At 36.5% G+C, this 144179-nt stretch overlaps 1 protein-coding gene across 1 annotated transcript; it reads left to right on the top strand.

Annotated features, from left to right (window-relative positions):
- The first annotated feature begins 63604 nt into the window (after positions 1-63604).
- LOC132555420 (deoxynucleoside triphosphate triphosphohydrolase SAMHD1-like) lies at positions 63605-138236 on the top strand. Its single transcript, XM_060219771.1, is given in 16 exon segments — positions 63605-63634; positions 77323-77483; positions 77979-78097; positions 78326-78390; positions 79187-79249; positions 79970-80044; positions 80598-80651; positions 80986-81153; positions 82397-82520; positions 87498-87552; positions 90091-90238; positions 91426-91506; positions 92248-92337; positions 93276-93360; positions 102831-102938; positions 137881-138236. Coding segments are annotated over 16 exon segments (1782 nt in total).
- Positions 138237-144179: the final 5943 nt, after the last annotated feature.

Here is a 144179-nt window from a genome sequence, read left to right as displayed (position 1 = left end):
CCACCAGACAGTGTGGTCAGTGTCCAGTCACACCACCAGACAGTGTGGTCAGTGTCCAGTCACACCACCAGACAGTGTGGTCAGTGTCCAGTCACACCACCAGACAATGTGGTCAGTATCCAGTCACACCACCAGACAGTGTGGTCAGTGTCCAGTCACACCACCAGACAGTGTGGTCAGTGTCCAGTCACACCACCAGACAGTGTGGTTAGTGTCCAGTCACACCACCAGACAGTGTGGTCAGTGTCCAGTCACACCACCAGACAGTGTGGTCAGTGTCCAGTCACACCACCAGACAATGTGGTCAGTGTCCAGTCACACACCCAGACAATGTGGTCAGTGTCCAGTCACACCACCAGACAGTGTGGTCAGTGTCCAGTCACACCACCAGACAGTGTGGTCAGTGTCCAGTCACACCACCAGACAGTGTGGTCAGTGTCCAGTCACACCACCAGACAGTGTGGTCAGTGTCCAGTCACACCACCAGACAGTGTGGTCAGTGTCCAGTCACACCACCAGACAGTGTGGTTAGTGTCCAGTCACACCACAGGATAGTGTGGTCAGTGTCCAGTCACACACCCAGACAATGTGGTCAGTGTCCAGTCACACCACCAGACAGTGTGGTCAGTGTCCAGTCACACCAGTCAGTGTCCAGTTTCATTTTAATATTTACCAACCACCAGTACTTTCATTTTACATGGCCCTCCTTGTTACTTCATTTTAATATTTACCATCATTACTTTCATTTTAATATTTACAATCAGTACTTTCATTTTAATATTTACCATCAGTACTTTCATTCTAGTATTCAATTTAATATTTGATATTTACTACAGTGTACTTTGAAGCTGTTGAACTAAAAAAAGCAATAGAACTGTCGTTTACAGTTTAACCTGGCTCATGAATTAAAAAAAAAACAATAAATAAATCTACTGCAAAATACGAACACGATATCTATTCATGATATGACTCCTAAACTACTAGTGCATGGAGATTGCTCATGGGTATTATTGATGCTGTACGTAAATTAACCAAGTGAAAACTCCTCGAAATTCAAGACCTTATTTCACCAAACATTTATATCCCGCGTATCTCGTGGGTCACAGGATCTTAAAATTGGAGCAGCATTAACACAGCTCGCTCAGAACTTTTTTTTACCAGAGCAACCTTCTCTCGTTTATCACAAAATGTCGTTAACAACCTAGACAATCAAAACACAAGACAATTATAATGACCAGTATGACGTAATGAAACACGTAACCAAACAACACCAAGGAGTACTGCAGCGCGCGAGGTATGCACGAGCGCATTAGTAAAACAAAAGTGTTGGGAAATGTAATAAATGAATATAAAATGAAACGTGAAATCCATCCCTTCTACATAAACATATATTTACATAATAATTGTGAATTTTAAAACATCTCCAACATATCACTGGTCATTATTTCACAAGCAGATTCCTTTCAAATGTCCAGGGTAGTAATACCATTAATATTACTGCCAACCTTTATGAAGCCCTCTAGCGTTTTTGATGGATTCCATATCTAATATTGAAGGGGTGGGGGGGGGGGGGGACAATTTTTTGTATATTCGGTTGTTCATGCGAAGTCTGCATTTACGTTTGGCATCAAAAATTCTCAAATTAAAAATTTATCGCGGTAATTTTGTGACAAAAAATGCTGTTTACCTAGATTCTTTTTTAAAAAAAAACGCGATTTCACAACTGAAATATCACCATATATCGTAAAACAGTAATTTGTACATCTGTGGCACTAGAAATGTCATCAGTTTTCCTAAGTATGGACATGAGTCAACAACTTTAAGTTGTTCATCAGAAGATGTAAATCTAGCTTGATTCCTACATTTCCGTTTTTGTGAATGTTATGATTTTATTTTTTCGTGTGTTAACATTTAACTTCCAGGTTTGACAATAACCAAAACTTTTAAATAGAATTACAGTGTCATCTACATACAAGTCAATAAACGTTTTCAAAAATACGCCATTTTTTTCTGAGAAGAAACCAGTTACTTCTTGAAGACAACCCATTTAGGGCGGTAGGGAGCGGGGATAAAAAATGGTCTGGTGCCGAGGTGAGAAAGTCAGCTGACCAGGTGCGTATAGCAATTAGCTGTGTTCTGGACACGGATAAACTTAGTGATGTACATGGGTCATTTCGGGATGGAGAAGACAAACGTCTGCAATATAAGCTGTGCACAGATGATGGCAATATTATGAGAAGATAATTAGTCTGTGTCTATGGCAGGGGATATAAATAGCCATGGTATATGATAAATTTTTCAGTTGTGATTTCATCTTTAAAAAAAAATCAAATTATATAATTGTAACGAAGAAATGTTAAATTTACTGATCAGAGGCATACATTTTGGAATTTTTAACTACAAAACGAAATATCAATATTTTTCTGAAATGCCGTTACATAATTTATAGTAAACTTGGCAGGAGAAATCCGGCGGAATGCATTACGCGTTATGTCCTCAATAGCTTGTATGGAGAAACTAGATCCTATCCTTATAACCTGATCCACATTACGCAAGTGTAATAGCGCGAATTATGTATTACCACACTTATAATAGGGTTGTTCAGTGATAAAACCATTTTCCCCAAATAATTGTTTTCAGAAAGACTTAGTTGAAACAGGCGATAGTTTTCGATATTCTTATTAAAAACGCCGATTTCAAATTCACAAAGAAAAAATCCTAAAAGAACATCTCAATAAAGAATGGTCAATACATTATACGTTACTGAACTAATTAGTTTATAGTAAGTTGAGATTAAATAAGTTAATTGGGTTTTTTTTATCAGACAGATTCCTAGAATAGAATGTATCTGGTGCACCTGCCGAGTTGAAGAAGTTATATATACTGGAGTGTATGACACGGGTGACCTAACGTCCAGGACTAGGTTTGGTGTGACCTGGTTCAACGCTGACGGATGCTGCAAATGTTACACCTAAATGGTCAGTCACATACGAACATTTGTAATATTGATTCAACTTTCTGACTGACAAGAGTGCCTTTTCTTCATCACACCAAATAAAATTGTAGTCTGTTGGAAAACAGATGGAGATGAGTGATCAATATGATAACACAAGATGGTTTGCCATTTCATGGATCGCTGTGTGTTTTATCGGTTGATGACCCTAATAGTAATAATAACGACAATATCTTATATATGAGACATACGAAATGATTCACAATAAAAGATTTGAGAGTGTTGAAAGACTGAGTTTCATTATACGCATATTTGGCATGTGTATTTTCTTGTCATTTACACATATCAATATTCTTTGAAACAACTGTATTGGTTTTTACCTAATGCCCATATACACACAGCTCATTCTATATCTAGTATACTTTTTAAAGATAGATACCGTTCTGAATAAATCAAGACCTGATGACCGAATTTTTTAAACATCTTCCCTAGTTCTTTGTTCTTAGTGTGAAAATATTTTGAAATATAAGATTACAGAAAGTAAATTAAAAGCAAAAACTCAATGTGTTGCCGCACTTTTTTCCGCTACAGGGGTCAGTATATGAGCGACTGGTACAGAAAATTCCATTATTCAAGAAAACTATCCTTGATTTTTCCCAAAGAAGAGTTATTCAATAATTTTCATGATCAGTAAAAACAGGTCGCTGTGATTTATTTTTATTCCATTTATTCATTTATTGCAATATTCACCTCAATATCCATTTCCCAGAAATAAAAATCAGAGAAAAAAAAAAAAAACGGGTCCCAAATGCGGAATTTACGTATTTGAAATATGTTTTATGTAATAATAATTGGTGTAAAATTTTGCTGACATCTTACAAAAACTGTCACAAGGGTAAAGCAACGACTAAATATTTAAATTGTTGATGTTGATGAAATTATATTCCCGAAAATTTAACACTCTATAGCCGCATGTAAAATAGAGCTCTACACTAATGCAACCACATCCCACCCCTTTAAAAGGAAAAAAAACGGGGAAAAAATTTATGAGGCTTAAACGGTCACCCGATCAATCTCAACGGAACAGTAATCGCAAGGTGTCATACTATGTAAGGTTTTATCCTGAATTTCAGGAGCTCATTCAGTCATGTGACATTATTGTTTGTGTAGAAAGCAAAACCGATGATTTAGATGTTCTTAATATGCCAGATAACTATTCTTATTATGTCAAAAATAGACAGAAATGTGTCAGAAAATCTGGAGGAATTGTCATAATATACAAAACAGCATTAAAGTCAAAATTAACTTTTCATAAAACTGAATCAGAATATGTTCAATGGTTAACTCTTTCAAAAATTGATTGTCATCTATTAATTGGGTGTATTTATATACCCCCTGAAAACTCCAAATTTTCTTCGCCTAATGCGTTTTCAGAAATTGAAAATGAGATGTCATTATTTTCTAAAAATAACTGTCATGTTGCCCTTATGGAAGGTTTTAGTTTAAACAATATTTTTATTCAGTAATAAGCATTTAATTACAGACAGGTACGCATAATCTTATGGGATGGGAAAACAAGCTTAAAGCTTATATTAATTCCTTTCCCATGTACATACAAAGACAAATATAAATCGGAAATGGAACACCTAACATCGACATTGGATGAAAAAGTAATATTTGGACATAACAATAAAACATATTAACTTACGTATACGCACATGTGGTGGATAGAATTACAAAATGTAATTTACAACTTAAGTAGTGGCGCCTTAATTTATTGGTATGTAAAAAAGGTTACCTTTCAAAGCTCCATTCAGATCTATGAAACAATACATAATGTACAGTTTTATAATAAGAATTAAAGGACAAAAAATATTAGGTAAAACGTTTACTAAGCTTGATATAATTTTGCACGGTCAAGAATATTTGTTCATTTTTCTGATTAGAGTAAGTGTCGTTTCCCATAATAGAGTTTTTTCAGTTAGAGTAATATCTAGTTGAAGTAAAGTATTTTGTCGAATTATGTTATAATTAGCACAAGACAATAAAAAATGGTCGGTACTTTCTACTAACCCGCATGAACAAAATGGACTTTCTTCCAGATTTCTTAAGTATAAATGTTGTTTGAGATTACTGCATTTAAGTCTCAATCGTGTATGTAAAATTTGAAGGTTTCTACTTCCAATATTAAAATAGTGTGGAATCATTACATTTTCTTTTTGTAAAAATCTTTTGATAATCCTGACAGACGGATTTTCGCGAATGTCGATTGGTAAAGAATTCCATAAATGTACTGAAGAATTTAAAAAAGATGTTTTATAAAACTGAGTCCTGCAATTAATTAATAGTAAATTGTTTGAATTTCTAGTATTATGTCTGTGGGTATCTGATACCTTACTTGGAATTAGACTGGATAGATAAAATGGAGTTTTCTTATGATACATTTTATGAAACTGCAAGAGTTTATGATTTTCCCGTCTTTTAGAAAGTTTTTCCCAACCCACATCTTTATACAATAAACTAACACTTGACAATTTAGTAGCACCTGTAACTATTCTTGCAGCTTCTATTTGGATGTTTTCTAAATTTTGACATAAATAATTGGGTAAATTATCCCAAACTACGTCAGAATATTCCAAAATAGGTCTGATAAAAGCAAAATATATTGTTTGGAGAGAATTCCTATCAAGTATGTTTTTTAAATTTCTTAAAACCGCTAGTCTTGGTGACACTTTCTTTAATATGTAATCAGTATGATTTTTCCATGTACCATCATCAGAAAATAACACCCCTAAATGCTTATGAGATTTTACATTAGTTACATTGACATTGTCCATAGTGATAGGATCATAAATTCCTGGTATAGTTTTTCGGCTAATTAATAAAGATTCTGTCTTGTCTGGATTAAATTTTACTAACCACTTATTTGCCCATACATGTATTTTTGAAAAATCATTATTGATGGTATTAATAGCAATCGTGGGATTTTCAACTATGATATACAAGGCTGTGTCATCAGCAAATAACTTTATTTTACAACTAATATCATTCACTATATCATTAATATATACTAAAAAGAAGAGAGGACCTAATATTGAACCTTGAGGTACACCTGCTTTGATATTTTGGGTTTCAGAGAAAATACCATTTATAACAACCCTTTGACTTCTGTCAGTTAAATAATTTTTGCACCAAGATAGCAATTTACCAGAAACGCCAGATTTTTCCAATTTATGTATAAGACCCCTGTGCCAAACCCTATCAAACGCTTTACTTATATCACAGAATACGGCAATGATTTCTTTACCCGCGTCTAAAGCCCTCCCAATATCATTTGTAATGTCTAATAATTGATTTGTTGCAGAATCCCCAGGTGTGAAGCCCGATTGACAATTTGTAAAATAATTTGTATCTCTAAAAAAATTGTAAAGATGTTTAAAAATACACCTTTCCATTAGTTTGCCAACGATACTTATCAAAGATATAGGTCTATAGTTTGAAACAACGGATTTGTCACCTTTTTTAAAAACTGGTGTAACATTAGCGACTTTCCATATAGAAGGATATATACCACAGTCGATAGATTTGTTAAACAATTTAGAAAGAATTGAAATAATAGACCCTGTCTTTGCTTCCTTAATAATTCTTGGACTCATTTTATCTGGACCAGAAGCTTTAGAAGTATCTAACTTATTTATTGCATCTTCAACATCTTGTTCAGTGATATCAATATTTTCAAGTGTATTATTAGTAGCTACATTATTTGGTAGTGTTACATTAGAGTCGTCGATAGTAGACTGGCTAATAAAGTAATTGTTAAAAAGATCTGCTTTTTGTTTACTATCACCATAATATATATCATTTTGCATTAACGTTGGTATATGAGAAGTTTTGGTTGAAAAATTTGTAAAATTGTTAATCAACTTCCACCAGTCACGTGTTGATGTAGACATACATTTTATCTTACCGGTTAACTTTAAAACATATTCATTTTTTGCTTTCCTTATAGCGTCAATACATTTATTTCTTGCCTGTCTAAATTTCTGCCAGTGATACGGATTTTGGGTACCTTTAGCTTTTCGGTGTAATCGTTTTCGATCCCTTATTAATTTTCTTACATCATTATGCATCCATAGTGGTTCATTATGCCTTATTGTTACTGTTTTATTAGGAATACATATTTTAGCAGCATCTAATATTGTGGAATTAAAAAAAATGGCAAATTCGTCAATTGATAAATTTTCAAATGGACTAATCCAGTCGATATTATTCAATCTATCCCGAAACATTTTGTAGTCACCGTTTTTATATAACCATATATGCCTTTGAATACTTGATTTCAAACTGTTACGACTAACATCTAAAAATGTATAAATAGGGCAGTGATATCTAGTCTCAGCAGGTAAAAAAGATTCTCCAACAACAACTTCCTTAATAACGCCTATATTATTTGTCATAAATATGTCTAAAAGAGAGGATGAATTTTCTGTGAAATGAGTAGGTTCATCAACAAGTTGAATAAAATTATATCGATACATTAAATCAATAATACGATTAGGGTTTGTAGCTAATTGATTTTCATTAAAATCACCTGTTATCAATATACTATCAAATTCATAATTGGCAACCATATCAATAGAATGATCAATTAAATTCCAAATTTCATTCCCAGAGTTCGGAGGTCTATAAAAGGTTCCTAGCATAATAATTTTATTGTTAAGCTGCAGTTCTATCCAAATGCATTCTAGATTATTAATTTCAAATTCCGAACGCCGGATCGCAGTAATATTTTTATTAACATACACGGCAATACCCCCACCGATTCTATCAGACCGAGATTTTACAAAAGGGTCATGAAATTTAGAAAGAAGAAGTTCGCCGGACTTTTCTGTTGTAGGTGATAACCAAGTTTCAGTAAAGGATAAGATATCATATTGATGTAGTTCACTAAAGATTAAGTCCACTTTAGGTAAAAGGCTCTGAACGTTGTAGTGCACTAATGATAAATAATCTTGGTTAAGAATTGATAAATCTGAAAGGGATGAACTACCAGGACCCGGGTTACTTTCAATATCTCCACAACGTACGAGTAAATGTTGAAAATATATTAAATATACACTACCCATGCCAATCGACCAACTGTCAATAACACTTACAAAGTTCAAGTTGGGGTACGGTCCCCAAATATAGAGGGAGTAGTAAAGACAAAGGAGTAATACATAGCACACAATAATGTTCAAAACAGCATTTACATGTACATTATTAGAATATTCATTCGACTTATTTACATTACTTAAGTTTAAAGGTTTGTCTTTCATAAGCATATGAAGAAATACCATAATAGGCATCGCATTGATTTTATAAACCAAAAATAAATTGGTTGCTAAAATGATAATGAGGTCTAATTGTTTGCTCAAAGGTAACCGACTTGACCTCGCGTGATACAAACCAATAAGGACACGGTGCGAAAAACAATCAACGGGCATTATGTAATATGATATGCATAGTAGGGATATCTCCGTGTCCAAACATAGTCAGTTTGCAAAAGACGAGGTTTACGTGTTAAAAAATAGCGCCACTTCGTTACGATGTACATAGGATTTAGTCGTGAAATTACTTTACCAATATACTTAGCAAAATAGGTATCATAAGTCACCACATTGCAAAGACATAGAAAGTAACAAAATTTTAAAATGGAAATGGAAAAACTGGTATAACCAGGAGAAATAATTTGATTTGGATGAGAAATTCTGGTGAATTTGGCCTGCTACTAGTATTTACACAACATACAACAATGTTTATATATTACAAACTCTATACTTAAATTGAAAACTTTATCATCTCATGCCCGGACAGAATCCACCATACTGTACACCATGCACAAACAAGTCCCACATAATACACTCTAACATCACACCCTTGTAATCTAGTTTGCGTGCACAATACATCCATGCGCAAATGATATATTTATATTTATACTGCCTACTTTCAAGATAAACATATGTAAAAAACCAACATGATCAGATTCAAACACAAATATTTACAGGTAAGTACGTGATCATTTTATGAACGTAATTTGTAGTCTATAGAACGTGTGAAAATGCACGTTCATTTAGATTTTCAACTGTTAATAAATCATGGTAAGTAATATTGGATAGTGGAACAAATTCAATGCCATCACTCAATACAAATGAACGTCATTTTATATGAACATGTGACGTCGTTTAAATTGGTGCAGATAAATACATATTACCATTTTTCATGAAAACAATTTGTAATGAATAGAACGTGTATAAATGCACGTTAATTAAGGCTTTTACTGTTAATAAAACGAGGTAAGCCATATTGGACAATTGACTGGAAAAATGCATGTACTTGTGTATAGACACAAAACTCAACTGTGATCGGTCCGTAATACAAATAAACGTCATTTATATGAACATGTGACGTCATTTAAGTATATGCAGGTATAAGTACATGTTACCATTGTTCATCGCAATAATATGTAATGAACGTTAATTATGACATTGCCTGTTATGTAGAACAAGGTAAGCAATATTAATCACTGTGAGAATACACAAATGCATTGCGAACTCTTTGCATAAATGTACGTCATTTTGTATGAAAATGTGACGTCATTTAAGTTTATGCAGATATAAGTACATATTACCATTTTTCATGGAATTAATTTTTAATGAATGGAACGTGTACATATGCACGTTAATTTAGACATTGGCTGTTATATGTTTAAAACGAGGTAGACAATATTGAACATTGTGAGAATACACATAATCATTGCGATTCTTTATATAAATGAATGTCATTTTTTATGAACAAGTGACGTCGTTTAAATTGATGCAGGTACAAGTACATATGACCATTTATCATGAAAATAAAATAATTCTTAATGAATAGAACGTGTAGAAACGGACGTTAATTAAGACTTTGATTGTTAATAGAACGAGGTAAGTAATATTGGACAATTGACTGGAAAAATATATGTACATGTGTATAGACACAAAACTCAATTGTGATCACTCAATATAAATGAACGTCATTTTATATGAACATGTGACGTCATTTAAGTTTATGCAGGCATAGGTACATATTACCATTTTGGAAATAATTAGTAATGAATATAACGTGTACAAATGCACGTTGATTTAGACATTGGCTGTTAAATAAAACGAGGTAAGTAATATTGGACACTAAAAAAATACACAAATTCATTGAAATCCCTCAATATAAATGAAAGTCAATGAAAATAATTTGTAATGAAGAGAATGTGTACAAATGCACGTTAATTTGACTGTTAATAAAACGAGGCAAGTAATATTGGATAAGTAGTAATGACTGGAAAAATGCATGTACATGTGTATATACACAAACTCAGTTGTGGTCATTCACTATAAGTGAACGTCATTTTATATGAACACGTCACGTCGTTTGAGTTTATAGGTAAGTATATTACCAATTTTTCAAGAAAGTAATTTGTAAAAAATAAAAATTGTACAAATTCACGTTGAAACATTGATTGATAATAAACGATGAGATTAATATTGGACACTGGAAAAATACGCAAATTCTTTGCGATCACTCAAGATAAATAATCATCATAGGCCATGTGAACATGTGACGTCGGTAAGTTTACAGGTAAGTATATTATCGTTTCCTTCTTAAAAGGAATTGATAATGAATAAGTGTGAACATATTCGGACTGTTGGTATAAAGAATTGATCACATGTAGGATACTCAGAAATTGACTGACATTTGAACACCTTGTGACGGAGGTTATTCGGAGGTACAGAGGACGTGGCCAAACCTACACAAATCCTTCTCCTGGAAGATCTGATGATTTCGGTCCGAATTGTCTTTAACCATCACTTTACCGTCCCATGTCCAGGTCTGGACCACTGGACTAGAAGGATTCTTCGCCAACTGACGGCAGAGAAATGCAAGTTTGTCGCGATATTTAGTAAGGTCTTCATTTACTGACACAGACTTCGTGGTAGGACACTCCCGAAATTTTTTACTTGATTTTAAAAGTGTACGTTTGGTTTCGTATGACCTTAGCCTCATAATAATCTGGCGAGGTCTGGACCTCGTTTTCGTGGGATTTCCAACACGATGCGACCTTTCAATATCATCAGCAGTTACAGGTATCCCGGCTTTTTCAATGACTTCAAGGACAAGAGCAGTGGTATTTTCGGATTGGGATTCGGGGATCCCAGAAATTCTTACCAGAGGCCTCCGGCTATATTGCTCTAAATCGTCCAGTTTAAGCCGGAGGTCTTGGTTTTCTAGCTTCACGGCGTCTAGCTCAGCCCTTAGTGGTGCTGTTTCCTTTTGTATGAGGCCAGATATTTCACTCACTACCATTTCTTTAACGGCCATAGCTATATCTCGTATGTTTTCCGGAGAGAGATTAACATTAAAGGCTTGAGTATTAGAGGAGTGGCCCAGAGGATACCCAGCAGTTTGAGGATAGAAGTTACCAGGAAGGACGTTTCCATGAGGAGTTGAGGGAGTCGATGTACCCATCGGAAGGTATAGGCCGGGTTGACTAGGGTACATAGGGTAATTGGGTGGGCTCTCTTCAGTAAGGGAAGGTTTTAATGCTAAAACACAAAAACGTGCTGATTACATTGAGCCTGATAATACTCTATCTGATGTGCTCGACATAGACACAAACAATGAGTTATACTATCAATTTATGTATGACTATGAAAACTTGAGATTGTATGATATACCATTGACAAGATAGAGTGAGTGTAATGCTAGAGTTAATACATATGGTATTAAGTTACTTGATCTCTGTAAACAAAACAATTTACATATAGCAAATGGACGAATTGGAAAAGATAAGTTCATTGGGAAAAAACCCTGTAATGATGCAACTGTGATTGATTATCTCGTCTTATCATCGTATCTTTTTAATATTGTATCTGACTTCGAAATACTCGAATTCAATCCACTATTCTCTGATATTCATTGTAGAGTAAAATTTTCCATTTGTTGTACAAATCAAAATAAATTTAAAGAAAATACAGATTCTGTTGCTACACAGATACCTGTAAAATGGAAAAATGATAACAAACAACTTTATATATCTACTATTAAAAATGACAATGAAGGAAAATTGTCTGATATAGATAGACGTTTAAATGATTTGATGAACAAACCAAATGATGACGTAACCAGTACTGAGGTAAATAGTATTACTTCTTGTATAAGTGATTTATTCAAGTCGTCAGCGAATTTAGCGTTTGGTGTCAAACATGTCCATACGAGTACCTATAAGCCAAATAGAAGAAATACTAACAAACCCTGGTTTACTAATGACTGTGCCGAGCGAGGAAAAGAATTTCACGAGGCAAAAAAGAAATATCACATTGTCAAATGTTCATTTAATAGGAATGCACTAAAACGATGTAGTAAAAGGTATAAACAAGAATTGAATAAATGCTACAAAGCTTATCAATTTCGTGGTGAAAATGAATTAAGAGAAGCTTTTAGAGACAATCCTAAAAATTATGGGATGCCCTTAGTAAACTCAATGGGTCCAAAAATTCGCAAAAGGCAAATATTACAATTAATGAGCTATATGAATATTTCCAAAATCTTAGCACAACTCCAAATCAAGATGACGATTTTGATTTTAGTATTATACAAGACGATCAATCTTTATTAAGTTTTAATGAGCCTATCTCAGGGTAAGAAGTTCAGAAGTCTATTCAAAATTTTAAAAAATAATAAATCGAGTGGTATTGACGGTATTTTGAATGAGTATATTAAAAATACTAGCCATATTCTTTTACCTGTATATGTGAAATTGTTTAACGTAATACTAAAAATACCGGAATAGTCCCGGAATCCTGGACAGTTGGTGTAATTAAACCAATCTATAAAAACACAGGTGATGACACCAATCCAGATAATTACCGAGCTATTACGCTTGTTTCCTGTCTTGGAAAATTATTTACTGCAATAATTAATAAAAGATTAAATAAATATGCTGATGAAACCAACCTTATATCGAATACACAGGCAGGATTTAGAAAAGGTTACTCAACGACAGAGAATATATTTGTTCTACATGCATTAATTTCCTTATACTTCTCACAAAGAAAAAACTTTTTTGCACATTCATTGATTTTAAAAAAGCATTTGATACCATTTGGCGAGTAGGATTATGGAAGAAACTAATTGTCCTGTGTCAAAAACGGAAGTGAGTCATCAGATTTTTTTATTTGCAATGTCGGATTGAAACAAGGTGAGAATTTATCGCCATTTTTGTTTTCATTATACTTAAATGATCTAGAACGATTTTTTATCGAAAATAATGTTAATCCTCTACAAGAAGTAGAAACAACATGCCTCAGACATATTGGTTTGTATCTGAAATTGTTCATTATATTGTATGCTGATGACACTGTGATGATGGCTGAGACAAAAACTAGTCTTCAAAATGCTTTAAATTGCTTTCAAAAATACTGTGAAACATGGAAACTGACTGTCAATACTCAAAAGACTAAAGTCGTCATATTTGAGAAAAGAAAAAGCAGAGGTGCTTATTCATATACTTATAATAATGAGCCCCTAATGGTTGTAAACTGTTATTCATATCTTGGTGTACTGTTTAACTATAATGGTACGTTTGTAAAGGCTAGGACCCAATTGATAGAACAGGCTAGAAAGGCATTATATGGTCTATATAAGAAAATAAGAAATATTCCATTACCTGTTGATATTTGATTCACTTGTGTCACCTATTCTATTATACGCATGTAAAATATGGGGATTCGAGAATGTAACTAGCGTTGAAAAATTACATCTACAATTTTGTAAAAGAATTCTTAAACTGAGAAGTAATACCCCAAATTATATGATATATGGGGAACTTTGTCGTTATCCACTAGAAATGAATATTAAGACTCGAATGGTGACTGTTTGGCATAGAATTATTACAGATGAGAATAAATTATCATGTATACTCTATAATTTAATGAACAAACTTCAGTCACAAGATCAAATCGATTTCAAATGGTTGAAGTCCATAAAGTCAATACTAGATAACATTGGATATAGCAGTGTATGGGATAACCAACATATATGTACTGTTGATAGAATCTTTTTGAAGTCTAAAGTTAAACAAAGATTAATTGATCAGTTTATTCAGAAGTGGTACCATGACACTGATATTTCTTCACGTGGAGAAACTTACTCAATCTTTAAAAGCAAATGGGAATTAGAGACTTATTTAATTAAACTAAACCCAGAAGATAGAAAAACATTGTGTAGATTTAGAACATCTAATTGTAAGATACCAATCGAAACTGGTAGATGGACAGGTGTACCTCGCCAGGAAAGAATTTGTTTATTATGTAATATAAATATTGGCGATGAGTATCATTACCTTTATCAACGTGAAAACGGCTATATTAAAGAAATACGTCAAAAACACTTACCTAAATACTATTCCCAGCAACCAAGTGTTTTGAAAATGAAAGGAATGTTCACTATTTGTAATGCCCCTTTACTTCGGAAAGTAACAAAATTTCTACAAAAACTAGAAAAAAATACTTAGTAATTTCTGAATTAATTGTATGTATCTAAAATTATATGTAAGTATGTATGGGCATGTATGTACACGTATGTATGTATGTATGTATGTATGTATGTATGTATGTATGTATGTATATACTTGAAAACTATCGAATCTGTCCGTCCGAGATCTTGGCAGCATACCAACTTTCATCGAAGTTAAGTTCAAAAAGTCCAGTAGTACTTAAACCACACAGGACAATAACTCTGTACGTTTCAGTAGAATTGGTGCTATTTCCGAACTCGTTCGAGTTCATTTTGATACAAGACTTCATACATACAGCACACCAAATGTATGTGATTGTACCACGCTCATGATCGAAGGGACGCAACTCGTACTAATCGCAGAAAAAAAATAGATTAGACAAAGAAGTTTATTGTCTATTCCTAGTTGTAAAATCAGCGTTGTAAACTCTGTATGAAACTGAAGTAGACGGAATGAACTTCTTACTACTATGACTACTTAAGAGAATCAGGAAATCTGACAAGAACGGTAGATCTTGTAGTAAAACTGACGAAAACAATAAAACAAGTCTTATTTATAACGCACAATATATATAAACCCTTAATTGTATACCGACGCAAACGTCACAAGGCTTTCTCAAAGTTGATATTAGATAGGCCGTATATCATTGATGTACCGCATGGTCTCGCGCTCCCGCTGCTTTACTTTGTTACCTTTTTTCCTTGAGAGTTCAGTGGCAAGAGGAAACACTCTTACCTGATTAGTTACAGAACTTATTGAAATTTTGTAAAGACCGCTCCCGCGTTATTACAAACAAACTGTTACGTTTGTATTCGTTCCAAGATCTTTGCAGCCGAGAGCAGGAATCTTACAACAGTGATACCGTTACGTTATTGATTCTAAACCTATTAATAATAAGTTTGAAATGTCAATGTTTCATTCAAATAGGAAAATTGAACCCTGTTTGTCTGTTAAACTTATTATTTATAATAATAGAATTTAAAGAACTTTGCAGCTGAGAGCAGAGATCTTACCACTGTGTTACAGTTACGTTATTGATACTAGAGTTTGAAATGTTAAGGTTTCTTTCAAATAGAAAAATTGAACCCTGTTTGTCTGTTTAACTTATTGTTAAAATGAGTTCCTTTTGAACCCAACCCCCCCTCCTTTCAAAATGACTGCCAGTAGGCTATAATAAGTATCTAAAAGGGCTTATTTTAAGGGGTACCAAGAAAAATTGGGACATGGTCTTAAAATCAACCCTTTCAGACACTTGTATTATATTTACCAGGTATAATAACCCATTGGTAGCCACTTTGGGTGAGGGGGGAACTCTTACCTTATTGTTTATACGAATAGAATTGACACTGGAGTTTAAACACAATGGACAATCGTCGATTTGGCTTAGTCGCCTCTTGGGCTTCAGAATTTTAGCCCCTTATTATCACTAATGAGAGGAATACGGGCGAAACAGTTCCAAGGTGAAGTTTAATTCATTACTTGGCACTACTGTATCTAACTTTTTTCTTGAATTACATTATGACATTTGAAGGCTTCCTTTTGGAACAGACACACCCCCAATATACACCCTTTTGTGTATTTCTTATATATGTTCTATAAAGTCGTATGTGTTGGTGTTACAGTGTCAGATCTTCATGTATATATATCACACGAACGCCTGTGTAAGTTCAGGTGTAAGTTCGGTCCGTTTATTCCATTAGACAGTTGTACTTACAAGATGAACTCTGCAATGACAATACACAAATAACATTAACCATATAACAAATATCACACACATAAAAAATACATATATCACTTTGACAAATAGATCATTTAACTGTATACTTGCAACACTAGTACAGCATTGAATAATATTGAATTTTATTAAACTGTTGTTACGTAATTCCATTACAGATATAGCGAATATAAAGATATTTCTATGAACAATGCGTTCCCAGTTTATTATTTACAATATGAAGTATTATAACTAAACCTGAATACTATCAATTATCTACGTATTAGTGGAATACATATAAAATTAATTACCTGTGTATGGCACAGAGTTTGTAGGTATCTTGTCATTTATTTTTACATATTGGTAGGGCAAGTCTGTAAAGTTACAAACAGAGAAACTAGAAATCCGGACTAAATTAACTGTATCATTATGTACTATTATAATGTACATGGATTGAAAGGCAAGTTATTGAAACAAATAATTATCTATGATAGAAAAGAAGTCTCTTTGTCTTTATTGCATAATTCACTTAAAAGATACTAATTAAAATGATTACTAGTAAAAGCACTGCGATTTTAAAAAAATGTTCCATTTGAATTACACACACATATATACATTTATTTTTCATCATTTATACTTAAAAATGTAGTTACCTATGCATATAAATCTACCTTTGAGATGTAATCAAATATTCATGTATTGCAAATGTATTAGATCTAGTATTTGTCATTGATTACTTCTAAATCTAAAGTCTACTTATTGCACATGAAAGAAGTTTATGAAGAATTTCATTTAAGATTGAATTTCTATTTTACGATTCCTTTAATAGCTAGAACTATAAAGGACAGAGTTTTCTTCTAAGCTAAATTTGAAATTCCTGCGTACAAAATGGAAACTGTCATGCTGTGATACTCTTTAGGAGTAATTAGATTTGCACAAAATTCACCTACTTTTGGCCTAACTTTCATGGGTTTTCATACAACACTATGCGGTAGACAATTAAATTTGTCGATAAACATAATTCACACATTCCTTCTTTATACTCTTTTACAGTTCGTGGACACATAAATTTGTGGATTGCATGTACCCACAAAAATAACAAAAATAAATTCCCCACGAAAATGAATGATTTCACAGAAAATGGTTCTTCTTGCCTGTTTACAAACTTTATAAAAAGGTGTGTAAACTAAACTAAATTTCAAAGTTGGGGGTGGGATTATTGCACCAAAAATAAAATAACTAACGGGTACCTCTGTATTATAAACACTGGAGTAATTTTTTATTACTAGAAGTATTTCCTGTGCAAGACCCTATCACATAACAATATAGTTCTTTATTCAAAATTCCCTAATTAAAATCTTGAAAACATTGTCATTGGAGTTATTCTATTATTTCAGCAAGTAATCACAGACTGCCAAGTCAGACTGAGACTGCTGTACCCCCATCATCTGTTGTACCTGAGACTGCTGTACCCACATCACCTGTTGTACCTGAGACTGCTGTACCCCCATCATCTGTTGTACCTGAGACTGCTGTACCCACATCACCTGTTGTACCTGAGACTGCTGTACCCCCATCACCTGTTGTACATGAGAATGCTGTACCCCCATCATCTGTTGTACCTGAGACTGCTGTACCCTCATCACCTGTTGTACATAAGACTGCTGTACCCTCATCATCTGTTGTACCTGAGACTGCTGTACCCCCATCATCTGTTGTACCTGAGACTGCTGTACCCCCATCATCTGTTGTACCTGAGACTGCTGTACCCTCATCATCTGTTGTACCTGAGACTGCTGTACCCCCATCACCTGTTGTACCTGAGACTGGTGTACCCTCATCATCTGTTGTACCTGAGACTGCTGTACCCTCATCATCTGTTGTACCTGAGACTGCTGTACCCTCATCACCTGTTCAACCAACTTCTACCTGTAAGGAACCTTTGGGGAAACTTTTTACAGACAAGGAAATTTTCAAAGCTAACTTTAAGACCGCATTTGAGAAAAGTATTGCAGATATTCAACGAGATCCGATAAATATCTTTTTTGGTTGTGACATTGTTGAAATTGCAAAATTTGCGGAGGGTAATTCAGTCACTGAGTTGTTTTTTCTCGGCTTGTTTTTATCCTTGTTTTCTTCTGACATAAACTTGTGTCTCTTAGAAGATCGTGAATCTTTTTTAACAAATTACATCAAGCTCATGTTTGTAAGGAAACTGAAGAGCAGATCAAGGAACTTTTTTCTGGACAAGGTTGTTTAGGGACTGATGCTAATGTTAATTCCTTCGTGCAGAAACTATTTTTAGACCTTGCAGAAAAACTACTCAGCTTACAGGTTTCTTACTATAAAGACATTTCAACTGCTCAGCATTCCAAGTTTTCAGACTCCGATCAATCTATTTTGTTTTATATATCAGGTTATATTATTAGAGCACTACGCAAGCATTACTTTAAACTAAAAACTGAAGTTAGAGACAATAAATTAGCTTGTGTCAAAAAATTAGAAAGCAAGACAGACCAGTGTACTTTTTTGGACAAATTTAAAAATTGGACCAGGAGGAAAGATTTTGGTGGCCTTCTTTATCCAAGTGATAACTTCTTTTTGTTGGTGTGCGAACTAGAAAATGTTGTGCGTCTCAATGTTGATTTGAACAATTTGTCGTCTACCTCACTGAACTGTTTCCGTCTTAAAGAGAAAATTATGGAGTCATTTATGGTAAAATACTACATCCGGGACATCTTCTCTACACAAGACAATGACACTGATGTACATGCGTGTGTGATGGAGGACATTGCGTCTCTCTTCCTTCGAGTGCGGGGCTTTGCAGTGGCCAGAGTGGAAAGAAACAAACTGGCACAGACACAGAAGTCGACTAAAGTCAGAATCAAACCATGTGTCAGCTTACGGAAGTCCTTGATGCCAAGGACATAGCTATTTAGGCATGTTGACAATTTGTCAAACATCTGTTAATGTACCAAATTTGCTGTAATTAGCAACCAAATAACAAGACTAGCACTCCTCATTGTGTAATTAGCTACCACTTGTAGCAGACATTTTAGCTGGGTAATTAGCAGGTCGTTGTGTGGTTATAAAATAATGAAATTATTAATATCACATCTTTACAGTAGGTGTTGTAATATAAATTGATTTTGATACCTTTTGTGTTTTCCATTTACTATAATTATTATTGTAAAATGGCTATTCTTTTTTGCCAGTTTCAGGATCATGGGTGCTAATTAGAGCAAATATGATATCTACTTCACCTAGGTAGTTCAGGAATTGTTATAAAAGTACATATGTACCATGGTTTCTCCAATAGCAGTCATGTAATATGCACTACATATATCCATATCCCGGATCGCCAGTCCCCTCCGTCGTCCTCTAATACTCCTTCATCACATCGAGCTGCCCTCTCTGGCACCCCTCTCCAATCAGTTTTCCCACCTACGAGCCTGTCAGCATCTTCTGCGTCGTCCTCATCTAATCTGTAAACTTCATTCTTATATTAGTGACCTTTACAGATATTTGAATAAAAATGAAGTTTCTTCTATGTTTGCCTCAATAATTGTAACATAACAAAGTTGATATGCAGCACAAGTCTTGCCAACCTCTGGTATTGTCGCAGCTTGTATACTGCGGTCCTATAAACATGTGCCTAATGTCATGCGTGTACTGAACCATACACATACACCACGTGCTAGTAATCTACAACAATTCTTATGTGCTAATCAATTATACTTATAGTCAATAAATTGATATTAATTGTGATTTACATGAGATAAAGTGTACATTAAAGAATACCCTATTTTTATTTTTATACAACAAATCATGTTCATGATGAAGTTCAACGATGCGGCACCCGTGCGTACTTACATTTGATGACCAACATAAATAATAACTGAGTGAATCCAACCTAGTGTAATTTACATTTATATAGCCTTTATAAAGTAAAATATTCGGTTTTAACGGCTTAATGCCAGCCAGACACAATGATCGTCAGAGGTGTTATGTTGAATTTATTTTACAACTTGCTCTGTTTTTCTAGCTATAAAAACAACAGCACAGACTGTGTTCCACGGAACATTTGCGGGAAAATTGAGCTCTTGTTAGTGTTGACTTTTTTTTCTTTTTACACTCATTATCTCAATAATTAACTAGTCTAGTTTATGTTTATCATCTTTACACATCGTTCCCATATGCATGTGCCATAAAAAATCATTTAAACATATCATTTGAAAAACAATAACATACAGCAAAGACAATATTGTTTAGTGTCATGAGTTGTCTCCCTTCGAACGAAACCGGAAGTGAATGTCTGTAATCATCAGTTAATAATGATATTATTGACCTTATGCAATGGGGACGACCCTGACTATATGGATCTTATTTTTGTTTCTGTGTTTATATTAACCTTGTTTCAGTTATGACATTGTATCTAACGCTGAGTGTTCTGATCGCTGTATCCATGGGTTTACACACCCGTGTAGCTGTTGAGCAGGTACTAGTTGACAGCGGCGAAGTGCTATATATCATGATTAAATACAAGTGACAAAGTAGTACATGCCAACTTATATTATGATTCTGGTGTTACTAGTTAATTAAATCTTATTTAGTGTCCACGACCCTATCAGACGGTGCCTGTTCAATGTAAATAGACAATAGTGTTGCTTAATTTAAAGATATGCTGACATCATTTGTGAGATATATAATACATGTACATGTATGCTTATCCAATATGTGAATGAACGGTAGCATGTTTATTTATGTGTGGGTTAGCCTGTGAAATCTCTTATATCATATCTTGAATGTTTTTCAAAGAACTCTTGAATGCCATTATATGTGCAGTAGGTATATAGATGCATGTGTTCATTTGTAACTGTGAATTCCTTAGTCCAGATGGTGCAGCTGAACTGTAATTATTAAGATGGTAGTGAATGAACTGGTGGACGCATATGTAGGGACGGAATGTCATGAACTTTTTGATCTGTTGTGAGTATTGAACAAAGAAACCGTATTGCTAATGCCGTCTGGGTCTAAAGTGTCAATTAAATTTTATGTACAGTATATGTTACAAGACTACCAATATTTGTGCATGTATTATATGTACATATGCATGAGCTATTATACAGTTATAGAGTGTGAAAATTTTTCATGTGTGATTGAATATATATCCTAGCTGTTTATGTATATGTGTATTATGAATGTATGCACACATGTGAGGGTCTACTATTGTGAGTCAATTATGCATGAGTATATGGATATGCATGCATATGTGTGTTATAAATGTATGCATGCATGTGAAGGTTTACTATTGACAGTCAATAATGCATGAGTGTATGGATATGCATGCATATGTGTGATATAAATGTATTCATGCATTTAGGTTTACTTTTATGAGTCAATCAAGCATAAGTGTATGGATGTGTGTGTCATTGAATCTGAGTTTATCTTATGTTACTCTGGATATGTAGTATAATCTACTTATGAATTTTTATGATGATCATATCCCTGCCATATATTGTTCTACTATCTTTGGTTATCAATTGACTCAAACTGTGATTATTGTTCACTACTCTTGTGCAGGTGGATCATTGTCTGCTATCTATTATTTTTCATATGTTTACCAATATATAAATAATGAAATATATATATCAATGCTATCCTATTAGCCCTGGTATCTATCTTTGTCTACTCTATTTAAATCTCTAATAATTCACCAAACTCCTATTCCCTACTGGTATATTTTAAATCATAGATCCCCTAAAATGTTTATTTCTCTGTCACTCCCTTTCCAGTTTGTTTTACACTGCCTCTTGCTCAATCTTTACTCTTTTTGTTACTTGACCTATCCTGTGTTCTTCAACCAAACAAATGCTTTATTTCTTCCTCCATTCAATTCCATCTTCTTTCCTGTTTTGCTCCAACCTCCCTTCCTAGAATATGTTTTTCCATTCTGCAGAACATTGGCAGACCTCCAGCAATGTCCTATGATTTTTATTTTTAACACCCCCCCCCCCATGATGGGAAATGATGTAAGTGCATGGAGGGCTGCCATTGGGTGTTTTTATTGTAAAATTTCTTGTATACCAGTCACCTTGGTTTTCATCCACAATTATTTTAAGTACTTCAGAACATTCATACCGCATCTTAACTGTCTGAACCTGTTATCTTTTTTTGCTACTGCAGTTGTCCCATTACATCCTCCATCAATTCAATATAGTTATAATTATTTTATTAATAGCAGGTGACATACATCCAAACCCAGGGCCCAATCTAATTAATGATTCTACTATCAGTGCTCTCAGTTTATTCCATTTGAATATTCAAAGTTTACGTAACAAAGTTAATTACCTAAGTTCATTATTACATGATGTTGATATTCTCTGTATTACCGAAACTTATTTGGATGATTCTATAATAAATCCTGAAATTGCTATTGCAATTTATTTTTCTGAATCTCTCTTTGCTAAAAGAAGAAATGACTTGGAATTCGGTAATGATGAAATTATATGGTCCCAGATTAAATTTTAAAATACCCTTTATTTGCTTTGTAATATTTATAGACCTAATGTAAAACCAATTTTCATGATGTAATACTTACCATAACTTTAGTATGCAAATACAGTACCTACACCCATCTTTGTATCCCAACAACAAAAGATTCAAAAGAAAAACAATCCCGCCCTCCCTACGATCCATGAGCCATCACGGCAGGAACGCAGAGTGATCTCCCTTCCTCTAATAACCTTTATGGCGTACCCCACAGAGGGGCAGCCAAGGAAGAGGGGAGGATAGGATGGGACTCCATAAAGTTATGGTAAGTATTACATCATGAAAATTGGTTTTACATTAAAAAAACCTCAATTTCATTTCAGTAATAATTACCATAACTTTAGTATGCGAATTCGTCTTACCGTAGTGATGACTAGAAGCCAGGCAGCCCCTTCAGCACAACCAAAGTAGTAGGGAGGGAGAACAGAGTGTCAAAGCGAAGGAAGGGACCTCTCTGTGAAAGAGCAGGTGTACCCACATGCCGCCGTACGGAAAGACATGGCCCGGGGCTAACGAGGAGGCCCAGCCACTGACTATGCCACCACCAAAGGTCCCAATGAATACAGGCCTTCTGAGTGGGAAGCTAGGGATCGCAGATAAAAATCTGTGAAGGTATCTCTGCCCTGCCAGAATGCTGCAGACATGACTTCCTGAAAGGAGGACCCATTGAGAGAAGGGCCCAGGATGAAGCAAGGGCCCTGACATCGTGAGACCGCGCTTTCGCTCTCGCCCGAGCCAGATCATGAAAATGCTCGTAAGCATACTATATCACCTGGCAAACCCACCTGGAAACCGACTGGGAGGAGATATCTCGTTGTCCCTGTTTGATGGGCAAAACAGACGGGATCGAGAGCCCCGCCCCCCTTTGGTTTTATCAAGATGAAACCTAAGAGCCCGACAAGGACAAAGCAACCTATCTCGCTCCTCCGAGCTAGTCACAGCCAGGATCCTGATGGGATCGTGCGAGAACCCCGGAACCTGATTCTTCGCTAAAAACAACAACAGCAAAGCCTCTGATTAGGGCAGAAAGAGAGGAGGACTAACCTATCTCCTTCCTACCATAACAAGCAAGAACTCTGGCAATAGCTGTACGATAGCCAGCAATAGTGCCAGGTGCCAGATAGCGGTACCTAAACAGAGAGATTAGGAAGTCCGCAATCAAATGCAGAGGCTTCGAATGAATAAGCTTCCTTGCCGACACACCAATCAAAGAAGATCATCCAACGTGACTGGTAGACGGCAGAAGAGGAAGCCCTGATTGATTGCTCAATGCAATCTGACACCTCTTGAGAAAAGCCTGCCTTGGCGTGGCTTCCAGAGATAGCCTCAACGCGTGAAGGTGGAGGATCTCTGGTCAAGAGTGTGTCGTTCTGGGCCAAGGCTGGCGAAGGAGATTCGGTCTGGTGGGGAGAGCCAAGGGCTCCTCCACCATAAACAACAAGAGCTCCTGAAACCAAGCTTGCCTCTGCCACAGAGGGGCTCTCAGAAGTAAGGAGCAGTGATGCTCCTAGAACTTCTGTAGCACCCTGCCCACCAGGTTGAAGTGAGGGAATGCATATGCATACGTCCCTTCCTATTCCAGAGAAAGGGCGTCCACAGCCCACGCCTTACGGTCTGGGACCGGGGAGACGAAGGTTAGCAGCTGGTTGTTCAGGGAAGTGGCAAACAGGTCTATAATAGGTCTGTCCCACGCCTGACAATTCCCCTTGAAAATCAAGGGACACATCTGCCATTCCGTCAGCACCAGCTGGTGGCGCCTGGAGAGTGTCCACCAACACACTCAGCCTGCCAGAAAGATGCTTGACCGCTATGGTCAACTGCATGTCCTGGCAGAGAAGAAGGATGTGGATGGAGAGGGCACACAGGACATGAGACCTGGTGGCCCCTGTCTCTCCAGATACGCGACAACTGTTGTCGGTAGCCACACTTTGGATACCCCTAAAGGACTGCGGAGCCAAATGAACGGTCTCATCTCGAGTACACTGATGTGCTCTGAGAGCTGTTCGCCAGACCACTCCCCCGAGCGGCATTGGCCATCAAGGTAAGCTCCCATTCCTGTCATGAATGCGTCCATGAACAGGATCATAGAGGGGATAGGCTTGGTCAGAGGTACCCCGTGGAAAACGTTCTCCTGAATGGTCGACCAGCAAGAGAACTCCCTGACTGACTGGGTAAGCGGGATCCAGGCCTCCTGGATGACGGAACCCAGTCAGACAGGAGGAACATCTGGAGAGGTCCGATATGAATCCTACCTAGGGGGACCACATCTGCCAAGGAGTTGAGATACCCCAGAAAACTGAGGAACCAATATACCTGGACAAGCGACCAAGCGATGAAAGTCAGAGCCAGAGCCCTGACCTTCTCGAACTTCTCCAGAGGTGGAAGAGCTAAGCCCCGAACCATGTCAAAATGGTTAACCAGGAAGACGATGTCCTAATATGAAGGAACCTCTGACTTCTCTCTGGAAGGAATGAAGCCGACTCTGAGCAAGAGTTTCAGGACCAGACGAGTGTCCTTCACTAACGATTCCCACACCAAAAGAGGCGTGAGGGAGTCGTCAAAATAGATGTGGACGTCTATTCTGCGTGAGTGAAGGAAACCACCAGCAGCAACTTGGTGAACACCAAAGGAGCTGTCGTGAGCCCCAAGGGCATCTCTGCCTTGGCAGCATGGTCCCTACTTCCTCCTGGAGCACCCCTGCCCTTTCTGAATCCCCGGGAGGAGGAAAGAAACAAAAATGGCCGGGAGGCGAGGGACGAATCCTGAAGAAGGGGAATACCTAGACCCTCCCTGACCACCGACAAAAGCCCAAGCGTCATCTGTAATATCCTGCCACTGGGAAAGGAAAGCAGAGAGACGTCCGCCCACAGGGAGTTCCGGATGGGGCAGATCGGGCCCCTGCCAGACCAGAGAATCGTCTGTCCACCCGGAGCCTGAGCCTGCGGGAGAAGGACATGAGCCCGGGACAGGAGAACCACCGTCCACCCGGCCATACCCTTCGCCTTTCGCGGCCAAGAAGCAGAAATAGTCAGGAACCCTTCTTCTTGCCCCCAGGAGGTTTCTTACCCTTCATACCCTTTCCCTTGTTGCCGTTGAAATGAGGCTGGGACTTGGGCTGTGCAGAAAACTGAGCAGCCGAAGACTTCGCCTTCTTCTTAGGAGGCACTGATTCCTGCGAGGCACATGCCTTCTCAGCCTGAAACCTCTTCACCAGAAGTGCTGAGGCGACCGAGTCCTCCTTCATATCCTTCTGAACCCAAGGAAGAGCTCCCCTGAACAGGGTAGAGCCCTAGAAGGGGGCATTCAACAAGCGGAAACGGTAGGGTTACTGGACTGGGCGGAATTTCAGAACTGAAAACTGCCTAGCCAACACGGCATTGACGAGCAGAGAAACCTGCAAGGCTGCCGTGTCCTGTATGTCGGCTGTTCTGTCTCGGATAACCGACACTCAGGCAAATCGGATACCCTGTATAGACAAACTGTCAGGAAGTCTATGTATGACAGAACTTGGATGGAGAGGTGCAACATTCTCTCCATCCTGTGGTGCTATTTTGGATCGAGCACCACCTGGTCCACTGATTTGCCGGGCCAGGCAGCCAGCTGTCTCAACTCCAGCTGTGCTGGTTGAGAGGCCAGCTGCCTGTCATGTGTGGCATAGTCGGAAGCTGAAGCCTCCGACAATTCACCAACACTGAGCTGCAGACCGGCAAACCCGGGAGCGCGGGTAGAGAAGGAGTCCTTCTCTAAAACCGGAGCCCGGGCCGTGGCCAGAACCGAAGACATGATATTGCCTTCTGGCAGTGACCGATCTGAGCGAACGGAACCCCGAGGAGCCACCAGGGAACCCAGGCGCCGACGATGCTGAGGCGGTGGGCAAACCTCCGCCCTGAGAATCCGGAAGATGTTGGCCCGGAGGACCCGCATCCCCGAAAGCACATGCTGAGCCTCGGCTTCAGCAGTCTCAGGGCCATCTTCCTCTTGTGAACCCTCTTGGCCCAGGAGAAAGATGAATGACATCGTCTTCCTCTGCCGAGCCCGCACCCTCGATGTCCATCTCCTCCTCAATAGAGACCGAAGTCCCCTTGGGAGGAACAGGGGCCGCCAGAGGAGCCATCTCCGCAGAGGGGAACTCCTCTATATGGCGTTTAGACGCAGCGCGACCAACAGCCGTAGCTGTAGGCTTGGGTCGGAGACCCGAAGCCGACCCCTGGGAACAGGAGACCGACGGGTCCGCGCTGGAGGCGGAAGTCCTTAAGGTCTGGCAAACCTTTATAGGACCGGCCAACAAGGCCCCCGAAGTAGCAGAACATTGGGGGGATTCCGCACTGCTATAACATCTCCTAGAGGAGAGACCAACCCCTATGGGTTCCACGAGTGAAGACCCATGGGGTAAAACCAAAAACCCCTGAGGGAATGGGAACGGTCCAGCGGGCCGGGAGTGACCCCAGAACTGGCCAAGATGGCCTGCCTGAGTCTGGGGCTGGACACCCTGTCCAAAGGGCCAGGATGAACCGCCACTCCCACCAGGTGGAAACCCAGACATGTACGGGCTAAGCCCGTAACTGCTGAGTAACTGTTGGTACCCAAAACCATCCGCAGGTTGGCCTGTGCGACCCAGGAATAAGTGCCCGCAGGCATCCCTACTCCCTGAGCCCGGGGGAAAGGGAGACCGGAAACCGGACTCCTGGCCTGAAGCCCCAAACCCTTGGGGGAAAACCCCCTGGGAAACCCTGCACTGGGAAATCTGGACTGGGATGGAAAGTCCCAGAGCCAGAGGCCTGTGAGGGTGGGAAAACAGACCCCGCGCTGACACCAGGATTAGTGAACTAAAGTGTCACTAATCCCCGTAGCCACAGACAATCCTGACAAAAAGTCTGTGGCCCCTGACCCTATACCCGAAGGCACAGTTCCGGAGTCAAAGCAGCCCCCACCAACGACGCCACCTGGCGTGCCGAGGTCCCTGAAGGAATCAGAGACCTCGACCGGAAGTCCCTTTCCGACGGTAACACCGCCGGCTATCGAGAGCTACCGGCCAATTTGACCCTTGACTGCGCCGAGTCAGGGTCGGGCTGCCCCCCCCCTACTCCAGGACGCACCTGGACAGGGGGAGCCACCCCCTGCTGAAGGGCGGAGCTCGGTGGAACGAGAGCACCCCCAGCAGGAACGCTCTGGTTCAGAACCTGAGGAGGAGGTCTTAAAAAGCTTACTTCCCTAACCGGAAGAAGAGGACGAATCCCTCTTCCGGCGGAAAGTTACATCCCTAACTTTTCTCCTCGCCAAAGTTTAACCAATAAGTAGGAGTTGTCGCCCTTGGTTTCTCCCGCGATATGCTTCACTGGACGTGATACACTGACAAGAGACGCTCAAGTATAAACGAATAAGAACACTAATAACTCGTTTAAAAATTTATTTATTTAAATTATCATCTTTTCTCAAATCTTTTGCTCATCAACATGGTTTTTATGAATTAATGCCATTTGATATAAACAGAGTTACATAATGCAATAATAAACAATCCATATTTGCAATTTATGCGAGAAAAAAACATATAAATCACAACCCTACTTGAACTAGCGACTATTGTATAATGCACAGATAAAATGTAGCATGTAGTTACTATTATGATCATATACCCGATATTTCCCTGTGTAATGCCCGCAGATGATACTAGAAATAAAAGTTTCACAAAATACAGCCATACTGATATTTGCGTTGGTAATTAAAAAATAAAACTTAAAGACTTTAATTTCAAAACTCCCGTGTGAAGCTCTGGTCAACCGATGCCCGCGGGCTACATGATTGGTCAGTAAAAATGAATTCAGAACGTTATCTGGTTATGCAGTACAGGCAATACGCAGAAAATTACGGTGACAATTTGAGAAGTCAAATTTTAAAAACAGTAAGTTGATATGTCAGTACTAAAAAATACACCCGCTGCTTATAATGAATTTGACATATGCTGCCTTACTAAACACATCATTTTCTCTCTTTTTCTGACTTTTGATTTTATGCCCAGTTCTTTCATTTTTGTTTTTAATTCCTCTACTGACAGGTTCTCAATCTCTGTGTCTGTGTTACGATACAATGTGGCTGCTTCTTTAATTTGTTCAGTTATATTTTTTCGTTTTCGTTGCCTAATTGCTACGATTTCACTCTCCCAATAATGTAATTTTCTTTTCACATAAGAACGTTTTATTCTTTGACAGTTTTCACCTTTCAGTTGTTCTACTCTCTTTCTAACTTTTAATGCATCAACAGTTGCATCGTGTTTGTTCGTACGTGATTGGTGTACCCCTTTACGCACACTTGAAAATATTTTGCAATGATGTACTTCTACACATTTAGTTCAACATAATATATGAAAGGGTATTTGTCCCTGAAACTAAATCCTACAGAACTGTATGTGTTTTATTCATTTATTATAGTCTTAACGATAAAAGGTTCAACTGCGGAAGTAAGGACCAGTCTCTCATGAGGGACGAACTTCACAGTTGGGGTCATGCTGCCATTCACGACGAAAATCTTTTTCATTCTTAACTTTCCTTGTATTCTAACTGGAAATGACAGTTGAAGACCGTTTCCCTTACAGTTGATTTTATAGTACCAGTTTTCAGGCAATGGTAGCTTAGCGAAATCATTTTTGTTCACCAAAACAATATTTTCTACTCCGAAACAATATCTGAACACATCCAACTGAAATGGTATTACGGTTTTGCAATTTCTCGTTGATAACCGCTGTTGAACGGCATTCTCGAAAGCACTGACTGAAGCTTTTAATCTTTCGTGACTAATAACAGGCGAAGCGTAAGTTTCTGCTATGTCTGATGGGATGTGATTCTCTGGTTCCCATGTACTTTCGGCTATGTTGTAATCAAACCATTTCACAAGAAATATGGGGCCATCCTGTAAGAAAGATTAATAAGTTAAGCGGTTGTGGCATCATATAAATGTTGGTGTCAATTTTAAGATAAAACAAGACACACCCAAAATTAATCCACAATATTATCGAAACAACATTCTTTTATTCTTTTATTACCTTAGGCCTTACGGCTTATCAGTCATAAAAAACAATATAAACAAATTACAGCATGGCGTAACATACCTATATAGAGAATGACATATAATATCCATGTATTTCATACTTAATATTTTATGTGATTATTACTTAATATCTAATTATGTGTTTCTTAACTTAGTTGCCTCATATATTAACTTTCCTCGAGAACACAATTCCTTAATACTTTCAACTCTCAATAACTGAACCAATTTAAAAACAGATGGCCTATTCCAGTAATAACGTTTGCTACACTTTTCCCTTAAATCTCTATACCTGTTGCATTCAAAAATATAATCCTCCACCTGTCCGGTATTACACACATTACAAAAACGTCTTTGTCTTGGGGTATTATGATATCGACCAGATTCAATAGTTAAACAATGTGTCGACAAACGTATCTTAGTGAGACAAGTTCAAGATTCGTTTGGAAAATATTTAGTAAGATAAAAAGGTCAGGTGACACTATCCACAATATGTTTATATATATTCGACGATGACTAGTATTTTTGGGCTTGATAAAAAAATCTCTGCTTTATTTCAGGCAAAATATTGTCTGCATGATTTGCATACTTTTTGGTGTACCCATACATATCCGAAACCAAGTAACAAAATTTCATTTTTGTATAAAAGTAACCCAATTAAATACAAAGCTATATACAAATCGCTGTGCTGTTACTGTCATATAATTTGAATTGAATTCCTCAGTCGTGATTAATTTTGTTTTTGCTACTAAGCTGTAGGTAGGTTTCTGATGCCCCGCAGCACTTTTGGGAATTTTGACAAAAATAAACATTAGACGGGTAGTGTCAGAAGATAACCACCTGGAGCGATTTACCTATGAGTTGGGAAGGACATGACAGAACTAACGTTACTACTGTTATTTGGATTAACCCGGAGTTTTAGCTAGTTGGATATACCTCCCTGGCATTTTAAAAGCGCACATATACCTCTTTGAATGTAAAAGTACGTAAGTCAATACAATGTATTGAACAAAATTAGGTTAATGGCGAATGATGCAAATCGTTACGGTTTTTTTTTAATGAAATTTCATCCTTTTTTTAATAACAAATACAATCTATTACCACAGACATATAAACACTTGTATATCTGTCTCTGCGTTTACACGTGCATGCACTGATTTATATTTCTGCTTCTACCAAGGATCGGTATGGAAAATGTACCTTTTGATGTCACTAGATTAAACACCCGACCACTAGCAGCTATATATTCGTAGGGGTTCCCAAACAATGGTGATATAATATTATATAATTGATATCTTTTCAAACCGAAGATTGTTTTTCCTATTAAAATACTGCTTGTTTAATATGAAAAAAAATCAAACCTATTTATTAAGATTTGAGTAATTGATTTAAAAAAAATACACAACAATTCACACAACTTCCCTATACGCATGCGCTTGGCCGACTGGACTTTACCTATGTTTTTATAGCACATATATATTTGAAGCGATCAACTCATTCGCCGAAAGGGTGTGAAAGTGTCCCGCTGATTACGAACTACCCTGAAACTGTTAGTTGGAGTAGTAGGGAAGTGCCCGATGGACGACGTCCTTTGAGGGATGGGCACTTATTACATAACAGTATAGTTACAATTTTATAGAGAGTATATACTGCATGTATGGAGTTGAAAATCCTAGATATAAATATTGAACGCTAGGTCTGACAATTAAATGCTTATAGATTAATTGATCTTAACATCAATTAGAAATATGTAGAAATAGAAAGAAATAGATACGAATGAAGAGGTTGTGTGTGACTTTAATCAGTGCAATTTTTTATCGGTCCGGCAAACTAAACAATAGGTCCTATTTTCGATAAATAAAAAAAATGCTGTGCTAAACTTTGATAAATATATCAACTCGTAAGTCTATGAACAGACGGACGTAATTCTTAAGTCATCGCTAAATAATACTAAAAAATGTCACTATTTTGAAATTTAAAAAATATGTGTTTATAAATATGGAGCTATGATTTTACCATCATGTAAACAAAATTAAAGAGTAATTAGAAGTAAAAGAAAAATATTCATACCTCATCTGTTTTTCTTTTCTGTATCAGTCTTTCAACATTGTACAGATCAGGCAAAATTTCGGGTCTGGTAATCTTTTCTTTTCTTAAACTGATACGTCCGCCTTCATGAAGAGCTTTGTAGTCCTTTCGGAGTGTGGTACGCAAATGGTGAGACATCTTGTTTATCAGTGATATTTTGAAACCTTTAACATGTACCCGGTTTATACACAGACTGACATTTTGATTGAGTAGTGTCATTTATAAAAACACTGTCACTGAAAAATGCTAAACAAAGCGTTCATATAGGTAATCAAAACAAGCATGGTTTCTTCACCGACTTCTGGTCAGACACGACAGTGATATACATGTCAAACAAGTGACATTATCATTGAAACAATAGGAAAAGGATAATAGTAGTTAATGAAGTCAGATAAGCCTAACTCATATCAATGAAATCATACGCATTTAATTCTTTATTCACAAATTAACATTACTTAAAAAATGGATTACTTCTTGGATTGTTTAAATGTTGTTAATTACTGAAAATTCATTAAGTGCCATTATTTACATTATGTTATAAATCATAAAGCGCTTAAAGCAGAAAATATCCGACGATAAGATGGCATGATCTTTTTAAAATTTAAAGTAAGTCTCCTTTCTAAATCATGAAGTGCTTGAATGTGGGAATTCATGTAATATCAATAATTTCCATTTAACAATAATGAAAGTGTTAATGATAAAATAATTCATACCATTGTAAAATCTGTTTATTCTGCCTAATTATATGTGGGCATAATAAACTGGTTTTTTTTATAAAAATATCCAACTTTTATACACCACACTATCTAAAACACGTAGCCGCGTGTACATTCAACGCAGGCGTAAGATAGATATTCACTTAGTAAATATAATGTCAAATGGAAGCAAGAAAAATTTTTTATGTTAAAATGATTTATACCATTGTAAAGCATGTTTATTTTTCTATCTAGCTATATGCGGGCATAAGATAGAAAATTAATATTTAATTCAATAATCCAATTTTTATAACCCACGTTAGCTAAAAATTATGACGGTAAGCACTGTACAGTCTAGTAATAAGGTAGAAAGGAATACGCTTGGTAAAATATGTCAAATGAAAAAAAAAATAAATAATTTATACCATAGTAAAGCTTGTTTATTCTTCTACCTAGCTATATGCGGGCATAAAGTAAAAAAATATAAGTTAGTTTAATAATTTAACTTTAGTGCACCACCTTCACCAGAGTGTCAATGTGGGCACCCGTGTGAAGATTCTTGTCATCTTTTTTTCAATTGTCCTTTATATGCTGATCAACGTAGAGCACTATACCAAGAATTAATATGGTATGACGGTATTGTTAATGTAAATATTCTCTGCAATGGTGACTCTAATATCTCTGTGGATGATAACCTGAAAATGGCCAAATCGGTCCAAACATTCCTAGGAAGGTCACGAAGATTCACTTAAATTCTCTCTCCTCCTCTCCCCCTCTTTTTTTCTCTTTCTCTCCCATTCTACATCCCTCTTTCTATCTCTCTTTCCCTATGCCACACCCTGTTCTTATCTCTCTGTCTCTTTCTTTATTTTTTTGTTCACTTATACATTTTACATAAAAAGACTATTATAATAGTTTCATGTCACCACGTGACCATATTTGTGTAAATGTTTATGTGTATGTTGTAGGAGAAGTCATTTATAAGTTGGTAAAACTTACTGACTAATCCTATTGTCAATGTCATTGTCAATAAAATATGTTTAAACATATATCCATAGCCTAAATGATTCAACATACAGTTGTTATAGTCATATTGTCACTTTGTGTAAACCTGTAATGTTACTATTTAACATTGTCAGTCTTGTTTATTCAGCAACGAAACCAAACTGAAAACTGAAAATTTGGTGATATAATCTATAGATCTTATCTTGTTTGCAACACTCTTCAAACTACTGGAAATCGCGCACATGCTAAACCATGCCACCATTGACAATAACTGGTCCCTGATGATAATTGGTCGCGACCCAGTACCCGTCCAACTGAAGTGATGATTAAGAAAAACAAATAAAACCTTTAATGTTTAGATATAATTCATTTCAAAATATGTTATTTACAACAATGTTTGACATAATATCACATTCATCACAATGTACATAGAAAACAAAATCTCCCTAAATTTATGCAATGTCATAGGTTGCTATGTTAATATTTCATTACTTGTGGAATTTAATCATGTTAAAAAGGGAGTGTGAATTTTACAACACAATCATGAAACCTCAAAAAGCAATAAAATACATAACATGAAATATTCCCGAGTAAAGTTGTTTCCTGTGTAAAACTTTCATGGCTGGATCATACAATGTTACGTTTCAATATTTGTTGTATTTATTTGTGGTTCAATAGCAAGCACGAAAACAAAATTTCGTGTAATATATTATGAATGAAACTTTGATGCTATTTAATTTTTTAGTAGAAGATGCATCAAATTGATGATTTTCAACATTTACATGTATATTGGAAATCAATTCTGTCAGTGTTTATAGTCACAAATAATGAAAATCATGCACAAATAAATAAATGCACAAGATCTATGATTTCCTTATTCTTTTTGGAAGCTTTGAATTGTCTATGGGCTGAACATTTTCCTGGTTTCCAAGGTGAACATTTCCATTTCTGGGGGCTAGGGCTTGAGCACCAACTGCTCTCATCGATGTCATCATATTTCTCATCTCATAAACAGTTGGATTGCTGTTGTTTCCACATCTGTTACGAGAGTGTCCAAAATGTTGTTCGATTGGGTCCTGGTTAAAGTGGTGAGTAAGAACAAAGTTGGCTCCTGCATTTAACATAATGGAGCTCACACTTATCTTCAGTCCCTCTAAAGTCTGTCTGCTGAGCTTCATGTTGTTGCGTTGTGTCTGACTGAAGTCTTCTGGTCGGTTTTCAACACACCTGTTCCACTGATCCAGGTAACCCAAAAAATCATTCTTCAGCCAGTCTAATCTTGCATCAGCCACTTCTTTGTAGGGGTTTAGGTCTGGATTTCGTTTGTTTCTTCCTTCATACAAACTCCTAACATTGAGACAATAAAAAAACTTGTTGAAATGTCTGACAAATTCAACAGTTTCACTGACTGTGTCATCATTAAGTTCCTCTAATGCATTTGCTACCGAGCTGCTGAGCACTTGCACTGCCAAGTTCACCTTTATATAGCCAAAGGTTGTCATGTCAACATGAGCCCGTGCTAGTTTGGGACAGAGACTGTACAACGAAAGTTCGCGATGTTCCTCATACAGTCTAAGAATGTGAAGCCACGAGATGTCCTTTCCATTTTCCCACAGCTTTCTGGTGTTCTTGTGCGAGTATAAATTGCTGAAGCAGTTTCGGGTGGTCTTCATAAGGTGGGGAACATCAGAAATAAAAATATCTTTCTGCTCTTATCCCTTGGGTTAACTGTTGAATATACATGCACTTGATCTTCAGAAACTTCATGCATTTCAAAAAATTTACGATTGGATGATGCACCATCACAGGTTAAGAAAAGTACTTTCAGATTGATCATCTCAGCAATATCCACAGCTTTCCATATAATTGGGTAAAGAAAGTCTGCAGTTATGCTTGTAGTTGCAAATCCTGCGAGTGGAAACTTCAAGTCGGTTGACACACCACGTACCATAAGCACAAGCATGTGTTTTGCTGATATATACGTCTCTGTAAAAACCGTTTGGTTATTTTACGTAGCAATATTTTTACGAAAAAAACTGAAATATGGTGAGATTTTGAAGCTATTGGGTACTGGTGTAGCGGGTCTGTTTTACGTTCAATATACGTTACCTGTACCGCGATACACAAGGGATATCAGGTAAAAATATTAAATAAAATGATCTAAACGGAAGTGAAGACCGAAATTTGATTTCACAATTTACAAACTGTTATACCCGACATTGCTTTGATGTCTGATTTCGTAGATTTGAAACACCGCGTTTAAGATTTTCCTGTTGTATATATAAAATACAAAAGCGAGATTAGAACACGTCTTCATGAAGAAGTCAAGTGTGACTTTGCAGGCAAGCGTGGGCCGTCACGTGAGCAAAGCTCCCGAAAATAGTGTTCTCCTTATCCCCCTTCCTATTCGCTTTTATGAATGTGACCGTAGCATGTCCGATTCGGTCTGCTGAGTTTATGTATATACGCTCTTGAGAAAATGTACAATTCCACAAAGGTCCGGATTTTAATACGTTCATTTAATTTTTAATTAACTGTCGTAAATTGCATACTGTCAACATGCTATATGAATCAGGGCCCCTTGTTATGAGAACCCCTGAGGTTTATCTGGACAGGTGTGAACTATAGCCATTCCTCTCTGGAGCTAACTTCTCATCGTCCGACTCTATGCCCTGTATGATTTCACACATTACTAGTCAATATACAAAGATTTGGTCAGGTTGCGTATGATAAAAACACCCCTGGATTTGGTTTAAAACAAATAAACTGCGAGAAGATCTAGAATTTGAAACAAAAAAAAAAAAAACAAAACAAAACAAAAAACAAAAACAAAAAATGAACAGAACAATTGATTATTACTGTAGTAATTAAAATTTGAAGATTAACAACTGAAAACCTCTTGATCAAGGATTCGGATTGGACGGGATCAACAAAATATACAGTTAACTATATCTTAAAGTAACACTCTCGCACATCTATGACCAAGTAATAAAATAAGCGTAGCCGAATGGTTTTACTATTCGCTAACAGTCATCTCGGCACTTGTCAGCATGTCCGAAATCGACGCTATTCCACGACAACTCGTACACATATCACACCTTTGTGTACATGCTTTACTGGTCATTTGTCTGAGGAAGATGACAGCGTACGGATCGTACTGGTCACCGAAACGTCACATATTAAAATTCCTGGTTGTGTATAAAGAATCTTTACATAATGATATACAATGTACTAAATGCGATACTAGCCCGCCAACATAATTATATCTTCTTTTAACCAAGTCTTGAAAGTCAGCTATGTCAGGTAAAATCAGAAACGTATTTCTACTTTTCTTAGTTGTTTCAAATGTTAGAAAATGCATAATTATTCCAGACACGTAAGTCCTGAACTACAGACATATTATAGTGTTTAGTCGAGACACGTAAGTCCTCAACTACAGACATATTATAGTGTTTAGTCGAGACACGTAAGTCCTGAACTACAGACATATTATGATGTTTAGTCGAGACACGTAAGTCCTCAACTACAGACATATTATAGTGTTTAGTCGAGACACGTAAGTCCTGAACTACAGACATATTATGATGTTTAGTCGAGACACGTAAGTCCTGAACTACAGACATATTATGGGGTTTAGTCGAGACAAGTAAGTCCTGAACTACCCCTGGTTTTATCAAGATAAAACCTAAGAGCCCGACAAGGACAAAGCAACCTATCTCGCTCCTCCGAGCTAGTCACAGCCAGGATCCTGATGGGATCGTGCGAGAACCCCGGAACCTGATTCTTCGCTAAAAACAATAACAGCAAAGGGCAGAAAGAGAGGAGGACTAACCTATCTCCTTCCTACCATAACAAGCAAGAACTCTGGCAATAGCTGTACGATAGCCAGCAATAGTGCCTGGTGCCAGATAGCGGTACCTAAACAGAGAGATTAGAAAGTCCGCAATCAAACGCAGAGGCTTCGAATGAATAAGCTTCCTTGCCGACACACCAATCAAAGAAGATCATCCAACGTGACTGGTAGACGGCAGAAGAGGAAGCCCTGATTGATTGCTCAATGCAATCTGACACCTCTTGAGAAAAGCCTGCCTTGGCGTGGCTTCCAGAGATAGCCTCAACGCGTGAAGGTGGAGGATCTCTGGTCAAGAGTGTGTCGTTCTGGGCCAAGGCTGGCGAAGGAGATTCGGTCTGGTGGGGAGAGCCAAGGGCTCCTCCATCAGAAACAACAAGAGCTCCTGAAACCAAGCTTGCCTCTGCCACAGAGGGGCTCTCAGAAGTAAGGAGCAGTGATGCTCCTAGAACTTCTGTAGCACCCTGCCCACCAGGTTGAAGGGAGGGAATGCATATGCATACGTCCATTCCTATTCCAGAGAAAGGGCGTCCACAGCCCACGCCTTACGGTCTGGGACCGGGGAGACGAAGGTTAGCAGCTGGTTGTTCAGGGAAGTGGCAAACAGGTCTATAATAGGTCTGTCCCACGCCTGACAATTCCCCTTGAAAATCAAGGGACACATCTGCCATTCCGTCAGCACCAGCTGGTGGCGCCTGGAGAGTGTCCACCAACACACTCAGCCTGCCAGAAAGATGCTTGACCGCTATGGTCAACTGCATGTCCTGGCAGAGAAGAAGGATGTGGATGGAGAGGGCACACAGGACATGAGACCTGGTGGCCCCTGTCTCTCCAGATACGCGACAACTGTTGTCGGTAGCCACACTTTGGACTGCAGGATACCCCTAAAGGACTGCGGAGCCAAATGAACGGTCTCATCTCGAGTACACTGATGTGCTCTGAGAGCTGTTCGCCAGACCACTCCCCCGAGCGGCATTGGCCATCGAGGTAAGCTCCCATTCCTGTCATGAATGCGTCCATGAACAGGATCATAGAGGGGAGAACTCCCTGACTGACTGGATAAGCGGGATCCAGGCCTCCTGGATGACGGAACCCAGTCAGACAGGAGGAACATCTGGAGAGGTCCGATATGAATCCTACCTAGGGGGACCACATCTGCCAAGGAGTTGAGATACCCCAGAAAACTGAGGAACCAATATACCTGGACAAGCGACCAAGCGATGAAAGTCAGAGCCAGAGCCCTGACCTTCTCGAACTTCTCCAGAGGTGGAAGAGCTAAGCCCCGAACCATGTCAAAATGGTTCCCCAGGAAGACGATGTCCTAATATGAAGGAACCTCTGACTTCTCTCTGGAAGGAATGAAGCCGACTCTGAGCAAGAGTTTCAGGACCAGACGAGTGTCCTTCACTAACGATTCCCACACCAAAAGAGGCATGAGGGAGTCGTCAAAATAGATGTGGACGTCTATTCTGCGTGAGTGAAGGAAACCACCAGCAGCAACTTGGTGAACACCAAAGGAGCTGTCGTGAGCCCCAAGGGCATCTCTGCCTTGGCAGCATGGTCCCTACTTCCTCCTGGAGCACCCCTGCCCTTTCTGAATCCCCGGGAGGAGGAAAGAAACAAAAATGGCCGGGAGGCGAGGGACGAATCCTGAAGAAGGGGAATACCTAGACCCTCCCTGACCACCGACAAAAGCCCAAGCGTCATCTGTAATATCCTGCCACTGTGAAAGGAAAGCAGAGAGACGTCCGCCCACAGGGAGTTCCGGATGGGGCAGATCGGGCCCCTGCCAGACCAGAGAATCGTCTGTCCACCCGGAGCCTGAGCCTGCGGGAGAAGGACATGAGCCCGGGACAGGAGAACCACCGTCCACCCGGCCATACCCTTCGCCTTTCGCGGCCAAGAAGCAGAAATAGTCAGGAACCCTTCTTCTTGCCCCCAGGAGGTTTCTTACCCTTCATACCCTTTCCCTTGTTGCCGTTGAATTGAGGCTGGGACTTGGGCTGTGCAGAAAACTGAGCAGCCGAAGACTTCGCCTTCTTCTTAGGAGGCACTGACCCCTGCGAGGCACATGCCTTCTCAGCCTGAAACCTCTTCACCAGAAGTGCTGAGGCGACCGAGTCCTCCTTCATATCCTTCTGAACCCAAGGAAGAGCTCCCCTGAACAGGGTAGAGCCCTAGAAGGGGGCATTCAACAAGCGGAAACGGTAGGGTTACTGGACTGGGCGGAATTTCAGAACTGAAAACTGCCTAGCCAACACGGCATTGACGAGCAGAGAAACCTGCAAGGCTGCCGTGTCCTGTATGTCGGCTGTTCTGTCTCGGATAACCGACACTCAGGCAAATCGGATACCCTGTATAGACAAACTGTCAGGAAGTCTATGTATGACAGAACTTGGATGGAGAGGTGCAACATTCTCTCCATCCTGTGGTGCTATTTTGGATCGAGCACCACCTGGTCCACTGATTTGCCGGGCCAGGCAGCCAGCTGTCTCAACTCCAGCTGTGCTGGTTGAGAGGCCAGCTGCCTGTCATGTATGGCATAGTCGGAAGCTGAAGCCTCCGACAATTCACCAACACTGAGCTGCAGACCGGCAAACCCGGGAGCGCGGGTAGAGAAGGAGTCCTTCTCTAAAACCGGAGCCCGGGCCGTGGCCAGAACCGAAGACATGATATTGCCTTCTGGCAGTGACCGATCTGAGCGAACGGAACCCCGAGGAGCCACCAGGGAACCCAGGCGCCGACGATGCTGGGGCGGTGGGCAAACCTCCGCCCTGAGAATCCGGAAGATGTTGGCACGGAGGACCCGCATCCCCGAAAGCACATGCTGAGCCTCGGCTTCAGCAGTCTCAGGGCCATCTTCCTCTTGTGAACCCTCTTGGCCCAGGAGAAAGATGTCTTCCTCTGCCGAGCCCGCACCCTCGATGTCCATCTCCTCCTCAATAGAGACCGAAGTCCCCTTGGGAGGAACAGAGGCCGCCAGAGCAGCCATCTCCGCAGAGGGGAACTCCTCTATATGGCGTTTAGACGCAGCGCGACCAACAGCCGTAGCTGTAGGCTTGGGTCGGAGACCCGAAGCCGACCCCTGGGAACAGGAGACCGACGGGTCCGCGCTGGAGGCGGAAGTCCTTAAGGTCTGGCAAACCTTTATAGGACCGGCCAACAAGGCCCCCGAAGTAGCAGAACATTGGGGGGGATTCCGCATTGCTATAACATCTCCTAGAGGAGAGACCAACCCCTATGGGTTCCACGAGTGAAGACCCATGGGGTAAAACCAAAAACCCCTGAGGGAATGGGAACGGTCCAGCGGGCCGGGAGTGACCCCAGAACTGGCCAAGATGGCCTGCCTGAGTCTGGGGCTGGACACCCTGTCCAAAGGGCCAGGATGAACCGCCACTCCCACCAGGTGGAAACCCAGACATGTACGGGCTAAGCCCGTAACTGCTGAGTAACTGTTGGTACCCAAAACCATCCGCAGGTTGGCCTGGGCGACCCAGGAATAAGTGCCCGCAGGCACCCCTACTCCCTGAGCCCGGGGGAAAGGGAGACCGGAAACCGGACTCCTGGCCTGAAGCCCCAAACCCTTGGGGGAAAACCCCCTGGGAAACCCTGCACTGGGAAATCTGGACTGGGATGGAAAGTCCCAGAGCCAGAGGCCTGTGAGGGTGGGAAAACAGACCCCGCGCTGACACCAGGATTAGTGAACTAAAGTGTCACTAATCCCCGTAGCCACAGACAATCCTGACAAAAAGTCTGTGGCCCCTGACCCTATACCCGAAGGCACAGTTCCGGAGTCAAAGCAGCCCCCACCAACGACGCCACCTGGCGCGCCGAGGTCCCTGAAGGAATCAGAGACCTCGACCGGAAGTCCCTTTCCGACGGTAACACCGCCGGCTATCGAGAGCTACCGGCCAATTCGACCCTTGACTGCGCCGAGTCAGGGTCGGGCTGCCCCCCCCCTACTCCAGGACGCACCTGGACAGGGGGAGCCACCCCCTGCTGAAGGGCGGAGCTCGGTGGAACGAGAGCACCCCCAGCAGGAACGCTCTGGTTCAGAACCTGAGGAGGAGGTCTTAAAAAGCTTACTTCCCTAACCGGAAGAAGAGGACGAATCCCTCTTCCGGCGGAAAGTTACATCCCTAACTTTTCTCCTCGCCAAAGTTTAACCAATAAGTAGGAGTTGTCGCCCTTTGTTTCTCCCGCGATATGCTTCACTGGACGTGATACACTGACAAGAGACGCTCAAGTATAAACGAATAAGAACACTAATAACTCGTTTAAAAATTTATTTATTTAAATTATCATCATTTCTCAAATCTTTTGCTCATCAACATGGTTTTAATGATTTAATGCCATTTGATATAAACAGAGTTACATAATGCAATAATAAACAATCCATATTTGCAATTTATGCGAGAAAAAAAAATATAAATCACAACACTACTTGAACTAGCGACTATTGTATAATGTACAGATAAAATGTAGCATGTAGTTACTATTATGATCATATACCCGATATTTCCCTGTGTAATGCCCGCAGATGATACTAGAAATAAAAGTTTCACAAAATACAGCCATACTGATATTTGCGTTGGTAATTAAAAAATAAAACTTAAAGACTTTAATTTCAAAACTCCCGTGTGAAGCTCTGGTCAACCGATGCCCGCGGGCTACATGATTGGTCAGTAAAAATGAATTCAGAACGTTATCTGGTTATGCAGTACAGGCAATACGCAGAAAATTACGGTGACAATTTGAGAAGTCAAATTTTAAAAACAGTAAGTTGATATGTCAGTACTAAAAAATACACCCGCTGCTTATAATGAATTTGACATATGCTGCCTTACTAAACACATCATTTTCTCTCTTTTTCTGACTTTTGATTTTATGCCCAGTTCTTTCATTTTTGTTTTTAATTCCTCTACTGACAGGTTCTCAATCTCTGTGTCTGTGTTACGATACAATGTGGCTGCTTCTTTAATTTGTTCAGTTATATTTTTTCGTTTTCGTTGCCTAATTTCTACGATTTCACTCTCCCAATAATGTAATTTTCTTTTCACATAAGAACGTTTTATTCTTTGACAGTTTTCACCTTTCAGTTGTTCTACTCTCTTTCTAACTTTTAATGCATCAACAGTTGCATCGTGTTTGTTCGTACGTGATTGGTGTACCCCTTTACGCACACTTGAAAATATTTTGCAATGATGTACTTCTACACATTTAGTTCAACATAATATATGAAAGGGTATTTGTCCCTGAAACTAAATCCTACAGAACTGTATGTGTTTTATTCATTTATTATAGTCTTAACGATAAAAGGTTCAACTGCGGAAGTAAGGACCAGTCTCTCATGAGGGACGAACTTCACAGTTGGGGTCATGCTGCCATTCACGACGAAAATCTTTTTCATTCTTAACTTTCCTTGTATTCTAACTGGAAATGACAGTTGAAGACCGTTTCCCTTACAGTTGATTTTATAGTACCAGTTTTCAGGCAATGGTAGCTTAGCGAAATCATTTTTGTTCACCAAAACAATATTTTCTACTCCGAAACAATATCTGAACACATCCAACTGAAATGGTATTACGGTTTTGCAATTTCTCGTTGATAACCGCTGTTGAACGGCATTCTCGAAAGCACTGGCTGAAGCTTCTAATCTTTCGTGACTAATAACAGGCGAAGCGTAAGTTTCTACTATGTCTGATGGGATGTGATTCTCTGGTTCCCATGTACTTTCGGCTATGTTGTAATCAAACCATTTCACAAGAAATATGGGGCCATCCTGTAAGAAAGATTAATTAAGTTAAGCGGTTGTGGCATCATATAAATGTTGGTGTCAATTTTAAGATAAAACAAGACACACCCAAAATTAATCCACAATATTATCGAAACAACATTCTTTTATTCTTTTATTACCTTAGGCCTTACGGCTTATCAGTCATAAAAAACAATATAAACAAATTACAGCATGGCGTAACATACCTATATAGAGAATGACATATAATATCCATGTATTTCATACTTAATATTTTATGTGATTATTACTTAATATCTAATTATGTGTTTCTTAACTTAGTTGCCTCATATATTAACTTTCCTCGAGAACACAATTCCTTAATACTCTCAATAACTGAACCAATTTAAAAACAGATGGCCTATTCCAGTAATAACGTTTGCTACACTTTTCCCTTAAATCTCTATACCTGTTGCATTCAAAAATATAATCCTCCACCTGTCCGGTATTACACACATTACAAAAACGTCTTTGTCTTGGGGTATTATGATATCGACCAGATTCAATAGTTAAACAATGTGTCGACAAACGTATCTTAGTGAGACAAGTTCAAGATTCGTTTGGAAAATATTTAGTAAGATAAAAAGGTCAGGTGACACTATCCACAATATGTTTATATATATTCGACGATGACTAGTATTTTTGGGCTTGATAAAAAAATCTCTGCTTTATTTCAGGCAAAATATTGTCTGCATGATTTGCATACTTTTTGGTGTACCCATACATATCCGAAACCAAGTAACAAAATTTCATTTTTGTATAAAAGTAACCCAATTAAATACAAAGCTATATACAAATCGCTGTGCTGTTACTGTCATATAATTTGAATTGAATTCCTCAGTCGTGATTAATTTTGTTTTTGCTACTAAGCTGTAGGTAGGTTTCTGATGCCCCGCAGCACTTTTGGGAATTTTGACAAAAATAAACATTAGACGGGTAGTGTCAGAAGATAACCACCTGGAGCGATTTACCTATGAGTTGGGAAGGACATGACAGAACTAACGTTACTACTGTTATTTGGATTAACCCGGAGTTTTAGCTAGTTGGATATACCTCCCTGGCATTTTAAAAGCGCACATATACCTCTTTGAATGTAAAAGTACGTAAGTCAATACAATGTATTGAACAAAATTAGGTTAATGGCGAATGATGCAAATCGTTACGTTTTTTTTAAATGAAATTTCATCCTTTTTTTAATAACAAATACAATCTATTACCACAGACATATAAACACTTGTATATCTGTCTCTGCGTTTACACGTGCATGCACTGATTTATATTTCTGCTTCTACCAAGGATCGGTATGGAAAATGTACCTTTTGATGTCACTAGATTAAACACCCGACCACTAGCAGCTATATATTCGTAGGGGTTCCCAAACAATGGTGATATAATATTATATAATTGATATCTTTTCAAACCGAAGATTGTTTTTCCTATTAAAATACTGCTTGTTTAATATGAAAAAAAATCAAACCTATTTATTAAGATTTGAGTAATTGATTTAAAAAAAATACACAACAATTCACACAACTTCCCTATACGCATGCGCTTGGCCGACTGGACTTTACCTATGTTTTTATAGCACATATATATTTGAAGCGATCAACTCATTCGCCGAAAGGGTGTGAAAGTGTCCCGCTGATTACGAACTACCCTGAAACTGTTAGTTGGAGTAGTAGGGAAGTGCCCGATGGACGACGTCCTTTGAGGGATGGGCACTTATTACATAACAGTATAGTTACAATTTTATAGAAACTATATACTGCATGTATGGAGTTGAAAATCCTAGATATAAGTATTGAACGCTAGGTCTGACAATTAAATGCTTATAGATTAATTGATCATCAATTAGAAATATGTAGAAATAGAAAGAAATAGATACGAATGAAGAGGTTGTGTGTGAATTTAATCAGTGCAGTTTTTATCGGTCCGGCAAACTAAACAATAGGTCCTATTTTCGATAAATAAAAAAAATGCTGTGCTAAACTTTGATAAATATATCAACTCGTAAGTCTATGAACAGACGGACGTAATTCTTAAGTCATCGCTAAATAATACTAAAAAATGTCACTATTTTGAAATTTAAAAAATATGTGTTTATAAATATGGAGCTATGATTTTACCATCATGTAAACAAAATTAAAGAGTAATTAGAAGTAAAAGAAAAATATTCTTACCTCATCTGTTTTTCTTTTCTGTATCAGTCTTTCAACATTGTACAGATCAGGCAAAATTTCGGGTCTGGTAATCTTTTCTTTTCTTAAACTGATACGTCCGCCTTCATGAAGAGCTTTGTAGTCCTTTCGGAGTGTGGTACGCAAATGGTGAGACATCTTGTTTATCAGTGATATTTTGAAACCTTTAACATGTACCCGGTTTATACACAGACTGACATTTTGATTGAGTAGTGTCATTTATAAAAACACTGTCACTGAAAAATGCTAAACAAAGCGTTCATATAGGTAATCAAAACAAGCATGGTTTCTTCACCGACTTCTGGTCAGACACGACAGTGATATACATGTCAAACAAGTGACATTATCATTGAAACAATAGGAAAAGGATAATAGTAGTTAATGAAGTCAGATAAGCCTAACTCATATCAATGAAATCATACGCATTTAATTCTTTATTCACAAATTAACATTACTTAAAAAATGGATTACTTCTTGGATTGTTTAAATGTTGTTAATTACTGAAAATTCATTAAGTGCCATTATTTACATTATGTTATAAATCATAAAGCGCTTAAAGCAGAAAATATCCGACGATAAGATGGCATGATCTTTTTAAAATTTAAAGTAAGTCTCCTTTCTAAATCATGAAGTGCTTGAATGTGGGAATTCATGTAATATCAATAATTTCCATTTAACAATAATGAAAGTGTTAATGATAAAATAATTCATACCATTGTAAAATCTGTTTATTCTGCCTAATTATATGTGGGCATAATAAACTGGTTTTTTTATAAAAATATCCAACTTTTATACACCACACTATCTAAAACACGTAGCCGCGTGTACATTCAACGCAGGCGTAAGATAGATATTCACTTAGTAAATATAATGTCAAATGGAAGCAAGAAAAATTTTTTTATGTTAAAATGATTTATACCATTGTAAAGCATGTTTATTTTTCTATCTAGCTATATGCGGGCATAAGATAGAAAATTAATATTTAATTCAATAATCCAATTTTTATAACCCACGTTAGCTAAAAATTATGACGGTAAGCACTGTACAGTCTAGTAATAAGGTAGAAAGGAATACGCTTGGTAAAATATGTCAAATGGAAGCAAGAAAAATAAATAATTTATACCATAGTAAAGCTTGTTTATTCTTCTACCTAGCTATATGCGGGCATAAAGTAAAAAAATATAAGTTAGTTTAATAATTTAACTTTAGTGCACCACCTTCACCAGAGTGTCAATGTGGGCACCCGTGTGAAGATTCTTGTCATCTTTTTTTCAATTGTCCTTTATATGCTGATCAACGTAGAGCACTATACCAAGAATTAATATGGTATGACGGTATTGTTAATGTAAATATTCTCTGCAATGGTGACTCTAATATCTCTGTGGATGATAACCTGAAAATGGCCAAATCGGTCCAAACATTCCTAGGAAGGTCACGAAGATTCACTTAAATTCTCTCTCCTCCTCTCCCCCCCTTTTTTCTCTTTCTCTCTCTCCCATTCTACATTCCTCTTTCTATCTCTCTTTCCCTATGCCACACCCTGTTCTTATCTCTCTGTCTGTTTCTTTATTTTTTTGTTCACTTATACATTTTACATAAAAAGACTATTATAATAGTTTCATGTCACCACGTGACCATATTTGTGTAAATGTTTATGTGTATGTTGTAGGAGAAGTCATTTATAAGTTGGTAAAACTTACTGACTAATCCTATTGTCAATGTCATTGTCAATAAAATATGTTTAAACATATATCCATAGCCTAAATGATTCAACATACAGTTGTTATAGTCATATTGTCACTTTGTGTAAACCTGTAATGTTACTATTTAACATTGTCAGTCTTGTTTATTCAGCAACGAAACCAAACTGAAAACTGAAAATTTGGTGATATAATCTATAGATCTTATCTTGTTTGCAACACTCTTCAAACTACTGGAAATCGCGCACATGCTAAACCATGCCACCATTGACAATAACTGGTCCCTGATGATAATTGGTCGCGACCCAGTACCCGTCCAACTGAAGTGATGATTAAGAAAAACAAATAAAACCTTTAATGTTTAGATATAATTCATTTCAAAATATGTTATTTACAACAATGTTTGACATAATATCACATTCATCACAAGGTACATAGAAAACAAAATCTCCCTAAATTTATGCAATGTCATAGGTTGCTATGTTAATATTTCATTACTTGTGGAATTTAATCATGTTAAAAAGGGAGTGTGAATTTTACAACACAATCATGAAACCTCAAAAAGCAATAAAATACATAACATGAAATATTCCCGAGTAAAGTTGTTTCCTGTGTAAAACTTTCATGGCTGGATCATACAATGTTACGTTTCAATATTTGTTGTATTTATTTGTGGTTCAATAGCAAGCACGAAAACAAAATTTCGTGTAATATATTATGAATGAAACTTTGATGCTATTTAATTTTTTAGTGGGAGATGCATCAAATTGATGATTTTCAACATTTACATGTATATTGGAAATCAATTCTGTCAGTGTTTATAGTCACAAATAGTGAAAATCATGCACAAATAAATAAATGCACAAGATCTATGATTTCCTTATTCTTTTTGGAAGCTTTGAATTGTCTATGGGCTGAACATTTTCCTGGTTTCCAAGGTGAACATTTCCATTTCTGGGGGCTAGGGCTTGAGCACCAACTGCTCTCATCGATGTCATCATATTTCTCATCTCATAAACAGTTGGATTGCTGTTGTTTCCACATCTGTTACGAGAGTGTCCAAAATGTTGTTCGATTTGGTCCTGGTTAAAGTGGTGAGTAAGAACAAAGTTGGCTCCTGCATTTAGCATAATGGAGCTCACACTTATCTTCAGCCCCTCTAAAGTCTGTCTGCTGAGCTTCATGTTGTTGCGTTGTGTCTGACTGAAGTCTTCTGGTCGGTTTTCAACACACCTGTTCCACTGATCCAGGTAACCCAAAAAATCATTCTTCAGCCAGTCTAATCTTGCATCAGCCACTTCTTTGTAGGGGTTTAGGTCTGGATTTCGTTTGTTTCTTCCTTCATACAAACTCCTAACATTGAGACAATAAAAAAACTTGTTGAAATGTCTGACAAATTCAACAGTTTCACTGACTGTGTCATCATTAAGTTCCTCTAATGCATTTGCTACCGAGCTGCTGAGCACTTGCACTGCCAAGTTCACCTTTATATAGCCAAAGGTTGTCATGTCAACATGAGCCCGTGCTAGTTTGGGACAGAGACTGTACAACGAAAGTTCGCGATGTTCCTCATACAGTCTAAGAATGTGAAGCCACGAGATGTCCTTTCCATTTTCCCACAGCTTTCTGGTGTTCTTGTGCGAGTATGAATTGCTGAAGCAGTTTCGGGTGGTCTTCATAAGGTGGGGAACATCAGAAATAAAAAATATCTTTCTGCTCTTATCCCTTGGGTTAACTGTTGAATATACAAGCACTTGATCTTCAGAAACTTTATGCATTTCAAAAAATTTACGATTGGATGATGCACCATCACAGGTTAAGAAAAGTACTTTCAGATTGATCATCTCAGCAATATCCACAGCTTTCCATATAATTGGGTAAAGAAAGTCTGCAGTTATGCTTGTAGTTGCAAATCCTGCGAGTGGAAACTTCAAGTCGGTTGACACACCACGTACCATAAGCACAAGCATGTGTTTTGCTGATATATACGTCTCTGTAAAAACCGTTTGGTTATTTTACGTAGCAATATTTTTACGAAAAAAACTGAAATATGGTGAGATTTTGAAGCTATTGGGTACTGGTGTAGCGGGTCTGTTTTACGTTCAATATACGTTACCTGTACCGCGACACACAAGGGATATCAGGTAAAAATATTATATAAAATGATCTAAACGGAAGTGAAGACCGAAATTTGATTTCACAATTTACAAACTGTTATACCCGACATTGCTTTGATGTCTGATTTCGTAGATTTGAAACACCGCGTTTAAGATTTTCCTGTTGTATATATAAAATACAAAAGCGAGATTAGAACACGTCTTCATGAAGAAGTCAAGTGTGACTTTGCAGGCAAGCGTGGGCCGTCACGTGAGCAAAGCTCCCGAAAATAGTGTTCTCCTTATCCCCCTTCCTATTCGCTTTTATGAATGTGACCGTAGCATGTCCGATTCGGTCTGCTGAGTTTATGTATATACGCTCTTGAGAAAATGTACAATTCCACAAAGGTCCGGATTTTAATACGTTCATTTAATTTTTAATTAACTGTCGTAAATTGCATACTGTCAACATGCTATATGAATCAGGGCCCCTTGTTATGAGAACCCCTGAGGTTTATCTGGACAGGTGTGAACTATAGCCATTCCTCTCTGGAGCTAACTTCTCATCGTCCGACTCTATGCCCTGTATGATTTCACACATTACTAGTCAATATACAAAGATTTGGTCAGGTTGCGTATGATAAAAACACCCCTGGATTTGGTTTAAAACAAATAAACTGCGAGAAGATCTAGAATTTGAAACAAAAAAACAAAACAAAACAAAACAAAACAAAACAAAAACAAAAAATGAACAGAACAATTGATTATTACTGTAGTAATTAAAATTTGAAGATTAACAACTGAAAACCTCTTGATCAAGGAATCGGATTGGACGGGATCAACAAAATATACAGTTAACTATATCTTAAAGTAACACTCTCGCACATCTATGACCAAGTAATAAAATAAGCGTAGCCGAATGGTTTTACTATTCGCTAACAGTCATTTCGGCACTTGTCAGCATGTCCGAAATCGACGCTATTCCACGACAACTCGTACACATATCACACCTTTGTGTACATGCTTTACTGGTCATTTGTCTGAGGAAGGTGACAGCGTACGGATCGTACTGGTCACCGAAACGTCACATATTAAAATTCCTGGTTGTGTATAAAATAATCTTTACATAATGATATACAATGTACTAAATGCGATACTAGCCCGCCAACATAATTATATCTTCTTTTAACCAAGTCTTGAAAGTCAGCTATGTCAGGTAAAATCAGAAAAGTATTTCTACTTTTCTTAGTTGTTTCAAATGTTAGAAAATGCATAATTATTCCAGACACGTAAGTCCTGAACTACAGACATATTATAGTGTTTAGTCGAGACACGTAAGTCCTGAACTACAGACATATTATGGTGTTTAGTCGAGACACGTAAGTCCTGAACTACAGACATATTATGATGTTTAGTCGAGACACGTAAGTCCTGAACTACAGACATATTATGATGTTTAGTCGAGACAAGTAAGTCCTGAACTACAGACATATTATGGTGTTTAGTCGAGACACGTAAGTCCTGAACTACAGACATATTATGATGTTTAGTCGAGACAAGTAAGTCCTGAACTACAGACATATCATGATGTTTAGTCGAGACACGTAAGTCCTGAACTACAGACATATTATGGTGTTTAGTCGAGACAAGTAAGTCCTGAACTACAGACATATTATGATGTTAGTCGAGACAAGTAAGTCCTGAACTACAGACATATCATGATGTTTAGTCGAGACACGTAAGTCCTGAACTACAGACATATTATGATGTTTAGTCGAGACAAGTAAGTCCTGAACTACAGACATATCATGATGTTTAGTCGAGACACGTAAGTCCTGAACTACAGACATATTATAGTGTTTAGTCGAGACACGTAAGTCCTGAACTACAGACATATTATGGTGTTTAGTCGAGACACGTAAGTCCTGAACTACAGACATATTATGATGTTTAGTCGAGACAAGTAAGTCCTGAACTACAGACATATCATGATGTTTAGTCGAGACACGTAAGTCCTGAACTACAGACATATTATAGTGTTTAGTCGAGACAAGTAAGTCCTGAACTACAGACATATTATAGTGTTTAGTCGAGACACGTAAGTCCTGAACTACAGACATATTATGGTGTTTAGTCGAGACACGTAAGTCCTGAACTACAGACATATTATGATGTTTAGTCGAGACAAGTAAGTCCTGAACTACAGACATATCATGATGTTTAGTCGAGACACGTAAGTCCTGAACTACAGACATATTATGGTGTTTAGTCGAGACAAGTAAGTCCTGAACTACAGACATATTATGATGTTAGTCGAGACAAGTAAGTCCTGAACTACAGACATATCATGATGTTTAGTCGAGACACGTAAGTCCTGAACTACAGACATATTATGATGTTTAGTCGAGACAAGTAAGTCCTGAACTACAGACATATCATGATGTTTAGTCGAGACACGTAAGTCCTGAACTACAGACATATTATGATGTTTAGTCGAGACAAGTAAGTCCTGAACTACAGACATATCATGATGTTTAGTCGAGACACGTAAGTCCTGAACTACAGACATATTATAGTGTTTAGTCGAGACACGTAAGTCCTGAACTACAGACATATTATGTTGTTTAGTCGAGACACGTAAGTCCTGAACTACAGACATATTATGATGTTTAGTCGAGACAAGTAAGTCCTGAACTACAGACATATCATGATGTTTAGTCGAGACACGTAAGTCCTGAACTACAGACATATTATGGTGTTTAGTCGAGACACGTAAGTCCTGAACTACAGACATATTATGATGTTAGTCGAGACAAGTAAGTCCTGAACTACAGACATATCATGATGTTTAGTCGAGACACGTAAGTCCTGAACTACAGACATATTATGATGTTTAGTCGAGACAAGTAAGTCCTGAACTACAGACATATCATGATGTTTAGTCGAGACACGTAAGTCCTGAACTACAGACATATTATGATGTTTAGTCGAGACAAGTAAGTCCTGAACTACAGACATATCATGATGTTTAGTCGAGACACGTAAGTCCTGAACTACAGACATATTATAGTGTTTAGTCGAGACACGTAAGTCCTGAACTACAGACATATTATGGTGTTTAGTCGAGACACGTAAGTCCTGAACTACAGACATATCATGATGTTTAGTCGAGACAAGTAAGTCCTGAACTACAGACATATCATGATGTTTAGTCGAGACACGTAAGTCCTGAACTACAGACATATTATGATGTTTAGTCGAGACAAGTAAGTCCTGAACTACAGACATATCATGATGTTTAGTCGAGACACGTAAGTCCTGAACTACAGACATATTATAGTGTTTAGTCGAGACACGTAAGTCCTGAACTACAGACATATTATGATGTTTAGTCGAGACAAGTAAGTCCTGAACTACAGACATATCATGATGTTTAGTCGAGACACGTAAGTCCTGAACTACAGACATATTATGATGTTTAGTCGAGACAAGTAAGTCCTGAACTACAGACATATTATGGTGTTTAGTCGAGACACGTAAGGACTGAATGAGTCTTGCCATAGGTACAAATATCGTAGTTCCTTAAAAAGAAAACAAATTCTGTCACAGTATAGATTCCTTTTAGCAATTTCTACACTTTCGAATTGATCCCAATCCCACGGAGTCTGAACAATAGGCCGCCATGTGACACTGTGGTCAAGGCCTTATTACTATCCAAATAACGTACACGTTCTCACCATTTTCTAAGTCATATCTTTAACATTCCTGTAAGTTAAATGATGTACATACACTACATGACTCTTCCTGGTATGGTGAGTGATGTTTACAAGGAAACATATCAGACTCAAGAACTGAGCTACTTCTTTCCGATATCAACATTTTAAAATTTTAGATATAACTGGCTAGAGAGTAATCTCCTTATAGCTGTTCATTTCAGCCTAATTATTGCCTTTACATTAATAAAAAAATTATCCATTCGCATGGTATAAACTTAAATATTATTTGTAATAACACTTTTTGTTTGTTTGTAAGGAGTTCGTAAAAGCTCTGTCAAAATCACCTGATTTTCTATCATTTCAGCAATAAGGGATATTCTTCTCCTCTGCAGCAGTGACAGGACTATTTCTTTAAAGATCACGTTCGTCAAGTATGTTATTCTCTTTATCCCCAACACACGCTCTACATATATCTAATTGTAAAGGTCTTTGGTCTTATCAATGGATATCGTGCGTTTTTTCACTTCCGGTTGAGGATGTTGATACTTTAAGTGAACTGTTGAGTATCATTTAGTAGGTATTTCAAGGACATGTTATGGAGCTTGTGAAAATCATAATTTATTATTTTCTTTTTTGAATAGAATAAAAACATTTTACATTACATATTTAGAAATTAACTACATAATGCATTATTTAGAAAAAAAATGAACCATGAATACATGTGATAAAATTGAATACAAAAATCGACAAATATATTTTATTCAAATGTAAATGAGTGAAATTCATAACTGATCATTTTCTTTGGCCATATATTTTTTTGAAAATTTGTTAAATTCACATCATAAAGATGGTGACCAACACTCTGTATATGTTACTTCTGCGTCATATACGTGTATGATAACGCATGCGCACAATACAGCACATTAGTAAATAGGAATGGCTTTGCACGTGAAACGCTGCTAGCGCTTAAAGATATTACAATGGCAACATATTCAGCTGTAAACTTCTAACAACTTTGCTTTGAACGCTTAATATGGCAGATGGGAATTTGTTACTCAGTTAAGTAAAACAGAAATGTATATAATGAATATTAGAAACTCGGCACAATCCAAATTCAGATCGATAAAATGAAGACAACACATCGCACGAGACGATAATTACACTTCTAGACCATTGAAATATTATAGTGAAAGTAAGACCAGGTGATCAGGGTACACTTCATAATGTGATTCTATGCACCGGTGTCCTCAATTTGGAGATATACAACCGTGATCTGCTGTTACAAAACAAATCACAGTATGTCACACTTATCTACAACACCAACGAGCGCAGAACTTTTCTTACTTCAAATTACACCAGGAAATAATACCTAACCCACTACAAAAAAGAGCTGAAGTACTTTACTGTGATCACTCTGAAATCTACAAACAGTTCAATGTCCAGTGTTATTATATCTGATTATGTATATTGGTTTTATCTATAGACCAATTTCCTGTACAACCAATACATGTTAACTTCCTGTATCAGATGACAGATTTCCGGTTTCGCTAACCACGAACATGTGTATACATGTGTATCTGGATAACATCAAGGAAAAAATACATTGACCAGTCAATGACATGAAGACTAAGAGTGATAGGAATACTATACATTTGTTACACAGCGAAACGTTAGGACGATATGATGGTTATACATGTATAACGGACCTGTAAGAGTAAGTATAGCTGTACATTACTGTAAATTAACAAACTTGTACGGGTATGGTGACGTTTACTTCAGGAAAACTAGCATTGTTATTATTTGGTGTAAAATCTCATCTTATTTCGATGTGTAGCAGTTAGCCCATGGTGTGAGGGTTGTCTTATTTGACAGTCTAGTGTGATGTATTAATACGCCCATGAATGGTTCCATTTTTAGGCTAAACGTACTCGGTACGCATAGCCTATTGCGACGGCCTTTCAGACAAAATTTACCGATCCTGGCCTTCTCATTGGCTGAAATATTGAAAAGAGTAAGAGCCCTCTAGCGGCAATTTTCTGCGTAAATAAAGCCGCGATTTTTCAAATCGCTGTTTCAAAAGCATCCAAAATTAGTTTATTTTTTTAAAATAACAATACGATTACTATATATATATTTGGCGCCATGATAAGAAGCTAGTCTGGGGGCTTGGTTTGAATTATCAACTAACAGCACTTATAAACAAACAAAACTTACAAACAGAACATCAATTTTGCTTTCATCCTTGTCGTTGTGGCAACATCACTTTACCTCATTAGACGTCACAAAATTGGACTGTTCGTCCTGCGCGCACACCCGCCGATATGACACTTTTTCAGGATTTTCACATTCACCGCCATGACACTTTTTCAAGGTTTTGAAGATAAAAAGTTTGCGCTTCGTAGGCGAGGTACATTTGGTGCTCATGATTTATGAATGATATATTTTTAATACAGTACTGATCATGATGTTGACTTTGTTATAACTTATATTTTTTGTCTTTTAGTTTTATTTGATGAAGGTTGATTGTGCTGATTTTTCAATGTTTGTTAATGTGTATCAAAGTTCCTTGAAATGAAAATATTCCTTCAAACAACGCGCGTATACAAAACCCCAAAATATTCATGTTTATAATTATTAATTAACTAAAACGAAATATTTCCATAACATGTTTATTCATTTAGCGTGTCATGGTGACATTATCTAATGCATTGGAGATCAGAAATAGTAGTAGCTATAGTGAAAATATTGTAAATTTTGTATATATATGGACGTCTGGTTTAATCTAATAGAACTATGCCTTTATAGACATAATTACTGGAAGAAAAGTCTAACCATGATACTTCAAGGAAGATAGGCATGTAAATACATTTAATGTAATTACTTACACTTTTATCTAACTGAAATGCTGTGTACACCTTATCTACTTTCCTCAACTACAAATATAATTATAACAAGTAAAGACTTTTACTTTGCAATATCTTCCAAATAAAGAAGTAGGTATAAAGTCCTTTCGATTTGTTTAAATCCTCATATTAATAGGATAGTAATTGCAACATCTTGGGTATTTCAAAGGTTTTATTTAGTCAACTTCATCATAGAGCTATTTATCATTTGGCTTGGCTATGGTTGTGTGTATTTTGTTATTTTTTTACCTATTTTGATTTGTTCACATTATTGTCGTCAAATTTGAAATAAGAATTAAAGAGGATATAAAATCGCTTAAAATTAAGAAAAATAGCCTCTGGTTCTCTTATTTTAGTAATTTTTGCATTCCAAAGTGTAGGAGTATGGGGAAAGTAATATAGCTTAGCGGTTATTTGTGAACATTTTTCAATACGTTTAGCCTCTCAGTACTTTCAGTACTTTGATTTGTCTTTATAGGGAAATATTCTATTTCCTTGAGCGACAATGAGTTGGACGTGTTTGATGCTCACTAGTTTACTGTTGCTTGTCTTTTACTGAATTGAGAACGTGATATTACTTACTTGGATTGGCCAAGATACATGGCAGGTGTCATCGATGAGGCAGAAGACGCTTATTCTTCCGGAACGTCTGGTCTTATTCTACTTGTACTTTTTTCATGAGTCTCCTTGTAAATATTTAACTTTGCACATAACTGTTGCGCCGTAAGAGGTTGGACTTTCATATTTGGCATGTGTGTTTTTTGCGACAAGACCTTTCCGGTGGTACCAAACATTTTGAAAATGTGACTTTGGCCGTTACGTTTGACCTGTAATTGAAAATATTAAACATTGGCCATAACTACTGCATAATGAAGACAAGCGTGCTTCACAAGGAGCGCGTGCTCTTAGCACATAACTTACACAGCAGTTTTGATATCACTCTTCAGAATTTTGTTGAAACCGCGGGCATATTATTTCATAACCACTTTAATACCAGGTCGTAATACACGAACTCTGTACTACAGATATTGTACGTAAACGATACAGTAGTACTACAGATACGGTACGTAAACGATACAGTAGTACTACAGATACGGTACGTAAACGATACAGTAGTACTACAGATACGGTACGTAAACGATACAGTAGTACTACAGATACGGTACGTAAACGATACAGTAGTACTACAGATACGGTACGTAAACGATACAGTAGTACTACAGATACGGTACGTAAACGATACAGTAGTACTACAGATACGGTACGTAAACGATACAGTAGTACTACAGATACGGTACGTAAACGATACAGTAGTACTACAGATACGGTACGTAAACGATACAGTAGTACTACAGATACGGTACGTAAACGATACAGTAGTACTACAGATACGGTACGTAAACGATACAGTAGTACTACAGATACGGTACGTAAACGATACAGTAGTACTACAGATACGGTACGTAAACGATACAGTAGTACTACAGATACGGTACGTAAACGATACAGTAGTACTACAGATACGGTACCTAAACGATACAGTAGTACTACAGATACGGTACCTAAACGATACAGTAGTACTACAGATATTGTACGTAAACGATACAGTAGTACTACAGATACGGTACGTAAACGATACAGTAGTACTACAGATACGGTACCTAAACGATACAGTAGTACTACAGATATTGTACGTAAACGATACAGTAGTACTACAGATACGGTACGTAAACGATACAGTAGTACTACAGATACGGTACGTAAACGATACAGTAGTATTACAGATATTGTACGTAAACGATACAGTAGTACTACAGATACGGTACGTAAACGATACAGTAGTACTACAGATACGGTACGTAAACGATACAGTAGTACTACAGATACGGTACGTAAACGATACAGTAGTACTACAGATACGGTACGTAAACGATACAGTAGTACTACAGATACGGTACGTAAACGATACAGTAGTACTACAGATACGGTACGTAAACGATACAGTAGTACTACAGATACGGTACGTAAACGATACAGTAGTACTACAGATACGGTACGTAAACGATACAGTAGTACTACAGATACGGTACGTAAACGATACAGTAGTACTACAGATACGGTACGTAAACGATACAGTAGTACTACAGATACGGTACGTAAACGATACAGTAGTACTACAGATACGGTACCTAAACGATACAGTAGTACTACAGATACGGTACGTAAACGATACAGTAGTACTACAGATACGGTACGTAAACGATACAGTAGTACTACAGATACGGTACGTAAACGATACAGTAGTACTACAGATACGGTACGTAAACGATACAGTAGTACTACAGATACGGTACGTAAACGATACAGTAGTACTACAGATACGGTACGTAAACGATACAGTAGTACTACAGATACGGTACGTAAACGATACAGTAGTACTACAGATACGGTACGTAAACGATACAGTAGTACTACAGATACGGTACGTAAACGATACAGTAGTACTACAGATACGGTACGTAAACGATACAGTAGTACTACAGATACGGTACGTAAACGATACAGTAGTACTACAGATACGGTACGTAAACGATACAGTAGTACTACAGATACGGTACGTAAACGATACAGTAGTACTACAGATACGGTACGTAAACGATACAGTAGTACTACAGATACGGTACGTAAACGATACAGTAGTACTACAGATACGGTACGTAAACGATACAGTAGTACTACAGATACGGTACGTAAACGATACAGTAGTACTACAGATACGGTACGTAAACGATACAGTAGTACTACAGATACGGTACGTAAACGATACAGTAGTACTACAGATACGGTACGTAAACGATACAGTAGTACTACAGATACGGTACGTAAACGATACAGTAGTACTACAGATACGGTACGTAAACGATACAGTAGTACTACAGATACGGTACGTAAACGATACAGTAGTACTACAGATACGGTACGTAAACGATACAGTAGTACTACAGATACGGTACGTAAACGATACAGTAGTACTACAGATACGGTACGTAAACGATACAGTAGTACTACAGATACGGTACGTAAACGATACAGTAGTACTACAGATACGGTACGTAAACGATACAGTAGTACTACAGATACGGTACGTAAACGATACAGTAGTACTACAGATACGGTACGTAAACGATACAGTAGTACTACAGATACGGTACGTAAACGATACAGTAGTACTACAGATACGGTACGTAAACGATACAGTAGTACTACAGATACGGTACGTAAACGATACAGTAGTACTACAGATACGGTACGTAAACGATACAGTAGTACTACAGATACGGTACGTAAACGATACAGTAGTACTACAGATACGGTACGTAAACGATACAGTAGTACTACAGATACGGTACGTAAACGATAAAGAAGTACTACAGATACGGTACGTAAACGATACAGTAGTACTACAGATACGGTACGTAAACGATACAGTAGTACTACAGATACGGTACGTAAACGATACAGTAGTACTACAGATATGTAAACGATACAGTAGTACTACAGACACGGTACGTAAACGATACAGTAGTACTACAGATACGGTACGTAAACGATACACTAGTACTACAGATACGGTACGTAAACGATACAATAGTACTACAGATACGGTACGTAAACGATACAGTAGTACTACAGATACGGTACGTAAACGATACAGTAGTACTACAGATACGGTACGTAAACGATACAGTAGTACTACAGATACGGTACGTAAACGATACAGTAGTACTACAGATACGGTACGTAAACGATACAGTAGTACTACAGATACGGTACGTAAACGATACAGTAGTACTACAGATATGGTACGTAAACGATACAGTAGTACTACAGATACGGTACGTAAACGATACAGTAGTACTACAGATACGGTACGTAAACGATACAGTAGTACTACAGATACGGTACGTAAACGATACAGTAGTACTACAGATACGGTACGTAAACGATACAGTAGTACTACAGATACGGTACGTAAACGATACAGTAGTATTACAGATACGGTACGTAAACGATACAGTAGTATTACAGATACGGTACGTAAACGATACAGTAGTACAGATATTGTACGTAAACGATACAGTAGTATTACAGATACGGTACGTAAACGATACAGTAGCACAGATATGGTACGTAAACGATACAGTAGTATTACAGATACGGTACGTAAACGATACAGTAGTATTACAGATACGATACGTAAACGATACAGTAGTATTACAGATACGATACGTAAACGATACAGTAGTATTACAGATATGGTACGTAAACGATACAGTAGTACTACAGATATGGTACGTAAACGATACAGTGGTGCTAGGCATGTTGTACGTAAAGAAGAAGCATAAAAATGCATAGGTTTGTGTAAATATTTGCCCTAACACGTCTTTACAAGCAATTGTTTTATCTTTGACTGCGAAGGCATAGATCCACTTCAAACATGAGAAAACAGAGATAAGGTTTTGAAGGAGACATACTTATGTAGTTTAATACACTGAACTAGATATTAGGATGTTTTTTTTAAAAGTTTGTCAATTTTTTTTCTTTATTGATAACTGATAATTTGAACAGTTGTTGAAATCACATGGCATTGAAAGATATCAGGTACATATTAAGACACGTGTTCATTATTTCGACGCCAGTTTGAAGAACTCACACCACCGGGGAACAGGTCAGTTAACCGGTAAGTAAAAACAATTTTTCTTTCAAACACTTGTTAATTGCCAGTAACAATAACTAGGATTTGACGGGTTTGTTGACGTTGGAGTAGGTTAAGACAAATGCTTATACAAACAGAAATATCTTTATTGCCATGTTGAACTTGATCAAACTGACGAACCATAAAAGAAAACCTGATCCGTCTTCATTCTGTTATAGGTCTGATACAAAATAGAATATTAAAGAGACAAGTATCGGATTAGCTTATTTATCTACAAGTTTCCTTCTAAAAGTTAGTCCTTCTTTTTTGTGATCAAAAATGCGCGAGCGGTCTTCTCAGAAAGAGACTCGACACAAAATAAAAGCCTTTGTACGAATATCTTTATTTATTTATTTATTTATTTATTTATTTATTTATTTATTTGTTTATTTGTTTATTTATTTAGTTATTTATTTATTTATTTGTTTATTTATTTATTTGTTTATTTATTTAGTTATTTATTTGAGTGTTTAACATATTTCGTTAACATCTTACTTCACGATCTTCTAATTCCATGTTTTTTCCTATGTAAACTGTTTGTTTTACCGAATCCGTGTCTGTCTTGTTTCGTGTTTTACCGAATCCGTGTATGTCTTGTTTCGTGTTTTACCGAATCCGTGTCTGTCTTGTTTCATGTTTTACCGAACTCATGTCTGTCTTGTTTCGTGTTCTACCGAATCCGTGTCTGTCTTGTTTCCTGTTTTACCGAATCCGTGTATGTCTTGTTTCGTGTTTTACCGAATCCGTGTATGTCTTGTTTCGTGTTTTACCGAATCCGTGTCTGTCTTGTTTCGTGTTTTACCGAATCCGTGTATGTCTTGTTTGTGTTTTACCGAATCCGTGTCTGTCTTGTTTCGTGTTTTACCGAATCCGTGTATGTCTTGTTTGATGTTTTACCGAATCCGTGTCTGTCTTGTTTCGTGTTTTACCGAATCCGTGTATGTCTTGTTTCGTGTTTTACCGAATCCGTGTCTGTCTTGTTTCGTGTTTTACCGAATCCGTGTCTGTCTTGTTTCGTGTTTTACCGAATCCGTGTCTGTCTTGTTTCGTGTTTTACCGAATCCGTGTATGTCTTGTTTGATGTTTCACCGAATCCGTGTATGTCTTGTTTCGTGTTTTACCGAATCCGTGTCTGTCTTGTTTCGTGTTTTACCGAATCCGTGTCTGTCTTGTTTCGTGTTTTACCGAATCCGTGTCTGTCTTGTTTCGTGTTTTACCGAATCCGTGTATGTCTTGTTTGATGTTTCACCGAATCCGTGTATGTCTTGTTTCGTGTTTTACCGAATCCGTGTCTGTCTTGTTTGATGTTTCACCGAATCCGTGTATGTCTTGTTTCCTGTTTTACCGAATCCGTGTCTGTCTTGTTTCGTGTTTTACCGAATCCGTGTATGTCTTGTTTGATGTTTCACCGAATCCGTGTATATCTTGTTTCCTGTTTTACCGAATCCGTGTCTGTCTTGTTTCGTGTTTTACCGAATCCGTGTCTGTCTTGTTTGATGTTTCACCGAATCCGTGTATGTCTTGTTTCCTGTTTTACCGAATCCGTGTCTGTCTTGTTTCGTGTTTTACCGAATCCGTGTCTGTCTTGTTTGATGTTTCACCGAATCCGTGTATATCTTGTTTCGTGTTTCACCGAATCCGTGTATGTCTTGTTTGATGTTTCACCGAATCTGTGTATGTCTTGTTTCGTGTTTTACCGAATACGTGTATGTCTTGTCTCGTGTTTTACCGAATCCGTGTATGTCTTGTTTCGTGTTTTACCGAATCCGTGTCTGTCTTGTTTCGTGTTTTATCGAATCCGTGTATGTCTTGTTTCGTGTTTTACCGAATCCGTGTCTGTCTTGTTTCGTGTTTTACCGAATCCGTGTCTGTCTTGTTTCCTGTTTTACCGAATCCGTGTCTGTCTTGTTTCCTGTTTTACCGAATCCGTGTATGTCTTGTTTCCTGTTTCACCGAATCCGTGTATGTCTTGTTTTATGTTTTATCGATCAAGTTTTGCTTCCAACAAACAATATGAAGTTTATCCACGTAGTAATGGTTTTGTTTGTTTATGCGTGTGTGTGTTAACAAACCAATATACAAGATACTTCCTGAGTCCTTCAAGATATATCTTCAATATCTTAACATTATTGTTACACCATCAGTTTATATAGGTGATTCAATTTTTGCGGTCATCGATCAAGGTTAAAAGTTGAAGGTCACATATATCCACTTTCGAAATAAAAGTTACCTGATTTGTAATGAAGGTCCAAACATAATAAGCTCGTTTTGTCACCAAAGATTGGCAATGTGACATTACTTACTTGGATTGACCAACATTACAGGGCAGATGTCGATGAAGCAGAAGACGCTTACTCTTCCGATACGCTTGATCTTAATCCATTTGTGCCTTTCCACGAGTCACGTGACAGTCTTTATTTTGTTCACATTTTGCCCTGGTTTCATTGAATTTGAATCAAGAATCTGTTCACATGTTGATACTTGGTGTTTTTACGTAAACATTTTTACTTATACTTTGTAAGACCCTTTTCCTCTTAATTTTCTGATGCTTGTTATCTGGAATCATGAGCTGTGTACTATTTAACAATCACATCCTTCTCTATGCTACTTTTGACCTGTCACAGTTTAAGTGAAGCAGTTTTGTATTGTAAAGAAATGTGAAATTCGTAAAAATCGTCCAATTCGATATATTTAATGCAGATACAAAATCATAAAAAAAGTTTAAAACCGTCAAGAGACACAAACCATTAACATTTTCATACCTATGGCCGGCCAGTCAATCATGATATTTACAAACTCGAATCGCGTGGTACAATTACTCAGTGATTACACTAATTCCCAAGTGCTACTCATTTTGTCTGTAAAAGTTACAGTCGTAAGCTTAAGTGTCCTGTAGAAATTTCTTTGATTAGGGGGTATTCATGTCATTTAATTTCTCTTTGTAGGTACATCTGTCATGGAGCCTAAGAAACCACCACCAGGAAAGGTAGGTTGGATGTTTTGATGTAAACTTATATAATACACTTCTATATATAGTGATATATGCCCCAGCATAAGATTAGGGAAATGTCAAGGTTGGTAGCCGTGGGGTCAATCACACAAAATGCTGCTTTACACATCAAATAGAATCTGGCTTCAATTTAAGACAATAAACATGGTATAAGAATAGTTTATATATATATGTGTGTGTGTGTGTGTGTGTGTGTGTGTGTGTGTGTGTGTGTGTGTGTGTGTGTGTGTGTGTGTGTGTGTGTGTGTGTGTGTGTGTGTGTGTGTGTGTGTGTGTGTGTGTGTGTGTGTGTGTGTGTGTGTGTGTGTGTGTGTGTGTGTGTGTGTGTGTGTGTGTGTGTGTGTGTGTGTGTGTGTGTGTGTGTGTGTGTGTGTGTGTGTGTGTGTGTGTGTGTGTGTGTGTGTGTGTGTGTGTGTGTGTGTGTGTGTGTGTGTGTGTGTGTGTGTGTGTGTGTTATAATTTCCGTCCCGATAATTGAGACACGACTTGAGCTATAATTTTTGGTAAGCAACATGAACAATATCATACTTGTAATGTAGCCAAAACGATGGAGCATAAAATAGCAAACCTATCTTATAACATTGTTGGGGTTATCGGGCAGATATACTTCCCCTGATTGTGACTCTCTTACTGAGTAAGAGCGGTAGTTTGGTAACAGGGATCTGTGTGACCTTCATTGTTTGTTTATGTGTATTGTATGTAAATAAATATATTTAAACTCTTACAACATGAACAAAGTCATATATATTTTTCTTATATATGTATCCAATAAAATAGAGCAGAAAAAACAAGGAAGGAATTGTATCATAGCCTCAATCTACAGAAATATTTTAAGAATTCTGCGGTCAAGCCATCTAAGCAAGGACTTTTTTTCTATTTTGTTTCAAACGTTAATGCCTAAAAACGATATCAATAAGACCCTCGCGTGAATTTGATTCCAATACATTTAATTTGGTGATGCTGCTTTCTTCAAAACATGAATCTGGTTTTTATCTTGTTATCAGAAGCATACAAGCTTATATAAAATCAGTTATTTATTGTAATATTTCAGTTCGGCTTGATATTAAAATCCCCGTTTGTCTTTTGCTACTTTAAGAATTAACTTTCTTCCAACGCACAGTCATATTTGGTTGGTTTTTCCCTCTTCAATCCAAGTGGCTTAGATCGAAATATCCTACTTTGTAACTTTTCTTATATATTCTTATATATTCTAGTTCCTGGTTTTTCGTTTTCTGATCTCCTGAATCACCTTGTTTTTCTAGATTGGCTATCATGTCTATTAAATTCTCTTCTTTACTTTTTTAAAGGATATGTATGAAATGGTTCTCGCTCGAATTTCCACTAATAAAATTAAATAGTCGACCATTTATTATAAATTGTATATCTGTGTCTGGAATATCATTGATACTGATTAGTCTATATCTGGGCATAGCATACTGTGTTTTTATCCTGCAACCGCTTCGTGTATCAGCCAGTAACTACTGCCAGATAAAACAGTACCGTTATCCGTCAGTACAAAGTGCTTTATCCGTCAATACGATTCACGTGAAGTTGTTCCGATTTTCACCGGACTATTTTCAAGTTGACCTGAACTTTGACCTATTGTGTCATGCTAACGTAAACAAACCTGAGTAATGCCTATATATCGTATTTGTAAAATACGATCCATGTGTTTGGTTTTACAAATAAACAAATTATGTGAGACTATGCTGAAATTCAGCATTTTAAGAGAGTCTTTGGTTTTAATAAATTTTTAAAATGTTTATTATCTACAATCGTCAACTGTTCTGAAGTCCTACTGTCGTCTGCTAACTAGGCCCACAGCAATCCGGAAAAATGTCAGAGCATTCCGATGATGAAATCCACGACAAACAGACTTGGTTGATTTCAATTTCGATCTGAACTATGATGTTTTGTTGCCGAATACTGAGGAAGAAATTCAGGTACATTTAGATCTAAATGATGAAAATAACATCGGATGTGTATCAAATATTGACGAAACTGTGCTAGTCAAGCCCCAAGCCCCTGTGTCCCTTAAAGAAAACTTGATGTCACCGGGACCTGTCCGATTGATTGAAATTCCGAATGAATACGAGGAAACACTAATGGAACTGGTTGCAGAGATAAAAAAAAAATGAAATGGAGTTACAGAACATAGAAAAAGCTAAAGATGACCGTCCCCCACCCAATCTACTTGTACAATGCGCAATGAAATATACAACGAACAGAACTATATTTCATTGCGCATTGATATTTTCAAAAGGGGTAAATGCGCTTTTTATGAATGGAAATCTTCTTACGCGACGAAGTGAGGCCGCCGCTTCAGTACAAGCAAAGGTAAACAATATTGCGCTGTATTCGTTTTATGTAAACTTTGTTGAAAAATGGTTGCAGGATAAACAGAATACATGGTCAGTATCGTACAATACAAGGTTTATTTTTGACTCGGAACGAAAAGACTGAGATGGCTCGCCAAAGGCTCGCCATCTCAGTCTTTTCTAACCCTCGTCAAAAATAAACCTTGTATTGTACGATACTGACCATGTATTCTCTATTTGTGTCAGAAACAACTTTTTTTACAATTGCCAAACATTCCCTGTCTTCTAATAAAGAATTGTTTAATTTAAAAAAACCATTTGTTTTGTTCAATTCATTTAATTTAAGACTAATTATTGTCAAAGAATGGTCTGGTCGATAGCTAGGCTATATATTGACTTTTATCGGTACTCGATAATTTTCTGACACAAGAAACCAATCTTATAATTATACACGGTGTGTGTGTTGGAAGGGGATGAGATGTGTCAGTTAATCTTCTGATACCCTAGTTATACACGGTGTGTGTGTTGGAAGGGGATGAGATGTGTCCTTGTTAATCTTCTGATACCCTAGTTATACACGGTGTGTGTGTTGGAAGGGGATGAGATGTGTCTGTTAATCTTCTGATACCCTAGTTATACACGGTGTGTGTGTTGGAAGGGAATGAGATGTGTCAGTTAATCTTCTGATACCCTAGTTATACACGGTGTGTGTGTTGGAAGGGGATGAGATGTGTCAGTTAATCTTCTGATACCCTAGTTATACACGGTGTGTGTGTTGGAAGGGGATGAGATGTGTCAGTTAATCTTCTGATACCCTAGTTATACACGGTGTGTGTGTTGGAAGGGGATGAGATGTGTCAGTTAATCTTCTGATACCCTAGTTATACACGGTGTGTGTGTTGGAAGGGGATGAGATGTGTCTGTTAATCTTCTGATACCCTAGTTATACACGGTGTGTGTGTTGGAAGGGGATGAGATGTGTCTGTTAATCTTCTGATACCCTAGTTATACACGGTGTGTGTGTTGGAAGGGGATGAGATGTGTCCTTGTTAATCTTCTGATACCCTAGTTATACACGGTGTGTGTGTTGGAAGGGGATGAGATGTGTCAGTTAATCTTCTGATACCCTAGTTATACACGGTGTGTGTGTTGGAAGGGGATGAGATGTGTCAGTTAATCTTCTGATACCCTAGTTATACACGGTGTGTGTGTTGGAAGGGGATGAGATGTGTCAGTTAATCTTCTGATACCCTAGTTATACACGGTGTGTGTGTTGGAAGGGGATGAGATGTGTCAGTTAATCTTCTGATACCCTAGTTATACACGGTGTGTGTGTTGGAAGGGGATGAGATGTGTCAGTTAATCTTCTGATACCCTAGTTATACACGGTGTGTGTGTTGGAAGGGGATGAGATGTGTCAGTTAATCTTCTGATACCCTAGTTATACACGGTGTGTGTGTTGGAAGGGGATGAGATGTGTCAGTTAATCTTCTGATACCCTAGTTATACACGGTGTGTGTGTTGGAAGGGGATGAGATGTGTCAGTTAATCTTCTGATACCCTAGTTATACACGGTGTGTGTGTTGGAAGGGGATGAGATGTGTCAGTTAATCTTCTGATACCCTAGTTATACACGGTGTGTGTGTTGGAAGGGGATGAGATGTGTCAGTTAATCTTCTGATACCCTAGTTATACACGGTGTGTGTGTTGGAAGGGGATGAGATGTGTCAGTTAATCTTCTGATACCCTAGTTATACACGGTGTGTGTGTTGGAAGGGGATGAGATGTGTCAGTTAATCTTCTGATACCCTAGTTATACACGGTGTGTGTGTTGGAAGGGGATGAGATGTGTCAGTTAATCTTCTGATACCCTAGTTATACACGGTGTGTGTGTTGGAAGGGGATGAGATGTGTCAGTTAATCTTCTGATACCCTAGTTATACACGGTGTGTGTGTTGGAAGGGGATGAGATGTGTCAGTTAATCTTCTGATACCCTAGTTATACACGGTGTGTGTGTTGGAAGGGGATGAGATGTGTCAGTTAATCTTCTGATACCCTAGTTATACACGGTGTGTGTGTTGGAAGGGGATGAGATGTGTCAGTTAATCTTCTGATACCCTAGTTATACACGGTGTGTGTGTTGGAAGGGGATGAGATGTGTCAGTTAATCTTCTGATACCCTAGTTATACACGGTGTGTGTGTTGGAAGGGGATGAGATGTGTCAGTTAATCTTCTGATACCCTAGTTATACACGGTGTGTGTGTTGGAAGGGGATGAGATGTGTCAGTTAATCTTCTGATACCCTAGTTATACACGGTGTGTGTGTTGGAAGGGGATGAGATGTGTCAGTTAATCTTCTGATACCCTAGTTATACACGGTGTGTGTGTTGGAAGGGGATGAGATGTGTCAGTTAATCTTCTGATACCCTAGTTATACACGGTGTGTGTGTTGGAAGGGGATGAGATGTGTCAGTTAATCTTCTGATACCCTAGTGTGTGTGTTGGAAGGGGATGAGATGTGTCAGTTAATCTTCTGATACCCTAGTTATACACGGTGTGTGTGTTGGAAGGGGATGAGATGTGTCAGTTAATCTTCTGATACCCTAGTTATACACGGTGTGTGTGTTGGAAGGGGATGAGATGTGTCAGTTAATCTTCTGATACCCTAGTTATACACGGTGTGTGTGTTGGAAGGGGATGAGATGTGTCAGTTAATCTTCTGATACCCTAGTTATACACGGTGTGTGTGTTGGAAGGGGATGAGATGTGTCAGTTAATCTTCTGATACCCTAGTTATACACGGTGTGTGTGTTGGAAGGGGATGAGATGTGTCAGTTAATCTTCTGATACCCTAGTTATACACGGTGTGTGTGTTGGAAGGGGATGAGATGTGTCAGTTAATCTTCTGATACCCTAGTTATACACGGTGTGTGTGTTGGAAGGGGATGAGATGTGTCAGTTAATCTTCTGATACCCTAGTTATACACGGTGTGTGTGTTGGAAGGGGATGAGATGTGTCAGTTAATCTTCTGATACCCTAGTTATACACGGTGTGTGTGTTGGAAGGGGATGAGATGTGTCTGTTACTCTTCTGATACCCTAGTTATACACGGTGTGTGTGTTGGAAGGGGATGAGATGTGTCAGTTAATCTTCTGATACCCTAGTTATACACGGTGTGTGTGTTGGAAGGGGATGAGATGTGTCAGTTAATCTTCTGATACCCTAGTTATACACGGTGTGTGTGTTGGAAGGGGATGAGATGTGTCAGTTAATCTTCTGATACCCTAGTTATACACGGTGTGTGTGTTGGAAGGGGATGAGATGTGTCAGTTAATCTTCTGATACCCTAGTTATACACGGTGTGTGTGTTGGAAGGGGATGAGATGTGTCAGTTAATCTTCTGATACCCTAGTTATACACGGTGTGTGTGTTGGAAGGGGATGAGATGTGTCAGTTAATCTTCTGATACCCTAGTTATACACGGTGTGTGTGTTGGAAGGGGGCGAGATGTGTCAGTTAATCTTCTGATACCCTAGTTATACACGGTGTGTGTGTTGGAAGGGGATGAGATGTGTCAGTTAATCTTCTGATACCCTAGTTATACACGGTGTGTGTGTTGGAAGGGGATGAGATGTGTCAGTTAATCTTCTGATACCCTAGTTATACACGGTGTGTGTGTTGGAAGGGGATGAGATGTGTCAGTTAATCTTCTGATACCCTAGTTATACACGGTGTGTGTGTTGGAAGGGGATGAGATGTGTCAGTTAATCTTCTGATACCCTAGTTATACACGGTGTGTGTGTTGGAAGGGGATGAGATGTGTCAGTTAATCTTCTGATACCCTAGTTATACACGGTGTGTGTGTTGGAAGGGGATGAGATGTGTCTGTTAATCTTCTGATACCCTAGTTATACACGGTGTGTGTGTTGGAAGGGGATGAGATGTGTCAGTTAATCTTCTGATACCCTAGTTATACACGGTGTGTGTGTTGGAAGGGGATGAGATGTGTCAGTTAATCTTCTGATACCCTAGTTATACACGGTGTGTGTGTTGGAAGGGGGAGAGATGTGTCAGTTAATCTTCTGATACCCTAGTTATACACGGTGTGTGTGTTGGAAGGGGATGAGATGTGTCAGTTAATCTTCTGATACCCTAGTTATACACGGTGTGTGTGTTGGAAGGGGATGAGATGTGTCAGTTAATCTTCTGATACCCTAGTTATACACGGTGTGTGTGTTGGAAGGGGATGAGATGTGTCAGTTAATCTTCTGATACCCTAGTTATACACGGTGTGTGTGTTGGAAGGGGATGAGATGTGTCAGTTAATCTTCTGATACCCTAGTTATACACGGTGTGTGTGTTGGAAGGGGATGAGATGTGTCAGTTAATCTTCTGATACCCTAGTTATACACGGTGTGTGTGTTGGAAGGGGATGAGATGTGTCAGTTAATCTTCTGATACCCTAGTTATACACGGTGTGTGTGTTGGAAGGGGATGAGATGTGTCAGTTAATCTTCTGATACCCTAGTTATACACGGTGTGTGTGTTGGAAGGGGATGAGATGTGTCAGTTAATCTTCTGATACCCTAGTTATACACGGTGTGTGTGTTGGAAGGGGATGAGATGTGTCAGTTAATCTTCTGATACCCTAGTTATACACGGTGTGTGTGTTGGAAGGGGATGAGATGTGTCAGTTAATCTTCTGATACCCTAGTTATACACGGTGTGTGTGTTGGAAGGGGATGAGATGTGTCAGTTAATCTTCTGATACCCTAGTTATACACGGTGTGTGTGTTGGAAGGGGATGAGATGTGTCAGTTAATCTTCTGATACCCTAGTTATACACGGTGTGTGTGTTGGAAGGGGATGAGATGTGTCAGTTAATCTTCTGATACCCTAGTTATACACGGTGTGTGTGTTGGAAGGGGATGAGATGTGTCAGTTAATCTTCTGATACCCTAGTTATACACGGTGTGTGTGTTGGAAGGGGATGAGATGTGTCAGTTAATCTTCTGATACCCTAGTTATACACGGTGTGTGTGTTGGAAGGGGATGAGATGTGTCAGTTAATCTTCTGATACCCTAGTTATACACGGTGTGTGTGTTGGAAGGGGATGAGATGTGTCAGTTAATCTTCTGATACCCTAGTTATACACGGTGTGTGTGTTGGAAGGGGATGAGATGTGTCAGTTAATCTTCTGATACCCTAGTTATACACGGTGTGTGTGTTGGAAGGGGATGAGATGTGTCAGTTAATCTTCTGATACCCTAGTTATACACGGTGTGTGTGTTGGAAGGGGATGAGATGTGTCAGTTAATCTTCTGATACCCTAGTTATACACGGTGTGTGTGTTGGAAGGGGATGAGATGTGTCAGTTAATCTTCTGATACCCTAGTTATACACGGTGTGTGTGTTGGAAGGGGATGAGATGTGTCAGTTAATCTTCTGATACCCTAGTTATACACGGTGTGTGTGTTGGAAGGGGATGAGATGTGTCAGTTAATCTTCTGATACCCTAGTTATACACGGTGTGTGTGTTGGAAGGGGATGAGATGTGTCAGTTAATCTTCTGATACCCTAGTTATACACGGTGTGTGTGTTGGAAGGGGATGAGATGTGTCAGTTAATCTTCTGATACCCTAGTTATACACGGTGTGTGTGTTGGAAGGGGATGAGATGTGTCAGTTAATCTTCTGATACCCTAGTTATACACGGTGTGTGTGTTGGAAGGGGATGAGATGTGTCAGTTAATCTTCTGATACCCTAGTTATACACGGTGTGTGTGTTGGAAGGGGATGAGATGTGTCAGTTAATCTTCTGATACCCTAGTTATACACGGTGTGTGTGTTGGAAGGGGATGAGATGTGTCAGTTAATCTTCTGATACCCTAGTTATACACGGTGTGTGTGTTGGAAGGGGATGAGATGTGTCAGTTAATCTTCTGATACCCTAGTTATACACGGTGTGTGTGTTGGAAGGGGATGAGATGTGTCAGTTAATCTTCTGATACCCTAGTTATACACGGTGTGTGTGTTGGAAGGGGATGAGATGTGTCAGTTAATCTTCTGATACCCTAGTTATACACGGTGTGTGTGTTGGAAGGGGATGAGATGTGTCAGTTAATCTTCTGATACCCTAGTTATACACGGTGTGTGTGTTGGAAGGGGATGAGATGTGTCAGTTAATCTTCTGATACCCTAGTTATACACGGTGTGTGTGTTGGAAGGGGATGAGATGTGTCAGTTAATCTTCTGATACCCTAGTTATACACGGTGTGTGTGTTGGAAGGGGATGAGATGTGTCAGTTAATCTTCTGATACCCTAGTTATACACGGTGTGTGTGTTGGAAGGGGATGAGATGTGTCAGTTAATCTTCTGATACCCTAGTTATACACGGTGTGTGTGTTGGAAGGGGATGAGATGTGTCAGTTAATCTTCTGATACCCTAGTTATACACGGTGTGTGTGTTGGAAGGGGATGAGATGTGTCAGTTAATCTTCTGATACCCTAGTTATACACGGTGTGTGTGTTGGAAGGGGATGAGATGTGTCAGTTGTGTGTTGGAATCTTCTGATACCCTAGTTATACACGGTGTGTGTGTTGGAAGGGGATGAGATGTGTCAGTTAATCTTCTGATACCCTAGTTATACACGGTGTGTGTGTTGGAAGGGGATGAGATGTGTCAGTTAATCTTCTGATACCCTAGTTATACACGGAGTGTGTGTGTTGGAAGTGGATGAGATGTGTCAGTTAATCTTCTGATACCCTAGTTATACACGGTGTGTGTGTTGGAAGGGGATGAGATGTGTCAGTTAATCTTCTGATACCCTAGTTATACACGGTGTGTGTGTTGGAAGGGGATGAGATGTGTCAGTTAATCTTCTGATACCCTAGTTATACACGGTGTGTGTGTTGGAAGGGGATGAGATGTGTCAGTTAATCTTCTGATACCCTAGTTATACACGGTGTGTGTGTTGGAAGGGGATGAGATGTGTCAGTTAATCTTCTGATACCCTAGTTATACACGGTGTGTGTGTTGGAAGGGGATGAGATGTGTCAGTTAATCTTCTGATACCCTAGTTATACACGGTGTGTGTGTTGGAAGGGGATGAGATGTGTCAGTTAATCTTCTGATACCCTAGTTATACACGGTGTGTGTGTTGGAAGGGGATGAGATGTGTCAGTTAATCTTCTGATACCCTAGTTATACACGGTGTGTGTGTTGGAAGGGGATGAGATGTGTCAGTTAATCTTCTGATACCCTAGTTATACACGGTGTGTGTGTTGGAAGGGGATGAGATGTGTCAGTTAATCTTCTGATACCCTAGTTATACACGGTGTGTGTGTTGGAAGGGGATGTGTGTCAGTTAATCTTCTGATACCCTAGTTATACACGGTGTGTGTGTTGGAAGGGGATGAGATGTGTCAGTTAATCTTCTGATACCCTAGTTATACACGGTGTGTGTGTTGGAAGGGGATGAGATGTGTCAGTTAATCTTCTGATACCCTAGTTATACACGGTGTGTGTGTTGGAAGGGGATGAGATGTGTCAGTTAATCTTCTGATACCCTAGTTATACACGGTGTGTGTGTTGGAAGGGGATGAGATGTGTCAGTTAATCTTCTGATACCCTAGTTATACACGGTGTGTGTGTTGGAAGGGGATGAGATGTGTCAGTTAATCTTCTGATACCCTAGTTATACACGGTGTGTGTGTTGGAAGGGGTGAGATGTGTCAGTTAATCTTCTGATACCCTAGTTATACACGGTGTGTGTGTTGGAAGGGGATGAGATGTGTCAGTTAATCTTCTGATACCCTAGTTATACACGGTGTGTGTGTTGGAAGGGGATGAGATGTGTCAGTTAATCTTCTGATACCCTAGTTATACACGGTGTGTGTGTTGGAAGGGGATGAGATGTGTCAGTTAATCTTCTGATACCCTAGTTATACACGGTGTGTGTGTTGGAAGGGGATGAGATGTGTCAGTTAATCTTCTGATACCCTAGTTATACACGGTGTGTGTGTTGGAAGGGGATGAGATGTGTCAGTTAATCTTCTGATACCCTAGTTATACACGGTGTGTGTGTTGGAAGGGGATGAGATGTGTCAGTTAATCTTCTGATACCCTAGTTATACACGGTGTGTGTGTTGGAAGGGGATGAGATGTGTCAGTTAATCTTCTGATACCCTAGTTATACACGGTGTGTGTGTTGGAAGGGGATGAGATGTGTCAGTTAATCTTCTGATACCCTAGTTATACACGGTGTGTGTGTTGGAAGGGGATGAGATGTGTCAGTTAATCTTCTGATACCCTAGTTATACACGGTGTGTGTGTTGGAAGGGGATGAGATGTGTCAGTTAATCTTCTGATACCCTAGTTATACACGGTGTGTGTGTTGGAAGGGGATGAGATGTGTCAGTTAATCTTCTGATACCCTAGTTATACACGGTGTGTGTGTTGGAAGGGGATGAGATGTGTCAGTTAATCTTCTGATACCCTAGTTATACACGGTGTGTGTGTTGGAAGGGGATGAGATGTGTCAGTTAATCTTCTGATACCCTAGTTATACACGGTGTGTGTGTTGGAAGGGGATGAGATGTGTCTGTTAATCTTCTGATACCCTAGTTATACACGGTGTGTGTGTTGGAAGGGGATGAGATGTGTCAGTTAATCTTCTGATACCCTAGTTATACACGGTGTGTGTGTTGGAAGGGGATGAGATGTGTCAGTTAATCTTCTGATACCCTAGTTATACACGGTGTGTGTGTTGGAAGGGGATGAGATGTGTCAGTTAATCTTCTGATACCCTAGTTATACACGGTGTGTGTGTTGGAAGGGGATGAGATGTGTCAGTTAATCTTCTGATACCCTAGTTATACACGGTGTGTGTGTTGGAAGGGGATGAGATGTGTCAGTTAATCTTCTGATACCCTAGTTATACACGGTGTGTGTGTTGGAAGGGGATGAGATGTGTCAGTTAATCTTCTGATACCCTAGTTATACACGGTGTGTGTGTTGGAAGGGGATGAGATGTGTCAGTTAATCTTCTGATACCCTAGTTATACACGGTGTGTGTGTTGGAAGGGGATGAGATGTGTCAGTTAATCTTCTGATACCCTAGTTATACACGGTGTGTGTGTTGGAAGGGGATGAGATGTGTCAGTTAATCTTCTGATACCCTAGTTATACACGGTGTGTGTGTTGGAAGGGGATGAGATGTGTCAGTTAATCTTCTGATACCCTAGTTATACACGGTGTGTGTGTTGGAAGGGGATGAGATGTGTCAGTTAATCTTCTGATACCCTAGTTATACACGGTGTGTGTGTTGGAAGGGGATGAGATGTGTCAGTTAATCTTCTGATACCCTAGTTATACACGGTGTGTGTGTGTTGGAAGGGGATGAGATGTGTCAGTTAATCTTCTGATACCCTAGTTATACACGGTGTGTGTGTTGGAAGGGGATGAGATGTGTCAGTTAATCTTCTGATACCCTAGTTATACACGGTGTGTGTGTTGGAAGGGGATGAGATGTGTCAGTTAATCTTCTGATACCCTAGTTATACACGGTGTGTGTGTTGGAAGGGGATGAGATGTGTCAGTTAATCTTCTGATACCCTAGTTATACACGGTGTGTGTGTTGGAAGGGGATGAGATGTGTCAGTTAATCTTCTGATACCCTAGTTATACACGGTGTGTGTGTTGGAAGGGGGCGAGATGTGTCCTTGTTAATCTTCTGATACCCTTAGGTATACACGGTGTGTGTGTTGGAAGGGGATGAGATGTGTCAGTTAATCTTCTGATACCCTAGTTATACACGGTGTGTGTGTTGGAAGGGGTGAGATGTGTCAGTTAATCTTCTGATACCCTAGTTATACAAGGTGTGTGTGTTGGAAGGGGGCGAGATGTGTCCTTGTTAATCTTCTGATACCCTTAGGTATACACGGTGTGTGTGTTGGAAGGGGATGAGATGTGTCAGTTAATCTTCTTATACCCTAGTTATACACGGTGTGTGTGTTGGAAGGGAATGAGATGTGTCAGTTAATCTTCTGATACCCTAGTTATACACGGTGTGTGTGTTGGAAGGGGATGAGATGTATTAGTTAATCTTCTTATACCCTAGTTATACACGGTGTGTGTGTTGGAATGGGGTGAGATGAATTAGTCAAACTTCTGATTCCCTGATTTGCACTTCAGCAGCTCATTTGCAATCGCTATATTTTAACACGAATGAAATCGGTTAGGACAGGAGATGTATTGGAAGTCGATCAATTTATGGTATAAGAAGTCAAATAATATTTTCCTCTCTTAGCTGACATGTGATTTGTTTCTGTACTCTGAGGCTGAAGTTATTGAAGATCTTATCAAAAGAGGTCAAGCAGACAAAGTCATTTAATTTCCCTTTTCAGATATACATATGTATATTTTATGACGTCTTGTCCTTAAATATAAATATAGTATATTTAAAGACACCACAGACCCCTTTTACTAGGCATTCTACATGGACAGCTCTTTAACAAGTTGTATGGCAAAATTAACGACTTAGTTTACTTGTCCTGAAATTTCCAGTTCAAAATAGCGCCAATCCCACAACCCCCAGTCTATGGTGTTTCAGTGCAGCAGTTTATCTGATATTCAAGAAATCCCAAGAAAATACCGAAAAGGGCTTGTTGTGGGAAGATCACGGGGAACATTTACGGTCGTTATAATAAACTCATTGAGAAATAATCTATTTCTTTACTTAATTGGATTGGCCAAGATTTACTTGTCAGTTATCACCGATGAAGCAGATGGTGCTTATCACAGCGGAGCACCTGGTCTTGTTCTCCGTTAGCTATTTCAAGAGACATTTTTTTTCATTGTTTTGCCTAGTTTTATTGAATTCAAGTTAAGATTCTGTTAACATATCGCCATTTTTTCGTTTATCAGAAGTTTATGTTGAAGTGAACATCAACTAGTTCACAAGTAATACTGATTATTTTTTTTTGCATTCTTACAGAAAAAAGTGTGCATGACTTAAAATCCTTATGTGCGTGCGGTATAATTGTAGTGTTTGATAGAAGTATCCCAAAGACATTGTTCACCTGATTATTAACTTTGAGAAGAGAAATAACTCCGTAGAACTTTATAAAATAAAGTCTTTCCGTGGCAGAACTTCATTCGGATATGTATGAAGCCTAGCATTTACGCTGGTGTGAATGAATTGTCTGTACGGTCGCGCGAATTATGTATAATTGCACTAACATCATGAAGGGTGATGGTTTAATATTTAAGTATTTTGAAATCTTTCTTCACCCAACTATCCCCAGCTGTATTAATGGTTAATTGATGTTTCATTTTTCAGGTGTTTAAAGATCCAATCCATGGAGATATCGAACTACACCCATTATGTGTCAAGATCATCGACACACCGGAGTTCCAGAGGTTGCGCTTTGTGAAACAGTTGGGAGGATGTTACTATCTCTATCATGGCGCCTCACATAACCGATTTGAACACTGTATTGGGTAAGGCTATCTTTACCAAGTTAAAATGTTTGCTTACCTTTTTGCGTTTCCACAGGTATCAATTACATTTTGCAACTGATCCCACTGCTTAGTATGAAGCTGAACTTATTTGATGCCGTTTGATTCTGTTGTTGTTTACCTCGTTTTCATCTGCAAACGAGACTCTACTTACTTGGATTCACCAATCTATACATGAAAGGTGTCATCAATGAAACAGAAGACGCTTAATCTACCGAAACACTGACGAGGCTTAAATAGACAAATCTGCTGTTTCATTCATGTTTTGTCTTAACTCTATCTGATTCTTAACTTGTAGTGAAAGTTACCATTTATTTCTGAGTCTTCGGGTGAATAATCAAAGCATTGTTCTTTAACGTGAAAATACTGTTGTTATTCGTAATAATCATCAAGCAAATTTCAATAACGGCAAATTTTAATTGGCATCAGTAACAGTCGGGAAAAAAATAACGTATAGAATAATGATTCCCCTTACAGAGTGTGTCACCTGGCCGGGATATTGGTGGAGGCTATTGCGAGTCGACAACCTGAAGATAAAAAAGTCTCGGAGAAGAAGAAATTATGTGTGAAGATTGCTGGACTTTGTCATGATTTGGGTAAATAAAAGAGAAATTTCATTACATAACCAGTATTAGGGCAGTACTTTAATATAAAAAAGTGTAATTTTTACGGACCTGTTTTAGCTTCATTTACATAGCCTTCAGAAAAAGAAAAATCGAATGTTAAGTTGTTTAAGTATTTCCTGATGTAAATTTCACAAAATCAAAGTAAACTTTTTAAAGACGTGATAATTGTTCTGAATACTTTTGTTTTGTTGTAAACAGGTCATGGTCCATTTTCTCACATGTTTGAAAAATTTGTCAACAAACAACGCAGCAAGGCTTGGAAGGTAATTATTGAATGGCTGCTTACTGCCTTTTAAGTATTCCCGTGCCGTTCACGTTTTCATTCATTTTCATTCATTTGCTGATTTCAGCTGACACAGCTACTAAACACAGTATTAAACAATTATTTGCTTACAAGCCTTTTTAGTTTTTCCTAGAAATTAATTCAAACAAAGCTTTCAATGAAAAGCACAAAATCAGTGAAAATTTAAGGTATTCAACATTCGCATCAGTTGTGTTTGATCAAATAAAAGACGAAGGAAAGGTACTATTCTGGTTAGTAAAAGTTATTGAACGACTGGTAAACTGATCGATAACCATACTAAGCGCATGAAATGACGTTTGCCAGTATACGGTCTGTCATTCATAATAACAATGAATGCTATAGCATTTAATGACTAGGTATCCATGTAATCCTTCATCGTATGAAGAAAAAGTAAATATGATTTTAATGGCTATACTGGAGAATCCGTTTCCGTTCATTCCAAGGGTTTAGTTAAACATAGATGGCAACTATTGTATTGTATTTTCTATAAAAGGAATAAAAACAGAAATTTAAAATATCGCACCAATATATCATTATGAAATTGTATGTACACATACGTATAGTTATGTGTAGATTGATATGGCGCATTCCTGTATATTGGTATTGTGTATTCTTATTCATCAGTATAAGCTCATACTATACTCACTTATACATTTACACCAAACGTTAGATATGTAGTTTCAAATGTCTTTGTGAGAGGTGTTTTCATAAGTATGTCCACTGATTGATAACTGTACATCTATATCTCTTTAAAGCACGAGGACGTCTCGAAGCAGTTAGTTCAGAGGATATACGAGGGCATGAAGAAAGAGTTTAAGGTAATTGTTTTCAAGTCATAAAAGATATGCAATACTTCACAAGCAGTCCATGGCAACCCTCTTACCGAGTATAAACAAGCTTACGTTTGTGATTACAACAGTCAACCCTAACCATGTAGATAAGGTCTACTAATTTCAAACGCCGTCCTAATTGCATTATTCAAAAGAAGTGATTGAATTTAACTTCGTTTCTTTTTTTTCAAAAATCATTTTTCTTTTAGCAATGCCTCACTTCTGACGTCAATATTGGCGTTTGCCCTTTGAATACGGCATTCTAGATATTATCCCCATGGGGAGACATTCCAGAGTCTTTTAAAATGGTAGCTACTGCTTCGTGATTAACGTTTAGTAGTAGTGGTAGTGCCTTTCTGTGTGTTTTCAGGCCGTTCTTTTGTTCAAACGAAACCAAACTTAAATTTGTATAAGAATCTTTTATATTATATATATATATCTTTTCATTTTATTTTTTTTTCAATTTTCCAGCATTTCATATAATTTTTCAAAAAGCTGGAAGTAACCTGGATATTATTTATGTTGATAATGAGAGTGTTTACAGAGTTCATTGTAATAGTCCATACAATAAGTGTAACAAAAATCCTAATTATAAAAGCAGCGTTTTATTGATTGCAATTACTTATAGAAATGTACACTTATTCAATGTAAGAAAAGTATATCGGATGTGCATTTCTATTTTTTTAATCGCCAACTCGTTACAAAAAGGAACTAGGGAACTTGGATGAAAAGGACGTTAACTTTATAAAAGATTTGATACATCCACCGGAAAATCTATACCAGGTATTTATGTTGCTTTTGCTAATTATGTTGTACGCAATATTGATTTTGGTATTTCTGTATGAAATTATAAATGGCATACATGAAGATACATGTAAATAAAGACAGTAGATTGCTGCAAGTCAACATGTCAATAAATCCAATGATGTGGATCAGTTTCAAATCGTGTATCTAATAATTGGTGAGGAGAGAGTTCGTAACTACGTAATTTACTAGTTTTGAGTTATGAAAACGCAATATCGAGGCAATATATTTTTGTGATATTTAAAAAGAAATACAAGTTTATTTGATTTTAAATAGTTAACATAATAGGATAATAGACGTCATGCTTTCTGTACTACACAGCATTAAGTATTACACTGTTCGCCTTTATTAAGACGGGCACTGTGTGATAATGATATATGTGCTATATATCTATAAAATAATTTTCGTCTTCATGCAGTTTTACAATAATTTACGTATATATTATGTATGCTATGTATATATTGCTTCATAAAGCCCAAAATGAGATTAGGAATTATATCGATAATTGAAGTATGTACCTAATTCTTGACAGACAATATTGAAATCTGGCGTTGAAGAAAAGAAGAGAGAATACTTTCTTTATGAGGTTTGTGTATATATCTGATATGAGTAAATCCAAATGATAAAAAATGAAAAAGATCTTGTTAATTTACGCAAGAGAAGACCATATAGAATGGAATTAATTAATCTAGTTGTTTGATAAATCATTTTTCGATTTATTCTGCTTTATGTTTTATTTTCAAACGTAAGCAGTCCAATGATTCCAGGACTATTTCGTCACGCTGTTATCAATCAAACGTTTCCATGACGTGGCACCGAAACCACAAAACACAAAAAAAACCACCTTAATTTCTTGTGAGGTTTTTCTTCATGCAAATAACAACAACCGATCCGATTTCTTTCTGTCATATTTTTGACAGATTGTTGCCAATGAAGCAAATGGTGTTGATGTTGACAAATGGGATTACTTCTCTCGCGATTCTCTCTATCTGGGAGTGAAGAATAGCTTTGATCATGGCAGGTTGATAGCATCTGCTAGAGCATGTGATGATGACGATGGTATGACCCATGTCGCCTATCGAGATAAGGTAAGTCTAACTCCTATTTCTCTTGATATAATATTGCAATATTGCAGAAAATAATGACAGAAAAACTTCGTAAAAGGAGGAGTGCCAATTTCGGTTACTATGTGATTATTAATTAGGTATTGCTTCTTGTCGGAATTTGCAGTTGTATCGCAAAGATGTGTGGTTCTATCGTAATAGATATCATAGATAAGTGTTGGATAGGGTTTATGAATTTTCTAAATATGTAAGAGTATAACTAAGTATATTTCCTCATTATAGCATACATCTATAGGTTCGACAGATGTAGATTTATCGAATACGGACTGAATAGTTAAATGAACTCTTAATTTAAAGTGTTTTGTTTACAGATTATCCATTGTGTCTAAGTGTACATACACTCATTCTATTTACATTATGTTTAATAACATTATAATTAAATGGACATCTCTTTTTTTTCTCGGCAAGGAATCCTTATCATTTATACCTTTAGCATACATTAATTTTCGGTACTACTCTCATCTATCTATTACTTTGTAAACAAATATATACTTTTTTTTTCACGGGAGATCTCGATTCAGACCTATTACTTACACAACCGTATACATGTATTTTTTTTTGCCCGAGACAAAACGTTCACCACTTTCTAAAGTGTCAACTATAAGAAAGAAAGACGTTATTATATGTTACTGTCGAGCTAAAAATTAATTTTATAACCACCACTTAGATACTGTGTACTGCGGGTGGGCAATGCGTGCGCGAAGTTTGTGACGCTTTGTGCTGAAGGTCAGTCGTACAATGAGATGACTGTGACCAAATTTATAAGTTTTGTAATATATAGTTCTTACAAAAATCTTAAATTCTTAAAATAGGATACTGATCAAGCAGAAAATAATTTTTATCAGAAAATTAAATGCTTTTGCACGTGACCTTAAATGCTTCCCTACGAGAACAAAACGTCTGTTAAAGAATTTCTGCGGAATTATCTAAAGAGATGCCATTCTTTATCACTTGATTTTTGAAACATCAATATAACCTTATGCTTGAGCATTATACGTTAGGCTATCGTTTGGTAAATGTATATACAATGTACCCGTCATATTAATTCCATGACAGAATCGAATTATATATTTATCAAGACGTTCTCGAAAATACTATTAATATTCTTCTCCCTCAAATAAATTTTCATTCAGCTTTTTTCATTGTCATGGTAACTTCAACGAACGTGAAATTTAATTTCGTCACAATGAACTTATATATTGTAAAGGATATCGCCAATATTTGTGAGATGTTCCACACCCGCTTCATGCTGCATCGAAAGGCCTATCAGCATAGGATACCAAAGGTGATAGAACTGATGTAAGTAGGAAATATAACTAAGGTGTACCCAAGTAAAAAACCTTATTTCATTTTTTTTCTCCTTGATAAAATTCGTAGCTATAGTGATCACTGGGTATACCTCCAAGTTAGACTTTCCTCAGACAAATACAGTAGAACATGAATATATTATTTATGATGTACAAGTATAAACAGAAAATATACTAAACAAAAAAAGAAAGGTAACACTACTTTATTCTGTGATTAATTAATTAACGCCTTCATATATCCTTACCAACCATGTACGAATAAAGTAATTGATCAATTCTGATAAAACTGCAGTCATGGTTCATTATAAAACTTTGCGTTCAGTTGATTTTATTCGACTCTAACGGACGTTGGGGTCAATTTCAAAGGTAACACCATTAGTAACGGGTATGGCCACTGTTTGCAAAGTAAACAGCATTGCAACGTCGTCGCATGGAACTCGTAAACCGGCGGATAATTCGAGGAGAGATGTTTTTCCATTCAGCGATCAAGGCTTGGGCCAGCTCCTGCAAGTTTGACGACTGATTTTGACGTTCTCTCACGCGTCGCCCAAGAACGTCCCAGACATTCTCAATCGGTGACAAATCAGGTGATTTAGATGGCCAATCTAACACCTGTACGTTATTTTGCTGCAAGAAAGTTCTGCTGACGCGACTGGTGTGCGTTGGTGCGTTATCCTGTTGAAAAATGGCGCCAACGCCATGGCGTCTTAAGGCAGAACCACTGGTCTTCAAATTTCGTTCCGATATTGAATGCCGGTTAAATTGCCAATTAACACAACAAGCCTGGTACGAGTCCCCCCACAAATACCACCCCAAACTATTACACTTCTGCCGCCAAAGCGGTCCCGTTCTGCCACGCAGCAGTTCACAAAACGCTCCCCTCGTCGCCTCCGAACTCTGCGCCTTCCGTCACCGTGTTGCAGACAAAACCTGGACTCATCTGAAAACAGAACATTGTTCCATTGTCGTAAGACCCAACGACAGTGAACACGGGTCCAGTTACGCCGATTATTACGGTGACGTCGCAACAGATTGGGTCCAGTGTAAGGACGCCGCGCTTTCAATTGATAGACCCTAAACCTGTTGCAGACTGTTAATGAAGAAGACACACGACGCCCAAACAATGTCCTTGTAGTCTCTACTGCGGTTACGAATTGATTGTGCAAGTATATCAATTGTACACGACGGTCATCCCTGGCGGTCGTTTTACGGGGTCGGCCGCTTTGAGGACGATCGGATGTTGACCCAGTTTGATTTAAACGACTTGCCAACTGGCAAATTGTCTTAACACTGCAACCAAAATGCCGTGCAACTCGACGGCGAGACTCCCCAGCATGGATCATGCCTACAGCCCTTTCTCTCTGTACTTGTGACACCTGGGGCATAATGATATAGTTGATAGATAGCAAGATTCGGTGATTTCTAAGTTCTAAGGAACAGTTGTCAGTTTGAATGTTTATGAAATTCAAGCGAAGATACAAGTAAGTCGCAGAAAACCTCGTGCAGCTCTTTCGCTAATGCAGACTTTCACGCTTGAATGATTTTGTAATGTAAAACATTACCATTTTCTAATATTGCACAAAACATCATCTTGTTTTCACTCATTTACAGGTATTCGCCATGGAAGCATGTTAACCTTTCTTTTTTGTTGAGTATATAAGAAACACTAAAGTAATATTCCTTATATATACGAACTAAATACAAATAAGATATTTCATATGTATATACAGTAAACATCAGTATGATATACTACATTTATATACAGTAAACATCCGTATAATATACCACATTTATATACAGTAAACATCAGTATAATATACCACATTTATATACAGTAAACATCAGTATGATATACCACATTTATATACAGTAAACATCAGTATAATATACTACATTTATATACAGTAAACATCAGTATAATATACTACATTTATATACAGTAAACATCAGTATGATATACCACATTTATATACGGTAAACATCAGTATGATATACCACATTTATATACAGTAAACATCAGTATGATACACCACATTTATATACAGTAAACATCAGTATGATATACCACATTTATATACAGTAAACATCAGTATGATATACCACATTTATATACAGTAAACATCAGTATGATATACCACATTTATATACAGTAAACATCAGTATGATATACCACATTTATATACAGTAAACATCAGTATAATATACTACATTTATATACAGTAAACATCAGTATGATATACTACATTTATATACAGTAAACATCAGTATGATATACCACATTTATATACAGTAAACATCAGTATGATATACCACATTTATATACAGTAAACATCAGTATAATATACTACATTTATATACAGTAAACATCAGTATGATATACCACATTTATATACAGTAAACATCAGTATGATATACCACATTTATATACAGTAAACATCAGTATATATACCACATTTATATACAGTAAACATCAGTATGATACACCACATTTATATACAGTAAACATCAGTATGATATACCACATTTACATACAGTAAACATCAGTATGATATACCACATTTACATACAGTAAACATCAGTATGAATACCACATTTACAGTAAACATCAGTATGATATACCACATTTACATACAGTAAACATCAGTATGATATACCACATTTATATACAGTAAACATCAGTATATATACCACATTTATATACAGTAAACATCAGTATGATATACCACAATTATATACAGTAAACATCAGTATGATATACCACATTTATATACAGTAGACATCAGTATGATAGACAACATTTAAATACAGTAAACATCAGTATATATACCACATTTATATACAGTAAACATCAGTATGATATACCACATTTATATACAGTAAACATCAGTATGATATACCACATTTATATACAGTAAACATCAGTATGATATACCACATTTATATACAGTAAACATCAGTATGATATACCACATTTATATACAGTAAACATCAGTATGATATACCACATTTATATACAGTAAACATCAGTATGATATACCACATTTATATACAGTAAACATTATATACAGTATGATATACCACATTTATATACAGTAAACATCAGTATGATATACCACATTTATATACAGTATAGTATGATATACCACATTTATATACAGTAAACATCAGTATGATATACCACATTTATATACAGTAAACATCAGTATTTATATACCACATTTATATACACATTTATATACACATTTATATACAGTAAACATCAGTATGATATACCACATTTATATACAGTAAACATCAGTATGATATACCACATTTATATACAGTAAACATCAGTATGATATACTACATTTATATACAGTAAACATCAGTATGATATACCACATTTATATACAGTAGATATCAGTATAATATACCACATTTATATAGAGTAAACATCAGTATGATATACCACAATTATATACAGTAAACATCAGTATGATATACATTTATATACAGTAAACATCAGTATGATATACCACATTTATATACAGTAAACATCAGTATGATATACCACATTTATATACAGTAAACATCAGTATAATATACTACATTTATATACAGTAAACATCAGTATGATATACCACATTTATATACAGTAAACATCAGTATAATATACTACATTTATATACAGTAAACATCAGTATGATATACTACATTTATATACAGTAAACATCAGTATAATATACCACATTTATATACAGTAAACATCAGTATATTATACCACATTTATATACAGTAAACATCAGTATGATATACTACATTTATATACAGTAAACATCAGTATGATATACTACATTTATATACAGTAAACATCAGTATGATATACTACATTTATATACAGTAAACATCAGTATAATATACTACATTTATATACAGTAAACATCAGTATGATACACCACATTTATATACAGTAAACATCGGTATGATATACCACAATTATATACAGTAAACATCAGTATGATATACCACATTTATATACAGTAAACATCAGTATGATATACCACAATTATATACAGTAAACATCAGTTTGATATACCACATTTATATACAGTAGATATCAGTATCATATACTACATTTATATACAGTAAACATCAGTATGATATACCACAATTATATACAGTAAACATCAATATAATATTCCACAATTATATACCGTAACATCAATATGATATTCCCAATTTATATACAGTATAGCAAAAATTTGATATATTCCATATACACAGTTAACTTTCAGTCTTCAAAATGTTGCATATTTTCCCGCATAATCTAGCCTCGTTATAAATAATTATACTTTTGTCTCCTATTACAGCTCTTTTAACGTGTGAATGTACAATGGAAAGTATTATATCATTTAATATTTTTGATACCTATTTGATATATACATGATGGTAATGAAAAAGTATATTTAATCATCCAAATATCAACAGCATTTACATTACGTTTATGACACGGCGATTTCACACATTGGAAAATGCACCAACATTACCAATATTCAAATCTGAAAACATTTTACAATAGCCTTTATGGAAATTTTATGTCAAGTCTTATTTCATTTGCTTTATGAATATTCAGCTCTAAATTTGGAATAAGACAATCCTTTTCTAAAGAGAACAATTCAACACATTTGTTAATATTCGGTCTACCATTAAGGCTGATTGGTAGTATAGCTGGCCATTCTCGCATTGTCATAAATATATTGTGAAAAAGTTTCTGTTTAATGTTGACTATTATGACAATTATTGTTAATTATGGTCATTGATCCTTCGCATCTGACTTTTGACAATGATTTCGACCAATTTTGAATTCTCCCAGTCGCCACCTCTGTTTCTATCAAAGCCCCAGCACCACTGATGGTTCATAGAATTACGATACATCTGTATAATGCAGGTTATGGGATTATTTGACTGTGTATCTATATCTATATTGAAAGAATAATTTTCTTAAAATCAACAGGGTTTTAGATGCATTGGATGAAGGAAAGGATGAAAAGATTGTCTCCTTTACCAACAAAGATGGGTAAGAAGTTATTAAAATAATTTACAATCACTGCAAATCGTAATATTTTTTATTCTTTTTTGACCATTAATTAATAACCTTATTAGAATGCCTTGCTTGCAAAATGTATAATGATTTTTATTATAAAAAATCAGTACTTTGTCAAAATGTATAACGATGTTTGTTATAAAAATTGGGTCATTGTCAAAATGTATATATGTTGTTACGTTACGTAACTAACGTGCAGCCAATAAAACCCAACAGCTAGGTTAAAATTCAACAATTTAGTAACAGCAAATGCATTCTATACAGCAAATTACAAATATTGCGATGGTGTACAGAGTTAGCTACTAATTAACCAAAAGTCAGAACTTATCTTTCGATGGAAATTCTCCAAATCCAGAAAACTTCACAATAGATTGTCCAGAATATAGGTAACCGAATAATCCGAGAATGGTTTCCTCACTGGGTATATATAAGTGCAATTCCACAAGGCAAGGCACTTCACAGTCTGAAGTCTCAAAATAAGCGGAGTGAAGGCGTTAATACTTCAAAAAGGCTGCTCCGGCTCAGTTCCATCATGTTCTAGAAAAATCTGTCTTGCACTATCTACACGTAATGTGACAAATAAGCACAAACAGCTTTTTTCATATAAACAACAATATGATACAATGCATGTAAACACAGCACATCTGAATTTGGGTTAATACATTTATACATAACAATGTTCGTTATAAAAAATCGTTTTTTGACAATATGTTGTAGTATGTTCGTTATAAAAATGGTTCTTTGTCAAAATGTATCATGATTTTTGTTATGGACATTCGTAATTTGAACTGAAAGATAACGATATTTACTTCAACAATTTGCACTTCGTCACATTATATCACAACATTCCCTTTCAAACTTTATTCTTTGTCACAATGCATAACGAAGTTAACTAAGAAAAATCGTTCATTAAAATGTAAACTTTACCTTTAAATTTTGTGTTGTGTCATGAACCTTATTATTTGAATTCAATGAAGTTTACTACAATTATCCATACTTTGTTACAATACATTAAAATTTGCTATTAGCTTTCCTACTTTATCGGTATTGATAGCAACGTTTAGAAAAAAAACCGCGCTTTAGTTTGTCATCTTTAACGGAAAGACTAACATATATTTCAAGAATATTCACAAATGGGACACATTTTCTTACTGGTATATGTATTGCCAAAATACAAGTTTTCCTGTTCTTCATGATGGTATTAATTAGTAAAATGTGAACTTAAACATACTTTTTCGATAACATACGTGACTTGCTATTGTTTAAAATCATATTTACTATTACACTGCAAACTTCGTAATCTTTAATGAGAACACTTTTTAATGCGTACTTTGCTGTCCTTTATACGATATTTTAAGTACAAGTATTATCTTTCGTCTACACAACTACCCTTAAACAAGTCAACCTTTCTTGCTGTTCAAGAAAAGAGGCAGGGTGTTATTTTCGAGTTTTAATGCATAGATGTTATGCACAGACGCCAATTACTCTACATATTATACGTAGTTATGGATATGCTGAACAAATTTTGCATGTTAAGTATTATAAACTTCAAATTATCTACGGCAGAATAGGCATTATCCCAAACGTGGGCTAATGTTGAACACTTACTGAGTTAGCTTAGCATTTACGTATAACATTAGTAAATACTAGCCGAAATATACTGTTCGACATATTACAATATATCTAAAGCTAGATCGGTTGAGCGTCAGACTAGAAGGTTAGGGGTCACGGGTTCGAATCCTAGCGGATGCATTAAAATGACCTCTATTAAACCAGGGCAGAATAGGTTAAATTTTTAACAATTAAAGACTTAGCTAAACATACCCTGAGCTAAATCTTGAACTACAAAGAAAACTGCACAATGAGTGTGCTATATTTTGATAATTGCAGTGTTACCTATTCGTTACACTTAAAAAGTGTATTTGAAATACAAATACAGAGTGAGCTAAACTCTAAGTAGTACAGAGTGAGATAAATTTTTAACTAAAAGTGAGCTGCACCTGTAAGTATAGAATCAGCTTGATATTGGTTACATACTAACGTATAACTCTTACATAGTAAATAGCTGATCGTGGAACAAAATTCAATATATCTCCCGAGTTTTTACTAGAGGAAAGGGGGACATTAGACAAAAGAGAGGTGAAAAAAGCGATAGAAAGCAAGTGGAGTGAACATGAAAAAAAAAACAGATTGTTAGAATGATTGTGGTGAGGTGTGTAGACGGAGGGAGACTGGTTAAAGGCACGGTTACAATTCTGGTACTGGGCTACTTCACTATAGTCATTCACGGCTTCATATTAACAGCAGATTGAAATATTATTGTCATTGTTACCTAAAAACCCTTCTCGCCAGGCAAGTGTAAATCTGTCAAAGTCAATAGTTATTAGAAATCTTTGAAAGTACACTTCAAACATTTAGATAATAAAACTAAAAACAATTGTAGTATTGATACCAGTAGGTATCAATCAGAACAGTTCATTTGCACTTCAACAATTGTTTTTTGTGTTTAAGGGTTGAGGAAAACATCACGCTTCATGAAGCCGTAGAAAACATGGATGCCTACGTTACACTTACCGACGACGTATTGTATAAAACAAAAATTGGCAAAAGAATTTTTAGGAGGGAACTGTATCCATTCATTGGAGAAAAGCATATCAAGGTACATAAAGTATCACCATACACGTCATGCCCAGACCTATGATGACCCAAATTAGTCTCGGATGGACATCTGAGCTTCCGATGAATTCTTGTCGTTTTAGAGGTTTTAGTTACTTATCTTGAAATCCGATTGTTCGCCACTGCTTAAGGTCACCTTCCCTAACATAAAAGTAGTGTAGACATTCTGTTAAAGTAAACATGTTATTAATGAATTTTTTTAAACAAAATTTGGAACATGGTAAAGGTCGTTTGTTTATCCCAGAAATTAAGAAATATATCACTAAGATGATAATAACATGTCAAGAGGCTGGTAATTAATCATATGAAGAAAATATTACAACAACGAGCACGGGGTGCATGTAACTCGAAAGTCCTCATAATGCAAGGTCAGATGTAGAGTAAATTATACAGTACTGGGTAGTTTGCCATACCTTAAGTTCATCATATGTATATTGAAATGTAAATGTATAGATGATTATTTCTCAATTGTTTATCGTTAAAAGGAAACACTGATAAGACATTGTAGAGAGAATTACTGGTAACGATCACAAAAAGAGGTATTTATAGACTCTATTACACAGCTACCTGAAGAAAATCACACTTCATGCACATGCATTATATATGTTGATTCGCTGCTAAGGTGCATATTATATTAAGCAGAAAAAAAAAGAGTATTTCTGGATGTCACATTTCTAAAAACTCATAAATATCCTTAAACTCATAGGTACATGTATCTCATAGGTGATGGCAAATACGCCCTAGAAATAGGATCTCCGAAGTATTTACTGTGAAATATCTAATTATATGGAGATAACAGAATAAAAGTAGTTCAATTTATACCTTCTTATATGAAATGGATTTCGAAATTAAAACAATTTATGTTTCATATCGAATAGAAATACTTTGTGAGTAGTTTGTTAAAGCCAATTGTTTTATACAATGCTTTGTGATGATGAAAATAGGATACTTTCCTTTACAAATATATACATTACTCCTTATACAAACTTAGGAATCAAATTTTATTATTTTGTAATGTTGATTAAAACTTTATAAACTGTGATGTTTATCTGTAAGTAGTTTAATCACATTTCTATATTTCTTATTCAACATGCTGTACTTCATTTCATGTATTATTATCCATTGTTACGGAACGCATATTAAAAGTTATTGACTGAATATTTACAACAGAAAGAGGAAGCCAATGAAACAAAACTGAAAGAAGAGATTACAGGAAACGATACTGAAATGAAAGAACAAATCGTTGTCAATGTAAGTGATTTTTTTATACGATACGTTGTACTTGTACTGGATATCATCTTGACATAAAGCCGAACCTCGTTATCTTGAACTCGTCAGGACCAAGGGAAAAGTCGAGATAAACAAGTATTGGGTTTATAGGAATTCGAATGCTTTGTGTAAATTTTATCAGGGACCTACGAAATGCTTCGAATTAAACGGGGTCTTCGAGTTACACGAATTCGAGATAGCGATGTTCAACTGTAATTACATTTAATGTGGAAAACATCTTAACATTTTACAACTTAAAGTAAAGTGAAAACTCCAAATTTCAATGACACCTAGTCTTAATGTCCATGTCATTTTTTTGATGAGTTAAATGATTCTCTTGTTCTTTGTTCGCCCTAGATCATCAAATCTGTGAATGAATAAATACGTGTAGGTATTTTTCTTTGTTGTGCCAACAATTAAAGAAAAACGCTCCACGTTCCTCCATATTATTAACATTTTGTTTCAACTATTAATATCGTAACTTGTTCATCAATAGTTAAAAAAAGGAAAATATGACAGGGTGCCAAAATATCAATTCAAAGTAGAACACGACGATGCAAGAGCAATTTATCAAAAACGATAGTTTAAACTAAGACTATATATGGCTAGTTTTGTGGGAGTGTTTGTTCCCTCTTTGTACACTTCGTAGAATCACTCATTAGGATATCATGCAGTATTTATTACTTATCATATTATGAATGATCCTAAATTCTTTTTTTCCAGATTGCCCATTTCGATTGGGGAAGTGACGATAAAAACCCTGTTGAAAAAGCCTACGAGTACACCAAAGATAACGTTGAGAAAGTAGTTACAGTAAGATATTTTGTTTTAATTGTGTACATGGTTTCTATTAATGTAAAAGTGGGGCTATTATTATTATAATTTGTTTCCCTTGGGAGCAAGTAAAATTAACCACAGTTAACAAAGATATTTCCGTCAGGAATTCTAGTTTTAATTACTCTATGCAGGTGTTCTTTCAGGACCAGGTTTAATTTAGGACTCTTAAAACCGCGAACCGGTATAACTAACTAACAGAGAAGTTTCACGTGAAAACTGGTATGATTAACTAGTTTTTCATATACATTTTTCTTGTGAGTCGGTATGATTAACTATAATTGACAGTGACATTTCCCTTGTGAGTCGGTATAATTAACTATAATTGACAGTGACATTTCCCTTGTGAGTCGGTATAATTAACTATAATTGACAGTGACGTTTCACTTGTGAGTCGGTATAATTAACTATAATTGACAGTGACGTTTCACTTGTGAGTCGGTATTATTAACTATAATTGACAGTGACGTTTCCCTTGTGAGTCGGTATAATTAACTATAATTGACAGTGACGTTTCCCTTGTGAGTCGGTATAATTAACTATAATTGACAGTGACGTTTCACTTGTGAGTCGGTATAATTAACTATAATTGACAGTGACATTTCCCTTGTGAGTCGGTATAATTAACTATAATTGACAGTGACGTTTCCCTTGTGAGTCGGTATAATTAACTATAATTTACACAGTAAGGTAATAATTTACATTTTTATTTATTTTCATTTGGAATTAATCGAAACCTAAGATAAACTGTAAGGAAATAAGGTCAGTTTTATACTTTGAGAATAACATTAGTACACGATTTCCTGGACCCTTGGGGCTAGTTTAAGCATATGAACGATGTTTTCCTTTCCGTCAAAAAAGGGATAACCAAAAATGACTTACTAACTCTGCAGTGCGTTTTCCGTTTCATTTTTTAGAAACAGAACGATTTTCGCATGCTGGTTCCAGGATGTTTTGAAGAATACTTTGCAAGGGTGTACTGCAAATCAACAACAGATAAGGGTAAAGCGAAGAAATTGTTTGAAATTTGGAAAAACAAATGATGTTCAGTTTTATAGCGAGAATAACTTGTTCTCTAAAAGACTGATCGCTAAAAATACCCTAGATCGACTTTCTATCTGTTGATTTGGTTTCTTATCGTTTTATGATATTAGTGTGATTTTCCATTAATTTGTACGTGTTATTAGTTGCTTACTATACTTGTGCATATTGTAAAACATTGGCTAGTACATCAGGTGATACCGTTGTGGATTTACTTGCTCTTATTTTGGGAACGTGACATTACGTAATCTGATTGACCATAATTCCATGGCGGGAGTCTTCGATGAAGCAGAAGATGCTTACATTGCCGAAACACCTGGTCTTATTATCCTTGTACTTTTTCAGAGGTTCTTTTCTTTATTTTTTGTCATTGATTAATTGAATTTAAGTTTAAATTAAGATTCTGTTTACTTGTCGGCATCTTTGATATTTTATTCAGTCATAATGTAAAGTTAATTGATATGTAATTATATCAGCAAATTATGTTAAACAAAACTTACGATCTATTTACTAATCCTGCTATCGAGTATTTTTTTCAAATATTGCTATCATTAATTTTGTGCAATAATTTAATCTTATAGTAATGTTTTTGCCAAATTACATGTTATATTATATTCTGTGTAAGCAATAGATCATCGTTTTAAATATCTGTTTGTTATATTATTTTCTGTGTAATTGAAGCAATGAATCATCGTTTTAAATATCTGTTTGTTATATTATTTTCTGTGTAATTGAAGCAATGGATCATCGTTTTAAATATCTGTTTGTTATATTATTTTCTGTGTAATTGAAGCAATGGATCATCGTTTTAAATATCTGTTTGTTATATTATTTTCTGTGTAATTGAAGCAATAGATCATCGTTTTAAATAACTGTTTGTTATATTATTTTCTGTGTAATTGAAGCAATGGATCATCGTTTTAAATATCTGTTTGTTATATTATTTTCTGTGTAATTGAAGCAATAGATCATCGTTTTAAATATCTGTTTGTTATATTATTTTCTGTGTAATTGAAGCAATGGATCATCGTTTTAAATATCTGTTTGTTATATTATTTTCTGTGTAATTGAAGCAATAGATCATCGTTTTAAATATCTGTTTGTTATATTATTTTCTGTGTAATTGAAGCAATAGATCATCGTTTTAAATATCTATTTGATTCATCCCAATCAGCAAAATTGGCAAGAACCTGTGCTAAAAATTACATTATACTGCTTTTCATTTTCTGGGTTATTGTTATTTATCACTTTCTTTGCCAGTCTGTGCTTTAACTTTATTAGGTCTGTAAATTTCTTGTCTAATGGAATGTCTCTCCCTTTCCTTTTCACAGAGCCTGTCACCGATGTTGGTACTAGATTGTCTTCTATCTCCTTTATTTTCTTGTGGAGTATATCCCAGTTCTTTTGTATCCCGTTCTCTGGTATTAGTTCATTTCTCCATGCTACTGTTTGAATTGCTTCATTTATTATTTTGTAATCTGCTTTGGTGCAGCATTTCCTAACCTTTGTTCTGTTATTGAATTTAGCTTTACAGATAAAATCAAAACTTAAAACACAGTGGTCGCTTTTCCCTAAAGGGCTCTGAATGTCTAAATTGGTAACAGATTCCTCATCCTTTGTAAGAAATAGATCGAGGATGTTGGGAGTGTCGTTTCCTCTGAATCTAGTTAGTTTTGACACATGCTGGAAAAGAAATTAATCTGACACATTATCCACGAATCTATACTCCAATGAAGTGTTGATTCACCCTTTGTATTCCATAGCTTCCAGTCAATATTTGGTAGATTAAAATCTCCTAGTATTAGTAGGTTTGTATGTCCTGACCTGGACACATAGTTTATTCTTGTAGCTTATCATTGTTTTCTTTCTCTCCACTGTCGGACCTATAGATCATAACTATCAATAATCTATCATTGTTTGTAAGCTGTATATCCACCATTAGATTTTCTTGAAACTCTATTTCTGTTGTGATGACTTTAGCAGGTAGTGCTTTGTGTATATATAATATACTAAAAGGATAAAGAAACGCAGGGTGAACTTTAAACCAGAAATAAAATATGATATCGGGCTTCATTTAAAACGAAATTTTGTATACTTACAGATAAATTAAGCTCAAAATTTTCCAAAGTCTGTATTTTGCATCTGACAATTGGTTTAGAGGTACTAACGATTAAATTGAATGGACCCATAGGATTTTGAAATTGAAATTGAACTGAGTCATCAATATCTTGTGTGTTCGCCGTTTGCTGTGGTCACGGCCCTTATTCTTCTGGTCATAGAGTTCATGAGAGCGTTAATCCGTCTTATGGGGATGTTGTCCCACTCTTCAATCAGAGTTCTGGTCAACTGCTCTCGAGTAGCAGGGGGTGGCTGGCGCTTTCGAACCTGTCTATCCAACTGGTCCCAAAGATGCTCGATCGGGGACAAATCAGGGCTATATGGCGGCCAATCTAGTGGTTGAATGTTGTTGTTGGCCAGAAAGACTTGGCAAATCCTTGCTACGTGGGGCCTAGCATTATCCTGCTGGAGGGTTAGATTATGCTGCTGTAAGAATGGGATAACATGGGGGGTCGGAGGATCTCATCTCTATACTTAGCTGCTGTTAAATTGCCATCAATAACAACCAATTGTGATTTTAGCCCGTGTGAGATTCCTCTCCACACCATTACTGAACCGCCCTTTAACCTATCCCTCTCTACAACGCAAGTGTCCGTAAACGTTCGCCACGACGTCGGTAGACACGTTGACGGCCGTCAGATCGATAAAGACAGAATCGAGACTCGTCCGTGAAGAAAACTTGTCTCCTCTGCCTCATTGGAAACCGTCGTGGAGCATGTGCAGCGACCCAGGCCATATGACGCTGACGTCGAGCAGGGGTAAGGTGTGGACCTACGTAGGGACGACGTGCTCTTACACCAACTTCTCGTAATCGATTCCTTACAGTTTTTGAACTTATAGGACACCCATGATTTCAACGAACATTAAGTGCACTCTCAACGGCAGTCATGCGCCGATTACGCACTTGAGAGACGACGATATAGCGATCCTGACGTCGTGACGTTACGCGCGGACGTCCTGACCTAGGTCGATCGGCCAATCGCCCAGTTTCCCGAAGACGTCTGACAAGACGTTCTGTGGTGGAAACATTAACACCAAAGTGCCTAGCAACCTGATTTTGAAGCTGTCCTTGCATCAGCATCTGAATGGCCTGACCTCTCTGAACTTCTGTGAGTCGTGCCATTCTTAAAACGAATCAAATTCTCTATTAATTTTAGGGAAGCAGTTTGTCTGTATAAAGACTAACGAAGAGTGACTTGACCAAAGCTGCATGAGACCAGTACACGGTGCACAAGATTATTGTTTTTTCCTTCCTCCATTTACCAGAGCTTCCCACTACCGTGACTAAATTTTCGATACATGACCAGGTGTAATATGACCTAATTACTCAATCCACAAAGTTTCACTTTTTTGGAGAACACGTTTTCAAAATATCTTAAGAGGGCTTTAACTCTGTTCGATATTTCAGCCAATGAGAAGGCCAGGATCGGTAAATTTTGTCTGAAAGGCCGTACTGAGTACGTTTAGCCTAAAAAGGTGAAAATTGCATCAAAACAAGCTGGCTTTCTAATATTCCAGAAAAAAGTGAATAATTTGCAAATGTGAGGAAGGAAACATTGCAAGGACGTGGTATACCTTTTTATCAAAGCAGTTCATATATACTGCCTGGCGCCTTAGCAATATGTGTATTTCTGACCCATTACAGTTTAAGTATAAAAGAACAACACGGCTGTCACTAAGACACGACACACTCAAATCATTAACATGGGAGGGGAAGACAAGTTTGTCATCATTCCAGCAGTTTCATTCATTTAGGGCTATGATCAAACTCCAAACATCTTTTTAAGTCGATTATATCACGGACATGTTTGAAATAAAATTATGGTTTATGTCACCGCAGCTGTTTTTAGAAATTTTTCGTCAGCACTGTTACAATATCATTCCTTAAAGGATTTCAATGAAATAAATAACTTAAAAATTGAAATGTATCGCGATACAATACCATTCACTTTCCTTCATTCTATGCTGTTCAATGAGGAAGCCATAGTTTATTTCAAGGAGTTCCCAAATAAAAAAAATAAGTAAAAGTGACATTGATCTTTGACCTCTGGTAGTGAAAAGTAATCCAAAGGAAAGCCTGTCTTTCAGCTAAGTGTAATTGACCACAAATAGGTCGAAATATGTGTATTGTACGGAAACAGATCATCATTATTGCTATTGTGTTCATAATGTTCTGAACTGAAGTGCCTACATATACACACTAGCTCTACATTCCCATTAGATCTAACTTGTCATCACACGTTGCCCCGGTTAAACAAAACTTTAATCCTAGACATCAGAATATAGACTTTATCAAATGGATTTTATAATTCTTCCAACTTGACAGTATTCTGAGTGCATGAGTTTATAACTCTATTTTAAAATTTATAAGTTTCGAGTAAATTCCCAGATGATTACGCTTCAGGTTGACATCACAGCATGCACTTTAAAATCATTAATTTTCGTGGGGTATTTTTTTCCTTGATTTTGTGGATATTTTATATCCGTGAATTTATTTGTCCACGAAAAATAAGTCTACGTAGGTTTATTGTGCTTTATATATACATGCAATTAATTTTCCACGAAATAATATTAGTATTTTTACAAGTACCCGACAAAATCTACCCCCGCGGAAACATCTAGTCGTATAGTTAGTGGTATATAATTACATTAGCTGGGCGTTATTGTTATGTGAGCTAAAGTGATGTTTGATTAATTCAAGTTAAAGGTTTTTATGATACAGTACTTGATTCTAAATTGAACCTTAGTCGCGTTTTTAATCGACGTGTTACATATATCCACCGCGTCCCAATTCGATGTCATATCTCAATAACCTTGTAAACAGGTCCAGTTCGCATTTAACTAAGTGTGCCATTACGTCATCGTCTTTAGGTCAAGGTTTCAGAGTCATATTTTACAACCTCTAATATTCCTCGAACAACCATACCTATATACACTGTTATCATGATTTCAACAGGTAACTTTATCTCATGCAGTATATGTAGGTGAATATGTATGTACAGCTTTACAAGGCCTATCCTAGGTAATGACTCATTTTCCATAATCCATCATACAAACAGTCTTATATCGTAAACAACCCGTTCCTTTCTATCATCTTTCAAAGTTGAAATGCGGTTATTTATTTATTTATTTATTTAACGGGGATTACGGCATTTAAGCACTTTGACTTTTCAGCGGACGAGAAAAGATAGGAAATCGGGTCCGGAAGGAAAAGTATGGCATGATGGGGGAGAAAGTATGAAATGTTGGGGGAGAAAGTATGAAATGATGGGGGAGAATGTATGATATGATTCGAGAGAAAGTATGAGATGATGGGGGAGAAAGTATGATATGATGGGAGAGAAATGATGAAATGATGGGAGAGAAAGTATGAGATGATGGGGGAGAAAGTATGAGATGATGGGGGAGAAAGTATGATATGATGGGGGAGAAAGTATGAAATGATGGGGAGAAAGTATGAAATGTTGGGGGAGAAAGTATGATATGATGGGGGAGAAAGTATGAAATGTTGGGGGAGAAAGTATGATATGATGGGGGAGAAAGTATGAAATGTTGGGGAGAAAGTATGAGATGATGGGGGAGAAAGTATGAAATGTTGGGGGAGAAAGTATGATATGATGGGGAGAAAGTATGAGATGATGGGGGAGAAAGTATGATATGATTCGAGAGAAAGTATGAGATGATGGGGGAGAATGTATGATATGATGGGGAGAAAGTATGAGATGATGGGGGAGAATGTATGAAATGATGGGGAGAATGTATGAGATGATTGGAGAGAAAGTATGATATGATGGGGGAGAATGTATGAGATGATGGGGGAGAAAGTATGATATGATTCGGAGAAAGTATGAGATGATGTATATGAGATGATGGGAGAGAAAGTATGATATGATGGGAGAGAAATTATGGAAAGATGGGGGAGAATGTATGATATGATGGGGAGAAAGTATGAGATGATGGGAGAAAAAATAGAAATGGTGGGAGGGAAATGATGGGAGAGAGAGGAATACGAGTGTTATAAAATGCGCAATGACCTGTTTATATCTATCGTATACAGAAGACATGTTACAGTGACGGTTTACAAGGGTATTCCAACACGTCAATGATCGAGGACGTAGTAATTACTGCCAAAAATTAAAAATTTTCGAGAGCCTATGATTTACGCTAATAAAATGAATACAGAAGGCGATGCATATAGGATCTCACTGTTAATCTGTTCTAATTAATATTAATGACAAGTCCTAGAATGACGTCACTCAAAAGTCCTAACACACTAAAATAACTTCTTATTCAGATAATTCCAGGTCATAGTTAGGCGATACATGTAAATGCTATTACGGTACAACTACACTATAATTACACGAGAAACATACATTTATCTTCAAAGACAGAAAGAATTTTTTCCAATTTGTACTGGCATAATTGGGAAGAGGTATTTATTCTTTCGTACAATTATACAGCTTTCAACTTCAGAGTTAACACTAACTGTTTTGCATTTCCTAGTGCTGGGTTGTACAAATTTCTTTCACATTTCTTCTTCTTCAATATGTTGCTTGGTATGGTTGAAGCCTTACATTGCATCGCGGTGTACGTGTACAAGCCAGATTTTGTAACATATATTCTAAGATTTTTGATGTAAGAAAAATGGTTTTATTATACTCTATAACAGTCGAATATTGGTGAGTTTTCTCGTGTTTCTTTACTGTGGCACGACTATGGAGAGGTTTGCAGGAGTTTCACGGTCGCTAGTCTCACTCTAGCTTACCGGAAGTCATTATGACGAAAACAGAAAGAAATCTTTAAAGAGAACATTCCAAGTCTGGATCAGAATCCATAAAACAATCCACAATGATTTATCACTTTAAAAAAGTTTTTGAAGAAAAAGAAAAAAGTCCTGATGTGCCAGAATCCATCGAGGCCTCTTAGAGGGTGTGACCTTATATTTGTGACCTTCGAGTGATGTATCGCTATCCTATATACAAACATAATAAACAGTATATTTCTCTCAGACTCATTTTTAAACCTTTACAGTGTTTTAAATGCTTTCAAAGTTTCATAATGTTAACACTGAACTCGAGTTTACGCCATGATTCCAGAATTTTCAGGACGGACCAGTATCATACAAGTGATTTTCTGGCATATTTTGTGTCATATGTAATAAAACTTCGGTAATTAGGTGTTTTCAGGACGGACCAGTATCATACAGGTGAAAATGGGAGAAAAAAAAACTGATAATGTCCATGCTGTCTTTAATGTCACAAAATACTGACAATGTCCACGCTGTCTTTAATGTCACAAAATACTGACAATGTCCATGCTGTCTTTAATGTCACAAAATACTGACAATGTCCATGCTGTCTTTAATGTCACAAAATACTGACAATGTCCACGCTGTCTTTAACGTTAGAAAAACATGACAATGTCCACGCTGTCTTTAAAGTAACAAAAACCTGACAATGTCAACACTGTCTTTAATGTCACAAAATACTGACAATGTCAACACTGTCTTTAAAGTAACAAATACCTGACAATGTCCACGCAGTCTTTAATGTCACAAAATACTGACAATGTCCACACTGTCATAAATGTCACAAAATACTGACAATGTCCACGCTGTCTTTAATATCACTAAATACTGACAATGTCCATGCTGTCTTTAATGTCACTAAATGCTGACAATGTCCATGCTGTCTTTAATATCACTAAATACTGACAATGTCCATGCTGTCTTTAATGTCACAAAATGCTGACAATGTCCATGCTGTCTTTAATATCACTAAATACTGACAATGTCCATGCTGTTTTTAATATCACTAAATACTGACAATGTCCACGCTGTCTTTAATATCACAAAATGCTGACAATGTCCACGCTGTCTTTAATGTCACTAAATGCTGACAATGTCCATGCTGTCTTTAATATCACTAAATACTGACAATGTCCATGCTGTCTTTAATATCACTAAATACTGACAATGTCCACGCTGTCTTTAATATCACAAAATGCTGACAATGTCCACGCTGTCTTTAATATCACAAAATGCTGACAATGTCCACGCTGTCTTTAATATCACAAAATACTGACAATGTCCATGCTGTCTTTAATATCACTAAATGCTGACAATGTCCATGCTGTCTTTAATATCACTAAATGCTGACAATGTCCATGCTGTCTTTAATATCACTAAATACTGACAATGTCCATGCTGTCTTTAATATCACTAAATACTGACAATGTCCATGCTGTCTTTAATATCACTAAATACTGACAATGTCCATGCTGTCTTTAATATCACTAAATACTGACAATGTCCATGCTGTCTTTAATATCACAAAATACTGACAATGTCCATGCTGTCTTTAATGTCACAAAAAACTGACAATGTCCATGCTGTCTTTAACGTTAGAAAAACATGACAATGTCCATGCTGTCTTTAATGTCACAAAATGCTGACAATGTCAACACTGTCTTTAAAGTAACAAAAACCTGACAATGAACACGCTGTCTTTAATGTAATAGAAACCTGACAATGTCTTTCGCAGTCCTTGGCTCCACTAAACTTGGTTACTGTTAGCAGTCCTTGGTTACAATAACCTTTATTACCTTTAGCAGTGTTTGGCTATAAAAACCTTTGTTATCTTCATCAGTGTTTTGGCTATAAAAACCTTTGTTACCTTTAGCAGTGTTTGGCTACACCAACCTTTGCTACCTTTCGCAGTCCTTGATTACACCAACCTTTGTTACCTTTAGCAGCCCGTAACTACACCAACCTTTGTTACCTTTAGAAACCCTTGACTACACCAACCTTTGTTACCTTTAGCAGTCCTTGGCTACACCAACTTCTGTTACCTTTAACATTCCTCGACTACACCAACCTTTGCTACCTTTAGCAGTCTTTGGTTACACAAAATGTTTTACCTTGAGTGTTTGAGTGTTTTTGGAATTACTCAACTCTGGTTACTTTTAAAAGTTTCGGGCTTCATCAACTTTTGTTACATTGATTTTTTTCATTGACCATTTTAATCATTATGTATGATGACCGTTGTTGTCTCGGTTGTGACTTCCGTCAGTTATTCCGATCTCAGTTCTGTGATGATCGTCGTCAGCTCTCTTGACCTGCCCTTTCCACTAAAACTCGCTCGATGCTTCTGTTAACAAACAAAAGGTTTTAGTACTCTCAGCGTTGAAAACTGGTCTTGATGTTGTGTTCATGATTCCAAAAACACTAAATGACTACCCGTTTGCCATTACTAGGTCCTACAATGAGTTCAGTTGGTTTAACTGTGATCATATGACTTCCTCACCTTTTTTAGTTTGTTTTGGACACTCTGAGGGCGGAGCTCCACCTATGGACAAGGCTATGGTCTGGCCCGATATGGACATCACCGACACAGATAGTGGCGAGGCGGTAAAAGTAGCTGGTACCTATATCATTCATTATTCGATCTAGTTTTACTGTTAAGGGTAGCTTATTCGAATCCTTTTCAGTAACCGTGGCCTATTTTATATCTTCCGCGAAAATACATTTAAACAAATCCTCTGATAAACCGCGAAATTGGAACCACCTCCGCCGAACACCCAATACACACTGTCGATATAGACGTTCTGTTCCGGATCTCTTAGAGGGATGTGTTTTAATGTCAGTTTGAGTATGACTGTAGTTGAAAAAAATCTCTGTGATTTCCATTGTTATTTAAGACTGTTTCTAATATTAAGTTGAATGTGTGTTCGAAGGTTGAATACGGATGTGACATATCATATTAAGATTACTTTTCAATAGTGATTAAGTCAATATATTTGTCAGTTTGAATAGGATATTTATCTTACCGTGTATCTATAACAAAGTTACTATGGTTACATCCCTGGGCAGGACGGTAGTCCGATATTATAACATTTTCATGAGTATACCCCTTGACAGATAGGAATCTAAGACATTATAGAGCCATCTCTCCAAGAATGCATTAAGACACTGCAATAACCTCTGTAAACGCCCCACACCATCACAAGACTCTTAAAAACGTATTCATAACGTCACCAATGGTATTTTATTGTGTCTACGAAATTCCGTCCATCTAACTTTTCAAAAAATCATCACCAATACAAAAGTTTAATTTTGCATTGTTTTATTTTTTATGCGAGTCGCATACCTCCTTAAGTACATGCCTACTGAGAAGACCCCTGACAATAACGTAATGCACAGGTGGAAAATGTAGCGATTTTTTCGCATTTGGAAAATGCTTCGCGTAGTGTATTTTGTTTTATATGATATTACTGTGAAGTCTTTAGATGTATAGAACATAGGGATCAGAGTCGAGCAGTGTGGGTAACTATTGCTGCTAGAGACATGTTTAACTATGTTATGAATTACTGGTACCGGAGAACGCCAAAGCGTATCGTAAAACTTTAGCATTCAGAATACAAGAGTGTATGTCTTGTGTTACCATGTAATAGTCTTCGACAGGAATCTTGTATCCACAACAGATAGTGTTATGTTTGTAATTACTTGCAAGCGCATATTACGGTTATTAGTATTACGTTCATACGTAAATGTCCTTTGTGGCAATTTCTATAACGGTAGTTATGACTGCGTAAGCTCATACATTCTGTTTAGCCGCCATGCTGGAATAAAGAAAACATGTGCTTGTACCAAAGATACTTGATGTTATTCCTGAATGCTAAACACACAGACACAAAAGATAGAAAAGACACCAATTGTTTATTGGTACTTTTGATCAGTGGCTTAATTTTCAATCTGATTCCATACTACTTCTACTCTAAGTATACGTTTCCATATCTCCTGGTTGGCCTTTCACACATAAACTTTTGATTGTACTAAACAATAATTATGATGTATTTATTGTACATGTTGACCCGACAGTTGGCGTACCAGGACATGACACTTTTACCATAATACATGTTCATGTCGTGAATTCAATCAAACAATTATAACATACCAACATCGGGGTTTCAAATTTCCTGAAGAGTCTCCAATTTTCATCACATTTCTGAGCCCTGGTCATTAAAATTTTGAAACTGATATACAGAAAAGATCATTAATTCCTAGCGATGGCTTTGTTATACGATTTAAATTTGATTTCAATAATTTAAGAAAAAGCTAATCAAATAAGGTAGGAAAAACAACGGAAGAATTAAAGTTCAAATAAGATTCAATTACTAACTGGCTTATCTCAAAAAGATAAAACACTGATCTATTATCCGTCGTAGCATCGATAACTTTCTGAAAATGAGTCACAATCCAGGGATGCCGGCCACTGAAATCCGAACTTATTCATTAAAGGCTCGCATCCTGCCCTAGACTGCCTGCAGAGTCCGGCACATGATTCGATTCCTCCTCCCCTTGGGCTGCACTCTGGAAAATATGTTGAACATAGGAAATTCCGTATAGCTGTACTACATTGTACTTTAATCAAGGGGAAGAACTGGTGGATTTCCAAGGCAATGCTGTCCACATTGCTTTGTCCAAATCTGTTTGGAAGGAACGTCCTATTGTAAGGCATTGTGCTACACATCGATGCCTGAAAAGGGAAAATAGTAATAATGTTATCTCTCAAAATTAATAAAATGACGGATAAATGAACGAAAAATGTACATAACGAAACGTTGTACGCAGATTCGACATGTGAAGGATGGACGTCATTGATATTGTTGACGTAACCATTGTCATACACTACCACACAATTTCTGTCGCCTATCGTGATATAAATGCCACCGCAGGGCAGCTAAACGTTTAAATATGATCATTATAGTCATGATTAAAAGTCTTGATTATTTTACATCCAGTGGAGACCTTTTTGTGGAATGTTGTATAAATAAAAACTGGCTTTTTCTGTCAGATTACGACCACCTTGTCATTCATATTTCAATTAAATCATAGTTTTCACATTTTCTGAAATAAAAAAAATCTCATACTGACAAGGAATGCAAAATACGGCTAGGCTTGTTAACTGAGTAATTACGTATAAAGCTGACCTCGATGATTTCTTACACAGTGGCATTGACCAATGAAACAAGACGTTACAAACTTAAGATTTCGTCATTTTTAAGGCTATAGCCAATGGTAAAACTTGTTTCATATCAAATAAAATTATTTGCTCAACAAAAGGGTTATTGTGTGTTGCGTTCAAAGTCGTCACCTTTTACTACATCTAATAGTGTTCTAAGATAGCAGCACATAAACTACACATCGACTCTACTCATTCTATCTACAAAAAAAGTACATTGGTGAAATCAAAATTACTTCGATGCTACAATACATTGTACATCAGTCTGCAATACATTGTACACTAATCTACAATACATTGTACGCCAGCCTATGATACATTGTACACCAGTCTACAATACATTGTACACCAGTCTACAGTACATTGTACATCAGTCTACAATACATTGTACACCCTACAATACATACATGTACACCAGTCTACAATACATTGTACACCAGTCTACAATACATTGTACACCAGTCTACAATATATTGTACACCAGTCTACCATACATTGTTTACCAGTTGAAAGTACAAAGCTTGAGATGAGGTGACTTGATATGCTTTGTACCTTGAGGCTCCTAACAACAATGACGAGGGTGGAGATAGGTGAGGCTCCTAACAACAATGGCGAGGGTGGAAATAGGTGAGGCTCCTAACAACAATGACGAGGGTGGAGATAGGAGAGGCTCCTAACAACAATGACGAGGGTGGAAATAGGTGAGGCTCCTACCAACAATGACGAGGGTGGAGATAGGAGAGGCTCCTAACAACAATGACGAGGGTGGAGATAGGTGAGGCTCCTAACAACAATGGCGAGGGTGGAAATAGGTGAGGCTCCTAACAACAATGACGAGGGTGGAGATAGGAGATGCTCCTAACAACTATGACGAGGGTGGAGATAGGTGAGGCTCCAAACAACAATGACGAGGGTGGAGATGGGTGAGGCTCCTAACAACAATGACGAGGGTGGAGATAGGTGAGGCTCCTACCAACAATGACGAGGGTGGAGATAGGTGAGGCTCCTAACAACAATGACGAGGGTGGAAATAGGTGAGGCTCCTAACAACAATGACGAGGGTGGAGATAGGAGAGGCTCCTAACAACAATGACGAGGGTGGAAATAGGTGAGGCTCCTAACAACAATGACGAGGGTGGAGATAGGTGAGGCTCCTAACAACAATGACGAGGGTGGAAATAGGTGAGGCTCCTAACAACAATGACAAGGCCTAAAGTGGGTAAGCATAGAATTGATACAAAATAGGTGAACATGCAATTTTATCTAGGGTATTTTTACGTCCCTCAAAAATACAGGTGGTAAAACCGTGATAGAAGCAATGAGCAGTTTTGTGAGAAAGAATGTATTTTTTCTGAATAAACGAGATAAGCTTACTTACAGTAATTTCTTGACATGATCCCTCATTGGTGTACTGACTGTCAACGAGGTAAACACCAAACAACAGGAGACATGCGTATATATGTTGGACTGCTCGCCTCATTGTTTTCTAAAGTAAAATACACAGTAAAAACTCGGAGTTGAAACAATTATATATTTACTTCTAGTTTTATATTAAGTATCTTGGATTTAATTGAAATGAAATACAAAGATGTATATTTCTGGTAAATAAAGTCATCAATATAAGTGTACTAGTAAGTACACACCACAGTGTACGACTTTAAGCTAAAGGAAATCAAGAAAAGATATTTTCTAAAAACAAAAATAGTAGTAAGTAGTGGTAGTAAGGATTAAACGTTCAATAAGGTTCCTTTAAAACAATTTCTTGTCAACACAATTTATACTACAGAACGACTAAAATAGATGAAGCGAGACCATTGCTCCCTATCATTTCAATACGAAGAAAACCAAAAACTCTAATATGATTTCGCATAGTTCTCAAATTTCAATCCGGGCCCGTATATATGAAACCGTTCACATGCTCAAGTATGAATTCTTCGCTCAAGCCTTATATCTTGTTTAAGGCTGATTTTGCCAAAGATTTAAAACAAAAATTTGAAAGAACTTCAAGTCAAAGTTATAATCAATGTTTTATATTTGACAATTGTATTATTTTATATGATTTAGGAGAATTATATAAAAAGTTTGGGAAACTAAGATAGAAAAAATTAAAAAACTTTTAATTTCTTGGAACAAACGGAAATTAACAATGATTGGCCGAATACAAATTATAAACTCCTTACTTATACCACAAATTACATACACCTATTCGGTGCTACCAATAACAAAAACAAAAATAAAAGAAATAGAAGGCATATTGTATAGTTACATCTGGGGAGGGAAAAAAGAAAGGGTTAAGCGAAAAACTATAGTTCAAAATTATGAGAGGGGAGGATTAAATACAGTTGACCTCACAGCACATGTTAAGTTAATGCTAATAAAAATGGATGAAAGCGCTAACAGACGAACAGAATAGCCAATGGAAAATAATTCCGGGGAGATACCTTACCAAGGCTGGGAGAAAATACATAATTTTTGCTATGAATATTGATAATATAAACCAACTGAAAGAATTTGACATTCCCACATTTTGTAAGAAAATTATAAAGGCCTGGATTGAAATGGGAGGGGGACAAAAACAATATCCAAAACACACTGTAGACATTGGAGGCCAGATAACATGGGGAAATAGGGGAAAATCACATATCAAAATAAAGTTGTAGTCTTTGAAAAATGGATTGAATCAAATATTATAAGAATAAAAGATTTATTAGATAATCAAGGAAATATTAATGACAATATTATTTTAGCAAAATTAAGAAACAAACACAATTGGATTTCAGAATTCGCTATTTTAAAGAAATCCATTCCAAATAAATGGAAAAATAAATTAAAAAACTCAAATATAGACAAACATATATGGAATACAGAACCTTTTAAACCTACTATAAAACTGAAAACATCAACAGCTATATGGGAATTAGATCAGTTGTGCAACAAACAAATATACAACTATCTTAAACACTTAAACTCCAAAAAACCAATCTCCTACATCTATTGGGCTTCCCAATTTCCTGATGAAGAAGACTAAGACAAAAAAATGGCAGGTGCTCTGAAATTCACTTTCACTCACATTTATGACAATAAGCTGAGAATATATCGATGGAAATTGATTCATAAAATCTTAATAAACAATCAGTTATTATATAAATATAAAATAAGGATTAATCCACTATGCAACTTATGCAGTGTAGTTGAAGATTTTGATCACTTTTTTACAAAATGTGACTTTATAGTTCCTATAAACAATCAACTGAATAAAATTTTTGAGTTGATAGGCTATAGAAAAGACATGATAACATTAAAAAACTTAGTGCTAGGTTATAAACTCCACAGTGACAACCATGTGAATATAAATATTTTACTAACACTCATTGGATTCACAATCTATAAGGGTTACTGTATGAGTGATAACAAACAAAAACAAGTTAACATAATAAACGTTCTAAAACAAGAATTAGAAATGTTTCTTGAAATTCAAAAACACAAAAATAAAAGTATTCCTAAAATTATAAGTAATTTCTTCAATGTAAAATAGAGTGTAGAAGAAGGACGCAGATCGACGCTTCATACTTTTATTCCATTTAATTAAAAAACCTACAAAGACAATACACAAAGAATTAAGCAGATATCACAGATATTACTAATCCTTACATGATGTACATGAAGTGTTCAGTGAATACATTTCATATGTTATCACGCTAAAACTATTCAAACAAAAAACAAGAATAATAATATCTTTACAATAATACTTTTATCATCATAAATATTTATCTTAGAATAGAAAATGCTTATACATTGTTACTATAATATATATATATCATATTCATAATTTTCACAGAAGAACTTCTGTACAAAGACTTCTTAATTTACGTACATGGATTATCTGTAAAAGATACATACCAACACATACAGATCATGTATGAACAACATTTGCAGACAATATGAACGTTTTCGCCAATACTAATATGATTCTAATAACTTTATAATCTTTACCAATAATTTCAATCCTTATCGCTAATTCCAATTAAGACATACTTTTTCCAAAATTCACAATAATAAATAATAATTCAAAATAACCAAATATATCATTAGATTATATGACAACTAAATGTTGTACATACCATATATATGATCTTCAGGAAGACTTCACAGAATAGTAAAAATTAGAAAGAACCGGACTGTGTGTAACACGTCCGCGCAGTTCCTCTACAAATGTCTCTCTAAAACCGCGCCAAAAGCTAACAAAGACACTGACCACTATACCAAAACGAGGTAACACCTATATATAGAACCATAGAATAAGTAAACAGGTTAGACAAGTGACAGGTACGAACATACACGTATACAGGTACACAGCCTAGCGACCATACGCAGCGCACATACACACGCAAACAGCACAATAAACGCGGCGCAACATTAAATTTGATTTAAAATCAAGACAAAATATAAAACATCATTATTTGCACTTGTTACATCAACCACTTAGAATAATCTAAGTATTAATTTTGATCTATAACTCTTGTGCGTCTTATCTTGGTCAATGCACCCGGATGGCCGCGAACAGCATGTAAACATAACAACACGTGACCATTTCCAATGTAAAAATAGCTTCCTCAAACCGTTAAGCCTGCCTGAAACAAAGTCATTTCATATTAAATATTACTTTACCTAATACTAATAAATACACTGTAATTACTATAAATTACATAAGACAGTCATAACTTATTATCTAATTTGCAAGAAAGCGGGCTTCAACCAAACTTAGGCTTGCTACTCTGTTTCTGTTAATGTATATAGATCTACCTGTAATTGAGCTTCAGAAATATCATGCCACGATAAACAAAAAACGAATTCAATAGACTAAAAATACCCTAACAAATAAACTGAGGTTTTGGAAACAAAATAAATGTCTAGACTTACCATGTCAAGCAGTAAATGTTCAGCGTTATGCAGCCATGTGCTCCGGTTAAAGTACCGTTGGCGCCTATACTAGTGCATGGAATAATCGTGGGCGCGTTCGACTCAAGCGACGCGCATACAACAAATAGTTATGAATACTTAATACGTCTTTTTATTGTCTTAATATTTTAATATGTTTATATACTTATAAACAAATCGAAATTCTTTGTTGGAATGAATGTGATATCTAATTTATCTACTGTAAACAAATAGCTATAGGTCAGACTACAGCTACATGTATTTAGGATGAATGGTTATGTGAAAGGTGAGTGAAGAATGTGAGCCCTCCTGCGAGAGGATATTTCTGTATCTATTTGTTTATCACTGAATAAAAAAAATGTAAAAAAAATAAAAGGCATAAGATACTAGTTGAAAAGTATAAAGATCACAATATGTTTATATCTATGCCTAAAACATGTCAAAGCACTGGAACGAAAAGGACTTTTTTACTTGTTGTATGTGACGAACCAAAACATCGTTCATCTGTTTCATTTTTTGTCATTTTGTATACATTAATTTTATGTTGATTGCATTTTAAAAATCAAAATGACTAATATTTGTGTTCTGATACTTATTTGACTGGTGTAGATATCTTGTATTACAGACATCATAAAACGTGTAATCGATTATGATGAGGATTTGATCATAGTACAACTGATTAGTGCTGTAATGATAGAGCTACTGATGAAACAGTTTTTCATGGGTATGAACACATTTTACAGCTGATCGACAACGGAACTTAAAAAGGATGAGATTTAAATCAAATGATTTATAACTACAGTTTTACAATAAAACGTCATTGAAAAGTCCAATCAAGTAACAAAGATATCAATCTTACGTTAACTGTTGTGTTGGTATATTCTGTTTCTTTGTACAATGCTCGTTACTGCGTCAAGTGGTTTTATTGTTATTTCTCGGCTCTATTTTTGAGACCATGACATTACTTGGATTCAATACTTCGTTAACCGTTCCCAAACACCTGGTCTTATTCTCTTTGTACTTATCAAGGATCCTTGTGTAAATCTTATTGCATTCTTCTTTTTACTCTCTTGTATCTAACTCTAAAGTCGTATTAAAAGTTACGGATTCACTAAAAAAAACAAAAAAAAGTTTGTTTGAGCACAAAATCTATGCTTGAGGATGAGAATGGTTTGATGAATACGGGCCCAGGTCTTTCCCATATCACAACTATATCTTGTCCTACATCACAACTAGATCTTGTCTTATATCACAAATAGATCCTGTCCTACATCACAACTAAATCTTGTCCTTACATCACAACTAGATCTTGTCCTACATCACAACTAAATCTTGTCCTATATCACAACTAGATCTTGTCCTATATCACAACTAGATCTTGTACTATATCACAAGTAGATCTTGTCCTTACATCACAAGTATATCTTGTCCTACATCACAACTAAATCTTGTCCTATATCAAAACAAGATCTTGTCCTACATCACAACTAGATCTTGTCCTACATCACAAGTATATCTTGTCCTACATCACAACTAGATCTTGTCCTACATCACAAGTATATCTTGTCCTACATCACAACTAGATCTTGTCCTACATCACAACTAGATCTTTTCCTACATCACATCAAGATCTTGTCCTATATCACAACTATATCTTGTCCTACATCACAACTAGATCTTGTCCTACATCACAACTAGATCTTGTCCTACATCACTAGATCTTGTCCTACATCACAACTAAATCTTGTCCTTACATCATAACTATATCTTGTCCTACAACACAACAAGATCTTGTCCTACATCACTAGATCTTGTCCTACATCACAACTAAATCTTGTCCTTACATCACAACTAGATCTTGTCCTACATCACAACTAGATCTTGTCCTATATCACAACTAGATCTTGTACTATATCACAACTAGATCTTGTCCTTACATCACAAGTATATCTTGTCCTATATCACAACAAGATCTTGTCCTACATCACAACTAAATCTTGTCCTATATCACAACAAGATCTTGTCCTACATCACAACTAGATCTTGTCCTATATCACAACTATATCTTGTCCTACATCACAAGTATATCTTGTCCTACATCACAACTAGATCTTGTCCTACATCACAACTATATCTTGTCCTACATCACAACAAGATCTTGTCCTATATCACAACTATATCTTGTCCTACATCATAAGTATATCTTGTCCTACATCACAACTAGATCATGTCCTACATCACAACTATATCTTGTCCTACATCACAACAAAATCTTGTCCTATATCACAACTATATCTTGTCCTACATCACAAGTATATCTTGTCCTACATCACAACTATATCTTGTCCTACATCACAACTATATCTTGTCCTACATCACAACAAGATCTTGTCCTATATCACAACTATATCTTGTCCTACATCACAACTAGATCTTGTCCTACATAACAACTATATCTTGACCTACATCACAACAAGATCTTGTCCTATATCATAACTAGATCTTGTCCTACATCACAACTAGATCTTGTCCTATATCACAACTGTATCCTGTCCTACATCACAACTAGATCTTGTCCTATATCACAACTATATCCTGTCCTACATCACAACTAGATCTTGTTCTATATCACAACTATATCCTGTCCTACATCACAACTATATCCTGTCCTACATCACTAGATCTTGTCCTACATCACAACTATATCCTGTCCTACATCACTAGATCTTGTCCTACATCACAACTATATCTTGTCCTATATCACTAATAGATCTTGTCCTACATTACAACTAGATTTTGTCCTACAACACAACAAGATCTTGTCCTACATAGCAAATAGATCTTGTCCTACATCACAACTATATCTTGTCCTACATCACAACTAGATTTTGTCCTACATCACAACTAGATCTTGTCCTACATCACAACTATATCTTGTCCTATATCACAACTAGATCTTGTCCTATATCACAACTAGATTTTGTCCTATATCACAACTAGATTTTGTCCTACATCATAACTAGATTTTGTCATACATCATAACAACGCCTTACTGACTAGCATACGCAATGTACATACTCTAGCTCTATACTCTGTGCAATGTTACAAAAGACTCTAGTTGAGTAAAAAACGACGGAAATTACTTGTTTATAAATTAATTCCAGAAAATTGGTCATTGACGATATTTTACCTTTGTTGGCCAAGGAGTTGCTTGTACTGGTACAATCTGTCAGAGACACTGTACTATATCAACACTGTAGGTCGGGTAACAGACAAGTATATCAGATAAATGTATGCAGTTATGATACATACCTAAAGTCTTCTAAGGGTTATTAAATAATAATAATAAAAACCGTAGGACATTTCAGGACTCGTCTTAATTCATTCAAATAGTATACACATATATTTGACATTTATCTAAAATTATGAGATGTATGAATATTATTAAATCAATTGAATACAGGACTACTGCACCCTGCCATCAGGAACATTTATTTTGATCACTTTAGATTTTATTCAGTCGCCGCCTAGACATCAGATTTAAGGCCCTAAATATTATTGACGAGTGCTAAAAGGACGAAACAGTTGAATGATGTATCGTCACTGACATGACCTACAAGGACGAAACAGCTGCATGATGTAGCATCAATGACGAGTGCTAGAATTTCGAAACAGCTGTATGATGTAGCATCACTGACGAATCCTACAAGGACGAAACTGCTGTATGATGTAGCATCACTGACGAGTCCTAGAAGGACGAAACTGCTGCATGATGTAGCATCACTGAAGAGTTCTAGAACGACGAAATAGCTGTATAATGTAGCATCACTGATGTGTCCTACAAAGACGAAACAGCTGTATGATGTAGCATCACTGACGAGTCCTACCAGGACGAAACAGCTGTATGATGTAGCGTCATTGAAGAGTTCTAGAACGACGAAACAGCTGTATGATGGACTAAGACCACAATTAAATACTTCCGGGTTCAGTACCCACGAATGAAGTCCCTAAAAAATGTATGTATGTTTTGAATTAGATTTTTGTCTATAAATTTGATGTAGATGTGTTATAGAGATGATAATCTAACTGTCAGTGTGTAAATCATTCATATTGAACATGTATTTTGTGCTGCAGGATCCGGTGTAAAAAGTCCTGTTTTCACCTTTACCCCTGACCCGGATGTATATAATTGACGTTGGTGACACATATGGAGGTATATCTCCAGAAAATGCCCAACATGATGGGTTGAAACTTTTACATTTTGCTTCTCAGATGTTGATCTTGGCCAGGTGAAATGGAAATTTGCAGATGAAACTTTGGGACTTAGTTATGAATTTTAATGTTACAATGAAACATATAGTGAAATTAATTGTGGTCTTAGTCCTTAATGACATGCCTAAAAATCCATGTTTTTATTTCTCATACCCACATTTTTTGACCGATTCTCATACAAATTGGCATGGTTGTTCTATATTTCATGACTGATTAGGTAGTGAAATAATTTTTAATTCATCACTTCGATTATAATTAAAATTTTAATTAAATTAAATTTTTAGAAAATTTTTAAACTTTATTTTCTGGAGTGATCAGGACATCTATAAATAACATCAAATTAGCATATTTGTGTTCTTGTGTATTCCTACGCCAGATTTTTAAAAGTTAAGATGGAGGATTTTTTTCAAATTATACAAGTACAAGATCTTAGAAAATTCTGTGGTTAGCCCAGATAATGGCTTGTGTAGGATTTGGATTGGACCTGTAACAAGGACAGGGAAATATGGAATTCTGTCATTTAAGGACCCCAGTGATTTAAAATGGAAAAAGAAACATGCACACAGACTTGCTTTTATTTGTTTTTCTGAAAATTTAGAATTGTCAAGTGATCTGGACTGTTCCCATCTCTGTCATAATAGTTTATGTTTAAATGTAGAGCACATAAGTTCAGAACCTCATTTTGTAAATAATAACAGGCAGTACTGTTTAAATTCAAATGTGTGTTATGGTCATTTAGGGTTCAGTGACTGCATGTTGAATTTGAAAATGTAATTGAGTTTTTATTGATTTGAGGGTATTAGCTATTGTACACTGATGTATACAACATTGTCCGACTACCACCACGTGGAGGTTCCCTCATTAGGTAGTCATATATTTTGTTGTTGTTGTTGCTGTTGTTGTTACATTATTTTGTGTTTTTTTTCTGATTGTTGACATGTCTCTAATAAATTTGTTGTCACCTCTTCTTCTCAATACAGGTGGTCCTGAGGTCGGTTGTCTCCCCTACATGGATGGATGTTGGGATCTAGCTGACCTCTCCTGTAGTCAGACTTCCGAGCGGACCTGGACCTTTTCGCATGCTGCTTGTGCTGTTCTGCTAACAACAACATACTTCTTTTCTTGACAGCAGGTTTGTATTGGTGGTGGCGTTGATATATTTCCTCTGAGCTGAGTTGATTAAGTTTATGTTTGACCTCCCTACTTGATTGAAGAAGCAGTTGTATTCAAACCTAATGACACAGTGATCAGGTGACATCATATCCTTTCCCTCTCAGCCAAGCTCCTGTCCAGCAAAGTTTGTTGTGGAGGGCACGTCCAAGTATCCACTTCTTAAGGGTAGATGTCTCGATACCCAGACTTAACCCCTGTGAGGCATTCATCCCTGGCTTCTTAGCACTTCCAAATGATGTGCTGTTGTACCGCCCATCCACAGCTAGTCCGATGGTGCTCGGGGAATCATCTCCTCTCAGGGTGTTGGCCTCCACCACCAGTCTGGTCTTCTCGGACATGTCCTTTTTGTTGAGGGCAGTAATGTCCTTGGACACTTGATTTGCCTGTCGCTGCACTCCACTCTTGGCTCCTGCAGGTATATTCAGGTGTCCGAGAAGTAACGTGGCTCCTTTGGTGCTGACAGCCTGGCCACACAAAGCTGAAGGCAGGTACTTGTTGACAAGGGCTGGCTTTGGTCCGGGCTTATCCGTGTCTGCCTCTCTATGTAGTTTGTACAGTGGAGATCTGTACTGGCATTTATTACATCGGACAGCACAACTCCATCCCAGAGCCCTTTTCCGCTCGGTGTCCAGTTCAAACTCCGGTACCATGCATGATGTAGTGTTTGGTTGTCCGGCGTGAAGTCTGATGATGTCGTTCCACATTTTCACCATCAACACTATGTCGATGATCTGGTTTCCTTCTATTACAGGCTCAGAGTTGGATTCTTCAGCTGTAACAGTTGCCGGCCGTAGTATCTGTGTTGGACAAGGTCTGTCTCCAGTATCTGTTGTTACCAGGGAAAGGCCGTCAGGACTGGGCTTGGTGATCAGCTGAAATTCCTGGGTGGTCAGTCTTCTGGTCAGAGCTGGTCTCTCTTCTCTGGTGACAGGTACCTCAGGATCTTCAACTTTAAATAACTGGCCCTTATTCTTTGGAACAGCAGTGGTCAGATGTATTATTAGAATACAAAATTCAAACTGAAGCTGACCACTTGATTGGTCATTGTGATATACACATCATTGCCTGTTTGATAATATAACATCAAAGGTGTTTCAGAGACAGGGAGAGCCCCAAAAGTAAACATAAAGGCCCAAAGAGAACACCCCCCCCCCCTCCCCTGCCTTTGGCATGGATAGTCTTTGTATGTATACATGTGGCTGTTAGTTAGTCCAGTGGGTGTCATTCACTGTGATTGTTTACTGCAAGTCTTCACTGTTATCTATTGATTATTTCATGTCCAAATCAAAGCTGAAAAATGCTTTAAAGCAGATTAAATGTTCAGTTAATATTAAAATTTGGTAATTTAAAAAAAAATTAAAATTCTACGAAAAAAAATGAAGTTGTAATTTGAAATTGAAAAACTTTTTTGTATAGGTATATGTAGGAATTATTCAAGTTTATATACCAATTTACAGAACTGAAATATCTTAATAATTGCAAAATCTGTTTCATTTTTCCTGACGCTTGGTGTCTGTGATATGTACAGCAAAGTGTATGTAAAGCTGAGTTAAAATCTCAGTCTGAGAGGGGTTTTTCAATTCTTCATAACTCCTGTTTTATTTGACCTACGCTGATTCTGTTTACGCCGAAATGTTTGAAATAGCTCACAGTTGATGAAAATATTTTTTTTTAAATTTTAAAAAAAAAAGTGTCCTATAATAGGACTAAGACCACAATTAAATACTTCCGGGTTCAGTACCCACGAATGAAGTCCCTAAAAAATGTATGTATGTTAGGGAAAAAAATAATATGCCTCTTTGAATTAGATTTTTGCCTATAAATTTGATGTAGATGTGTTATAGAGATGATAATCTAACTGTCAGTGTGTAAATCATTCATATTGAACATGTATTTTGTGCTGCAGGATCCGGTGTAAAAAGTCCTGTTTTCACCTTTACCCCTGACCCGGATGTATATAATTGACGTTGGTGACACATATGGAGGTATATCTCCAGAAAATGCCCAACATGATGGGTTGAAACTTTTACATTTTGCTTCTCAGATGTTGATCTTGGCCAGGTGAAATGGAAATTTGCAGATGAAACTTTGGGACTTAGTTATGAATTTTAATGTTACAATGAAACATATAGTGAAATTAATTGTGGTCTTAGTCCTGATGTAGCATCACTGACGAGTCCTACCGGGACGAATCAGCTGTATGATGTAGCGTCACTGAAGAGTTCTAGAACGACGAAACAGCTGTATCATGTAGCATCACTGATGTGTCTTACAAGGACGAAACAGCTGTATGATGTAGCATCACTGATGAATGCTAGAAGGACGAAAAAGTTGTATGATGTAGCATCACTGAGGTGTCATACAAGGACGAAACAACTGTATGATGTTAACTACATCCATTTCGCTGCAAACGTTGAACATGTATTTACGTACGTCTCACTCAGTTTTTCCACTTTGAAGTAATGCAAACTTCGATGAAGCAGAAAATTCTTACTCTTCCGGAACACATGATTTTTCACTTTTTTATTCAGGACCTTCCATGTAAATATTTCATTTTGTATGTTTTACCCACACTAGTTTTATAAAATAATCGAGTTATGATTATGATTCTCCCCACGTGTTGGTATTCTTTTCATTGATTTAATTCGTTCTTGTTTTTTTTAAGGATGATACATTGGAATGCATAGCACTTAATCATAATAAATAAAAAAGTATGGTTGAATTGAATATCGAAGTCATTTGAGAAAACATATGTGCATAAAGTTCAAAATAATCAATATAGACGAAAAAGTCTTTTATATTTTATTTTCAGATGAAGGTAACACTTGTTAAAAAGTTAAAAATTAATTTTTTTGATTTTGCCAAAGATTAAAAAAAAAACAAATTTGAAAGGACTTCAAGTCAAACGAAGCTTTATTCAATGTTTATATTTGACATTTGTATCATTTTATATGATTTAGGTGAATCATCAAAAAATTGCTTGAGCACAAAATCTATGTTTGAGCATGAGAATGGTTTCGTGAATACGTTTCCAGGTCTATCTTACCTATAAAGACAACTGATATATCATTCTATATCGAAGCATCTATAACTTTCTGAAAACGTTTCACAATCTAGAGTATCTGGCCATGCAAATCCGTACATTTTCATGAGTGGCTCGTAGACTGTCCTGGACTGTCTGCACAAACGGGCACATGAGTCATGACCCCCTCCTCCTGGGCTGCATTTGGGAAAGTACAGTGCACCAAGAAATGTCTGTAAAGAGTCACTACAACCAATTGCGATCAGAGGAAAGAATTGCTGTATTTCAAGAACGGCTTCCTCCGGACTGGAATGGCCGATCCTGTTTGGCAAGAACGTCCTATTATATGGCATCGTGTCACAGACTGAAGTCTAAAAATCACCAAGTCAGTTCATCTTGTAGATGTATCTGTTGTACGTAAGTATAGAATGATGAAGCGTGATATGATGTAAATGACCTTTCTGTATTATATTTGTTGTTTTTGATTTTTTTTCGCCCTGTTGTAGACGAAGACTCTTTAAATATACTGGTGACTACCATATAGAACATTCTGCGGGAGGTCACAAACGTCTCGAACATTGATTTTATTTAGTTGCCCCCGGAATTTCGACAATTTAGGTTTCTAACATCAATGCTAGTCCTAAGAAGAAGAACATATTTAGCTATACTCTCTATAAATCTATATTTACAGACAGTTACTATTCACTCCTGTTTATCATACGTATGCATAACGTGTTGGAAATTATCCACTTCGAAATCAAATTGATTGCAGTTGTTTACCAATAACGTAGTGTGCGTGATATTTGAACTTTGATGTGCGTGTTTGGTGATAATATGACTGATATACCTGCTGATAATGGTAAGATAAAATCCGGTTCTCAACTGTGTAAATCAATACCTGCGTGGACTTTTGTCAACTTATCTATACTTATCTATTTAGGGCAAATTTAAAAAGAGAGTAGTTTTAAATATCATGATTTAAAATGGCCTTCATACTAATAAAGCTATCCCGATACTTATTGATAACAATTGTAAGTTTAATTTTAAAAAGTAATAAAAAGTACACTTGAAGATTTTTAATAACAAATCCCCCAAAAAACAAAAAACAAAAAAAAAAAAAAAAAAAAAAATGAAAAACACATCTTCCAATTTTAAAGACAAGTTGGACCAAAAACCTTCTATGAACAAAGAGATATCGAGTTTGAATTCAATACAGATCCTTCAATTCTTCCTACTGTTACAGTACAGGTTCATTATAGCAAAACATCCAGGAGTTACATTATCTGCTAAGTACCCGGAAGTATTAGGCACCATCAGGCGAGTTAACTTACTATGATAGTGTGACATGATCCTTGATTAGTGGGTTGATTCACCACAAGATGGACACTCACTAACATCAGTGACGTGTACAACTGTAGAATCATTCTGGTTATCATCCTTCATAAGGCCGTATAGTTTACACACATGCGGAAGATTTTGATATCAAACAGGGTACATGTGTCTGAAAAGTGCGCAGTGTTTGAATACACATATGACTTTTATGTAGCGGTATTTTTAATCTTTCAAAATTTTTCGTTCATATTCAATTGTGCAAACATAAACACGATTGAAATTTTAAGAATTAACTATATCAATTTAAAAAAGGATATATCATGCCTAGTTCGAAAATCAAAGCCTTCTAGATTATATATGAAACAGAGCATGTCTGAATGGATCGCCGAGAGTTTGAATACTGATGGTCTCTATAATAACACTTCACCTACACAAACATTCACCTCACTTTTCTTAAAGTTACATTCCGTATGTTTTAAAGTCTAGGTCAATGTAAGGCAGGACTCAAATCCTTGTCTAAGGAGTTTGACAAGCCATCATATTATCGCGATACATATTGGAAGGGAGATAACTCTGGTTAACTTAAAGGCGTGAAAAAGAGCTTAACTCATTTTGCCGGCGGTGCCTGAGAGCAGTGCTTTTTTAAGAAACATACACATTGCATGTAATCTTAAAATCTAAATTAATTTTTTTAAGATTTTTCTTACAACTAATGTCTTTTTAATCCGCCACTTCCTTCAAAAAAATCTTACAGTTCGAAATTCGCTTCTCCGACCTTTAACCTTTAAAAACAAGTTCAATATCGACAGCTATAATTTAAAACATCTCCGCTATTCAAACAGCATGATGCCTACACCCAATATAAGTGAATTTTCGAACACTTTGAATATATGAGCACAGTATGGTAAATAGCATAATCTATTGATATAGATATCGTAATTGATCACAATGTATTGAGTTGTAGAAGCTGTAAAAAAAAAATAAATAAAAACAATCGACCGATGCTGACGTGTTGAAAAAGACACCTGAAAAACTGTTCTGGAAATTAAGGATGATAAAATCATTAATCTATCTCTTTAGCAACATAAAACTCCCTATATCGAATCAAAATTGTTAGTCGTACGCGTAAAATAGTACGTTCCACACTCGTGAGTTACATCTGGTTGAGAACAACTTGAATTTTTTTGTTTTCTATTCAAATATATTCCTTTGCCATGATAATTGACAATATGATTGTACATAAGTTATATCATTATATAAGCCATTCAGAAAAAAAACAAAGCCTTTGACAAAGACACAGAGGTCGTGAATCTAAACTTATACATATAAGAAACAATGTCACTTCGAGTATCTCGAGGTTTGCTGCTACTTGACTAAAATGAGTTATAAATTGGTAATATCCTATTCAATTTCACAACATTTTAAAAAGTAGATCGCGTTTAAAGGGTTGAACAAAACAATAAGATTGGAAATTTGAATTAGAGTATAGCCAAATTGACTAATATATACAGCTGTTTCGTCCTTATAGAACTCGCCAGTGATACTATAGCATACAGCTGCTTCGTCCTTCTAAGACTCGTCAGTGATGCTACACCATACAGCTGCTTCATCCTTCTAAGACTCATCAGTGATGCTATAGCATACAGCTGCTTCGTCCTTCTAAGACTTGTCAGTGATGCTACATCATAAAGCTGTTTCATCCTTCTAAGACTCGTCAGTGATACTATAGCATACAGCTGCTTCGTCCTTCTAAGACTCGTCAGTGATGCTACATCATACGACCGATTCGTCCTTCTAAGACTTGTCAGTGATGCTACATCATATAGCTACTACGTCCTTCTAGAACTTGTCAGTGATATTATATCATACAGCTGATTCGTCATTCTAGAACTCGTCAGTGATGCTACATCATACAGCTGATTCGTCCTTCTAGGACTTGTCAGTGATGCTACATCATACAGCTGATTCGTCCTTCTAGGACTTGTCAGTGATACTACATCATACAGCTGATTCGTCCTTCTATGACTTGTCAGTGATACTACATCATACAGCTGATTCGTCCTTCTAGGACTTGTCAGTGATGCTACATCATACAGCTGATTCGTCCTTCTAGGACTCTCCAATGTCTATAGTGGTCAAATATATTGAAACCTAGGAATGTATAATGCTGAAGCCTATTGACGACTGAGCAACAATTGATGGTAAAACCTGAACCGATGGACATTTGTTTTGATTTAGAATATTTTTTTTTCTCAAATTCAATAAATTTATGATTAATGCATTGAAACAGCTATATTATGATTGCTATCTTTGAAACTGCGATTTAATTAGAAACATGTACCCGACTATGTTGACTCCTTGAAATAACTACACCAATGTCAAGATTCGATCAGTTATCAATTCATTTAATCTTCCTTGATGTCATTTTGTACTCTAATTTCATTTTATTGATGTATACAATTTTGATCTTTGTTCAGTTTGAGTTATCTCCCTTCATGTAACCTACCTAATTAATGTAATTAACAATGATTGACTGATTTGTAAAGGAAACTGGTGTTTTCTATATATGTAATCATACTTTATAAGTTAGTAAATATATATGTCTATGTATTTTGGGTTATGAGATAGTTTTTGGTGCTTTATTAATCTGCAAAATAATGACACCCAGAATGTTACACCAAATTTTATATAAAGGCTTATTGAAACCAGTATCGTGGGTTGGAAGTTCTGACACACAGAAGACCACAGAGTTAACAGCATATACAATCAAAGTACTGAGAGGCTAAACGTATTGAAAAATGTTCACAAATAACCGCTAACCTATATTACTTTCCCCATACTCCTACACTTTGGAATGCAAAAATTCCTAAAATAAGAGAACCAGAGGCTATTTTTCTTATTTTTAAGCGATTTTATATCTTCTTTAATTCTTATTTCAAATTTGACGACAATATTGTGAACAAATCAAAATAGGTAAAAAAATAAAATAACAAAATAAACACAACCATAATTTCATCGCCAACAAGCAAAATGATAAATAGCTCTATGACGAAAATGACTAAATAAAACCTTTGAAATACCCAAGATGTTGCAATTACTATCCTATCAATATGAGGATTTAGACAAATCGAAAGGACTTTATACCTACTTCTCTATTTTAAATGTATTGCAAAGTATTAGTCCTTACTTATTATAATTAAATTTGTATTTGAGGAAAGTAGATAAGGTGTACACAGCATTTCAGATAGATAAAAGTGTAAGTGATTACATTAAACGTATTTACATACCTATCTTCCTTGAAGTATCATGGTTAGACTTTTCTTCCTGTAATTATATCTGTAAAGACATAGTTCTATGAGATTAAACCAAACTTCTTTATATATACAAAATTTACGATATTTTCACTATAGCTACTACTATTTCTGATCTCCAATGCATTAGATAATGTCACCATGACACGCAAAACGAATAAATATGTTAAGGAAATATTTCGTTCTAGTTAATTGATAATTATAGACATGGATATTTTGTTTTTTTATACGCGTTTTGTTTGAAGGAATACTTTCATTTCAAGGAACTTTGATACACATTAACAAACATTGAAAAATCAGCACAATCAACCTTCATCAAATAAAACTAAAAGACAAAAAATATAAGTTATAACAGAGTCAACATCATGATCAGTACTGTATTAAAAATATATCATTCATAAATCATGAGCACCAAATGTACCTTGCCTACGACGCGCAAACTTTTTATCTTGAAAAACTTGAAAAAGTGTCATGGCGGTGGGTGTGAAAAACCTGAAAAAGTGTCATATCGGCGGATGTGCGCGTGGGACGAACAGTCCAATTCGGTGACGTCTAATGAGGTAAAGTGATGTTATATATTAAGACGATCTTGCCACAATGACAAGGATTAAAACAAAAGTGATGTTCTGTTTGTAAGTTTTGTTTGTTTATAAGTGCTATTAGTTAATAATTCAAACGAAGCCCCCAGACTAGTTTCTTATGGTTCTGTACGCTTACGTCATGTCGAGAAGGATTCATAAGCCGCCATACAGTAAATACACTGTAAATCAAGTCACGCAGTTACAATAAACTTTGAAGATACAAGAAACCATTTTTTTGCTTACTTACGGCATAGACGTATCTCTGCTTACGGTTAATATGGTTGTTTTCTAGGAATGTTCACAGCAGGCGAGAAGAATCACGTCAGCTCGATCTTCTTCAACAGCACAGGTCGGGGATGTCTGTAAGCAAATTCCGTAAAATATCTTGTTCAAAATTTATCAAAGGTTCAAACACACTGTGCTTCCTTTTTGAAATATATAGTAATCGTATTGTTATTAAAAAATGAACTTATTTAGGATGCTTTTAAAATAGCGATTTAAAAGATCGCGGCATTATTTACGCAGAAAATTGCCACTAGATGGCTCTAACTCTTTTCGATATTTCAGCCAATGAGAAGGCCAGGATCGGTAAATTTTGTCTGAGAGGCCGTCGCAATAGGCTGTATGTATTGAGTACGTTTAGCCTAATAAGGTAAGCATTCACTGCATACTGTTACCAGCAGCTCCTGCATAAGGGGTTGCCTGAATAAGGCTACTCGGGTAACAGTTATTGTACGTGTGGTTGGTGCCAGTAAGTTGACGGGTCAGGTACTCCAGAAGCTCCTGGATAATGAGTCGCCTGCAAAGGCTGCTCTGGTACGCCTGACTGCTGATACAAGAGCTGGCACCTGCTGACAGGCTGTTGAATGTTGTGGTGTGTTGTAGCCTTGTGGTGTGATCTACGTCCAGGCGACGGTGTAGGGAGGACAGGGGTACTGTCCATCCTATTTTAGTGTAGATTGATATATTGTTTGTGTTATTTTGTTCAACTGTTCGGCCAGGGAGCCGAGGTATCCCGATCGCCTCTGGAGCAGGTAGCGCCGTATAAATTGAGAGCCCGGCATGCGCGCACGCTACCATAAGTGTGCACGTTACATAAGTAATGAATGTGTTGATATCAAATTTCAGTTTTAAGTGTAGAAACAGGTTTGACTATTTTTCACTTGATGGCAATTTTTCATACTAAATATGTACAACTTTATTCATCATAACAAGATAACTATTTTAACGTTTTACCCAAAACCAAAACTACGATTCTGTAAACATTTTCTCATTTTGTGTCTAAAAGGACCATAGGGTCACTAAAAGACTCTAAAGTGTGTAAAAACGGAGTTTTAAACGAGCAACATTCGGGGATTTGAGTTTGGATTATGATAATGTTGGCATGTTAGTACTTTCTTGTTGTTTTTTTCAATACTGATGTATATCGATTGCAGTATGACACCATTGATTCACAACCTACACTACATACCACCATGAACTAATCAAGATACAACTGCGTTAAAAAAGTGTCAACATCATCATACTGACCCAAACTCGAGTTCAAACAAACTAGAGCAAAGTACGAACAAAGAAAGATTTACACATATAACTCTGAAAAAAGGTACAGTGAAGGAGACTAAGTGTTTTACCACAAACTTGATGTATTTTATGAAATGTGGTGCCTGTAATTGTGTGGTCTTACTTCACATCACTCGATTAATTAAATAAAATCACAGAAACAAACGTATTGAGAAATATAGAACACAGCAAAAATGTCAGCAGGTGCAGGCGCTGTAAACATTGTGACGTCATCGGAATGTAGAAATGTCAACAATGTATATTTTTTTGAGAGGCGACTTTAACTTATATATTTATTTTAGATACTTAAACTATCAAAATTTGTTCACATTTACTGTGCTGTACAATTTTCCATTCAATTATTTATTCTGGTATTTGTCAAAGACAGTTGACAGTTTACTTTTTATGAATTACAAACACTGTGTAATTAGATTTCTCTCAAAAGGTCATCACTTTCAGCAGTTTTCACATTTGTGTATTACATATCAGGCTATGGAGTGACAAGCTGACAGCTTACGACTGAGACAACACTTCGTTCTCATGCCTTCACGGTGGTACAGTGCTCCACCGGTGGTGAACTTTAACCTCTCGGTGTTTGCCGTAAACTGCATGCCACGTTTTATTTCATTCAGATATTGGCACGATTCTGGGTACACACATGCACTTGCCGTTGTTTTAAAATTATCAGAAAATCACGAACTGAATTGAGTTATGTGGCAAGTGAACGGTCCTGTCTCGATTTTGACTTTTCTTTCGATCACTTGGTATTTTCTCCAGTCGCCTCCTATGCTTCAAACTTTAGACAGGGCCCTAGTATCAATGGCGAGTCATAGAAGGATGAGTCATGTGTATGATGCAATTTAGCTCATTATTTGACTCTACTGAATTTAACTCTAAATTTATATTAAAAGATGTGTGTCTTTTGTACAATCTTAAAAGACGATTTAAACTAAACATGGTATATATTTTCCTGTTTTCTTTGTAAGCAATTATCTTGACACTGTTTCACATTTTGCCTTTGAAGTGAACACATCATGGAATTGATATTATATATATATATAATATAGATGGAAAGATGTTATGCTATCGCAAGTATGAAGTCAAAAGAAATCAAGTGGGAGACGTCCAATTAATATTTCTTGAATTACGACAGCAGTAATGTTTTTAGCGACACGTTCCCATGGGTACCCAACTGAGAACAGGTTCCCGTCAAGCTTCACTCCGTAATGTTATCAGTGGAATTTAAGTGTTATCAACACATTAATTTTCATTAATATTACATATTGGCAAGGAATGGTTGGACCCAGAAAATATTTCCTGTCAAATTCATGTGATATTTCATAACTTTCCTTTGTATATATGAAGATGTTGCGTTGATTTAATGAAACATACAGCGAATTCTAAAAGTTCTAAAATTGTGTTTTACTCTAAAAATATATTTCATACTAAACATCAAAGAAAATATGAACATATTAACAGATCAAAATTGAAAGTCATGTTTTTTACAAGGTGAGGCAAAATATGAAGAAAAGAAAGATTTGCATAGAAACCAAAAAAAAAAAAAAAAAAAATAATAATAATAACACGTGTTTCGGAAGAATAAGCGTCTTCTGTTTGATGGACGACACCTTATAAATCATGGTCGAAGTAGGTAAGTTATATCACGTTCCAAAATGAGAACACGGTAAAACTGATTATCAAACACATCCAACTTCATATTGCATAATAAAATAGAATTTTCCTAATTATAATTAAAATTATGATCATTAAATAAAAAGAAACTGCCAGTTTCGTGAACAAAAATCCTAAATACTTATCATTTTTTGTGAACACAGGTTTGTGAACAGTTTCCGTACTCAGTACTCCCAAAACAAAGAATGACATCCTAAATCAAAACGATATCAATTGTTTCAAGCACGAATCATTGTATATATCAACCCCCCTTCGAGCCCCTAACACCTTGAGGAAACGTACAGTACACGTCACAGGGGTTTCACACGAATTCTCGACCCATGGACCATATATTTATACATATATATTTTAGTAACAAGGGGTGTAACTCTCGAGAAGGAAAAACTTATCATATTTCGTTTTTTTTTTTTTTTTCAATTATGTGTCTCGATATTCTACGAATCTGCAGATCTGAGTAGCGCATGTATATCCCATAGATATTTGATGAACGAGATTGTTAAAGTCCAAGCTATGATATGACGAATTTGGAAATTCCTGTGGAAAAGGCTAGTATAACTGGTATAAAAATACAATTCATATTATTTTTATTTATACATATGCCTTCAGATGATATACAAATGCGGTTGATAATTAAGTTTTGCGTACTTAGTTTAATTATTGCTATTACAGATATCAATGTATTTGTAAATTGTACTTCAAATGTGTGGCCTCTTGTTCCACATATAGTGTGACTTAGTAGAGAAATAAAATCTCGAGATCTTGGACCTTGGTAATTATGATCTTGTCCATACGGCAATACAGTTTCACGTTTGAGTGCAGCTATTCATAGTGTTAATTTCACTGAAAAATATCCGCAAACACATCAACTATACAATAGTAAGGTACGTTTTTATTTTAGTGACGAAAAATAGAATGTGATCTATGAATGATATGAATATGCAACTCTCGTCAACCCGTTCACGAAACGCCCTTATCCATTTGCCACAGAGCAGATGTTGCATGGATACGTTCATGAGTAAAGTTTCAGGACTAGTAAGTTGATATTGTGTATGTAAATAGTCATAGTGTATTATTGTTTATTGTGATGTTTCTAACGTCCATACACCATTTACTGGGATACATCGTCTACCAATGTTCCTAGGTGTAATCGGTTCTTGTTGTGAACGCTCAATGGATTTTGTTTGTCGTTTTAACAAGCAGACGTCAACGTTGTTCCGGTTTTTTTTTCGGGATAGGAATTGTGATTGTGTAATATTCTTCCTAACACAAAACTCGATATTATCCCCGGGGTAGGGACGGCATGGAGATGACGGATAAACATCTTACAGTCCCAAGTGAAAACACAAAGTCAATGTGATGGTACTGTGAAGGAATACTTGATTGACAGTATTCAGTGGACATCAGCTTCAATACTCTAAAAAAAATTAAACAGCAAGTAAAAATTATTGAATTGAGTCCTGTGTGCAGACTTCTTTGCTTTGGTCGGCGAGTTACAATTCTGAGTGGTTGAGAGCAACAGCCTGTATTAACACTACTCCAGTATTATAACCCTCATTCAACATAGGATGAACAAAGGACCGAAACAATGTAAATATCTAATAATAAAAGTCTAAATATAGACGAGAGTAAAGTAATCCAAGAAACATTTGATGCCATGGTTTCTCAAGTGCAACAAAGAGATTTTTTATTCACTAGCGTCTACCGATAGTAAACATTTCCCAACAGAGGCTACGGATTGAGAGTCGGATACATGATATCGCTGTCCATAGGGTTTATCACCATTGTGGAACAGTTATTTCTATTCTGTGGTTCCCCGGGTTGGAATTAGAAATTCTGAAATCACGTCATCATACCGCGAGATTTTGGAACAATTGACATGACGTGGTAATGAAATGCATGTGTAAATCAAATAAAAAATCGTTCAACGTGTACAGACTTCCTCCTAATGAAGAACAATTCCAATGCGATCAAAATGACAAATAATCGACATCTTCCAACTGAACCAAAACAAACAATGGCTGTTTTCCACGCCTCATTGTTTCTTTAATCATTTGTTACCGAGTGACCATCGGTTTAAATTTCCATATAAAGAGGCTAGATTTTTTTTTCTAAATATGATAATTTGGGAGATTGTTGAATAGCACAAATAAGTTGTTCGATGTTAACCGTCAGTGTTGATTGCTTACAGAGTTCCCCAAAGTCATTTCTTAAATGGCCTTCGTTAAAACAAAGTTCCCTATCGCGGTGAACACATCTGGAATTGTTTTGACCTCATTTGTTCGCTCTGCGTAAAAATAATCTATAAACGAAATTGTGATTCTGTTAAAAGTAGCACATAAAGTTACCAGGGTAATTCCAAAAACGCATAAAACAGTAAATTTAAGTTTTAGAGTTTTTTTTTCTGGTTTATTCATTTTGCTCTTAATACACAAGGAATATACACTGGCAAGCACTCTGTTTAATAAACAATGTTAATAACTGAAAAGACACGAAACATTTATCAACACCAGTTAGAATTTGATGACTTCAACCACATTTTTGTTTTAAAACCATTCTGATATTGCTTTGAAAAAAAAATGAAAACAAATAAAAATTCAAGGAATTTTCATCATATTATATCGTAGCACCGATAATTTTCTGAAAAATCATTGCAGTCTAAACGGTCTGGCCACCGAAATCCAAATCGGGTCAGGACTGGCTCACAGCCATATCTCGCCTCTCTACAGAGTCGGGCACATGCATCGGTTCTCCCTCCTCTTGGACTGCATTGGGGTAAATATGTTGAACACAGGAATGGCACCAGAGCTATACTACAGTTGTAACTCACCAGCGGCTGGAATGTTTGTAAAGTCATGACAGCGTCTTGTACATAGCTGTGTCCTATTTTATTCGGCATAAAAGCCATACTGTAATTCATCGCAGAACAAAAATTCACCTGTTAAAAAAAAGCACATGGAAATACCAACATGTCAACATAATCATAATCAAAACTCACATGCAATAAAACCGTGGCAAAATATAAATCAAAGAATTTCTTTTAAAAATAATCCAGAAAATGTACAAGGAGAATATGACAAAGTGTTCCGAAAGAGTAAGAGTCTTCTGCTTCAAGTAAGTAATCCAAGTATGTAATGTCACGTTCTCAAATGAGTATACAACAATGGAACCAACAGACTAACGAACGAACATCAAGATAAACCCAGCTTTATATAACAAAAAAAAAAAAAAAATCTCAATGAAATCAATGCGATGATCGTTAATTTTCCTCATAATTTTCATCAAAATATGTAGTAATTGTGTTCAAAATAATGTGTATGATTTATTTTCGTACCAGTTGAATAATTAATTTTCATAAAGAAATCTCGTGGTTGTTCTCAAATTACAAATTCATACAAACTGCGAACATGTTCAAACTTGACAAACTTATTTTCGTTAATGGTTCCTTTATTTCTTTTTCATCAAAGCAAATATTGGATAGTTATATAATATTGGGTAGTTGTATGAGATTGGGTAGTTGTATGATATCTGGGTAGTTGTATCATATTTGGGTGGTTATATAATATTGGGTAGTTGTATGAGATTGGGTAGTTGTATGATATTGGGTAGTTGTATGAGATTGGGTAGTTGTATGAGATTGGGTAGTTGTATGATATTGGGTAGTTGTATGAGATTGGGTAGTTGTATGAGATTGGGTAGTTGTATGATATTGGGTAGTTGTATGAGATTGGGTAGTTGTATGATATTAGGTAGTTGTATGATATCTGGGTAGTTGTATGAGATTGGGTAGTTGTATGATATTAGGGTAGTTGTATGAGATTGGGTAGTTGTATGATATTAGATGGTATTAGGGTAGTTGTATGGTATTTGGGTAGTTGTATGAGATTGGGTAGTTGTATGATATTGGGTAGTTGTATGATATTGGGTAGTTGTATGATATTAGAGTAGTTGTATGGTATTAGGGTAGTTGTATGGTATTTGGGTAGTTGTATGAGATTGGGTAGTTGTATGATATTGGGTAGTTGTATGGTATTTGGGTAGTTGTATGAGATTGGGTAGTTGTATGATATTGGGTAGTTGTATGAGATTGGGTAGTTGTATGATATCTGGGTAGTTGTATGGTATTAGGGTAGTTGTATGGTATTTGGGTAGTTGTATGAGATTGGGTAGTTGTATGAGATTGGGTAGTTGTATGAGATTGGGTAGTTGTATGAGATTAGGGTAGTTGTATGGTATCTGGATAGTTGTATGATTCATTTAAAAAATGGAGATTTGATACTTTTGACAAAACAAAATATTATTTTTTACTAATATAATATTACATGCATTATTTTGCTGATAATGAATTTACAGTTTCGACTGTGTTGTGTAAGACATTAAACCCGATGATGTTATATATCCCTTCCCTGATCTTCAGTTAAGTGTAAGTGTTGGATTCACACGGACAAGCACCTAAAATATTGATTCCTAACTTGGAATGTTCCAAAAGTAAGTATAGATGATTACATTTGAAAAGTTAAAACGTATTGCAGCTTTTTGCGCTAGTGCGATTGAAATACGGGTGTATGTAGCAAAATATTTATAGCTATGAGAGTGCATTGGAAAAGATAATATCTTGAATATAGAGACTATTTCCGTAGAGGAACACAGACAACAATCTTTCGTAGTTTTTCTAATGTAATATATCGTAAAACAGAAAACATCAATATCTTCTTTAGTATTTTGTGAGGGAGAATATGTTTGTGTGATTGATGTTGTCAGAAAACTGAGTTACAAACCAAATTTAAAATGCCGTTACTTAGCACAAATAATTCTATATCACATTACCATCTTTGATGTGTTATTTAAAGACGAATTCATTGCCAGAATTTTGGAGCTGACAGTCATCAAAAAGTACGTCATTCATGTGATAGTACAGGTAACTGTTGATCAGGAATTTTACGATTTGCACAAAAATTAATATTTACGTACAAGAAATGTATATGACTGGTGTATCGTTCAATATAATATAACTGTATGACTCACATTGAAGGTTTGGCATGTTCCTCCCCTTGGTTGTTGTTGGCTTGTGACGAGATGACCACCAAACAAGAACAATGATATGTACAGTTTCAGGGATGCTATCATTGTTACACCTACAACACAAATAGAGAAGAAAATGACTGAAGAAATCATTTCCAGTTTTTAACTCAAGGAATAACAAAGATAAGGATTGCTTAACCAGATATTGTATCTTCTTCCTAAATCAGGTAGCTGAATCGAACAATAAGCATAAACGCCCACATTACTTTGAATTAGAGAAGAGGTCAACGAAATAGTAGAGAGTGGTTTGTGTTAGTTTTGAAAATTTATGTCTTTGCAACATTAATCAAGCAGAGAACATAAACTACGATTTTTATAACTATCAAATACAGCGGCTAAGGGACAAAATCAGTAGTCTTCTTTTCTTCATTGGATGCTCAAAAGAAAGGTCAAATGTGAGGTTGGTTTAAGAGAGACATTAGGCAGAAAAATGAGTATTATGGGGTTTTATGGTCGTAATTAACATCTAATTAGGAAACATTCCTGTTCATTGTGTGCGTTTAGTAAGTTTGCATTGTTTAATGGTCGTTAGTATGTAGTTGGCTATATTGTTGTTGTTTACTTGAATTGACCAAGATTGACATAACTCATTTCGTCGATAAAGCAGATGTCAGTATTTTGGTAGACGTTTTTCACTTTATTTGAACTTGTTTAAGGAGAATGTTCGCTGAAATAACTTCTGCTAAACGAACAGATATGTAATTAAGATATTTATGTCTATTTTCCCTTCTAAGTTCAGCCAATCGAGGGGTAGTCAGTTACACCGTTAATATCAAAATGAGTTACTTCAACTGAAAATGCTTCACTGCTTCAGATCGTTTTTGACAAAATAAATTAATTCCTGTAGAAGAAGGATGTTCCATCATGTACGTCTCTGCCTTTTTTCTAGCCCTGCCCATTGGGTCCATGATGACTGACACTTATCATTTATAAAAAAACGATTTGGTTCCCATTTATACTTATATACTGTAGAGAGAATATGGAAAATATAACATTATTCCAAATGAAGAAGAATATGAAAACTATTCTTCTATTTCCCCCTCTTGGGCCTCTTGTCCCAGAGGGACTTGGACCCACTACTTGAGGAAAGTTAAGGCCAAATTTGGACAATGCCTATCCCTTTTATGTATTGCTCCTTGAGCCCTGCAATCAAAGCAGGTGAGCAAATAAAAAAGATTATTAACTTTTATTTATAATATTGAATACCTTCAGTTGAACGTTTAATGCATTATGTAATTTTGATTTCGGCCAACGAGGTCATATAACGACCTGGTATGGAAAAATACACGAACTCAAATGTCCTTCATTTCTATATAACATAGGTACATATACAGGTAATGTGATGGTTGTCTTGCATACATTTGTGAAATAGTCTTTTTGTAAAATTCAACATTCAGACAAATATATAATTAAGCAATGCGTTCATTTTCAGAACTGAAAACTTAAATTGAACAACAAACATAGACTATATTTTATCCCAAATCAATTTGTTCATGGATTTCTATTATAAAATGTTGTCTATACAATTCTTGTAGTAGTTCGTACTTCAATTTAATCATAAAAATACAATAAAAAGATAATCATTTTCCAGGTAGAATGTAAGAATTGAACATATTACATTATTGCATGAAAGTAGAAGGCGACAACATCTGGAGGCTTTTCTATCACTTAACACACTCTCACGTTTGGCCTTTAGTTGTACGTTCGTCCGTGTGAGGATGGCTTTCGACTCTGTTCCCTATAAAAATGGATTACCTACTACGTTAAGCAGGCTGAACGCGCAGATTATTAATATTGTAAAGACGGGATGATCCAATCGCGCGTTGTCAGTAAAATGAGACCGGTTGTGATGTCCTGCTGGAAACTTATAAACTAAACTTTAGTCTGGTTGACCATGAAGTCGTTTCAGATCTACACTATGACATACACATGATAAAGATTTTTCAGTTTCCTACAAACGTACTCACTTATTTCATATAACAAAGAAAGCCGTCCTTAAATGACTTGTCGTTGATAGGGCGCTTAACAACATTAAACCAGACCATTGACAACATCATAGGTCATGTTTATTTCTTCATCTCAATCTATATTCCTATTGTCCTCAATGGCGGTATAACAAAAATGACAGATCAAAGGGCATTAAAGAGTTCGTTAAACACAACAGGAATAATTGGTTGTCAATATCAATGGCAAATGCTTTAGAAAAGCATAAGTAGAGATAACATGGTCAGTGTCTTAAACAATAAGTTGTTTTTAGGCGAAAATAAAGACAAATACGAGGGGAAGTCACTTTTTTCTTTCTGTCTCGAGCAAAATTGCAGTTTGTATTTTAAGACCCTGACCATGTATTCTATTTGTACTGCAATCTTTTTATTGAAAATTCAGATTATTGAAACTTCAAAGGTTTGTAAGGCCAATTTAATCTTTGTCTACCTAACATTGATCTTACAGCGAATTGTGCCAACTGGCGCAGGTAAAAATAGCTGATTCTCGCAGAAATATAGTTAGTTCCACACTTAAATTAATTTACGAGTTTTCGTGCAAAAAAAGTAAGTCAGAAAGTAATTATGCCGAATTATCGTGCTAAAATACACTATTTTTCGTCACTGGCGAACAATGCAAATATCTATATGACAGATGTATTCCAACACTGTCTGTGCCAGTTGCCAATTGTGTCAAATGTCAATACATAGAAGACCGAGTATCATAAGAAAGAATTGTTATCAATATCAATGAGTTTTCGTTACTTTCCGTAGCACAAAACAAGCAGTTAAGTCACCAGTAAAATTATTTTTCTTTTATCATATTTTTTCTCTGCTCATGTTATTACAATGTTAGTTTATGTCTATTTCAAAAGTCAATACAGATGTCAGAGAAATTTGTCATCGATATTGAAAAATAAGTGCGTAACAAGGAAATCGATATCAAGATAAACAATACTTATCAATGTATTGAACTTTTATTTTCCTTAAAATTTTGTAAAATTTGTAAATATATTTTTCAAATAAGAAAGAAGTCAAGCTGTACGTTATCAAATATCATTGGTGAAATTAACCAGTATTGTTTATCAAAACAGCAAACGCTTCATTTGTCTTGATAATATAATATCAGATGACCACACATCAGAAAAACGCTTAATTGGGAATATGGCAGGAATACATTTGATTTAGAATGCTCATTTGCTGTCAATTGTTCATATCTGAATTTGTTAACATTTACCGCGTTTAAAGATATTTTAACAGATCACTGACATTTATGAGCTGCTGTTGTAAAGGCCAACACTGTGGGCAGCAATCACGGTAAATGTGAAATATAAGATGATGGTGTGGGAAGCTGACAGACTGTATTTATGGTCCGCATTATGCTTAATTCACGTGTCTTTACTGCTCTTATCTTCTAAGTCATGTATTGTTTCTTAGTGTTGTTTAGGGTATGGTGCAGTAATTCCGCACTAAGTTTAATTTGATAAGAAACGTTCAGAACTATGAAAACTTCGGTCATATTTACATGAATACACTTTAATTTCAAACTTATCTTGTTAAATAACATAATGTAAGGTAGCAATATCGAAAACAACACCAGGAAGCATAAATATAGTATCACTCTAGTCTAGGAAAGACACTATCATAATCCCAACTCTAATTTCGATAAAACTAGTGCAAAATGTGAGCAAGGAAAGATTTACGTGGAGACTCTTGCAAACGTACAAGGCGAATGAGACCAGGTGCTCCGAAAGAGTAAGCGTGTCTTGCTTAATCAACATCACCTGGCATGAAAATCTTAATCAAATACAAATAAGCAATTTCACTTTCTCAAATGAAATCTTCATATCGCTAAAAAAACTTGTAAATGAGAGCACTATGACGATCGTAAAATGTCTCGATAATCTTCATCAACCTGTATCTTTGGAAACCACATGTTACAAGTTTTTCCGTTAGTTGACATATTGCACAAACTTATGATAATGGAACAGTCCTTTGAATATCGAATCAACTGAGAAAGATTTAAAATAATTCAGTAAGTAATTCTGATAAAAATATTTTCCTTGGGAACATTTCTTTTATTTCGATAGATATTTGAAAATCTGTAAGATGTGCCTCTACTGTATCTGTTTATATATATATATAGATGTGTTTTTACTTTATTTTTGTACAATATTCATGCTCCTAAAGACTTTGATTAATACTAGAACCAATCACACGTGTACGGTAAATCAATACCATATTGCTCATGTTCCTTATTTGTAAATAAAAAATACTTGCCAGTTTTATGAGTACAAATCCAAAATTATTCCAACACCTTCTCACTCTAATTCTGTAAGCAAATGTGTCTTGTTATAACACCCAGTCGTTCACTGTACGCTAATGCCTTAACGGTCTATATAAAAACGTGTCTCTCGTGTGCTGCCATCAGTGTGAGTGATATAGTTCCTGAGTTGTATACACAAACACGGGGCTACGTGCTATAGTCAGCATATTTAACAATCCGACTAAAATCAGTCTTGGTATACTTCAACATAAAATGTGCACATATTAACTGCAAATCAAATCTGAATTGTGTTTTGAAAATCTTCGGTTATACTAATAAGAAGACATATAGATGAAATAGGAATTGCTTCCTGTTGGAACATCAACAGTTCAAATAAACAAATGGTACCCACAATGATTGTAAAATCCATGTTCTTGATCTTATACATAAAAACTAATTAGGATTTCATGAATTAGCTCCCCTGCCTGATAAAAAGAAATTGTATGATTAAACTTCAGCTGAAATTAGTGTAGATGGCCTAAAATGAACGTTGTTGTTAAAATTTGGTACGTAATTAACATGACTATATTTGTAGATATATGAATAATGACGATTAAACTTAAGTTAGTGTGAATGATTTGTGTGGAGAATGAGAGCCGTTCTATGTAAGGACATGTTGTATTGAATATATATTTTTGTGTCTATGTAATTTTGATCATTTCCTACCACGGAAAAAAAAACAAAGATAACTTTCCACCAAGCAGTATAATAAACTTCATGGTTTCAATTTTCCTATTTGGCCTTTTCCATTTTTGGTATAGCAATGATGTTTACGTGTCGTCGTTGATTTGTTCATGAGCATGTTCCAGTTATTACAATTTTCGAGCAAGATGTCGTCAACTGACAGGCTAACTCTTAAAACAGGTTATTTTGAGAGGTGCAGGTTGTTGAAGATTATGGGGGACATTTAACGGTCGTCATATCAATCTAATTGAGAAATATTCTATTTTCTTGTGCGATATGGAGCTGGACCATGTTATCATTTAAGAAAGTGACATCACTTACTTGGATTGACCAAGGTATACAAGGTATATTTTATCATTAGCGTCAAAGTTTGCTGTTGTACTCTGCAGGTTGGGGGAAACACAAGGTTAATGAGCTGCGATACGTCCGCATACAGGAGCTGTGTGCCAAGGAAGACCAACCCCAACCTTCAAAGAATCTGGACCTGGGATCACTTCCACCATGCAGAAGAAGTTTGGAGCAGCACGTAAGACGTGTCAACTATCAGGTTGGAATCTGGAAGAGGGCCCACATTGCTAAACCAGATATGAAGGTTGACCATGATGGGAGGTCAAGGATGGAATGCTGGAGCCACTGTGGTACAAAGGAGATGTTCTGCCACAGGAGTTCATCAACATCGCTGGCGAACCACTATAGTCTGACGATGATGTGGATTCAGATGACTCGGAAACTGTACATCAGCTGACAGATGTGTTAGATCAGTTTAGCGTACAAAGCGACAGTGAAACACAGGCAGTGCTCTGAATTGATAATATGTACCCTCGAATGACATGAAGTCTGTGTTTGTTAGATATTTAAACACACAGAAATGGTATAATTTTTGTTGAAATGAATCTATTCATAGTAGTTTGTTTTGTTAACAGATCTGTTTCTTATTCTATTGCGGTCATTTTGATGCGTCATTTGTTAAATTTGATAGAAAAATAACGATTTTATGAGTTTTTTTTCCACATTTCGGGTACATTTCACTATGGCGACCATCTTTATGACGTCATAACCGTAAGCTTGTCCCAACTTACGCAACGTTCACATTTATTGTCGTGATCAGGGCTTAATTCGGCTTCAGAAAAATATTCGGAGGTTTGTGGGTGACTATAACCCTATCGTTCAATTTTCTTCGTCATTGTGTGATACTGTATCGTACTTTGTGTCAGGTCTCATACATTTAAAGTTCCGTAGATAATGACGATGAGTTACTATAAAATTTAGGCTATCAGTACCTCTTATATTCAAGCATTAAATGACAAAGACTATAACACTAAATTCCAACACCAGGTGATAGTATGCTAGCAGTAGGAGGTGATTTTTAATTGATAATCAAAAGCGTCCCTTCTTTTTTTAATACAAACATGTATTGTTTATTTTTACTAAACGCAGTTTCAGTATTTTTTTCCTCGGTTGTATTTTGCTTGGATCACATGCTATCTGTTTCCAAATTATCGATGGAACAGTGTGATACTAATAACGCGCTTCCTTCCGTAATCGAAGTTTGGGGCAGGCTAGTACCAGCTTGTCTGTTCGTACAAACTCCTGAATTACTATTTAAAAATCTATACATGAATGAGAGACTATGTGTAGATCTGCATGCAAATTGTTTTTTTAGAGAAATTATGGTTGCAATAATTTCCATCTCAATACACACAGGTTTTTATTTAATTGCCGATAGCTCAGCAGTCCTTTTATTCAATCTAATAAAATTTGTTCAAATAATGTAACTTGTGAAAACCAATAATTTGACACTTCGAGTGTTTCCAGCGCTGTTTCTATGGAAGCAAAATGGAGGCTTCGGATTGGTCGAAACTGAGATATTGTCCGATTATAGTGAAAACTAATATACAAAAGTTTTGTATTCCCTGGATACTCTGGTTTCCTCCCATAATAAGACTCCTCGCGCGCTTACATCCGGGCCAACAAGAGTAATTAGTATAGGTTAAAATAACTTATTTTGCAATTGTTGTAACATAAATTAAGTTATATCTTATTTTCTACAATGATATTTCGTTGCCATGATAACAGTGATAAACAAGACCTATGGTTAGGAGGGGTTTTTGTTCAAACCCCTGAACATGGAAGCAAACCTACAAGAATTTTTACAGAAATATTATAAGACACGTGTAGATGTGCATATATTTTGTTCTCAAATTAGAAATATTTACTATTGCGGTTTTATTCTCTTTTTTTGCGAAATATTTTGTTGCCATTGTACCCGAGTCACAATATCGGTATTTTTCTTGTTTCACAACTTGATTAGAGAAACTAGTCTATATCCATCATTATGTATGTATAGATATTATTACTGTGTGACATAAAATAAACATATTGTGTATTGGAAAAATTAAAACGCAATGGACTCCCGATACCGTCAGTGATAAAATAATTTCGTTTCTCCTGTGATATTTCCAAAACTGCCTAGGACATGAAGATGAAACGAATATACACACACGTGTTTCTTCTTTACAAGGAACCATCAATGATATTTGTGTCAATTGAGTAATTGGTCTTTATCGTCAGTTTAGCTGCCTGATTTGGCGATGTCGGACGAGACATCTTCCATGATTTATAACTGACAATATCGGGAGTTAAAATCTCTTTTTTCTTACAAATACATACAGCATTGTAATGTAGTATTATTATTGATTCCGGATAAAATAGATCCGATCCGGCTCTTAGTCAATCCCAAGATCCATTCGTACTCCTCGACCATTACCCTGTACTTACCTGCAGAGTGTTGAGATAGTCCGAATAAAAAAAAAACAGTCCAGGCTTGTTGACACCATTTGTATGAGTTGTGTCGTCTGTCCGTAGGCTAAATAAGAACCTAGGCTGAGATGTTACAAGCATGTTAAGGTTTTAAGTACGATACCTCTAGTGTGACAACACAGAGATATATCGTTTACTATTGGGACTTACTCTCACCTGTAGTTTCTCCTTGTCTTGGTTAAAGATTTTACCTCCTGTATACACAAGCTGCTGACAGAGAGAGGTGACTAAAACATGTGGCTGTGTGTCGACTTTTATTAAGGCTGGTGTAGAGCAGGTCTAAACTTGCCTCGCTAAAATAAACTGACGTAAGGCTATTTAGTAATTATACTGATTCATTATCATAGGCAGGGGTTTATCCATTATGTGTATGTAACTATGAATGTCGTGTCAATTAGTAAAGGACTATACTGTAAGACGTAATCGTAATTCAAACTCAAATTCCACAGAACCAAATTTATGAACAATAGAAAAATTTACACGGAGACTCCTGGAAAAGCCAGAGTAAGACAAAGATCAGCAAGTAAACCATAGGGATGTTTTACATCACAATGAATCACGAGGTTTATTGTTTCATTTCAGCATAAGATTCCTCTGTTTCAAAAGGTTTCTATGAAGATTATACAAAAACACACAATTGAAAAACACATATAATGATTATTAAGAGTTTGACACGACAAATAATGCATTAAAGTGTATCATTCAGCTATTTCGTCCCTATAACACTCGTCAGTGATATCAAGGGACTAAACTTTTAAAGACGACTGTCTCCTGTGTTAAACTTTAATTGGAAGTTAGATTAAATAATAAGTGTACAGCGATATACAGGGTTCGGTTTAATTTCCTGTAAGAAACCTTTAAAACTCTACACTTAATGTATATGGAATCAATATCGTAACGACAGCACAGTGGTAAGATCCCTGCTCTCAGAAGGAAACATATCACATGGTTCTTTCCTATTTTTGTCGAACGAGAACATTTAAAATATCAAACAATTAAATCTATGATAAATAGAGAAAACTTATGTCCAGTTATTTTGTAAATATTTATTTGATATTTAATATGTTAAAATCAAACGGATGTTTTAAAATCATAATAACGCTTTATTCGAAACTGGATCTTTACTGACTTTCTTCCATTGTCTGAGAAATCTACATGTATTAGCCGAAAACAAATACCTGTCACGACCACCAATGTCACGAGGTTACGTTATATATGTCCATATAAACCAGAATTGGATGGAAATATCTTCATATAACCAAAAAGGCGCCTGGGGTATTAGACCTTTTTTTTTATACAAAACGACACTTTATGTATACCAGAATACTTCAGACCAAATTTGGACAAAATTCTAAAGTTCAAAATACCTACAGAAGAAGAATTTCAAACAGTTTGCTTAATATCCACTTTTACCTAGCCTCGCCCAACAGACCATCATGACGAGACCAACCATTATACATAATTAAGTTCCTTTCCTTCTGACCAAATTTGTTCAAAATCTCCTCAACCAAATAAGGAAGATTTCAAAGCTGATCCGAATTATCCTCAAAATTGCACAAAATGGAATCCCCTTTTAAAAAGATATTTCTATTTGAATTTAATAGGGAGATGGAAGTTTTTTCTCTCTTTTTCGACATCTTCGGTCCCTCAGGTCTGAGGGGACCAATATCTACGGGACACCGACATCCAGTGTAATATTAGAACAATTGTTTAAGGGGAGACCGACATCCAGTGTAATATTAGAACAAGTGTTTAAGGGGACACCGACATCCAGTGTAATATGGGAACAAGTGTTTAAGGGGAGACCGACATCAAGTGTAATATGGGAACAAGTGTTGAAGGGGACACCGACATCAAGTGTAATATGAGAACAAGTGTTGAAGGGGACACCGACATCAAGTGTAATATTAGAACAAGTGTTTAAGGGGACACCGACATCCAGTGTAATATGAGAACAAGTGTTTAGGGGGACACCGACATCCAGTGTAATAGGAAACAAACCTTATATTGCTATTCGTTAACTCTACCTTGACTGCCACAAAGACAAAAAGAAGGGACTATAGGCATGGTCCAGGCTACAAATTGGCCAGTGTTGATGGTACGATTTCAATACAATTGACGATTTTAAATCAAACTGGGTCAACATCCGATCGTCCCCGAAATAATCGACCCCACAAAACCACCGCTTGGAATGACCGACGTATACGGACGAGAGATCGATTCGGAAGAAGTTTGTTGACCCCGTGCGATCATGGAATGGGGCAACAGGCACAAAGGTAGGTATATTTATGAGACACGTGATAACGCACAACACAACAAAAATTCCTGGTTAATGAATATATCTTTAAATATAAGAATAAAAAATAAGTATAATTTTACTAAATCCTAGTGGATCAACCCTTTGCTATTTCTATGGAGAATGTTGTCAACATATTTACTTACGTAAATCATGACAACGATTTTTTTCCAGGAGTGATTGGTCGATTAGCAGTCATTACCCTACCTGAAATGTGTGACTGATATTCATCTCCGGCGTGTTTTCATGGCCTTGGAGTAGGTCATGCGAGCGTGAAATACGCTGAAAACAGTCATATTGTTTTCTTACCAAAAGAAAGATACATCGATTACACATATTGTAAAGACAAATTTAGCAATAGACCTTTCTCTGTTGTGTATTCTTGTGTTTTAACCAATCAAAAGACACAAGAACCTATAATTGCAAAAACGAATTATTTATATATCACCTCAGTAAATAGTAAGTACATCTATAATATTTGTTCTAGGGCAATATCCATATATCTGATTCCTTAAACACTTATTACATGTAAGTAGATATTCAATTGTTAGACTAATTTATTACCTTACTGTGTATATTGTTTAAAATAGATACATATTTATCAACTGAAAATCAACAAGGTTTTTAGCCATAAATGAGAGGAATTATTTTATAACGTTGCCGATAAATTCTTTGATTTTTTGCGAACACAGATAAAAACACTTGGTTTTGATTTGTTTATAGGTAGGGAAAACAATTATGTTTGAGGATACAACAATAAAGGTAAATTGTTTTGTCTTTCTTTTCTTTGAGTTTAATAATGTCATAGCCAGGGTTTTTGAAAACCAAACACAAAATGATCTACAGCAAACAAGATAGATGAAAACCACAATGATAATAAGTGTGTTCCGGAGATTTAACAGTTTTCATTTAAGTGATCGGTGACTCAGTGGCAATCAACTCCTTTTCGCCTGCCCGACCGAGGTTCGATTCTCGGAACGGACATGGAAAGGTAGGTGGTCACCACATGGGTTTTCTACGAGTACTCCGGTTTCCTGATACAATCAGATTCCTCGCATGCGTTTCCATCTAGGCCAAGAAGAGTTGAATTTATTGTTTGAAAAGTTTCAAATGCGTTTCGTACATTTTCCTTTAATACAAGGCACAGTGAAACAGTCTCATTTCAACAAATTTCATTGACAAATATTGAAACGGCAAATGATCATGACAATCTTTTTTTTTAACACGTAAAATGGACAGTTCACAATAGGGAAATTAAAACCACAGTGCCTTTCATAACGCTTAGTGGGAAGCAAAGGTAGATGAGTCTGTCGAGTCAATAAATGTCTTGTAATTAAAAAACGAGACGTAATCAATATATCTGAAAGATAAATTTTAACGATTTTGCTAAGTTTGCGTAATCTGTTTTGATAAGCTCGTCAATAAATTCATCTTCGTATGAGAACAAAAACAAGTCATTCAACAAAGGGCGCAATCAGACCCCATAGGTATACCAACAGTCTGTTGGAAGATCTTACCACCATACTCAATAAAGATATTGTCAACCAGAAATTCGAGCACTTTTATCATTTC

This window comes from Ylistrum balloti, unplaced genomic scaffold (assembly GCF_031769215.1).
Source record: "Ylistrum balloti isolate Yb309-2 unplaced genomic scaffold, AGI_CSIRO_Ybal_v1 Utg370488, whole genome shotgun sequence".
Classification (NCBI taxonomy): Eukaryota; Metazoa; Mollusca; class Bivalvia; order Pectinida; family Pectinidae; genus Ylistrum; species Ylistrum balloti.
This window is presented reverse-complemented; position numbering and strand designations above follow the sequence as displayed.